The 117,569-nt window shown below is 42.5% G+C and overlaps 1 protein-coding gene across 4 annotated transcripts; it reads left to right on the forward strand.

The window, feature by feature from the left end:
• The first annotated feature begins 18,649 nt into the window (after positions 1-18,649).
• On the forward strand, positions 18,650-108,350 carry ACSL6 (acyl-CoA synthetase long chain family member 6). 4 transcript variants are annotated; one of them, XM_066613345.1, is made up of 21 exons: positions 18,650-18,722; positions 71,223-71,443; positions 74,556-74,670; positions 77,903-77,967; positions 79,454-79,555; positions 79,651-79,750; positions 81,596-81,774; positions 83,024-83,056; positions 85,464-85,515; positions 88,239-88,312; positions 89,814-89,891; positions 91,650-91,784; positions 96,912-97,046; positions 98,209-98,304; positions 99,690-99,762; positions 100,386-100,474; positions 101,445-101,561; positions 102,169-102,312; positions 103,183-103,284; positions 104,829-104,900; positions 108,210-108,350. In XM_066613345.1, the coding sequence occupies exons 1-21, from the start codon at positions 18,650-18,652 to the stop codon at positions 108,348-108,350; spliced, it is 2,196 nt and encodes a 731-aa protein (XP_066469442.1). The 4 variants fall into 4 exon arrangements, with proteins under 4 accessions (XP_066469442.1, XP_066469443.1, XP_066469444.1 ...); XM_066613346.1 differs by lacking the exons at positions 18,650-18,722; positions 89,814-89,891 and adding an exon at positions 89,676-89,753 and having other exon boundaries at positions 71,249-71,443; XM_066613347.1 differs by lacking the exons at positions 18,650-18,722; positions 89,814-89,891 and adding an exon at positions 89,676-89,753 and having other exon boundaries at positions 71,249-71,338.
• The last annotated feature ends 9,219 nt before the right edge of the window (positions 108,351-117,569 follow it).

Below are 117,569 nucleotides of genomic sequence, written 5' to 3' on the forward strand. Positions count from 1 at the left end.
AGTAGCCCCATTGTAGGGCAGCTTACGAAAGTCCCCTTCTCCCAAGGTGCCGCCAGCAGTAGCCCAGGGCGCACAGGATCCGGCGGCAGCTGTTCTCGGTGCCACCGGGCAGCTCAGGATTGGGCTACCCAGCATTTCATTTAGAGAGTTGCAGTTAACTGTAACTTAAGTGACTAAGAGCCCAGTCCACTGGCTGGCACTGGGCTAACGCTGGGCAGGCACCCAGGCTGTAGTGCATGTTGCTTTTGACACAGCTGCACCCAGCCTACGCCGCTCAGCAGTCGCATGGACGCAAGTCCCCTTTTCCCGAGGTGCCGCCTGCGGCTGCTGTGGACGTGCTAGATGCAGTGGCAGTCATTTTTGCTGCCACCGCAGCCGCATGCCATGGAAGCACAGGATTGGGCTGCCCCCTGGGTGGATACTTGCTGTAGAGCCAACAGTCAGATCATTCACACACATTCTGTTGATGTAATTTTGCATTTTCATTTAAAGCCTGAGCATGAAGACCTAACTCACTCCTTTCTATTTCTATTTCTCCTCAAATGTCTCTAAAATCCCAGTGTAATTCTTTGAATGCCCACTAGCCCTTCCTCAACATCACCTTAATAGTCCTAAATTGGCTGCAGTTTTGTGCTGGAGGTCAGAAGCCACTTCAGTCATTCTCTCAGGAAGAAACAATGCAGTACTCAATAAAAACAAAACCCATGTGAGCATCTGAAATGCACAGGAGCTATAGAAATAAGAGTGCTCCTGTTACCTTGTTATGTTACTTGGTTTGCTGAACCATGTTTCACTGGAAGAAGGTTCCCTTAGTAATACCATGGAAGGGAATGTCACCTTTTTCCATGCAAGGTCCTATTGCCAGATTGCTGTAACCCACTGCATCAGTGCACTAGCTCACAGAATTTCTCCCTAAGAACTAGATTCTGACCTCAGATATGAAGGCTACTTTAATTTTAAAGGGTAAAATGTACACATATGGGCACAACCCTGATGAAGTTAAGCACTCATTTGCATCAATGGAAGAATTCATCATGCATTGAAACCTTCTCTCTTGAGCTCACGGGGACTTAAATTTGCTCACCTTTTTGTAGAATTGTATTATATGTCCAGAAGAGAGAATATCTAGAATTGTGATGTCATCCCCAGTCATTGCAAATGCTGGCTAAAGTCTGAGGATTGTCCCTTAGATCAGTGTTTCCCAAACTGTGGGTCAGGGCAATGAGTCATTGGGGTACAATCCACAAAAGTGCTTGCTATTACACTTCCTCAGAGAGAAGGGCACTAGCCAAAAGCACCTCTGCCTAACTTGACTCTCTGTCACGACATAAAATAAGGCCATTTTCCTGTGGAATTCTCTCAAATTGTGCCACCTGGGGCAGGGGTAGGAAAATGGCCTTATTTTATGTCATGACAGACATTGTCCCAATGACTCATTGCCCTGTCTGTGAACCATGGTTAAGCCATTGCTTATAAAAACATGGGGGGGGGGGAAGTTTAAGGGAAACGTATTTATGTAACACTCTACTACGAGTTGGTACTTTAGTAATTCTTGTGGGTAGCAAGAACATTTATATTTATAGCTTCATGTTGAGGATTAAAAATGTAAAGTTTATAAAATCTAAATCAAAATTCAAAAAATGAAATTATGTGTAGAATGTTATATGGAATTGAAATGTGGGTTTATACTTGCCAAAGAAGATCAACAATTTATTTATGAAAGTTTTGTAATTAGCAAACTATATACATGTAATTTTTAATAAATTATGACACCCAAGTTTGTAGTTGTATCTTTATTGTGGAATATATGAGGATGGGAATTACTAAGAATACATCATTATAAATATACTTGTGAACTATGGATGATCTTCTCCACCTCTTCTACCCACATTTCCTGAGGATTGTATGTAACTGTTAGTAGAAGGACGGATGGTTTGAGCTCAAGTTACCTAGTAATGATGATGAAAAGAAATTCCTATCAAGCTGGTGGGTGCTAGAGCTTCAGTGTCCATACAGCAATTGTCTTCAAAAACAGCCACATTAATTTTAAATGATGTCAAAAATCTCTGAATAGATTATGTTGCATACCTGGATCAGCCCCCTCTGTTGCTGTTAATGGACAAATTCATGTGTGCAACACAGCTGGTACATAACACTCCTTTCGCAAGGACTATAGACCAAACAAGTTCCTGGCATAGGGGCCACAGGGCCAAACATACCATATGGGACCCATTATTGGATCTCCAACCTTTTCTCAAATTTGGGAGCATTTGGTGCTGGATGGCATTGGATTGGGGCTATGAGACCAAAGGAGATTACAGCTTGATACTAACTTTTCAGTGCCAGTACAGCTGTGCCAGTGGGGCATACTCTACGTTCTGTGATGGTGGGCAGTCACAGAGGACTCTTCAAGGTAAGGGAACATTTGTTCCCTTACTTTGGGGGTCATTGAAGCTGCATCAGTGCTGGAAGGTTGGTTAGGACTGGAGCATAACTTTCCCCATGCCAATTCTGTTCTTATAATTAGCCCCTTCTCTTTGAATCTGCTATTAAGCAAAGTAAGGGTGCAATCCTAACCGGCAGTTATGCTGGTATAGGTGGCCCTGGAAGGTCGCAAACATGCCATAAAGCACGTTTGCGCCTCCTTAGGCGGGAGCTGCATCGGCGCATTCAGATGCGCCGACGCGCGGACGGAGGCAGAAGCCTCCGCCGCAACTCCCGCGCTGCTGCTTGTGTAGGTGCGAGCGTGCCAACATAAGCGGCAAAGGTAGGTGTGGGGTGTGTAGGGAGGGGGCGGGAGGGGGCATTACTGGGCAGGGGACGGGAGGGCCTGGGGCGGGCGTGCAGGGAGCTGGGGGCAGGGCTGGGACCCAGCGGTTATGCCAGATCCCAACCCCCGTCCCTGGGGCAAGCAGAGCGACTTCAAGCCGCTCAGCTCTCCTCAGACTTGCGCCACCTCTAGAGGTGGCACAGGTCCGAGGGGACCCATAGGGGCATGCAGCCCTTACCCACAGAGCTTCCTTACCCTTACCCTAGCCCTTACCCAAGAGCTTCCCCTTGCCCGTGGCTGAGCCGCTGCTCGCTGCAATCCCACGTTGGATGCAGCGCAAGCCTCCTCCTGGCTTGCCTGCTCCAGCGCGGGTTAGGATTGCGCCCTAAGCTGACTAAACAGTCACAATAGGGATACTTACAAGCTTTGGGAGGTGGAGCTATTTCAAGTGGTGAACTGCTGCAGCAAAGAAGATTGGAAAACTTTTTTCCACAATGCCAGGGCCCCACCCTCTTGGTTGCTCTCCCAGATGTGTTTAAGTATTTTTTTAAAAACCTTCAAAAGCTATAGTTGCAGATCTCTTGCATATCACTTTCTCTGGCTCTAGTATTGTTACTAGACATTTCTGATCCTTTCCAGCAGAGGGCGTTAAACAGACAGGTGCGCATACACACACCATACACATGCAACCCATCTATAATTTGTATGGATTGTTTATGATTAAGTCTTGAATGCAGGATAAATTCAAGGCTAGCAGTAACAAAAATGCAGCACAGATTCAAATAAAATACTCTCTTCACACAAAGGTCCTGAATCTGTAAAATGTTGACACTGGAACCGCCTTCCATGGGGGATCACAAAATAATATATACATAGCCACATGGCTGTTAAACTGCTGAACTTAATCAGTATTTCACAACAAGGAAACAGAGTCTGAGAACAACTCAGATTTCTGCATCAGACAGGAAGCCTGGCCTGGGGAGATGCTTAAATCATTTTTCAGAGGAATCAGGGTTCTGTTCGTGTTTCATCTCTCGTCTTCAGAGGAGTCTCAAACTGCAGTGAACCCCAAGCAAGTTGCAGGGTGGTTTGGCTACATTTCATAAAGCCATATCCTGCTTCTTAGACGCTTGAAGCAGTCTAACTAAAATTTAAAACACTATGAAATAGTGTTTCAAGCCCATCCTTAAAATAACACATAAAGCAACAGCCACAAATCCTAACCAGTGCACACACAGAGTAATGTATCTTGCATGAGAGAAAAATGCCTTCTACAGAGGTTCAGTCAGAGTTGACAACTGCAGTCATATGATGTCATTTGCTATGTAAACTGCATTATGAACTTTTTTGGTTAAAAAGTAGTATTTAAACAAAGGGTGTCCAAAATTTTTGATAGGAGGGCCACATCATCTCTCTGACACTGTGTTGGGGGCCGGGGGGGGGGGAAGAATTAATTTACATTTAAAATTTGATTAAATGTACATAAGTTTACATAAATGAAATTATTCAAGATGAACTTATATGGATGAATGAAGGTCTTGCAATAGCTCAAGGCCTATAAAAGGCCTTGCACAAAGCAAGGCTGGATTTTCCTTTGCTGCCACTATTGCATCACAGATGTGAAACAACAAGCAGTGGAGGGAGCCCTCATCCCACAGCTCACGTGAGAGGTCAAACAGTCACCCTCACGCTGAGATCAGTTGCGTCGGGGCAGTGTGGGCTCCAACAAATCTCCAGAGGGCCAGAGACTCATTGGAGACTGGGGGCTCCTTGAGGGTCACACTGGGAGTCCTCGAGGGCCGCAAGTGGCCCCAGGGCTGAGGTTTGGCAACCCCTAATTTAAACTAAAAACTTAACAACCTAAAGTATAAAGCTCTTGAAAATCAGATGTTTATATGAGTGATTTATTTTATGATTGGCATCATTTATCAGCGGCCTTTCCTGCACTTCAGGCAGCATGCAATAATACAAAATCAAAACAAATCAATGCAGGAATTAAAACAAAATAGCAGAAAGAAAGAGTGCAAGAACCATCATCAAGAAAAACTTCACTGCTGTACAGAATCCTAATGGGAAAAGGTCAGTTTACACCCTCTCTAAAGTGCCTGCAGAGAAGAAGTACTGTGGACACTAGAAGGAAAGTTGATCCACAATTCCACAGCAACACATGTATGGGGCCTGCTTCTAGCCACAGCTATTGTTATCTTGCACGGCAATGAAAGTCGAACCAGCACCTGACCAGATGAACCATGTACGTGGAGAGACAATACAAGTTGGCTCAAGGCTAAATTAAGAGATGCTACATAGGGAGTGAACTCAGTTTTGCATTTGCACGTGTCTTGTAGGTAGATGGCCATCAGTTCAATTTGGGATATCTCCAACTAAAGATCACAGGTAGCTAAGTTTCAGACAACTTTTGCCTGAGACCTTGATGTATCAGAGTAGAAAGTTATTTAGCTAGAACAGCATTTCTCAAACTGTGGGTCATGACCACAAGTGGGTCACAATCCAATTTCTGGTGGGTCATGGAACACCTTCCTGAACAAGCAACACTTCTGGTTGCCAAGTTTCACATTTTTTAAATGTGAAAAGCTTGTTTGTGGAGCATGTTTGCACTGATGACCATGTTTTCATCCATGAGAAGACAATGTGACTGGATCTGAAGCGGGTTGCAGAGAGTCAAACAGAGTGCTGAGGCTCTGTTCTTCAGTCTTCAGCCTGCTCCAGGCTGAGTTGCACCATGTTTTCACTAACAAAAACACACTGGCCTGAGAGAACATGGTCTGGAGGCAGACTTTTCGCATTAAAATATGTGAAAGCTTGGCAACCCAGAAGTGTTGGTGGTGAAGATGCCACCTCCAACACTTGCTGAGCTCCATGCTGAAGGTGGGCGGTGGGGTGGAAAAGTTTGAGAACCACTGAGGGAGAAGGACCATTGATTTTACTCAGCATAATCCAGCTCATTGGATCATCCCCGTTGAGCTGAAAAATCACACTCTCTAATATAAGTATGTGAGCAATCTCACTGGCAGTGGCATTGCTAGGAAGATGCAGGGGGTGCAGGCCATACCGGGTGACGGGCAAGGGGGGGGTGATGCACCCTAGTGACCAAAATAGCTAAAATTGCGCTTTGTAGGAATAATACTGTCATGTTACATACCATTTGATGTGTAATCTACAGCAGAATGCAATGAAAAAGACTGGCATGAAATATCTTCACTCTATCAAAAGTTATGGCCAAAAAACCAGAAAACAAAAATGCAACTGTCTTATGTTACAAAAACTGTATTTCCTTAATTCAAAACAGACCAGTGAGACTGATTGTTCGAAGAGCCAATTAGATGTTATTTTGACACAGCATGGAGCCAATAAGGTGTTAGTAAAGTGACACCCGGGGGTGTGTGTGACACCACTAGTGACCAAAATCATGATTTGTAGGAATAATACCATCGTACAAATCGATGGTTAGGCCACACCTGGAGTATTGCATCCAGTTCTGGTCACCACATCTCAAAAAGGATACAGTGGAGATGGAAAAGGTGCAAAAGAGAGCGACTAAGATGATCACTGGGCTGGGGCACCTTCCTTATGAGGAAAGGCTATGGCGTTTGGGCCTCTTCAGCCTAGAAAAGAGGCGCCTGAGGGGGAAGATGATTGAGACATACAAAATCATGCAGGGGATGGACAGAGTGGATAGAGAGATGCTCTTTTCCCTCTTGCATAACACCAGAACCAGGGGACATCCACGAAAGCTGAGTGTTGGGAGAGATAGGACAGACAGAAGAAAATATTTCTTAACCCAGCATGTAATTAGTTTGTAGAACTCTTTGCCACAAGAAGTAGTGATGGCATCTTGCCTGGATGCCTTTAAGAGGGGATTGGACAAATTTCTGGAGAAGTTCATTACAGGTTACAAGTCATAGTAGTATGTGCAAGCTCTTGGTTTTAGAGGCAGGCTGCCTCTGATTGCCAGATGCAGGGGAGAGCACCAGGACGCAGGTTGTGCCTGTTGTCTTTTGTACTTCCTGGGGCATTTGGTGGGCCACTGTGAGATACAGGAACCTGGACTAGATGGGCCTTTGGCCTAATCCACCGGGGCTCTTCTTATGTTATATACCATTTGATGCGTAATTTACAGCAGCAATGGAAAAAAAAACCATGTTGAAATATCTATGCTCTATCAAAAGGTATAGCCAAAAATCATCAGGGAGGGGCAATGGTACAACACCACACCCACCACCCGGATCATTGCCCCACCCACTGCATGGGAGGAGATCCATCATGGGGGTGAGGCATTGGCCTGCTGCACTAGGTGATGCAAATCCTAGTGATGCTGCTGCTCTCTGGAAAGGCTTTCCTTACAAACATTAGCAATGTTTCCTGCCAGAGACTGCACTTGAAGAACAAGTTTGATGTGAAAGAGCAACTGACTGGTCATTTTGATTTGCATGTAGGTATGTAAATGGATGTATGTGCATGTTTTTTTAAAATCTGTATTTTTTACTTCAGAGGTGTAAACAAGATTATAAGCAAGGCCACTAGTTCAGCATGGGCTCATTTGGAGTAAAAATCTAAGTATGACCTTTAAGCCATAGAAGATTACAGGCATTCCTTTGCCTTAAATGACTGCACTGGAATCTGTATGAAATTACTAATCTATATGGATTAGACAGCTGTTCTGCCCTGCTTTGATCTCCACTCTTAATTTATTCAGGATCTGCTTTAGAGGGCTACTTATTTTTCACCCTGTTCGATGCAGTGAAGAGTGGCAGAGGGAACCTGACTGGCCAATATGGTATCAAAAAGTTAATATTCGCATGAGGAATCTTGCCTTGAAATAAAAGAGAGCACTGTAAGTTAGTGGTTTCTGCCCTCATTTTACTCCAGCCTGCTGAATATGAGGGACTGATGCTCACTATAGACATTGCAAAGAGAAAATAATATTGAGCAGTTTTAATCTCATGCTTAGCAGTGGAAGATTAAAGATGAAGCTCAAGCGAAATTGGGCCTGTGCTAAATATAAGTAGTCCAAGAGAGTGAACCTCTCTTCCTGGGTCCTGAGCACCTGAATATTTGAGATATTGCCACAGGAATGAATAATGATAGGTGCAGATATTGGCCTTGACTCAGTGATTCAGACCTTAAGTGACAGTGAAGGGAGTGAAACCATGCAGCAAATATCATCACATCATGGAGTTTTAGCAAATGATCAAAAGGGATCATTCTATCAAAAGGTTCAATCCTATCTAACCCCCCCCCCCAGCACGGTGATACAGTAGCACCAGTGTGGCACCCACTGAATCCCACAGGAGACTTTTGGCCTCAGGAGGCCTCCTTGAAGGAAGAGAACATTTGTTCCTCTAAGGAAGTGTCCCCTGTGAGTCACAAAAATCTTTCAGGCCTTATGATTGATTTCTCTGGTCTTTGGCATACCAAATATATCTTAAGAGCTGAGCTGCTTTTTCCCCTTCTCGAACCTCTGTCCTTGGTGCTGGAATAAACACTGGCACTGACCCTCAAGGTTTAGTTATGTTCGCTAACAATGAGCACCATCAACATTTAGGATTTATGTAGGTTGGAGAGTGTGCTGTGGTTTCACATTCATTACCTTATTAACTAACTACACAACTCTACCCAGACAATATTCTCTATATTTGTTATCAGATCCAGGCAGAAAACAGAGCGTACTGAGAGGAAAAACAGGGTGGGGGGATTTTAGAAGACAGAATTTCACTTCCTTCATCCCTCACTGGGACTTTTGGTTTTTGGGATGCACATTTCTTGATTGTGCTCCATCACACGTACACAGTGAGGAAACTGTGGGGGAAGCTGGACAGTACTTGGATTGTAGCTGATGGAAAATCAAAGAAGAGTTTTGAATATTTAAGAGCTGGAAACGTGCTTGCGACCAGGTTAACAATGGTATCAGCTGTATTGAAATGGAACAAGAGCTATTTGGTCCTTAGCTTAAACCTGTAGAATATAATCTTAAATTTAAAAATATGAGAAGTGGCTCTGAAGGCTCCATTCACTCTTTCCCTTCAGGTGAGCCTGCAAAGGGCCTCTAGCTTGCCAGATCTAGATCCGGAAGGTGGTTATGCAGGTATTAGACCCACAACTTGCTCTGGATGGGGTAGCACTCCCTCTGAAAGAGCAGGTTTATAGCATGGGAGTCATCCTGGACCCAAAGCTGTCCCTGGATGCTCATCTACACTGACTGGCAGAGGCTCTCAAGAGTTTCAGTCATGGGTTTTTCCCTGCCCTACCTGGAAATGCCAGGGATTGAACCTGGAACCAAGCCAAGCAGGTGTTCTACCATGGATCAAAGGCCCTTTCCCTTATTACTCAAGGGCTGGAAACAGACATGGGTCACTGCAGGAGAGGACAATATGTCATTATTGTTCTGTCCACAACAGTCTAAGACCCTTTCAAGCCTCTGATTTGGTAAGAGTTCAGAGGAAACTCTGTCTCACTTACCACGGATAAAGATTCTGATTTTTCTGATCCAGGGCAAGCCATGATTTCAGCCCTGCAGGTTATGCAAGTCTGCAACATCACATGGCCATTTGTCTCATTCACAGAGGACCACTGGCGCAACTCAAATGCTGACACTTTTACCCCCACCACAGTTGGGGCATAGCTGAGCTCATGAGCTATTGGCCAGGTCAGCCAAGTGGGGGTGAAGAGGTGAGGTGGTTATGTGACCCTACCTCGCAGTTTGCACTCATCTATGATCCCCCACCTGCCTACCCTACCCAGACTGAAACTAGCTGGCTGCTTTTCATGGGGGAGCAGTAGGAAATTTTTTGCTGCCAGTCTGATTGGATGAGTGGTTTTTTTTTTAACCTACACCAGACTGGTGCTTTGCAGTGTTGTGTTTTTTCACCTATTTTTGGGATTGTTGTTAGTTTATTTTGGTCACATTGGGCAAGTGTTGTGTGGGTTCAGTAGGCAGTAGTCATCTGCAGTGTCCATTCTGCGGTAAGCAAAGTCAGGGGTTGAGCCAGGACTGCTTGTGAGTGCTTGTCCGGTTCAGTGAGGCTGACTGGTGAGTCCCCTGGCTGGGATTTGCAAAGGCTTCACAAGGCTCAACCTGTGGAACTGAGCTGTCCAGCTACCTTAATCCTTCAGGGCTGGCCATGATCGGTTCACTCTGTTTCCAACTAAAGGTGGCTTTCAGTTAGATGTGTATGTGGGGAGAGATAGACAGCTAGAGCTGTTTGCCCCAAGTTAGCACCTGTACGACTTGGGGCTGAGTTTCAATTACCCTGCAGCAATTGTTAATTTCAATAAAATGGCTGGTCTACCAAAGCCTATGTCTCATGTGTTCATTTGGGGGGTGCAGAGTAAAGTTTACACAGCACCTTTTTCTATGCTTTGTGAAAAGACCGTCATATAGAAATTGTGCAAGAAACAAAGCAGCCCTATGACAAATAATTCAGTCTGTAGACAAGGTAGGAATGTTAAATGCCACATAATATACCAGCTGACTTGCTTCCCAATGCTAGCAAATTGCTTTCGCAAATGTATGTTCTTTTGGGCTTCAGAGTCCTACTGAGAATGCATTAATTTTCATCAGAGTTCTGCAAATCTCACGCTAATAACTTGCATAGAGTGACTCATTCCACTAATATTGTTTCTAGGGATGCCTTCCAGCATGTTTTCCATAATCTGGCCAAGGACACACTTAGAAAGAAGAATGCAGCAAACTGTATCCAGCTGGGCACCACTTACTTTTTTGTCATCCAGTTTTTGAAAGACAAGCAAATGGGGGGGAAACCTATTAGAAGCCTGCACTTTTGCAGCAAAGATCCTAGCATGGGTAAAGACAGTCTACTGCAAAGTGGTCTGATACCTTAACAAGAGGGGTATAGCCAAGGGGGAGCAGGGGAAATGGGGGGGAGCAGAGCTTAAGGACTTCTATTGCAGGAGCACTAAAGATATCAGCAGGAGTGCTCAGGTGCTCCCTTTGAAACAGTTTTTAAAGTGTTACCCAAAGAACTGGTGGAGGGAATTAGAGCCCAATCCTATGCATGTCTACTCAGAAGTAAGTCCTATTAAAGTCAATGGGGCTTACTCCCAGGAAAGTGTGGATAGGATTGGGTTGTTATTCATTTATATGTGTCTCTACCTTTAAAGTAGCATTTCTCAAACTGAAGGTCTGGACCCACCAGGTGGGTTGTGAGCCAACTTCAGGTGGGTCCCCATTCATTTCAACATGTATTTTATTTTTAATAGATTAGACTTGATGCTCCCATGGTATGTGACTGCATTTGGGGAAATGCTACAGATCTTTACTTTTAACAGGTTACTGTGTACAGGCATGCCCCCGTATCCATGGGGGTTCTGTTCCAGAACCCTAAAATAGTGTTGTTCTTATGGTGATTGCATGTGATTGCCGAGTGTATTTGGTGCATTTGAGGAAAAGAGCAAGCGGCCTTCGGGGAAAGTTCCAACCCAGCTTCTAACAATGAGAGGTAGAGAAAAAGAGGGAGAGAAAGGGAGTTTTAAGCACCATATATAGCTACCAGAGGGCCCAATCCTATCCAAATTTCCAATGCCGATGCAGCTGCACCGGTGCTAGAAAGTTAGATAGGGTTGGGTGCCGAGTGTGATATTTCTGAATGTACAGTTTCATTCCAATGCCTTATGTGCATCTCTTTCAGAGTTGTTAAATTTAATTAGGAACTGTCACCTATTATATGTTCATTCTGAATAATGAAACAGATTGATATTAATTCTTAAGTTTCTGATCTTGATGTCTGGGGCTTGACATTTTGGTGTTGTTGCTTTGGTTTTTCTCTGTCAATTTGTTTTTATTTTTTCTAAGATTATTTCATAAACAACAAAACACTTTTTTTTTTAAGGAGTCCTTAGAGTGCAGCAAAAGTTGCTGAAACAGAGCCTAATGAAGCATACCACTGGAATGGGCAACCGGTGTTGCAATCAGGAAATAGTGGTCTGTCATTGGAAGAAGGTGGAGCAACCAGGCCAGGAAGTGGAACATGTTGCTGTAAACTCTGGCTATATGTTGCCCACCTGAGTCTCTTTGTCCTTGAAACCAATGATCATTGGTTTATCTTCCAATCAGATTTGTCAAATCATCAGAATGAGTACAAGGTCATTTGCTCATGAGATACTAAAAATTCTTCCCCCATCCCCTGACATATCTGTAATGTGAATGTAAAACTTTTACTGACTAGAATGTATGTTTAACTTTTATGTTTTCAAGCGCGACGTTAAAAACATGCTCATATGTCTGCAAATAGCACAAGAGAGACTCAAAGGTGTTGTTAATGTCATGAATGGAAAAGAAAAGAGGCCCTTTGCCTCCAGGGATGGAGAACAGTGTTGTTGTTCAAACCAGATTACCATAGAAGTTTTTGTGTTACAAAGGTTTAAAGCAGAGATTCCCAAACTTTTTTGACCTGCGACTCCCTTGACCGACTGGCCATCGGCCATGGCTCCCCATTGCATCCCCCCTTTTCTTGGAGGTAACAGTTGTTAAGTGGGTTAAGAAACAATACAGTGTAATTTACAAAACATGTTTTCATAATCTGAACACCCTTTTTAACACAGGGAGATTTAACACAATCTCACGCCTATGCCCCTGGACTGGGTAGGAGTCTCTTACATTAGTGGAAAGCAAACAAATTCTTCTTAGTGGTGCCTTACTACTTAAAAAACATCAACCACTTTTAAAATTCCAAATTGCTTGTTTTAAAAAAAAAAACACTTTTATATGTTATTCCTTCCTCCCCCAAAACTTATGTAACCACAAGCACTATATGATACAGAGCATTTGAGACACACCCAGTAAAATACAATGATTGCAGTCAATTTGGGGTCAGTCCTGATCACCACGATATACCTCAGTGTATAGAAGCATTTTAAATTTTAGTAGGGATTGTCTAGTATGGCTCCTTTCCTTTCTGTATACATCCTGGTTGGTCCCTTCTGTCCCATCTGAAATTCCTGCTGAGCTGCACCTGGGACGAGTCAGCCACTTCACACCTCTGTTACCAAGTCCAATTCTCTCCACCGCATGTGCCAAGTCAAGATTACTATTGAGCTGCATGGAGGATGGAGTTGCTGCTTCAGGCCTCTGTCACCCAGTCTGTCTCTCCCCACCATGCCCGCACATGCACTAAGCCAGGGTGCCCAAACCCCGGCCCTGGGGCCACTTGCAGCCCTCGAAGACTCCCAATGCGGCCCTCAAGGAGCCCCCAGTCTCCAATGAGCCTCTGGCCCTCCAGAGACTTGCTGGAGCCCTCACTGACCTGATGCAACTGTTTGTCCTCTCGTGAGAGCTGTGGGATGAGGGCTCCCTCCACTGCTTGATGTTTCACGTCTATGATGTAGCAGCAGCAGCAGCAGCGAAGGAAAGGCCAGCCTTGCTTTGTGCAAGGCCTTTTATAGGCCTTGAGCTATTGCAAGACCTTCATTCATTCATATAAGTTCATCTTTAATATATTCATTTATGTAACCTTATGTAAATTTATTCAAATTTTAAATGTAAATTAATTCTTTTTTCCCCTACACAGTGTCAGAGATGATGTGGCCCTCCTGCCAAAAACTTTGGACACCCCTGCACTAAGCCAAGGAACAATAGGATGTCACAGTCCCCCTGGCTGCTTTCTGTGGTGTACCAGAGCGTTGCAGCGCACACTTTGGGAACCACTGTCTAATGGACATTTGAATGAGGAACATTAACAGCACAATCCTTTGCATGTCTACTCAGAAGTCCCATTATGTTCAATGGGTCTTATTCCCAGGAAAGTGTGTATAGGATTGCAGCCTTAACTCCTTAAGGAAAAAGTTTTATCCTCTATCATTGCGTTATCAGATGAATGCAATTCCTCATAATACCTCACAAACTCCTCCCCGATGTCTTCCACTTGTGTTGCATAACCCCCCCCCCCCCCCCAGCTTCATAATCTGAAGAATATATCTACAGGTGGTCTTTGTACCCGCAGGGGATCCCTTCCTGGACATCCCATGGATACCCAAAAAGCCACAGATTAAAAATCTGTGATTAGGCATCCCTTAAAGCCTCCAAAGGCGAGCTGTGCTCTGGTCACCTTCAGAGGCTCTTCTGAGGCCTGTGGAAGCTTCAGAGGAAGCATCTGAGTAAAGCTTTGGTCACCTTTGGAGGCTTCAAGTCAGGCCAAATCTGGCTCAATGTGGGTTCAGGGGACCTGTGTTGAGCCAGATCCATGGACACAAAATCCACGGATAAGTAGGCTCAACCTGTAGTAATGTTTCCTTCTGTCTAAAGTGCTAATTTTTCACCTGGCTTGCTGCCATATTTGAAAATCTTCTGCTCTTACAATACCAATTAGGGTGCTTTAAACGCATCCTTCAGTTTGTCCCTTGCTTGTCAAGTTTTGTTTTGACATCTTAGAATTATCTCTTTCATGAATGTTTTCCCAGTGCTTAATTTCATGCTCTGACAAGTTACTAGTCCATTCTCTCTGAATATTTAAATAAGTGCCTTTACAGATATACAGCCCTCCCATATGAACTTTGAAGTTATTCTAGACCATTATCAAGTCAATTCCCTAAGTCAGGCTTGGATCAAAAAATTGTTTTATCTGATCTTGAAGACCTTCAACAACACAGTCATTCTTTAACAATAAACCATTCAGTCTGCACATTGTAAAATAATTATTTCTTCTTTGAAGAGTTCATTCCCTCTTTACAAGGGCATGACCAGCATAAAGGACAGCACCAATTTCTACTTTCAGCAGCCCTTCCAACATTCTACTGGAAACAGAAAAATAATCAATTCTCAAATAAATTTGTGTCTGAATAAAAAGTATAGTTCTTTTTTGAGGGTGCTTTTGCCTTCAGATGTTTATTGAGTTCTCTTCCATCATCCAGTTTATTAAAAAGAAAAAAAAGATTTGCAGAATTAGATACAGCTAAAGTGTCATGAAAGACTCCATTAAAATCCTCCGCCAAAACAGGATATCCTTCTAACAAGTTATTTGCTTTTCCAACTAAGGCTAAGCCATAGGTCATCTTGACCTTGGGAAAGACCTTGACCTTGATTAGGAGCCACCTTGATTAGGAGCCACCTTGACCTTGATTAGGAGCATAAATGCATCCTTAAGTCATCAATTTGTTTTCTATGATACGTCTTAGGCTGCAATCCTATACACGAGTGGTTCTCACACTTTTAGCACCAGGATCCACTTTTTAGATTGAGAATCTGTCAGGACCCACCAGAAGTGATGTCATGACCAGAAGTGACATCATCAAGCAGGAAAATTTTTCATAACCCTAAGCTGCAATCATACCCACTTACCCAGGAGTAAGTCCCATTGACTATCATTGTTAAAAGCTTATACAGAGTAGCCTGTTAAAAGTACAGATCTATAACTTTTCCCCCAATGCAGTCATATGCCATGGTAGCATCAAGTCTAATATACGTATTAAAAATAAAATATTGAAATGACTAGGGACCCACCTGGCTTGCGACCAACCTAGTGGGTCCCGGCCCACAGTTTGAGAAACGCTGCTATACACCTTTACCTGGGAGTATGCTGCACTGAACTCAATAGGCTTCATTTCTAAGTAGCCATACATAGGCTTGCACTGTAAAAAATATCTCTCTAAGAACATCTTAGAACTCACTTTTTAAGTGAATATATTTTAAGAAATATAGATTTGTCTTCCCATCTTTCAGCTGATCTAAACAGCTGAAAAATTAAAGATCTCATACCAATTATCATCCCTCATACAGGATGGATCTATCTATCTGGCCCTTGGAGGGCCAAAAAACATCACTTCCGGTTTCACAGAGGAAACTGGAAGTGATGCTATTAATGCCCTTAGAAGGCATTCTGAAGGCCAGGGAAACCTCTCCAGGCCCCAGAAGGCCTTCTAATTGCTTAAAAGCATCACTTCTGGTTTCACAGAGGAGACGGGAAGTGATATTTTTTGGCCCTCTGAGGGCTTTTCAAGGCCAAAGAGTCAGGGAGGGTGCGCACTGCTTCCCTGACCCTCAGAATGCCTCTGGGCTCCTCAGGCAGACCTCCGAACAGCACGCTGACTGAATGAGTTCTACAGGGGAGGCACCGCAGGTGGGTGGTGAATGGTGATATGACGCCACCCGTCCAAGCATGGTGCCAAGGACATTTGTCTCCCTTGCCCCCCTCAAGTATGCCACAGTTGCAGAGGATGTCCCTGTATCTTTCCAAACTGGCAGTCGCTGGGGGCAAGGGTTAGATGTGTCCCTAAATAACCAGGGCATCACATTTCCCTACTAGATCATGGTGTAGGGGGCAAGCCTTGAGCTAGGACCTTAAGTCAGCATCTGCATACAGTTACAGGAGATAGATTATCAAGCAGTGCCTTGGAAGGAAAACATTAGTGTTTTGGAAAACCAGAAACAAAAGGTTCATAGACCATACCGATAAACCACAGTAAAAATAAATGCAAAATAATAGACATGGAGTCCAATCCTATCCAATTTTCCAGTGCTGGCGCTGCTGTGCCAGTGAGATATACACAGCTTCTTGTGTTAGGGAGGTAGTCTCAGAGGCGTCCTCAAGGTATGGGAACATTTGTTCCCTTACCTCGGGCCTGCATTGCAGCTACACTGGTACTGGAAAGTTGGATAGGACAGGGCCCATGGACTCTATTATTAGTGTAGGGGGTCCCTCCCAGATACCCTGACCCCCGACTTACCCAGGAGCAGGCACCCCATGCCCAGGGTGGGGAGGCTTCCCTGTCCTTGAAGGGGGCAAAGAAGATTGGCTCACCCCAACCAGCCAGAGGGGGCTGGTAGGGTAAATAAGGAGCACTGCAGGAAACAAGGCAGGCCCAGGAAAGGCCTTTTCTGCCCCACCTGGAGGAAGGGGAGGGGCCAAGGGGGGAGGGGCTTGCTCCATAAAACAGGGAGGCCAGGGATGAGAGGCAGTTAGTATGAAGCAGTGAGCTGTGATGTAAACAGCTTCTAGGCCAGGTTTGGCAGCTCTGCTAGGGAGGAGGACAAGGGTGCTGGAACCCCCTCTCTCTCCCCCTCCAGCCAATCTGAGGCCTCCCTGGGGGTGGAACAAGCCTGCTCCAGGTCCCTCCAGGGGTGGGCCCCTGCAATTAGATATGCATAATAGCAATAGCTATTATATATACTTAATAACAAGGAGTTTCATAGGCTATTGCTAACAGATTCAAAATGCATTAGACAACACATGAACACAATGCACTGACAGCCCAATCCTAATGCATGTCTACTCAGAAGTAAGTCCCATTAGAGTCAGTGGGGCTTACTCCCAGGAAAGTGTGGATAGGATTGAGCGGTTACTCAGTGGTTACAGGTTTACATCATTAGTAACTAGGACAGTGTTTCCCAAACTGTGGGTTGAGACCTGCAAGTGGTTTGTGGGCCAATTTTTGGTGGGCTGCGAAAAGTTCATGAATCATTAAAAAAAACACTTTGCAAGCACCCTTGTCCAGTTTGCAAAAGAAAATTGTTAGCTGGAATGCTAACCTGTGGTATGAGGAAATCTTCATACCCCAAATTAAAATGTCACATTTTCTGATTACAGAAGCATTTCTCAAACTGTGTGGAATGGAACCCCCTAGGTGGGCTGCAAGCCAATTTCAGGTGGGTTGTGTAGCACCTAGCTGAAAATGCAGGGTGCAGAACTGCTGAGCAGGATGGAGTCCCGGTGGGAGAGAGGCATAGTGTTTTGCCCTTGTGGGAAGCTGGAAAGGGGGTGAAGGCTGTGTAGTTGGAGAAGGATCCAAGTCTGTGTTCTTCCTTGTCTTCCAAGTTGGAATGTATGAATTGTATGCAAAATTCTGAGCTATGCAAAAATAGCAGCTTGAGGGCACAATTCGATCCAACTTTCCAGCTGCAGTGCAGCCCCTAGGTATGGCAATAAATGTTCCCTCATCTTGTAGAGGCCTCCATAACTACCCTCCCACCACAGGATGCAGCGCAAACCCCATTGGCACGGCTACACCGGGGCTGGAAAGTTGGATTGGATTTGGCCCTAAGTGTGCTGTGTAAGGGAACCTTTGGTTGATCGTGGCTTAGGTTTGAAGGCCAAATTGATGATGTTGCTTCTGGCCATGACATCACTTCCAGGTTAATGACATCACTTCTGGCGGGTCCTGACAGATTGTCATTCTAAAAAGTGGGTCCCGGCGCTACAAAGTTTGAGAACCGCAGAATCAGGACGTAAGGTACAAGCAAGCAGGAAGCACAGGACAAAGCAGCCTTTGAAGGCGGAAAGCGCGTGCATTTCAAAAGGGAATCATCCATCCAGGACTGAGCATGTTGCGTGGCGAAGGCGCAGGGACAAGCAAGCAGCTCCAGAGCTGAAAGGAACAGGCGCCGCCAAGACAAAGGCTGCCATCCTATGGGCGCTTTCCCAGCAGAACACAAAGGGACTGACTTCTGAGTAGACACGCAGAGGCCTGTGCCCCGACCCTGCCCAGAGGGGGCGCGCCGCATCCCAGTGCGCTGCAGGGGCTCAGGGCTGCTGAGCAGGCAGCGCAGGCGAGGCGCGAGGTCCGGATTCCACTCCCCACGCGCGACTCTTCCTCGCCGCGGCGGACCTTTCCGGCGGGCGAGGGAGGCTTCGGGGAGCGGGCTGTGCCTCTGTACGCATGCACGGCGGCTGCCACGCGTGCGCCTGGTGGGCTCCTCTCAGCACCGGCAGCGGGGATGCGTCGCCTCCTTTAAGAGGACCCGGTGCAGCAGGAGGATGAGCGGCTAAAAATAACCTGCTGTGCTGCGGGCGGGCGGGCTCGAGCCCTGGAGCGGGGAGCCAGTGCCCGCCGATGCCGCCGCCGCCGCCACCACCACCTCAGTCACTGCAGTGAGTTTGCTGCAGCCCCCCCTCCCCCCGCTCCAGGCCGCCCATGCTGCAGCCGGCTCCAGCAGGGATGATCACCTGGCTCCTCGTGTCTGGTGGCTCCATCTGGCTCTTCGTGGGTAAGTCAGGCCGTCGCCCTGCCCCTTTCCCTGCCCTTGCTGCAGTCCGCCTTCTGTCCCTTCCTTTTGCGGGGATCATCTGTGCACCTTTGGGCTATGGCCTCCCTCTCCTCTCTTTGAGCTACCCACGCCTAGGCATGTCTACTCAAAAGTAAGCCCCATTATAGTCAATGGCTGTTACTCCCAGGTAAATGTGGATAGGATTGTAGCCTCAGCCCAATCCTATACTCAGAAGTAAACCCCATTATAGTCAGTGGGGCTTACTCTCAGGTAAATGTGAATAGGATTGTAGCCTCGGAGCTGACTCCTCTACATGTTTACTCTGAAGTAAACCCCATTACAGTCAATGGCTATTACTCCCTGGTGAATGTGGATAGGATGGCAGCCTTGGAGCTCAATCCTATGCATGTCTACTCAGAAGTAAGTCCCATTATGGGGCTTACTCTCAGGAAAGTGTGGACAGCATTGCAGCCTCAGTCAGCACATTTGCTGCTTCTCTTGGATCTTTTCTTCCTCTTGATATTGGGTACCTTCAGGTACCTTAACAGGAGAAGCAGGCATCTCCTTTATTGGTTTGTTCTTAAAAGAAAACTGGGATGCTGGGGTGGCTGCGTTGATGTCTCTCTCTCTCTCTCTCTCTCTCTCTGGAATTGGGCCTTCTGTAAAGAATTTTGAACACTCTGCAATTCTAGATAAGGATGTGATGGTTAAAATGCTCAGAGCCCTGAATGCCGAAATGAAAAGATTACATAATTTCTCTCCAGTGGTTTTGCAGATTTTTTTTTCCTTTACACACTCTGAGGTTTTTGTTCAGGCAAGATACTTGATGTTAAAACTATGCATGTGTGTGGTGACTGGGAATGGGTGTGTTGAGCAAAAGGAATCTGCTCTAAGTGGCCATTGCATGCAGTAACGAAGGTTGGTGATTTCAAGATGATGGGATCAGACAGAGAGGATCACAGGCACCCTGGAATAGCTGCTGTCCTCTTCCGTGCTTTACAGATTCGGTTTTAAATGGTGTAATCTACTGCAGGGATTTAAAATAGAACACTCTGAAGGTGGGGAAGGGAAATGAAAGGGAGACGTTTATTCTGCCCCTTGTGAAGCTGTAAAAGCAGTTTTAGACTTAGATCAATTTGGAGATCTGTGGGGTGTTCATCCTGTTGCTTTGGAGTAAGGAACACAGTTAGTTCATTTGGACTGGGTTCACTTTTGAGGGGCTCTAATTAAATGGGTGACAGCTAACTCCAGGCTCATGTTGTCCCTCAAGGCATGTAAGAGACAACTTCCTGTTGTGCTGTGACATTGGGGATGCCAGTCTCTTACAGTGCATGTAAGGCTAGATAAAGTATTTAGAAAAGCCATATAATTCTTGTCCAGGGTGAACAATGAAAATGCAATTGACTATCAAGTGTCCTTTTAACACAACAGACCTTTAGTGGCACCTTATAAATATTTGTAGGAAGGTGAGCAAGAAGGGATAGAATAGGTTTAGGGTCCATGCCTAACTTCTAAAACAGAGAAATTTTTAGGATCAGGCATTCTTAGAGCCCTACTACTTGTTTTAGAAGTGCTCCTTTTCAGTCTTAAGTATTTGTGGAGTTACCTGTGGTTGCCTCAGTGGATGAGGCACTTTGCATATTGCTCGAAGGTATCTTTTTCACCACCTGCTCCTTTACACATTCCAGAACTCAGCCCAGGAATGAAAACTAATTCCAGGACTCAAGCCCTGATATAAATTAAAGTCATGCTGGGGTGGGGGGGTCATTCTTCATTTGTTTATTAAGCAGTTCTAGCCAAGAGACCCTCTCACCTACTACAACCACCTGTGCAGAGTTCATTTGCCCCACCTGTGTTGATTATGTCCATTATATGAAGCAGGAAAGGCCTAAGAAATGGGCCCAAAATGAATGAGGAAAGGCAGGACATTCAGAAAAGTTTCACTTTTCTTTATTTTTAAAATGTATACTCTGCTTTCCTTACACTGAGTAAAAAAGGAAAACAACAGCAAGAGAGATGCAGAGAACATTAGAACAAAATAGCAATCCAAGGGAATCCACATGGGAGTGATCAGAGAAAACCTGGAGAAAAGAAACTTCCCCCAAAATACTGGCAGAAAGGGAGCCAGTTGCATCTCATGTAGCAGGGAGTTTCACAGGGTGGGAGCCATCTCCAAGAAGGCCTTCTTGCATGTCAGTGCCATAGGAACCTCAAGAAACTGGGAGGGAGGAACTCTCAGAACAAATAATAATGTTAATTTTATGTAGCATTTCTCAGGGAAGGAAGTATTTATTACCCTGTTTGTTCCATTATGTCATGAGTGATATATTTCACAGTGAGAGACACTTGAGAAGTATGGCTGGGAACGTGACCCATTCTACTTGCCCATGTTAATGCGGGAACAGCACAGTGATCAGGAGACACAGTTTAAGGGGTAGGATGAGTGTGTGTGGGAGGGGGGGTGGTGGCAGCGAAGTGACTGCATGTTTTAACTCCAGAACTGTTTCTCTTGGATGTGAACGTTAGTCAATCAGAACCCTGATGATAGTCAAAGATCTACAATTACTTGATTCCTGCGCATCTTGAAAAAATAATTAAGGAAATGTCTGCCTAGTCATACTACTTGATATTTGCTTTCCGAACAGCCAAGTCAGCCTGCTGAATCCTGCAGGCACAAGAATCAATACAGCAGAACCTCCAAAGCTGACCACCTCTCTATACTGACCACCTCCTTAAGTTGACCTAATTTTCGCAGCAGCAGTAGTAGTAGTAGTAGTAACTCGGTATTTATATACCGCCTTTCTGGTCATCGGATTACTCCTCTGACTATTCAAGACGGTTTACATAGGCAGGCGTTTCTAAATCCCTCAAGGGGGTTTTTACAATCACAGAAGTTCTCTCTTTCAAGAACCAACAACATTTCAGAATGGATCTTCCTGGTTTGGTCTCACTTCTGGCCTCTAGTTCTCCCACACAGGCTGACAAGCAGCTCCATCTCTCACATGGAGGGCACCCAAGACACTTCTTGCTCACACCAAGAGCAGGTGGAATCACTCAGCTTGGCTTGTCAGCTGCTTCAAAGTCTCGCCATTCTCAGCCGTTCAGGGAGCTGCCGGTGTCCTCGAACTGGCGACCTTCTGATGTTATCTTCGGGCTAATGGAGGCTCTACCCTCCGTTACCCTCTACAGTATGGACAGACACTGCATATATACTATGGGAGACCAACCTCTCTATATTGACCACCTCCGTAAGTTGTATCTTGACCGCATCGACCATTGCACAAAGTATTAATTTACCCTCCGTAAGTTGGCCACTGAACACGATAGGGTGGGCCTGTGTTTTGTCTGGTTTGTCCCATCTTGGAAAAGCAATAAGCCACGCGACAATCCCCCCCATGCCTGCTAGTGCGTGTGCGAAAGGGTTTTTATAGGTGGGCACACTGCATATAGCCGACAGACCTGTGCTGGCTGCCGATTGTACCTGGACATGTACCAAGTTGTGAGGGACATGAGGTTGCTTGTGCATAGTGAAACCACTGCCCTTTCACTTTGGTTCCCATCACCAGTGCATTACTTTATACTTATATTGAAACACAATTGCTATTTTGCTGTCTATTCTCCTGGTTTGGAGAGATCCTTCTGGAGCACTTCACAATCCCTTCTGGTCTTCACCACTCAGAAAAGTTTAGTGTCATCCACAGACTTGTCCACCTGCCTGCCTATCCCTGTTTCCAGGTCATTTATGAAGATGTTGAAAAGCACCAGTCCCAGGACAGATCCTTGAGGCACTCCACTTTCCACATCTCTCCACATTTGTTGTCAATTGCCCATTGACACCCACTCTCAGTTTCCTGGTCCTCAACCAGTTCCCAATCCATGAGAGGACCTGAACTCTTATTCCCTGACTGTGGAATTTTCTGAACAGCTTTTAGTGAGGGACCGAATCAAATACCTTCTGGCATTTAGTAAATCTGAGGAGACCCAGTGGAGGCCAGACAGCCGAAGTAAAGTGTTTTTTTGTTTTTTTTAAGCTGTTGGAGCTATGTAACATGCTACATGCTGTGGGCTGGCAAGGGATAGCATTGGTCTGCCTGTCTGCTATGAAACCAAGTATTTTTTTTAACTTATAATTTTTTTCAAGCTTGTGAATTTTCAGGGTTTTTTTAAAACACTGACTGTGGGCTGTTTATTCTCTGTCTCTTGATATAGATGATATAACTAGTAAGCATCACAAGAGGATCAATTCTCATTAATATTTGCAATAAAACTTTTTAAAATCCAATCTAAATAATAACTTGACCTTGCATTTGTTGTCATGGGTGCTAAATATGGTAATATTTAAATGTCTTTTTCCCCCTATGTTGACCACCTCCCTATGTTGACCAATTCCTCCAGTCCCTTGGGTGGTCAACTTAGGTTCTACTGTAATTGATCATTTATCTGCAGCTGAGCACAGAGCAGCTCTTGGTCGGGTCTCGACCGATCGGAATAAACTTTCCCCTTATTAAATACAGATCTGCTACTTCACGGATGACTAATCTGTGGTACAAGAACATAAATCTTGTGAGTGTGCCTATGGTGTATTTTTAGGTCAAAAGTCCTGCCTGCCTTTTGAAGTCTGTAGTGCTGCTTGGTAGACCTGCATAGTGAATTACTTGCCAAACCACATATAGCTTACTAGCCACGTACTTTGGCATGCCAAGTGCTAAACAACCCACCTTCTGGTGGGCCGCCAAACTTGGCTTGATGGGTGAGCCTGGCAAATCATTAGTTGTGCAAATAAGGGTCCAAGCCACCTTAGGGCGCAGGGACCTACATAGGTGATAAAGTGTGTCCTAGAGTGCCAGTAGCTTGTACTTTGGACTTGACTTGTGGCATACTTCACTTGTCACTTGCCAGAAAGGTTAGCCACAATCAGTCTAGAGTAACTCTGTGTTTAGCAGTGCTTTCATTTCCAAACTCTCAATTTCTACAAGTCTTGCTGTAAGCTGGAATTTTTTCCCATCAATGTTGTAGCGGAACTAAGCTTTACATGAAAATCAAGGCTACCCTCCTGCAGAGATGGGCAGTCAAGTCCTGAAGACTCAAGTTGCGAAAACATGCATTTTCCGAGACTTGTGTCAACTTGAGTTACATGTGTCATTGACTTGGGCCCTGACTCATGATTCAGGGGTCCAAGTCATGATTCATATAGACTTGAGTAATGAAGACTCATGATTTTTGTGTCCACGACTCGCTTTTGTGTCTCCATGTGCTTGCTTAGTATTTTTTTCACTGCTTTTGTGTTGCCCCCAAAGACCTTGTGGGCAATCCAGATAATGGCATTCAGTCCAGCGCAAGCAGCAGATATGGTGAGAGGAGGGTAGTGTGGTTCCAGCAGGTGGTAGGCAGGACAAAGGCTTAACAAGGCTGTGGGAAGGAACCAGAAGAAGGCAAGGGCAGCCAGGACATGGGGTCGGGGTGGATTCTTGGTCAAGATAGACAAGTGGTCTATCTTGGAAGGAATGGTTGCTTGATTGGCTAAATGGATGGCTTGATTTTTTTTCCCCCTCTGGATGACTGAAGAGAGAAGAAGGAGCCCAATGGATGGGATTCTTACAATAGGAACAAAAAGTCTGGATAGCCCAGGGAGGGGGCAAAGGAGGTATACAAACTAGGGAGAGGCATTTCCTTGCACTATAGAGGAGGATGGATGCCCCATTGACCGCAATGGGACTTCTGAGTAGATCTGCGAAGGATTGGGTCATAAGCCTCCCAGCTGCTGCAGGCAACCCTCCCTTCCCATCTCCCACTTCTGTCCCCCCATGTTGCCCGTCCCTTCCTGCCTTGCTGAGCTCAGATACCTCCCTGTTGGTCCATCTGTGGGATGCTGCTTAGCGTTCCTTTTGAAGGTGGAATCGGAAGCTGTGATGTGAATGGGGGTCATTATTGGGGTTCATAAGGTACCAATCGCTTTCTGCACTGCTGCACTCACTCAAATAACAGCAGAGCTTTTAGTTACATAAATGAAATGAAAAGGGTGGTTGAAGTACTTCACCACGTCGCTGACGGCAGATGGGATGGGAACAGGGCAGTGTTAAATGAGAACTCTGACATATGCAAACCCTACTAGCACCTCCATTTTCTCTGCAGAGCTGCACCTGACTTATGGCTTGACTCGCTTTTCAAAAAGATTTTGACTTGTAACTCTTAAAAATCCTCAGGATAAGTAACTCTTAAAAAGGCTCAGGACAAGTCATGATGGCCACCTGTTATGATTTGCAAGTGAGTTGAGTCAAGGGGCAGAGACTCGCAACTCGGTGCAGTTACTCTGGCACATCCCTGCCCTCCTGCTCTATTAGCTTTGGTGAAGCATACTGTCAAACAATTGCAGGGGTCAGGGTAGGGAAGCACATAGCTAAATGATATCAGGACATGAATAACATATTAGTCTGCAGGGACAGCCTAGTATTTCTTGTGCCCACAGATGTGAGGAAGCTGGTTATAATTCCTCAAGGTGGGGAAAAAACACTTTTCATATGCTCATAGTCTCACTTATCTTAATTATTTCACAACTTGCAGACCTGGAAAACAGATTCTGTGAAGCATCTCTGCTCAAATTAAGTCTTGGAGTTGAGCCAGCATGCATCTTGGTCTGATTTTTTTTTAATGATATTTGGCCACAGAGGGAAAGATCTGCAGCAATTTATGTAATCTATTAAGGACTGTGGGTTTCTTTTTTCATTATGTAGCTATTAGTCTTATCAAACATTTTGTTCTAAACTGAGTGCCCTTGAAAAAGATGCTACAATTGCAGTGAACCATCACAGATCCTACAGTAGAAGAAAAGCATAAGCTGATATTTGTAGTATTCTTGTCTTGCATTTGTTGAAACACCTAACAAAAAACATTGACAAGAGAATGGGTGTCGGGCCTTTCCTAATGGCTTATTACATAGTTTTGCTCTGCTTGAATTGAGCTGGAAAGTAGATGGGCAGCCAGTTCAGGTGTTCTAAAGCAGATATAAGCTTGGTCTTGCTAGCAAAGAGCAGTGTGCTGCATTAGCTGAAGTTTCTGGTTGATCTGTTGGGGAGACTGGAGTGTATTTTAATCTGGAAATCAAAGCTGATAACAGGCATTCCATGATACATCTGCTTCATGGGATTCTGGAAATAGTGCTGGCTTCAGGAATACCCCCAAGCAAATCTTTTAGAATTTGCCCTTAACAGTGTGGTCCTTTCCAGAACAAGTATTTTTCACAATCATCTGGTCCATTGATCATCAATCCTGATGCCCAGTACTCCTTGCTGTCACAGATGGTACTGACAATGGGGTTTGGAAATTGTCCCTCAGAAACAGCTGTCTCACTAGGAACTTCTGTGGAAGGGGACACCCAAACTAATGATGCCTCCATCCTCTATTCCTGAGGAAATAGACCTCTTGAAGGACTCCTCCTTGGAACTCCTGGTTGTATTGAATGCCCCCTTCCACCACCTCCATCCACCACCATACTGCATTGAGAAAAATCAAGGGAAGCACATCTCATCCTTACTGAAACATGTGGAACAACATGTGGTTGTTTAGTCCAAGCGACTAAGGGCCCAATCCTATCCAACTTTCCAGTACCAGTGCAGCCCCGAGGTAAGGGAACAAAAGCTTCCTTATCTTGACCAGGCCTCTGTGACTGCCCTCTCCCCACTGTAGGATGCAGTGCACACCCCATTGGCACAGCCACATCAGGGCTGGAAAATTAGATAGGATTGAGCCCTAAGCCTCAGAGGGATCTGACCTTGAGGTCTTTGGTGTATGGAGGGACTCTACTTGGTTGGAGTCCTGTTCAAAGCAATTTGTTTCTGGGTTTTCCTTGTTTCCAGCCCAACTTGTAATCTCCACAGTGAGCTGACCGTGGTCCTGACTGCCCGAGACCAAGCTTGGTCTCTGGCTGAGCTTAGCCACTACATTCAGTGAACCTCGCCCAGGAGACTCAACACTCTGGTCTTACCTGGTTTGATCTGTATTTGTTCTCACCCGGTCAGCTACTGATCTTGGCATGTATTCAGTTTGCCAGTGCCTTACCTAAATTGTACGTAAAGAAGATATGTTATTAATTAAGGTATGTGTTTATATAGTGCAATCAATGTGCATGACACTTTACACAGATTACTCTCTTCTGGGTTACTCCTTATAACAGTTTCATGTAAATGTTATTGTAAAGTATGAAAGGCAATACTGAGTCCTGGGAACTGAGGCAGTGTTTACAGTGGTGCTTCTCCTTCAGGGAACCATCTTCTCCTTCTGTTTAATCTGTATACCACTTTGAGAGATGGGGGGGGCATTGCTGTTTAAAAGCAGGAGGAATTCCCATGGAGGGGGGAAAGTCTCCCAGCACTAAACTTTCTGGAATCTACCCTCCAAAATAAGTGAAACAGACATAGAGTAGCGCTATAGTTCTTCACCAGGAAGACTGCTGTATCACTGAATTACCCCATTGCTAGGAAGCAGTCAACAAAGTCACATTTCCCACCTTTCTCAAGCAGGATAACCAAGTCCTGAAACCTGGACAAACCCCAAAATGATCAGACTGAAATTGTCTTGTGGCCAAAAGGCAGGTGTAGTGGCTATGCTGGATTCTGATAAAAATGTGTAATGATGCATACAATTTTTTTATTCCAACATGAAATCTTCTCTATTTTTCATCAGATTTCCCACATGATCACAGTACTGTAATTGTTTCCACTTGCTTAAGAAAGATAGAACTGTTTAGTGCTGCGGACTCCCCAGCTTGCACTGTGCACTCAGTAGGATCAAATGCATAAGTAAAGCTGTTCTTATCTCTTAAAAAATAGTATGAGTAAGATAGTGAGGTTCATCTGTAAGATATGGGTCCACAAGATAGCATTTCAAAGCTATCTTAATTTAAAGCGGGGACGCACATACTTCAGGCTTGCGGAATATATTTGGCAGTTTACTAGACTTCTGAAATGCACCAACCAAAATATCTGGGCCAGATGCTAATTGGTGGTTTGGGGGGTGTAGTCCATTACTCCCTGCATCCCATGAATCACACTTGGATAATTGGAAAAGGCAAAAATATATATTTGATTTACTACAAATCACGTGAGATTTTAGGTAATTGGGTAATTTACAGGTGAGAATCACCAAGGCTGAGAGAGATAAATGATCAGTAGAAGGCCAGTCATGGCAGAAAATGTTTTTTTTTTTATTAAATAAATTGGTTTTTAAAAGAAGGGCATGGAAGTGAAATCCTGAGAGAGAGAAAATCTGTCAGTGCATGTGCAAGAGAAAGTTACTTTGCTTGCAATCTTGCGTACTATTTTTAATTCACTGGGAGCCATAAATTTTTGCCAATGTACTGCAAATCACTTGTATATCTTCCAGTAGACCCTAATCTGCTTTCTGTCAGCTGCTGATGCAAAGGACCAGTTCTTGAACTTAACTATAATGAAACATCTATAAATTTGTATACTGTAGCTTTGCATCTTAGATGGGATATACTGTATTTACAAAGATCTGCAATTCCTACATTCAAATTATCATACATTGTCTTTACATATTTACATGTCTAGCCTGCCCAGCACTAAACAATAAACTAAAACAATAATCATAAATCATTCAGCTGACATATGCTTAACCCCTGATTTGAACTTATTAATTTATAGTGTTTCCTGAAGATACTTAAGCAAAGGATTTGGTAAATCTTAGTGAAAGAGAACCTGATAAAAATGAATTTCTGTATTTTTGTGACCTGGACTTGCTTTGTGGCTATAGACTCAAGGGAAACATTTGCACTGTAATTGTCAAAACAGCAATATTTCATATATTTGAAATAAAAGCTATGCAAATAATTTTTTTTTACTTTTACCAAAATAAAACTTGAAGTGGAGAGAAGATCAGATATGACCATCCTTGTTTAGCTAATGATTCATTGGCTTTCCCACTTAACAGATGATCTGCTGGAATTTACTATGTTTCTGACAATGTCTTAATGTGGAATATTTATTGTAATTTATGTTTCCACTAGGGGGAACTGTTTTTCTGTAAGGTGCAGTTCCTGAGTTCTCCTCAAATTTAGCTGACTTGAATGTCAATTCACCTGTTCCTCAAATTTCCCTATTTGTAGTTTACAATGCCAGTTGAATAGGTCTAATAATTATGTAATGCTCTCCCCAGGTGGAGCACTTGTTCAGCACCAGTTGTTGTATCTCTCTAGCACCAGGTAGACTTTCTTATTTGCACACTATTTTTTAAGACTTGTTTTAATGCAGCTGTTTTTCCCCCATTTTGTACTATTTGTGTTTGTCAACTGCAGTTTGCCCCGGAAATTATAAAACAAAGAGGCATCAAATGGTTTACATAAATGTAAAAATATGGAAGTGTAATATGTTCTTCTAGCCTTTGTTTTGTTCCCTAGGCTATACTGTGCTGCATAGTTAGATTCAGAGAAGTATTCCAGTCTCTTGGAATGATGCTGCTAGATCATATATATGATTCCAATGTGGCAGGGTCTCTCACCCCAACAAATTATATTCCACTTAAGCTGAAGTTTCAAGTTTTCCTGCATTTCCAGATTCTGGCACCTCAGATGTCACTGAAATGTTCCCGGGTGCTACATTCCTAGGAACACCCATTTTTCTTAGATTCTTACTATTCTAGATAATATCAGTTGTGATATACTGTCTGTCTCAGGGGTTCTTAATCGGTGGTACACCAAGCGTTGTTGGGTGGTATGCATGGCACTCACTGCCTGACAGCAAGACAACAGCAGGAGCTTTAAACAGTAGTAGGATGCTTGGCCCATCAGACAGAGCTCCAGCGTACCCTGAGCCTCTTACTGCTGTTTGAAGCTCCTATTGTAGCTTCTGAAACCGGAAGTAACTGGCACTTTTGTTGGTTATTTCTAGTGTTACTTTCAAGGAGAGTGTTGGAATGAAGTGGTACATTGGGAGCTCAGCACTGAGAAATGCTGGCTAGTCAACTAGTCTGCGAAGGAACTCCTGTGCACCTGCCACCTAACTTCTGTTCACAACAAAAAATTCTGGAACATGGTCTAGAGGTCACACTCATTTCATACAGTGTGCTGTTGGTTGTTAGGCCTTTAGCATTAGCCTGTGTGAACTGTGTGCCCTAGAATGGACCACAAACTACATTACGGAAGAAAAAGAGTAACAACGGGCAAGCTGTTTTTCAGTGTAAAAGAAGCTTGTCTACAATTTCCTGGAACAGAGTATACTGTTTGAATACTACTGTTTTATTGAAATATCCCTAGAACTGGAAGCTAATTAGCACTGTTCCTTTCCTTTGTTATTTTTCTTTTACCTTGCAGTCCACAAAGCATTTGCCCTCCCATTTGCTTGGCTTTTGTTCATAGGTTCGTATGTGTGGAACTCATGGCAATATATCTTTTAATCTGCATGCCTGACCTCCCCCCTTAACTCTTCTATTATTATTACAGTTGGATTTGAGTAATGAAAATAAGGGCACAGCTTAGAAAACAGATGGCAAAACTGAATTAACTGAATACCCACTGAAGGAGTAACAGTGATTTGAACTCCTGCCAAAGACAAGGAAATCAACAACAATGTACCAAGAACAATACATACTATTAAACTAAGTCTCAATACATGTGAAATATGCTAGCCATTCTCATATACCCAAATGAATGACAGCATGAAGGGGAGGGCATTTCACTGAATTTGTAAAGTAATGTCATTTAAAGCTACATAACAGAAACCAAAGCATCTCAAAGTATTGGAATACATTCAGATGCTATTTAATTACCAAGAACAATACTATTTGAGTTGGTTTAAATTAATTTGAATTGCAAAAAGCTACATTGGAATTTGAATGTTTAAATTATCTCACTTGTCTCTCACTTCTCTCACTTGAGCTTGCATATTTGAGCCACACTTTTCTTTCTTGTATAGAAAATTCAGTTGGACTATCCAAGCTTCATATTTCTGGTTCTTTTATGTTTCCATTCACTCCCCCAAATCCATTGCCCAATTCTAAGCATGTGTTTTATGCCTGTGGTGGAACGGATAACAGCAGCAATTTTCAACCTGTTTTTCATCTAATAGCACCCTAATGAGGCACTAAAATTTTCAGGCCTCACCATCAGTTTTTTGACAATTGCCAAGGTATACTACACTGCTGGTGGGGGGGAGCTCACATTCCCCAAAGACCCTACTAATAAACGACTCTCACCCAAACTCCTGTGGCTCACCTATGAAACATTTGCAGCACACCAGTGTGCCATGGCACACCAGTTGAAGATCACTACACTAGGTGTATAGTAGTCCCACATTTAGGAGACAGATATACTCTTTAAGGAGAACAGATATATCAGAGCAATTACAATCAGCAAAAATCAGAACCTAATGCATGGATATAAGAGAACCTATAAGTAGACATTCAAGCAGAATAGTTTTACATAGTTACACTGGAGTTCAAATGATTTGATTCATTAGTTTTTCATGGCATTGACTGATTCTAGGTTTCCTGGTGTGATGGTGAAATGTTGATTGCTAGCTCCAATTTATATGTTTTATAAATAAAACGTGTAAACCACTTTCGAGTACACATCAATGCGTAGTTTTGCATCTCCATGGCTAACAGCTTCTTGAATTTCTTCAATTGCGGGGTTTGAAGGTGTCTTTGTCTTTAAAATAAATACATAAATCAATACTTTGTGAACCAGTGAATTCTGCATGGCATCCTTAGATGCACTGTATTCCTTCATACAAAGTAAGATTGGCAAAACAGCCCTTCTCACTTTACTTCCATGAAGGCTTGCCTAGATTATACATTTGCCCTGACCATATCATTTACCATCCAGGGCATATAGTAAGGGTGGCCAAATTTGCTTCACATAAGAGCCACATATGATAAACTTCTGATGTCTGAGAGCCACAAGAGAGGTATTTGAAAGGTGCAATACAGGTGCGCGCCCCTTAGCGATGTACCGGCTGACGCCAGGATCGCATATGTGACGACCAAGTGTGGTCATGTGGTTGTCGGAGGTGCACACCCCCACCTTCCGAATGTGAGGGGAGCTCAGCTCCCCTCACCTCCAGAGGGTTGTCTGAAACGTGCTGCCTCTGCAAGGCTCAGACTGAGGGAAATTGCATCTCTGGAAATCGCGTGATTTCCAGGTTCTTCCGTGAAACCAGAAGTTATGCAAGAGACAAATTTCCCTCAGTCTGAGCCTCTGAGAGACAGCATGTGGATGTGCGCTGCCTCTGGGAGGCTCAGACAACCCTCCAGAGGCAAGGGGAGCAGAGCATCCCCTTCTCTGTGGAGGGTTCAGATTACGTCAAGCACTGCTTGACAACAGGGATCACGGTCCCGATCCCTGTCATCAAGTGGTACACAATTGTATTTAAGAAGCATTTAAATTCTTAAATGTGTTTATGCACCAGAATATTAAACTTGGTTTTAGTCCAGTGGACTCTCAGTTTATATCTGGTAAATCATTATAAAGCATGAAAAATTTACTTATTTGCCTTTTTTTATTAATTGTGATGCAAAAAGGAGCTCAGCTAACATACTTCTGACCTGCTCAGCCTTATGTTAGATGAGGCTCGTGGGCCGCGGTTTGGCCAGACCTGCATATAGTATCGCAGGGCTCACCAGCACAGCATCTAATAAGTTTTCTGCTCCTGTTCCATGTCATTGGCAGTAGGGCAGACAAACCTATGTGATAGGAGTGTGAATTCTACTAAATCATATGAAGAGATATTAAACATAGAAATGGAAGAGAAAATATTGAGTACCCTTTAATAACCATTAAACTGTGAATAATAAGAAGCAAGACTATGGCCTTGACCTGAATTAAAAGTACCTCATGGTAGTTATTTTCATTATTCACTCACCTCACAAAGTTCAGGGACAGATGGATCAGGGCAGAACACTGGTACCTGAAAACCATTATTGTTAACACAAACTATTGCAAAGTTCATATTCAAAGAAGATTGTTTCCAAGGCAACATAACTGGAGCAGACTGCACCACTTTCTTCCTGTTAGAGAGAAAATTTGCAGGAGGAAGCTGAACTGAGGTGCTGGTTGGTGGAATATAAGCTGTCCTTCATTTATCAGGCCAATCGTGCTGTTCTATCACCATGGGTTGGTAGCTCTTCCATGATATTCCTTCCCCAGGTGAGGCAGAGCAAGTTTCTTACACTAAAAAACCAAATGAAAACTTGCCAGATCTAGGAGTAACAATCTTATCCAATACAAGACATCTTTGCATATACAGTACCTTGTGCCTTTCTGAAATAATTTTGTGGATTTTATTAAAAAGCTTTCCTGTGAACTGGCTTCTTCATTCCATGTGTGGGGCTGAGCCTGGGAGACATAATATTATCATAATTGGATTGCCATGTCTGCTTACTGACAGAACAGAGGCTGGAGAAGATGCTTGAATAATCTGGAAGTTAAACACTTGTGCGCACACACACATACATGCACCTTAAAACCACTAGCCTTCTGGGTGAATGAATGAAAATAACCTCTCTTCTGCACTTGAGCTTAATGCTCAAGTTCCTAATTTTATTTTGTTCTGAAAGGATTTTTTGTTGTCCATTGACAGCAGCTTTATTCTGGCAGGATTTTTTAGCCAGCCATCTGAATATTAAGAATGTTAAAAAAAATCCTTGCAGTTCACAGGCTGCTGAGGGTGGTGTGATACTGTGATCTGCCAACACCAATTCAGAATTGTGTTCCATTCAGTAAAGGATATTTGCATATTCTGTGTTCACCCTATTTGCTCAAACATGTCTGAAAAGGCAAAGTTCTTAGCCATTGAGACTGAAGAATGAGCTGTCTTAGCTTAGCTGAGCTGTAATGCTTCCCAGCTCCTTGCTTGCTTTTCTATACAGAGGCGTTTTGAGGTACAGCGGAAATTAATAACATATCTGATGAAATGGTTGCAAGCAAGAGGAAAAGTAGCATTCAACAACCAGGGAAAAAGATGGGAACCATGCTTCTCTCCAATCAGTTAACTTGCAAACCATTCAAAGTCAATTTTTTTTTTGTACAAAACTTATCACGATGTTAACACTTAGAGCTGTCAAGTGAAATTGCTTAGTAGTAGCTTCACGACTTACCAAAAGAAATTTTGTACAGCTGTAGTTCTCAAACTTTTAAGCATTGGGACCCACTTTTTAGAATGACAGTGTGTCAGGACCCACTGGAAGTGACATCATTAAGCTGGAAGTGACATCATCAAGCAAGAAAATTTTTAGCGCCCCCATATGAAAAAATCAAATTAAGTAAATTAAACATTTACAATAAGTATAAAAATTTATTTAAAAGAAAGAAGAACCCTCCTAACTCTTCCAAGCAGTTGCTGATCTCTTAAAAAAAATTCCCCAAATACAAAGGCTGCAATTCTATCCACACTGACCCAGGTGTAAGCCCTATTGACTATCTTTGTTAAAAGCATATGCATGGTTGCCTCTTAAAGGTACACATCTGAAACATTTCCCAAATGCAGTCACATACCACCTACCTGACCCACTGTTTGAGAAATGCTGCTCTAAAAAATGCAACATTAACTTATGGTGCATATTAACATAAAGTTATGTGGCCACTGGCTTGTAGGGTTTTTGACAAATTCGACAAATTTTTGGACAAATGCCTAAACCACAGCCTGCTAACTTCCATGGCCAGAGATGGTATAATACAGTACTGAACAAATTATTCTCCAGAAAACACTTTGTTCCAAAGAGGGGAAGGCTTTCAAAGGGGCAAAAAGCTTCCTGAAAGAGCTCTTCAAGTTTTTGTTTTTGTTTTAATTATACTTGGTTTTCTGGTATTTGCAGACCCAGGGCCCAATCCTATCCAGTTTTCCAGTGCTGGTGCTGCTATGCCAAGGGGGTATGCACTGCTTCCTGTGATGGGGAGGCAGGCACAGAGGCCTCCTCAAGGTATGGGAACATTTGTTCCCTTACCTCTGAACTGCATTGAGGCAGCACCAGTGCTGGAAAGTTGGATAGGATTGGGCCCCCAGTTGGTTACTGTTTCAGTGCCGTTCTTGGTTTGGAAATAACTTCCCTTCTTCGTAGTAAGTGAAGAGGCATAATTGGTTTGGCCAAGTTATGACATCACTGAGCGCAAAGAAAGCAATTTCAAAGCAAAGGCAGTGCTCTTGATGTCTTTTTTCATTTAAAAATTATGAAAGGCAAAATGGCTTGTTGTAGTTCTTCTGTGCCGGATAAGTTCAAGATGGCTATTGCTTGGGCTAATAATTTTGACCTACACTATCTCAACAACCTGCACTAGCTTGCAAAATTACAGGGAGAAAAAATCCTTGAGTGAGATCTTATGTATGTCGGCCAGTTCAGCAGGTCATGGTTTGGGGCTATAAATGGTGGAGGCCTATGAGTTGTTTCATAGAAATCCTAAGGCTCCTTATTGTGTTCTGATTCTAAGCTTTATAGGATTTATGTTCCTTATGCAATGTTAGATCAGGGAAGTGCTGATATTCTGTATTTGATGTTTGGGGGCTTTCTTTACAGGCAGTCTCCCAATGCTGGAAATGTTCGTTTTCTCATGCCTGTTTCATGCTGCAATTGTTTCCTTGCTCTGTTGTGGCTTCAGCATTATTTCTCCTCCTGATTAGGACTTCTTTCACATTTACAGAGCAATTTTGGCCAATCAAGGATAGCATAGTGAATGGAACAATGTTGCAATGCTACACTGACAATCTGTGTTAACTACATGCTGACATGGTGAATCAAATGAAGCTAATATAGAGTAAGGTCAGGGCCTCCTGGACTGGAGCCTGTCAGTCAGACATAAGGGCAACAAAACCTATTCTGGGTCAATGCTTCTTGAATAGGTGGTGCTTTTCACTGCTTATGGCATTTGTAACTAAAGCACTCCCCCTTTTGGTTCAGCCCTATGCTTGGTCAAAAGAGTTAAACTGGAAAGAAATGGAAATCACAAGACATGATTAAACTAATTGTTGGGGAGCTTGAAAATTTAATAGCTTAGAACTAGAAAATGTAAATGGCTTCATCTCTGAGTCATCACTCCTCTGTGCTCAGCAAGCTGAAAATACCGGCATTCCTCTCTATTGCTGTTTATCTATAATAATCTCATAAGCCAAATGATAAAAGCTTTTATTTTCACAAAACTTTCAACTTCACCTGAGGCCCAGATTCTGTGGTGTAGCTCCCTGTGCTTTGTTACTCCATTGCATTAGTAATGTCTGAAGGGTCAGGTCATGGTGGTTGCCTAGATCAGTGTTTTTCGAACTGTGGGTCGGGACCCACTAGGTGGTTCGTGAGCCAATTTCAGGTGGGTCTGCATTCATTTCAATGTGTATTTTATTTTTAATAGATTTGATGCTACCATTGTATATGACTGCATTTGTGGAAATGTTACAGGTCTGTACTTTTAACAGGCTACTATGCATATGCTCTTAACAATGATAGTAAATGGAACTTACTCCTGGGTAAGTAGGGGTAGGATTGCAGCCAGGGATTGTTAAAAATTTTCCTGCTTGATGTTGTCACTTCTGGTCATAGCATCACTTCCAGTGGGTCTTGACAGATTATCATTTTAAAAAGTGGGTAAAAGTGCTTAAAGTTTGAGAACCACTGGCCCAGAGCATGTGGTTACTTTCCATTCTGGAGCTGTGCCTCTACCACGGGTTCTGACGTTGCATGGGAACCACATATTTGATCCAAGTGACCAATATCATAGGTGCTTTTATATGTTACTGATGCATCATAGGAGTCGACCACAGAGCAACAGTTTTGTAGAAGTGATAGTTCTGTAGATGTAACAAGTAAACGAGGCCATAGAATCCATTGCAGAAGCCATTAGGACTGAATACTGATCAGGACTGTTGATGCACTACCCCAGCTGTCAGGCTAAATGCTGACTCAGAAGCTCAAGCACAGCACAGACCATTGCACTACTTTGTACTGTCCTGTTGGCAAAGGTTTCCCAAGCACCACTTCAACACAGTGGCATTTTACAGTCTTTGAAAATTACTGTATGCACCAGTCTGCAAGCAATACGGAGTAAATGCATCCCCAGAATATGATCCTGTCCTAAACTATTGAAAAATTCTTATTGTGTGTTTGTGTCAAGTAGCATAAATTTATGCGTCCTTTTTAAAAAAACAGTAAGATGTATGGGGGGAGGTGAAAGTCAAGGTTGATTGATTGAGGCCGCAATCCTAAACAACTTTCCAGCACTGACATAAGGGCAATGCAACTCCAAGGTAAGGGAACAAACATTACCTTACCTTGAGGAGGTCTCCATGACTGACCCCAACTGCAGGATGCAGTTCATGCCCCACTGGCACAGCTATGCCAGTACTGGAAAGTTGGTTAGGATTGCACCCTGAAATTCATAAGAAGAGGAGTCTGATTTAAAGTTCCTGCTGTTTGAGAAATATGTAAAATATCATCTGTGGTGCAAATCAATCATTAAACTATGTTGAATTACAACCAGAGTAGTATTTACACTACGGGGGAGGGAATTTTGTATAACTTTTAAACTTGATTTTTACTAATTTGAGAACATGTCCATTATGCAGTGCTCTGTAACAACTCTGCTGGTTATGGGTCTCAGGCTGAACTTCTGTCCACACTTACCTGGGAGTAAGCCCCATTGACTATAAAAGGACTTACTTCTGAGTAGGTGTGCATAGGCTTGGGCTGTCGAGCAAACTGCAATTCTATAGCAAACTATAGGGTGAACAAGCTTGTGTTCAGTTTAATAGTAACCAAGTTATACTTTAAGAGAAACTTTAGTATTTTGTTGTGCAAACTGCTTTGAACCTTTTTTGTTGAAATGTGGCATAAAAATATTTTTAATTAACATCCAGTTTAACTAAACATCCAATTACTTTATTTTGAAAATTGTTGACTGTTGTCTACCCTGGTGAAAGTAGCAGAGAACAGCCTTCCATACTTTGGTAGCCAAGTGTCTGATGCCAGTTCATATCTACCATCACTGAGTCAGCTGCCAGTAAACAGATTATTTTTGTAATATAATTTTACAACAGGCATAATACATGTATTACTCAGGAAGTGTATACCCAGTAATTAGAACTGTGCTGCCAAGTAATTAAAATTTTTTAATGGGACTACAAAGAGCTATTGGCAGGGCCTGTTGTAACTTAGAATGTGCTAATTCAAGTGTGTTTACACAGGGAAGGCATTAGGGAGTAAAAACCACAATTAAAACTCAGCACCAATGCACTTGCAATAAATTGTCCCCTGTAAAACATCAATTTAGGCAATAGTCACAATCACTTTAAACTACCTTCATGATGTATTATTTCTAATCCCAGGGGTTGATCAGTTCAAATACCACTGCTGACCCACAAATATCTTTGTGGATGACCGCCTCTAAAAGCATCAAGATGAACTAAAAAAATGGCAAACCTAGTGTGAACTTTGCAAGCAGCCACTTTAGCTGTGCCTTAACATCAGTTTCATGTTCAGACATTGGATAGCATGCCGACTAGGGCTACTGCTATTAGGAGAGCTTTCTCTGGGAATGGAAGGAGCACACCACTCACACAGAGAATAAACTGGCACACTAGCATTGAGTGAGCAGAGTGCTCCTTCAGTTCACAAAGGGCATTTTCACTGGCAAAAATGAAAATATCCTTCTTTCTCATGTATATATTGCCCTTCTTCTAAGGAAGCTATGGTGGTATATATGGCTTTTCTCCTTTTATTCTCACAACACCACTGTCAGAGGTAGTATAGGCTGAGAGATGGTGTCTGGCCCAAGGTTATCCCTTAAGCTTCATGGCTGAGGGAGAATTGTATCCAACCCTGGTCGAAGTTTAGGACTTGAATCACTCCACCACACTGACTCATTAGTAAGATATCTGCTAAATATGAACTCCATGCTGTGAAAAGCTTCACCTAATGATTTCATGTCAAGCTGTTGCTAAAAGCATAAGAGCAGACCGGGCTGACTGGTCAGCTGGCAACACCAAATAGCATTTATTGGCTATTGTAGTACCGTATTTTTCGCTCTATAAGACGCACCTGACCATAAGACGCACCTAGTTTTTAGAGGAGGAAAACAGGAAAAAAATATTCTGAACCAAATAGTGTAATAAAATATGTCTCTCCGCTGCTCTGTTTCCATGCTCCTTAGCATATTTTACTACCTCTAGTTTAAAAGGAATTTTATATGCTAGCCTTTTCTGCTTTATCATCCTTGCACTGGTAGAATGAGGTACTGTAGTATTTTTCTGCAAGTGCATTGTCACTAAGCAGTGAACATTTGCATTACCTTTGAGCACCTGCATTTGCATTACAGTTTGCATTTGCATTACCATTGAGCGAAGGCAGGACCCTGGTCAGGGGCAGAAGCACCTGCCAAGGAGGCTCTGCTGCCCTGAGAACGCCTGCAGCTTTGCAGTATTCACTCCATAAGACACACACACTTCCCCACCCACTTTTTTATGGAGCGAAAAATATGGTAATTATTGTAGGGTACTGGACTTCGGACTCTTTAAAGCAGGGGTGTCAAACATAAGGCCCGGGGGCCAGATGTGGCCCGCGGAAGCTTTTTATCCAGCCCTTAGGCTCTCAGCTGCTGAGCAGTGCTGAGGTGTTACTGCTAAAAGGGCAGCCCCCATGAAAATTGGGGTATCACATATCTTGAAATATGATAAAGATTTGTGTGTTTTCTCTTCTGTCATTTGAAGTTAATGAATTCCTAAGTGAGAGAAAGTGCTAATTTTTGGGTATGAGTTGTTTAATGACACTTCCTGCCTAATGACATCACTTTTGGCCTTCAGCAGACATCATGAATGCCATTCGACCCTTGGTATGAAATGAGTTTGACACCCCTGCTTTAAAGGTTCTACAGCCACAAGCATTTATGCTTGTATCAAGTGTGCTTCCACAAGTAAGCTGAGCTGATGCAAAGGAGAACAGAGCTCCTTTTGCCTTCAGTTGTTGTGCAGTTTAGCATTTTGGCAAATACAACTTTTTCTTACTTGTGTATTGCAAGCTACACCTGTCATTGTTAAAGGTTTCAGTTCTTGCTTGCAGTGGGCTACTCTGATAATGGTTGGTATGTAAGGTTGTCAGCCACTCAGAGAGATACCCTGGCTTGTTCTTGTGCCTTTAACAGCAACTAGGCACACAGAAGCTTTTCCTCGCATTTTGCTATGCCAAGAAATGCTGATGTCTGTGTGTCAGGTTACTGAAAAAGGCACAGGAGTGGAGCTAGAGAAAAAAATAGAATAAAAACTGGTCACAATGCTTTGGGGAAGCAGATGGGAAATTTGTAGTTCAGCATTTCTATTTATAGCAGTCCTTGGGTATCTGCAAACACATTAAGAAAATCTCACATTCAGATTTTGAACACAAACCCTCTATCAGGAGTGCCAAACATAAGGTCCATGGGTTAAATGTAGTCCCCTGGAAGCAATTTATCCACCCCCTGTTATAATTGGGTTCTCCCTACATGATGATTTTGTGCTGTCATATTATGATCAAGAACAAGATTTGAACATTTTCTCTTCTGCCATTTGCAGCTAAGGAGTTTCCATGTAAGAACAAAGTACTTATTCTGGCCATCACCTGCTTAATGGTGTCACTTCCTTCTTATTGAAGTCATTTCTGGCCCTCAGCAGGCACCATGAATGCTTTTCAGCCCATTACATAAAATGATTTTGACACCCCTGCTCTAAATGTTCCACTACAGTCCTCCTGAATCAAGAATTTCAAGTCTAGAATTAGATCAGTCTGAGGCAGGGCCCTCCAAACCCTGGCCTGGGAGCCAGATCTGGGGTTTTGGGCTAACTCTTTCACCCTATGAGCGGAACTTACCATTTTGCCGCATGACTTTCAGTGAGATTGGGGACAGGGATGCTCTGGGCAGTCCCGTCTACCTGGACATCCTGTTCGCAGCCTTCTGGGATGCCAAGCAACAGACGGGGCTGCCCAGAGCAGTATTTCTTAAACTGTGGGTCGTGAACCAATTTCAGGTGGGTCCCCATTATTTCAATATTTTATTTTTAATGTACTAGAGTTAATGCTACCATGGTATGTGACTGCATTTGGGGAAATGTTACAGACCTGTACTTTTAACAGGCTGCTATGTATATGCTTTTAACAATGATAGTCAATGGTATGTACTCCTGGGTAGGGTGGGTAGAATTGCAGCCTAGGATTGTTAAAAATTTTCCCGCTTGATGTTGTCACTTCCAGTCATGGCATTACTTCCGTTGGGCCCTGACAAATTCCCTTTCTAAAAAGTGGGTCCTGGTGCTAAATGTGTAAGAACCACTGGCCCAGAGCATCCCTGTCCCCAAATCTCATTGAAAGTCATACAGTGACACGGCAGAACAGTAAGCTCCGGTTTGGATGAAGACCGGTTTTTCAGTAAGCAGTGGTCATGAGTTTGGCGACTGCTGGTCTAAGGACATAAGAACTCTCATACTAGATCTTTGCTCTCAACCACTGCTGCCCTTACTGAAAACTAAATTTGAAATCTAAAGCTTACCAAACATATAAAACGTAAGTTGTTTTTTAATCAATAACTTCAACTAAGTGAGTTACCATTGACATTCTAATGAATGCATTTTATTTTTCTCACATACAAGCTACTGTGCACCTGTGTTCTCTGCTTCCTGTAATTAACTTCAATTTGCATTTTTCCATGCTGAGAATAGCTACCTTATTTTGCCGTCTAGTGAGTAAGGACACATGGAGAATACTTGGAATAAAAAATATTTTTTTCTATATTGTATTTTGTGTGATATTGTATTGTATATTTAATACCAAAATAACTTTTAAAAAGCATTATCTTCACTAAACTTATAGAATTGTTGAAAATCTACAAGAAGATGCAGGGTTTTCACCTTTTTTCTGATGGGGCTTCAACAGTTGCATGACAAATAGTAATTCAGCAGGTGCAGTCTATCCCAGCATAAAGCTAAAAGGAAGTTTACATGAAAAGGAAGTTTTACATGTGGAATTTCTGTTTGTCATACAGCTGTCAAAGGAATAGGAGCCCTTCCAAAACATTGGCATCAAACCTTGATAAGATGTCAACATAAGTTATCAGATGTCTTAACTCACTTCCTGGGGTTTGCATCTAGGTCTATCAATTGATGGTTGGGGTTTGCATCTAGGTCTATCAATTGATGGTGGCAGAGGTTCTAAAACTGGGGTGTTGCAATGCCCCAGCCTGAGTAGTTCTGTCTCTGTTCCCTTAAGGGGAGGGACAGGGAAAGGCAGCAGCACCATCCCCAGGAGTATATGGCTGTTGGGTGTGATTTTCACTTACCTGAGCCAGCTCCTGCCTCCTTGGGGTGTGGGGAGTCCTTCAGAAGCCTCTGCAGGGCCCTCCCAAGCCTCTAAAAAAATAGAGGCTTTTTTAAAGCAGGCAGGAGGTCTGGTCTAGAGGGTAGAGCCTCCATTTGCCTGAAGATTAACATCCACAAGGTCGCCAGTTCGAGGCCACCGGCACCGTGCGACCTTGAAGCAGCTGGCAAGCTGCAGCTGAGCTGTTCCATCTGCTCGGAGCGTGGGAGGATGGAGGCCAGAATGTTAAACCAGATCGGAGCGTAACATCTTGAATGTGGTGGTTCTTGAAAGAGAGAACCTTCTTTCAATTTGTAAAAATCCCTGCGTGGATTTAATAAGCCTGCCTGTGTAAACCGCCTTGAATAAAGTCTTGAATAAAGACCAAGAAAGGCGGTATATAAATACTGTATATTATTATATATTATTATTAAAATAAAAAAAATTGGTATGCACTTCCTGTTTTCCGATAAAAAAAACAGGAAGTGAGTTCAAACTTTTTAGTTTTTAAGAGGCTTCCCCATGCCCCAGGAGCAGGCTCAGGTAAGTGAAAATCACTCCCAATCAGTCCCTGCAGCGACACAATCCTGGAAATTGTGCTTCTACCTTTGCCCCGCCCCTGCACACACTTACCTTGGTTCTCAAATTCCCAAGGAGTTTGAGGGCCAAGGGATTAGGGGAAAAATGATCTTTTCAGCTTTTAACTTTTGCTCAATATGCAGGAATTAGCTGGTATGTCAGCAGATAAAATGTCAAAAGTAAGGAATTAGGGACCAGTGAAAAGGTTGCCAACTCTTCTTGTATAGCCAATGTGGCTCTACAAATTCTGCAATTCTATGCACACTTTCCTGAAGAAAGTCCCATTGAACTCAGTGGGTCTTGTTTCTGAGTAGATATGCACAGGACCGAAATGTAAGTTATTAAATTGGTGAAAGCAAATGGGATAGCAAGGGTTACACATTGCCCACATGCATCTGCTCTCCAAATATCCACTAATTCAGTGGTTCCCAAACGTTTTAGCACCAGGACTCACTTCTTAAAGCAAAACTCTGTCAGGACCCACCTAGGTTTACCAGACTCTTAAAAAGGAGATCTAGAAAGAAATAATATTTTATGTATTTACAAGTAATAATAACCAGAATAAAGACCCTCAAACATTTACTCCCTATTTTTACACATGCTTGCGAACTGCAAGAGCTCAGCTCCTTGCAGGGCAGTTAGCAGCTATCTTGCAAACTGCAGAAACAGCGCTCTTTGCAGGGTAATTACCAGCTATCTATCTTTTGAATATCTTCAGGACTTGAAGCAATTCATTATCTGAACTTTCCATCACCCTTGTGAGACCCACCAAAAATCAGATCGCAACCCACCAGCAGGTCCTGATCCACAGTTTGGAAACCACCGCACTAATCTTATATCAGCCAAGCTGCACTAATTTTCAGCAGTTTTCAGGTAGAGCAGATGGGGGTTCTTTAGTTAAACCAGTTCCTTAAAGAAGTATCTGGCTAGGATTAAAAGATATGTTCTTTCAACTAAGTTTTTAAAGCCTGACTTGTTTTACCTCAGAACTGCTGGAACCATTCATCTTAGACTTGCACTTGTGGAGAGGAGGTAAACCTATCTGCTGATTTCTTCTTGACTGAAATGTGGCCATTTTTGTTCCCATGCAGAATGGGCCCAAGGATGCTTGCAGTAGGTATTTTGCAACTAGGAAGACAGTTTTAGCATGTGGCTGCCAGTGTCCTCTCTGAAGCTGCAGTTCCTAAACCCTCTGCAAAGGTAGGGCATGAATTTCACCACTTTCTAGGCATGATGTTGAAGTTAGGCTAAGCAAACCGGAAACAGGAGGCTGAGTTGGAGCAAAAGTGCAAAAGCCACACCAGATCATATGACTGCTGTCCATAAGCCTTATAAATATGTTCTTGATTTTTTTTGTTAGTATGATTATTATTTTGGAAAACAAACACCAAGAAACCCAGGCAACAACAACTACAAATTAAAAGAAAAGCCATTTTAAAAATGTATGTTTCAGTAAAGGTTCAGCCCTTTGCACACTTAGCCATGAGTGTGTCCCATTAAACTCAGTGGGGCTTCTTGTCTGAGCAGATACACAGAGGTTTACATTTTTGTAAGTCACTAAATACAAGGCTTAACCTGAACTAGGACTGGACAGAGGTAAGCTCTAACACCTGCTTATAGGGCCAGGACCCAGTTCTGAAATGGAGAGTGCTTCTGAGCATATGCAGAATGTCTTTTTCTACCACTGAATATTCACCAGTAGCCCCAACAGCTCTGGGATGAAAAAAAGATGAAAAGACAGGATTTCCCAAACAGGCTGCAGTTCTAGAATCTCTCCTATTGGAAATTAAACCAACACTGAATAGGGAGGGGGTTGTTTTGTTTCTTATGGACTTAACAGCCCTACCAAGTGACAATGCTCCCACGCCTGCTGGAATGGAAGGGTTGGATTTCTTTTGGCAAAGGCTCCACAGGTGGCTCCCTGTGTGTGAATAGATGAACAAGGAGAAGCATGTTCACCTGCAGGAACAATGAACTGCTTTGTCAGTTGCAACTCATTTGTTCTTAGGTGCAGACTGGGCTAGTTGTAACTTTTACATCCTGCTGCTTGAAACACCTAAGGCTGAAGATGACAAACACACAAGGCAGCAAGTTAACACAAAAGGGAAGCAATTTACCCTTTGGCACTGAAAGGAGGCAGGGAATGTCTTCCACCTCTTTGGACTGCAACCTCAACATGGGAGTAGAAGCACCTTAGACATTTATGGGGCTGATTACTGGGCTTGATTACTGAGCTTGGGCACCTTCCTTTTGAGGAAAGACTACAGCTTTTGGGCCTCTTCAGCCTAGAAAAGAGGCGCCTGAGGGGGGACATGATTGAGACATACAAAATTATGCATGGGAAGCATAAAGTGGATAGAGAGATGCTCTTTACACTCTCACATAACACCAGAACCAGGGGACATTTACTTAAATTGAGTGTTGGGAGAGTTGGGACAGACAAAAGAAAATATTTCTTTATTCAGCATGTGGTTGAACTGTGGAACTCCTTGCCACAGGATGTGGTGATAGCATCTGGCCTGGATGCCTTTAAAAGGGGATTGGACAAGTTTCTGGAGGAAAAATCCATTATGGGGTACAAGCCATGATGTGTATGTGCAACCTCCTGATTTTAGAAATCGGCTATGTCAGAATGTCAGATGCAAGGGAGGGCACCAGGATGAGGTGTCTTGTTATCTGGTGTGCTCCCTGGAGCATTTGGTGGGCTGCTGTGAGATACAGGAAGCTGGACTAGATGGGCCTATGGCCTGATCCAGTGGGGCTGTCCTTATGTTCTTATGACCCACTTCTGGTTTTTGGATGAAAACAGGAAGTAGGTCACAATTGCATTAGGGAGCTGTTCTGAGGTGCAGACAGACCCACAAAGAGGGCGTGGTGGCATCCTGTGGAGGGCCTACACCTCCCCAGGTGTGTATAAAAACCCTTTTTTCATGGTGGTGGTGCAATCCTGTGAGCACTGTTGCTGCTGCTATGATGTCACCATGCCCCTTAAGGGGGTAGTGACAGCTTTCAGGCTCCAGTTTGAGAACCTCTGCTCTACCTGTTCGAATGGGCTGCATAAGCTTTGGTGGCCATCATTAAAATTGTTGTACCTTACCTAATTTGTATCATGACCCTGTTATAACACCTTGGACACCTTGGGTGCTTCTTGTTGAGAGTGGAAATGTGGGACAGAAATGTTTTAAAATATATTATGATAATTTATTATTTTCCACACTATTTAACAGGACAGCTAGATCTTTTTGCCTCTGTTTAATACTTCTTTCATTAGGTTGCAATCCTGAGAGTAAGCCCCACTGAACACAATGGAACTTAGTTGTGAGTATACATACATAAGATTGCTCTGGCTGATTTCTTACATTTCTGTCCTTTTGAGGGTCTAGTCTTGTCCAACTTTCCAGTACTGATGCAGCCATTGTACATCCTTGAGGTAAGGGAACAAATGTTCCCTTCTCTTGAGGAGTCCTCCATAATTGCCCCCCAGCACCATAGGTAGCAGTGCACGCCCGGTGGCCTCGGTGCTGGAAAGTTGGGTAGGATTTGGCCCTCAGATTCTTAAAGCGGACTCTTAAAGTGGAAGTGGAACTTCCAGGAAACTTCCTTTCAAGGCACTAGCAAAGATGTATTTGTAACAATCTTCCTTTGTTCTTTAACCAACTAAGGCTGCAGGCCTATGCACACTTACCTGGGAGTAAACCCATTAATTATAATGAGACTTAGTTCTGAGCAGACATGTCAGCTATTGGGCTGTAAGATTTTAGTTGTGTAAAATACACATTGCAAGCATTAGATCTAAGAGTGTTGTTTTTAGAAGGACTTGGGTAGACACCTCAAAGGAAAGAAGTCTACCTGAGAGAAGTTGAAGACCTTCCAGGTCAAGCAACTCAGAAGTGAAACCTTTGGCAGTGATGATTTTAGTCAGCCAAGTCTTTCTTATTTGCTTTGCAAGTTTAGATGAATGACTTTGTTTCTAATTATATTAGGATAGGCCAGATTAGGCTTTGTACAAGGAAAAACAGACCAGGCTTGGTGCAGCTTAAAGTGCTCTAATGTCTTGTGTGCTTTTTCCTTGTCCTGTTACCCTCTCATATAGAAATTTTTATTAGGACTACTTATTTGCCACCTTTCAACAAAAAGTACTTCAGAAAACAGTTTAGTTAAATAAATAGTCCTCTATTCCCGAAGGGCTCACTATCTAAAAAATAGCCTTTAGCTCTTTTAGTTTTAAAACTAATTTTACTTAGTGATATATTTATGTATGTGTTTTTGCTAACTATGGTTAGCACCAAGCTACAGTTTGTCAAATGATTAGAAGCAGGTTTGGAAACTAACAGACAGCTTTATGTTAATGCTGCCATTTTTGCTAACCAGGATTAGCTCCAAAAAGTAGAGGGCAATTTGCATATTTGAGGACTTTAATTCAGTGGTTTTCAAACTTTTAGCACTGGAACCCACTTTTTAGAATGACAATCTGTCAGAGCCCACCAGAAGTAATGTCATTAATCTAGAAATGATGTCATGGCTGGAAGTGACATCATAAAGCAGAAACATTAACATCACCCTCATACAACAATATCAAATCAGATCAGTCAGTAGATCAGTCAGTAAATTAAAAGTTTACAAGCAGTATAAGTTTAAAAAATATTTAAAGACCCCTCCTAACTTTCCCAATCAGTGGCTGATTTGTTTTTAAAAAATTACCGAACACCCAAAGGCTGCAATGCTATCTGCACTTACCCAAAAGTAAGCCTATTGGCTATCATTGTTAAAAGCATATACAGGGGGGCATATCCGTGGATTAACTTACCCATGGATTCAGTTATGCGCAGATTGGGTCAGCTTGCCTCCGGAGGGTCGTCTGAGCCTAGGAGAGGCTGAGTGTCTTTCCGCAACCTCTGCTGGGCTCAGACCGAGCCTTAGAGTGAAAAACGCATGATTTGTTTTTTTGCCGAATAACTGGAAGTGACGTTTTTAATGCCTTTTAAGGCACAAAAAAGTCACTTCTGGTTTTTTTATTAAAAAAACAAACTGGAAGTCGTGTGTTTTTCATTCTCAAAGTCAGTCTGAGCTGGCAGAGGCCATGAACAGATGTATGTGGCCTCTGCTGAGTTCAGATGACCCTCCAGATGCAGAAGGAGCAGAGCTCTCCTACTTCCGGAGGGTAGGGGTGCATTTTCACCCCTATCTGCAGTTTTACTTAACTGCGGGAGGTTCTAGAACGGAACCCCTGCACATACGGGGGCACACCTATACATAATAGCCTATTAAAAGGTCAGATCTGTAACATTTCCTCAAATGCAGTCACATACCATCATGTCTATTATATTAAAAATAAAATATACATTTAAGTGAATGGGGACCTATCTGAAATTGGCTTGCAACCCACTTAGTGGGTCCCAATCCACAGTTTGAGAAACACTGCTCTAACTAATAAGAAGTGTGTGGTGTCTGCACTGCGCCCTAGAACAAGCATCTGTTGAATTTGTATTAATAACTCTCATTAAATATATGAGAATCAAGCACCCATGTTTCAAAGCCATTAATTTGGAAGGGGTTGGGTCATTAACCAAACCCTACAGGAAGGAAAATAATTGCATATATTTATTTAAAAAAGAGTTTTCAGTTTGAAGCTTTTACAGCCTTTGTTAGCAGCAAGTAGACATACTTGCTAAGAAGGAATCTGAAATGGTGTGACAGATAGTTAGAAGTCACTAGTTTGCTAATTAGACTTGTCAAATTGCGGAACACTTGATGCATTTACAAAGATACGGTTAGTCATGCTGCCAGATCATTGTGCATGTATTATTTTGGAATCCTTCCATTTGTCATGTTGGTTCATGGCTACAAAAGACAGCCCCCTTTGGGGCCTTGGGAAGGACCCTTTTGCATTTATTCCAGTATGAATTTGTACACTGCAAAACACTTGGCGGAGTCTTGCACAAGGAGAACAGATTGCCAGTAAACTCTTGCCAGAGTGTACCACTCATCACATGCAGTGTTTTGTGGACACAGGTAGAACAGGCCCTTGCTTAAGTTAAAGACCCTGACTGCAGGACCATAACAAGGGCTAGGACAATGAATTGGTCTTAATATTTTGCTATGTGATTAATGTGAGTAATATTAACTACATTTCAAGATTCTCCAGAGAGTAGGATCAAAAAAGCCACAAGGTGATGAGCAGGTTCCTTTCGGTCCTGTGCATGCGGTACAGCTGCCACATGGCTGCTACTTTAAACGTCTGTCTGTGTGGCAAGCTGCTTCCCATATTGTCCCCAAAGAGGCTTGACTGAACAACTGTTGTTTATGAGTACTGTAGTATAAAATTCTCAATCCATCTCAATCGATCTATATGTAGCAATGTGGTTGCCTTTTTCTCTTTGCAATTCAAATGCATCTGGGGTCTGGATCCAAATGAATAGTTCTACTGCAGTTATACAGAACTCAAATTTACACTACGAGAGTTTCTCCTTGAAACGTGCATCAAAATAGAAATGCTTATGGAAGTGGTGGAGGAGGATTTGGAACAAGGATGTGGGGGAACTGGATATTTCTTGGCAGTTTTTCTTCCTGCGTTGAAAACATTCAATTCAAGATTTATTCAGTGGAGTGCTAGTACAGCAGGCACAAAGGAGAATCAGACTTGCATTCCTCTGAAACCTTGGTCTTTAACAGATCTCTAGGCCTGTGGCCAATTTAGCAGATGGGGTTCTTAGTTGCTGAATACTTCCTGTGTGTGCATGTGTTTGCATTTCTAATGCTCTCCACTTGGTGAGTCACAAATTGTGTAATCCTGAGGTCCTCTTCCCTAAGTAAGAAAGTTCTTCTAGAAGAAATAAGAACCCTGCTCATTTGCACATTCTTACCATTACTGCTTTCCTTAGGGGTGATACCGTAAAGCAGCCATTTTCAACCACTGTGCTGTGGCACACTGGTGTGCTGTGAGTGGTCCACAGGTGTGCCACAGGAATTTGGGGGAAGGTCATTTATTAATAGGGCCAATGGGAGATGTGAGCCCCCACTGGCAGCATGGTGTGCCTTGTCAATTGTCAAAAACCTGGTGGTGTGCCTTGACCATTTTAGTGCCTTGTCAGTGTGCCGTGAGATGAAAAAGGTTGAAAATCACTGCCATAGAGAATCAACACTGGACATTCTTCTCCTTCAACCATTTAGCTGCATTTAAGAACAATGTTTCTTAACAGCCCTACTCAGGGCTTTCCAGAACAGTGTTCCGGCACCTTTTTTATGCAGTCCCCCACAGGTAGACTGCTGCTGCCCAAGGAGGCTCCATTCTGGCCTCGGCGGTCAGGCGCTTCCCCTCAGCAGGACATGGTGCACCCACCCCGGTCTGAGGCAGCCCACGAGCCGCCGCCCTTCTCACCGTCGCGCCGTGGCTCCTTCACGGCCCTGAGGCAAGACCCGGGCCTGGAGGCCGCCATGGTCCTCTCCAGGAGCGCTTAGTAACTGACGTGCGCCGCCGATTGGCTCCCTGGTCGCCATGGGCAGGGCTCCCAGCCTGGTCCCGGCTGCCCAACCGCAGAGGTAGGAAGGCGGCTAAACTCACCCTTCCGCTCTGGTCATGGCCTTCTGGTCAAGAGCTTTCACGGTGACATTCGGGCTAGGTCGAGAGTGGTCCTGGCTGGCAGGTGGCAAAAGCCTGGAGAAGGTTGTTGTCCTTGGCACTGCTACTGCTCGTCCCCGTGGCTGCTGGCTTATTTATCGATACACGCACACACACATTATGTATGTATGTGTGCATATCATATATATGTATATGCACATACATACACACACATATACATAGTGTCAGAGAGATGATGTGGCCCTCCTGCCAAAAACTTTGGACACCTCTGATTTAATAGATAGTACTGTTGGTTTGAGTTGGTTGATAGTTGAGTTGGTTGATAGTACTGTTGGTTTGAGTTCAGAGGAGCTTCCCCTTTCCTACCATTGAGTGCTCAGTGGTAGAGCACTGTGGCAAAGCCCTTTGCCTGAGTGTGTGAGCCAGAGGAGACTGTTCTAGCTTAGATGGACCAATGTTCTTCTAACTTGGAGACCAAACTTGGTTAGCTCAGTATAGTTTGATCCTTGTTTTAGAAGCCAGATTGGTGAACTAACTGTGGTTGTACAAACCATAGTGTCCTGTATTTGGATGAAATAGGGAACTCTGGTTAGTTCAAACCACCACTGGGAGCTTTAAAATTTATACCCTCAAAGTGTGGGAGTGCCTAAGCTGAAAGCTTATCAAAGTTTGTTCACAATCCTCTAAAACTGTTGTTTGAGGATTGTTTGAATTTGACCAGTGTCGGACAGTTTCATATGTTCATTCAGCTTGGAAAGTATGTCCCAATGCCTTTGGTGTTTTTCTGAGCGTTTACAATATTTTGTGCTGATTCTTTAGAGCAGGGGTCTCCAAACATTTTGGCCAGAGGGCCACATGAAATATCTGGCGCAGTGCTGAGGGCCAGAAGAAAATTTAAATATAAAATTTAAATAAATTAGAGATGGAACTTAGATGAATAAATAAACGAATGAGTGGGTTCATTTACTCAGCCTCTCCGGCCCGCAGAACACCCTCCAGATGTAATCAGAGCACAGTTCTGGTCATGTTCAGTCAAGTGGGCCAGAGGCTTTCAGGGGACAAGAGGCTGGCCACAGACCGAATAGAGGCTCGCTGCAGGCCGCATCTGGCCCCCAGGCCGGGGTTTGGAGACCCTTGCTTTAGAGGAAGACAGTTGTAAAGTACTCTATCAAAACTGCTGCAGGCTAAACATGACTCGCTTTTGCATATACAGAGCAAAGGTTTGTATTGTTGTTGTCCTATTATTTTCATATTCACATCTTTTCATATGTGATTCATTTTGCTGTTGGATTATTCTGCACTTTGAAGGCCCTGGTTAGCAGCAACCAAACAGAACATTTAAGTTATTGGGGGGGAAATACAGCAGATATTCATGGCATGGTGAATAATTAGTTATTACCAGTATAATTCATAATGAATTGATTCAGGGCACCATCCATCAACTCCTTTGTCCAGTAGTGCATTGATGGGGATTGGAATGCAGAACAGTGTCCATTCAGTTGTAAGACTCTGAGGTTTGGGGTGCTGGCTTCAATTGTGGCATAAATTTGCTAATTGGTATGGAAGCCCTGGTTGGTATTATTTCAGTGTTTCCCAAACTGTGAGTTGTGACCCACCTGATTGTTGGTAGATTGTGAAACTGACAAACTGATAGCTGACAAGGAAAATTTATTGAGCCCTATGGAAAGTGTGAGACTTTATGATTTCAGTCTGCACAAGTGGTTGATGAATCAATAAAAGTACACTCAGTCACAAACTTTCAACTTCTGCTGTAAGAGAAACATGCCTTCACACATAAGTAGGCAAATGTGCCTTGGTGCTTATAAAAGGTCACGCCAAGGAGAATGCCACAAGAATGGCCCCAATCCGATGAATGTGGAGCTCAACAACTGAAGGCGGCTTCCCCTCAACCCCACCCACACCATAGTATAAAGGATAAAAACAGTGGCTGGTAAAGTGAAACTTAAAAAAAAAATCTTGTTAAGCTTGGTGGGTCCTGATAGACTATTGTTTTAAAAAGTGGGTTCTGGTGCTAAAAGGTATCGGAACCACTGACATTTGTATTCTGTACGTCACCCTATCTTATTGATGAATTGTTTTTAATTGTTTTTTTAATGTTTATTTGTATTTTATTTTGCTTTGTATTTTAATCTTGATTGTTGAGTGCCCTTTGGGGAGAAAGGCAGAATATAAATCCAATAAATAAATATACAAGCCCATTATTTTTATATACTGGTAGTGGAGGGGGTGCTTAACATCTTCCCCAGCACACACAGTTGGGCCAGGGCCCAATCTCCCTGCAGCTGGATTGGGCAGAAGCTGCTACAAGGCCTCTGAATAAAGGCACAAAGGAGATTTCTCTCACCCTGGTCCTCCTTTAGCTGGGCTGACTGAATTGCCTCCCTAAGGGGTCTTGTACTTAGGCCTCAAGACTAGCAACCCTCCTCATCTGCTAGGTCTGGAGCCAGCAGCCACTCACTGATCACAGGCATGGGCTTTTATCTGCCTAGCTGGCCTCATCAGGCCCCATAAACTATCCCATCCATTTCCCAGGGCTCCTTCCATTCTGTGGCTGTCTTTGCTGTGCCTGTCACCCAGCCTCCTTGCCCACACACAGGAGCAGCAGGCTACAGCCAGGGGACTTGTCTTGGGAATCTACCCCCGGTAATTCCAGGGACAGCCAATAATTATAAGCCTATTACAAGCAAAGGACCATTTGCTGTTTGTTTTATGTTATAGCAAATGTTCAAATGTTAACCAGTGTCAACATTTGTGTTTGGATTCTGGCAATCTCTGGTGAATTTGCTGAATGCCTGAAAATAGATATTTCTCCATTTTTATAACCTACACAAGAGGAAGTTTGGGGATGAGACTGTAGCTCTGTGGTGGACTGCCTGCTTTCCATGCAGGTTCCATCCCTGGAATCTCCAGGTAGCACTGAGAAAGACCTTGTGTCTGAATCCCTGGAGAGCTGCCTGCCAGGCCTGAGATAGGTGGACCAAAGGTCTGGCTCAGTGCAAGGCAGATTCATATGTTCACAAGTTGACACTAACAATGTTATTTATCTGACTGTCAACATTCACCAGTTTATCTTCATTTTCAGACCTTCACAAAACGTGTCTGGGATTGTTGACATTCACATGTGAGTGGGGACGTTCTCCAGATTTTGAACACTGAACATAGTATAGACACTTAAACGATTACATCAGATAAATAAGTAGCTGCCTTTCTGCCACTCTATCTACTTCAGACCTCTGTGCTAGATACTGTACATAACACAGCCTGACAGGATCCTTGTTCCTGCTCACAGTGCATATAGGCCAGGATGGGGAGGTGGAGGCTAAGGATGGACATGCATCTGATTTGATTAATTTCATAGATTGTCGTCTCCTAATTTGTTGTAGTCTTTTGTGTTGTCTTTTTATTGCTGTTTGACATTATGATTCTAAATAAATTCATTCCATTTTAACGGAGTTTACTTTTAAGTGAGCATTTTGAAGGTCACAATCTGCATTTCTTAAGTGGTGTAAAAATTTAGGATCTATCCACTGAAGCTTAGAGAAGCTTTTCAGTTCTGTGTGCACTGCAGAGCTTGCCCTTGGAGAGGGACAGCAAGGGGGAGTCACATTGTATTTCCAGAAGGGAGCAGTGAAGTTGGAGAAGGATCTGGGGACATCTGTGCCTAGGGGAGAACTGGATGTATCAAAGAGGTGATCCTGTCAGCCTTTCAGGGACTCAGGGAGGGCGGAGCATCTATTGTTCTTTTGAATCTTGGTAATGGTGGAGTGATGTTGCAGCCTTGGAGAAACTTCCCTGTTCTTTTGGTACTGCGTCTCCCTGGCTGCGACTGCTGCTGTTGCTGTGTTATGGCAATGAAGAAGAGGTAGCCTTGAGTCAAAGGATATGTTTGGGCGTGAGAATCTTAAAAGCCCTGTTTGGACCAAGTAAGTTACTGCCTTTTGATTCATTCTTGTTCTTGTGAGCGTATAAAATTGAGCAGAAGAACCCTTGCATATGAGTGACAACAAAGCCACTGCACTGCAAAAATTAAAAACATAATTCAGTTACTAGAAGCAAATACACTTAACTTTTTTTTAAAGAGGGCAAAGTCCTTTTTCTTAGAGGATAAACTTTTACCCGCTACTAATCCCTAGGAATTGCTGGTACAAATATGTTGCCCCTCAATGCACTTGGTGTTAATATTTATTGCTGTGTGCCAGGGACACAGACTGGAACAAACTCTTGAGAGGACAGGAATCTTTCCATTGGGTATTGTGCAGCATAGAAAATCCTGAAGGTCTGTGGCACATTAAGATGTTTACCTTGCAAGGAAGAGAATGGAATCAATAGATAAAGATTCTGAGACTTACAAGCATTGAAAGTAAGTAGTCTATAATTTGTCTAGATTAGCAGGAACCAAACAGCGGATGTATTTGACCCACTTTGGGTAAATGTACAATTGTCAATGGGGGGGGGGGGGAATCCCTTGCATGTCATAGTAACCTACATCTCTGTTTCCCAGCCACATGCTGAGAAAGCTGCATGTATATAACAAAAACGTGAGAAAGAGAAGTTCAAATTGCTCAAAAAGAGCAAACTCAAATTATAAGAACCGAGTGGAGCCAATAATTATACCAGCAATAGAAGCAGAGTGGTTAGCAGAAAGCATCTTTGCTATAATAGCTACTGCTGCTGTTTGAATTTTTTTTTCTCTGTCTCTAATGGACCAAGACAGCTGCCTGTAATTCTTTGTTATCAAACTAAGATGAAGGCAGTGAGGGTACAAGTAACCCAATGTTCTGGTAACTGAATGTCTCCTCTTATCAAAGTGGTATGGGCTGAGGCTTTTTATGGATATGCAGAGCTTGTGCTTAACTGGACATTTCAACAAGCAGAGGGCTTGTGGCCCTGACCTCTTTGAGATATTTTAGAAGCAATAAACACATTGTTTCCTAAGCTCTAGTCTATTCAAACATGAATGAACAAACAGCATTATAGTCTGGGAGCAGACTCTTCATGTTTATGTAGTCTTTGCCTTATAACTGACAAAGTTCAGACCAATGAATCTTGAGGATGGGAATTATGGCAGCACAGAGAATTTTTCAAACTGTTTAGCCTTCTGATGTTCTGAACAAAGATGTTAATTACATTTGCTACTTCAGCCCTGATAAACAGAGATTAATCATAGGAACTATTGTAGTGTACTTTTTCTTTAGAAAGCAGCAAAGGCAAAAGTTCTCTGATTGCAGAAGTCATGATGAAGTTCAGTTTATGAGGACATTCCAAAGAGCATCCTGTGGAAGAGAAAAGCTACTGCTTCATTCTTGATTGGTCTGTGAAATGGACTTCTGCAGGCAGCTTTTGGAGCCAGCAAAAGAGTGACTCTCTGAAATAGCTTTGATTTAATTTCACTGACCAGTTTCCTACCTGCTTTATCATAGGATGCTTTTGGGAATCAGGATAGGGGAAATTATTCTGTTCTGCTAATAAGCTGTCACACATACGTATCCAAACTTGCTGATTGTGAAACAGAACCTAAGGGCAAATTTCAGCCAAAAGCAAGTACTTTTAAGGCTGTTGGGTTTTAATGGAAGAGGTTTCAACGTGTATTTACCTTTTGGGTTGAAATAAATGAGATTTAAAATACCCAACTCAAAGTTGTGTTTAAAATGAGAAGTGTCATTCATTGAACTCAACGGAAGTTTTTTATGTGTATGCTTAGAATTGGAATGCAAATAAATGCTGATGTGCCATGTGACATTTCAGAAGTCTGTGTATGGGTGTCAGGGCCAGTGTCCTCTTGTAACTTGGCAATAACTTGCATTGGTTTCAGTAGTACAGTACTTGTTTCTGGGTAACTATGTGTATGATTGTCTTTATTTACAAATGTTAGTTAGGGTATTTTAGGGTTAGGGTTAATAATTTAAGTTAAGAATAACTGGAAAGAACTAGAGGAAATGGCCTTGTAACAGAATGCAATGTGCTATCAGCATAGTTCAACCGACCTTACAAGAACACCTATTCTCACAAGTGAACATGCTGATGTCGTACTTTGAAATTGCATAAATTATAACAAGCAGCCAACAGATGGTACTGTGGAGCAGGACCTCTGAGACGAATTTTATCAGGGGGTACAAAGTTCCTTTTGGGCCCCTTTGCAAAGCGAGAGGGTTGAAACAGAGTGGGGGGGGTGATGGGTGAGCAGAATGGGAGGAGCAAAACAGGGTGGGGGGAAGGTAGAGACAGCTGGAAAGGTCTTTGGAGCCCAGGTCTACTATCCCATGTGGCATCTGTAGGGTCCCCAGCACTCCAAGCTCATAATCTCCATGTTGTGTTTGCACTATTTATCACTGGATTCAAGAACATTAAGCCAAGGGTCAGGCATCTGTGCGTTCAATAGTGAATTATTTACAATTCGTTATCCAAAGGCAGACAGTAATGATTAGATCCCAAGAGACTGTTTTACAATCTGAGGACTAGCCTATTATGTAATATATTAATTGTAAAAGATAGAATGTGCTACTTGTTTGAGCCTCCCATATGGTGATGATTTTTGAGTTATGAATATGTACATAAAGTATTTATTCTATGCCAATAAAGGTCTAGTAGGTATATATTTTTTTTACCTATCATGATACCCCTACATTACTTTCTGAAAATTTTTACTGCTGGAAGGTTCAGTGTTATCTGCAGGCTTGTATACTGCAAAAGTATGAAGAGTAGACTTCACCTACTACATGCCTATAATTGGAACACAGCATAGTATGCTTCTTGCACCCCACACATTTTCAAAGAGCAGAAAATACCCCAGCTTGGAGTTTGAGTCTGAATGAAAAGTAGCCCTGTGAATCTTGGAGTATTGCATTATCTTTCACTAAGACTAGTAGATTCAGTTCATGGCACAGTAAAGTGGACATGAGTAGATTCAGTTCATGGCACATGGCATCTACTCATGTGCACATGAGTTCATGGCACAACTCATACATCAACATCTTTTACCTACTATTACTTGTAACCCATAATGAACATTTCCTCTAAAAATTTGTCCAGTCCCTTCTTAAAGGCATCTAGGCAAGCTGTCATCACTGCTTCCTGTGGCAAAGAGTTCCAGAGACGAATTACATGCTGGGTAAAGAAATATTGGCAGGGAGGGGGTGGCTGCAAGACCTTGCCACTGCTCATTTTCTCAGACAAGAAAAAAAATTTTTTTAAAGCCCCACCCACAGAAGTGCCAGTGCTAAGGCTGCAATCCCAGGCTCTCTTTCCTGGGAGTAAGCCTCATCCACTCTAATGGGGCTTACTTCTGAGTAGACGTGCACAGGAGCAGGGCTCCAGTCCCAGGCACCCTTTCCTGGGAGTAAGCCTCATCCACTGTAATGGGGCTTACTTCTGCATAGACTCGCACAGGAGCGGGCTCCAAGGCTGCAATGCCAGCCACCCTTTCTTGGGAGTAAGCCTCATCCACTGTAATGGGGCTTACTTCTGAGTAGAAACACAGGACTTGTCTCTAGCTGTGCTGCTCACCCCCTCTGCGTCTCTGCTGTGGAGGAAAAGCCTCTCCCAGTGCTGAGTGGGGAGCTGCTCAGGGAAAGGTGGGCTGCAAAAGCTTGCAATGGCTGAGGAGGAGGGCCGCTCAGGATTGGCTGGTGGTCAACCAGTGAAGGGCCCTGAGCCATTCCAACAGAAAAAGCCAGGAGCCTGCTGGATGCTGATTGGCTGAGCCTGCTGGAGAGTTGGGGAAGGGAAAAACAGGGACCTTAAGCCTGCAGAGCGGGCAAAATAGAAAAGGGAAAAAGGTGAGTAAAGGGAGAGGAGGGAAGCAGCCCCCCCCCCACATACAAGGCTTGGAAAAAGCCTCTGTTTAAAGTGACATGCAGCTTCAGCACCCCTCTCCAGGCTGCCTGACTCAGCGCTGCATGCCTACAGAGATGGCTCTGCATGCCCCCTCTGGAACGCATGCCATAGGTTCACCACCACTGCTCTATAGGAACCCATAGGTACCCTTCCTTGGGCTCTAAGGAAGAAAGGTGAAATGAAATGTAATGAATCAATAGATAAGTGAATGGCTCTGCTTTTCTATTCACTCTCTTACCTTGACTTAGAGGAAGCTCTTCTAATTTTGTGAGTACTGGGCAATGTTCCAGCAAAGGGCTATGAACTCCAGGCAGACTAAGGACATGGTCATTGCAGAGCCACTTCTGGATATAAAATCAAGATTAGCCTTTGCAAGGGCCTGACTAGATTATCTGTAAGTCACTGAAATGCGAAATCAAATTTAAATCAGAGATCATGGAGGTGACCTTAATGTAATTTAGAGATTCTTTTTTTAAAATGGGGGGGGGGGGGAGGAAAATTCCAGGTAATCTTGTAAGGGGAGGGAATGTTGGTGGTTCTGCATCTGTTTTCCTTTGGGGTGTATTGGCAACCTTCCTCAAAACTATGGGCAGGTTTTCTTATATTGCTACCCTCAGTTTGCTTTGCTTATGGATTACTAGACAGAATGTATGTTTATGTGGCTCTGCTCCTGAATTTATTTGCCTCTGCAATTTTCAAACATGTTTAACTTCAGTTGCACACTTGCCTTCTGTGTGAAGGAAAGGGAACATATTCAGGATGCTAAAGTACTCTAAACCCCTTGTTAAAATCTGAACTGTTCTTCAATGCCATGGCATTTCTTCCTGGAATCTTGAAGTGGTTTTTCCTCTTTGCCTTATCCGTATCAAACCAGAAGCCTTATTTCTATAAAGTGTATGGTAATAAACTAATCTTTGTGTAACCCCAGATACCAAGAGGTTTTCCTAGGCAGGAAATATTGCCACTGTAAAATATGAAGAATCCTAAACAAAGAGCAAACACTTCAGATTCTGAGACCCGAAACCATGAGATAAAAATCTGGTTATCTAAATGTCACATTAGTTACTTCTGACCAACCGAACATCTGTTGTGGTGTTGACACTGAGTTGCTCCTGGCTTTTATTGCAAACTTAAAAAGAAAAAATTTCAAAGGTATAAAAAGTTAAACATACCACTGCTGAGGAGAGAAAATGCTTGGCAACACTGTTTGCTTGTGTGTCTCTAATAATTTCACTCAGAAAAGATAATGGATTGTGTACCTGCTCATCTGTTCTATTTTTGAAGTTTATCTTCTTATGGTGCCTGTTAAAGATAACACCTGTGTGTCTTCTATCATCAAACAGAATAGGAAGCAGAGAGCAATTGCTTAAACAGTAATTAACAGACCAATCCTACCCTGCCCCCCCCCCACTGGTGCAGCTACTCAAAAAATGGGCACATTGTATCCAGAGGCAGGAGGCATCAGTAGGCTTCTGAGAAGAATAGGGATTTAAATACCCTTAAACTTCCATAAGCCTCCTGCACTGCAATAGGTCATCTCAGACCTTTGCCAGCAGTTTCACTGGTGTAAGTCTGAGGAGAGAAAGAGGATGGGGAGGCTGCCCACAGAGGGGATAGGATCCAGCACACACCATCACTACCAGATCCACCCCCTCCTGCAGCCTTCATGCCCAGTTTCACACCCTTTCCACCCCTGGTCTGCTCTCCTCTGCTAGTTTACCTGCTCTAGCAGATGGCCAGTCATCACCCAATGCACATGGGAAGGCTCCAGCTTTTCTACCAGCACTTGGGCAGCACACTGCCTGAATGCACTTTACAGGGCTTTGCAGTAGTTGCTGCCAGAGGGATGCATGTTCCACTCGTGGTGGGGCCCAAAAGGATTGAACCTCATGACTGAAGCTCATAGTTAAGTAATTGTTGATGAGAGATGGTCTGCAAAAATAACAGGATATCATGTTCATCTTAATACTGTATTTTGACTGTTCCCTGTAGTATGGATTCTGATAGACAGATCCAATTAAAAAGAAACCCTCCAGTGGGCCGTATTGATCTGTGTTTTATACAACACCGTTCATCACTGATGCTGCATTTATTCTATTGCTTGTTCACAGAGACTTTATGTCTGAATTAATATTGCTTTACATAATAGAAATGTGCTGTATGCAACAATAGCCTTTTCCCCCTCATTTTAAGAACATCCCCACTGGATCAGGCCATACGCCCATCTAGTCCAACTTCCTGTATCTCACAGTGGCTCAACAAATGCCCCAAGGGGCACACCAGATAACAAGAGACCTCATCCTGGTGCCCTCCCTTGCATCTGACATAGCCCATTTCTAAAATCAGGAGGTTGCACATACATATCATGGCTTGTAACCCGTAATGGATTTTTCCTCCAGAAACTTGTCCAATCCCCTTTTAAAGGCGTCCAGGCCAGATGCCATCACCACATCCTGTGGCAAGGAGTTCCACAGACCAACCACACGCTGAGTAAAGAAATATTTTCTTTTGTCTGTCCTAACTCTCCCAACACTCAATTTTAGTGGATGTCCCCTGGTTCTGGTGTTATGTGAGAGTGTAAAGAGCATCTCTCTATTCACTCTGTCCATCCCCTGCATAATTTTGTGTGTCTCAATCATGTCCCCCCTCAGGCGCTTCTTTTCTAGGCGGAAGAGGCCCAAACGCCATAGCCTTTCCTCATAAGGAAAGTGCCCCAGCCCAGTAATCATCTTAGTCGCTGTCTTTTGTACTTTTTCCATTTCCACTATGTCCTTTTTGAGATGTGGCGACCAGAACTGGACACAATACTCAAGGTGTGGCCTTACTGTAGATTTGTACAACGGCATTATAATATTAGCCGTTTTGTTCTCAATACCTTTTCTAATGATCCCAAGCATAGAATTGGCCTTCTTTACTGCTGCTGCACACTGGGTCAACACTTTCATCGACCCGTCCACCACCACCCCAAGATCTCGCTCCTGATCTGTCACAGACAGCTCAGAACCCATCAGCCTATATGTGCAGTTTTGATTTTTTGCCCCAATATGCATGACCTTACACTTACTTACATTGAAGCACATCTGCCATTTTGCTGCCCATTCTGCCAGTCTGGAGAGATCCTTCTGGAGCTCCTCACAATCACTTCTGGTCTTCACCACTTGGAAAAGTTTGGTGTCGTCTGCAAACTTAGCCACCTCACTGCTCAACCCTGTCTCTAGGTCATTTATGAAGAGGTTGAAAAGCACCAGTCCCAGGACAGATCCTTGGGGCACACCACTTTTCACTTCTCTCCATTGTGAAAATTGCCCATTGACACCCACTCTTTTTCCTGGTCTTCAGCCAGTTCTCAATCCAGGAGAGGGCCTGTTCTCTAATTCCCTGATTGTGGAGTTTTTTTAGTGGCCTTTGGTGAAGGACCGTGTTGAACGCCTTCTGAAAGTCCAGATATATAAACGTCTACGGGTTCTCCCACATCTTGTATCAACCATTTATCTAATGCTGTCAGTACAAACCTTTAGACATCCTTTAAATCATGGAGAGGGGAAGTTACATAATTAACAATTCATATTAATACTGAGACAAGTCTCCTTATGAAAGCATGTGGCCAAGAATGAATTTGCACAGGTTGTGTCTGTTGTCTTGTGTTCCCTGAAGCATTTGGTGGGCCACTGAGATACAGGAAGCTGGACTAGATGGGCCTTTGGCTTGATCCAGCGGGGCTCTTCTTAAGTTCTTATGGTTTTGATAGTTCAAAGTATGGTTCATATTGCAATACTTTGCATCCACCCCTTCAAAATAATTGCAAGCAATGGGAAGAGAATAGTTGCAAGCATTGGCTCTTGCTTGTAAAAGCTTTAAAGGAAAAGCTGCAAACACACATGCACCTGAAAGATGTCCTCTTAATCCTCCTTAGGCTTACATTTCTCCTGGATGTTGTTGCAAGCCTTTGGCTGATAAGCAAGGGAGTTCAAAGGTGCATTAGTCTGTATGTGGCAAACTTGAACAAGCCCCTTAAGAGGTTCACTAAGACTTCTTAGTGGAGTAGCCTTTGGCTGCTGACTCAGCGCTGGATTCAGTGATACACATGAGCAGACTCCAGAGCAGACTGCAAGAGTTCAGTTTGTAAGTAGAGACCCAGTCATGCTCATCGCATTATTTATAAGACTATTTCTGTAAGATTTCTTTAGTGTACCAAACCATATTCTAAAATGCTGTGCTGATTTCCCTAGTTAATGTTACCTCTTTTGATAATTTTAGCTTGATTGCTGAAACCCCAACCCTGGGGCCACTTGCGGCCCTCAGGGAGCCCCCAGTCCCCAATGAGCCTCTGGCCCTCCAAAGATTTGGTGGAGCTCGCACTGGCCCGACGCAACTGCTTTCAGCGTGAGGGTGACTGTTTGACCTCTCACGGGATCTGTAAGATGAGGGCTCCCTCCACTGCTCTCTGTTTCATGTCTGTGATGCAGCAGTAGCAGCGAAGGAAAGGCTGGCCTTGCTTTGTGCCAGGCCTTTTATAGGCCTTGAGCTATTGCAAGACCTTCATTCATTCATATAAGTTCATCTTTAATATATTCATTTATATAACCTTATGTACATTTATTCAAATTTTAAATGTAAATTAATTCTTTTTTTCGCCGGCCCGCAACACAGAGTCAGAAAGATGATGTGGCCCTCCTGGCAAAAACTTTGGACACCCCTGTGTTAAAGGTTAAAGTTAACCTACAGTTCTAGACTTAAATGTGTGTACCACTGGTCACAATCAGTATTGGAAGCTGCAATGCGGTACATAATATCAGTGAGCTGCATCAGTTCCAACACAGGGAGGCATTCCAGTAGCATTATTCAGCAAGTATGACTCAAGTAATTGGAACTAACTCTCTCTTTGGAATGATATGGGATCTTTCTTGAAGGCTCTTTATGAAACATCAGTTGTCACAAAAGAATTTAGCTGCAATATAGCTATCTCTGAGAGTTCATAATTTCTATCAGTAGCAATGGTCCCAAGACCCTGATGTGTATGTCTTCCCATTGACCAAATTATTTCTAATTTAAAGGCCCCCCAGATTGGCAGAATAATCTAGTAAGTGCCTGCTCTTCAAGTCTAAAACTCTGTGTTTCTGGAAACAGTAGACTCTTTTGTGATGTTGCCATCTAGCTCTAACACAGAGATAGTGTGATGAAGTGATTAGAAAATGTCAGGGTAGGAGTGGAGAGACTGGAGATTCCCCACTTGGCAGTAAGTACAGTGGATGACCTGGGCCAGGCTACTTTACAGGGTTGATGTAAGGATAAAATGTAGGGTGGTGAGAGAACTATCTATGCCAGTCTGAGATTCACTAAGGATGTGTTGGATAATAATGTAATAAATAACCTCAGCTCAAAAATCTAGTATTGAATCAGATATTAAATGGCCATTCAGGTATAATAGTTGATAGTGGGAGAGTTGGTGACCAGCTGATTGGAATCGTACTTCCCTGTAAGGACCAAATTCATAGTCTGGGATACTCTTAGACCCAGCATTACTCTGGGAATCTTTAAGACACAAAATAAGGGATAAGTGGATTTGTCTCCCAATTACCACTAGATTAGTACTGTATTTTTCCCCAGTACTGTACTAAATTGCACACCTGAACTGTCTGAACCCATGTAGAACCTAGGTGATGGAGAACTTCATCTCAATGCTTCTCAGAATGTGTTGGTGTTGTTGTTTCAAACAAACTTCTTGCTATCACAGTTGTAACAGATATCTTTCAAGTGTGACTGCAGAATGTATCCTAATCAGTGTTTCTCAAAAGCATCACTGTGGGTGCTTCTGAAGCACACAAGAGAGGGAATGCTGTCATGGTAACGGGGTGCTACTTAGCAAGCATCTGCTTGGTCTTAGCCACCGGGAAGAGGTCTGAATATACAAGGGAGTTTTATGCTGCCAGAGAGCGCTTGGCTGCCTATAGTGACGGAAAACTTGGAGGCAGCTAAAGTGGTTTGATCTTAGAATCTGTCAGGAAGTGTGAGGACTGAACTATCAAAGTGTCCTTGCCTAGGAAATGGTGGCTGGAGGGAGATGGGGCGGGGGGGGGGGAGCTGTTGCAGGATGAACAGGAGGCTAAGACAAAATGAGACTGCAGACATCATAGATTCATGAACAGCAAAGACGTGACAAATGAGTAGTTATGTGAAGCTGACCATACTTGGGGCACAGTGGAATCCGAAGGGCTATTCAAGGGAAAGGTTGGAAGGCTTTAGAGTTGTGGTGATGCTGTCATTTGTATGGCACTGAGTAAAGTCTGTGACTCTCTATGAAGGTATAATTTGACTGTGACTTTTCTCGCTTGTCTCCCTCGAATACGCAAAGCTTATTAAAGCAAACAGATGAGGCTTGTTCTCCTTTTATTTCTGCAAAAAGTAGAATATTTTAAAGTTTCCATTGATGGATTCTTTATTTGAAATAAGTCTCTTACAGTGTTTCGCAGATGTTAAGTAAACTGTTATTCACTGATGTGCAGCATTTCAGTTTTCATTTTCAGGAGTGGTTACCCTCTAGCATGCAAGACAGCATCTCCTCCTTGTAAAGGAGCAAATAGTTAGGGCAGTAGTTCCCAAACTGTGGCTCCCAGGGCAGCCGCAGAAACCAGTTGAAAAACCCACCACCCTATAGCAGCAGTGTCCTACTCAGACTTTGGGGCTGCACTAAATTGTTGCTGTGGTGGGGCAGGAGCAGGAGGGAGGCCCCGATGATGCCGCAGCAATCACGGTGCTGTGGAGACCCAAGGACATTGTAACTTACCTGGGGAGTCCTGAAGGCCTGCAGTCCCCTCTGCAACTCTCCATGTGTCTGCACTGAGCTCCGATCTGCTACTGGAATCACTTCCGATTTGCAATTGTGAAAACAGGAAGTGAGCTCCAATAGTAGTTCAGAGCTCAGTGCAGCCACGTGGAGGGTCAGAGAGGGGATAGCAAGCCTCCAAGAGGCTGCAAGACATCCCCAGATATGTTACAATGTCCCTGGGTCCCTAAGGTGCTGCAATTGCTGCATTGCCATCGGGGATTCCTGGACCATTCCTCTTGGGGGGAATGGCCCATTTCTGGTTCCCAAGGTAGGTTGTTACCTATCAATTTGAGAACCACTGCTGTATAGGATTGTAACCCGAATGGGGAGCCACAGCCAATGGCCCAGTAGGTCAAGGGAGCTGCTAGTTGAAAACCACTAGACTAGGAGCTAATTGGAATTGGATAAGGTGAGACAGGTTTGCCTTTCCCAGCTTTGTCTGTTGGGCTTTCTGGTGCTGTAGCAGCTGCATGTTCAGCTGTTTACTGGGTTAAGTACCTTTCATGTCATTCTGGGTAGGCAAGATAGGATAGAGATTCTGTGGTGTCCTGCCTGCCTTGCTGCTCAAAGTTTTCCTGCCTGATGATGATGAAGGTGATCTTGGCTGTGGCTTTGGAGTGTCCTGGCTGGTAGTGTTGGGGGATTTCATCCATACCAGGGGGCTCTCGGAGTGTAGGAACTGAGGATTCCATAGCCACCATGGCAACCATGGGCCTGTCATAGTTGATTTCAGGTCTGATGCATGTGGTGGGGCATGCATGCAGTGGCTTATAAGATCTGCCCAAGTAGGTAAGGAGGGTAGTTGATATATCCCTTGACGAGGCATGCTGCCAGGGGCTTTAAAAATGGCAGTGAAAGAGGGCTTCAGGAAGAGCTTTCTGTTGGACAGTTTCCTGCCTATTTCAAACCTATATGTAGGGGACATAAATGGTTTGGAACTAGATGTGGGCTAACAGACTAAAATTAAATCTGGAAAAAGCAAAGGTCCTTTAAAAAAATCCATGATTCAGGTGCTGGACTATCAAACTGTTTGATACGGGCCCTCTGTAGGAATTGTTGTGTAACTAAGGGGTCCTCCTGGATCACCAGACAGTGACTGTGGCTGGGGTGCTTTGGCCCAGCCTTCATTGGTGTGCCAGCTGTACCTGAGTCGGTTGGTCTCCGCCTTGGTGGCATCCTGGTTAGGTTACTACAATATATTTGATGTGGGGCTGCTGTTGAAAACAGTCTGGAAATTGCAATTGGTGCAGAATGTGATGGACCATGTGGTTAATGGATCTTTGCCGTTTGATTCTGTTAGACTGCTGCTCCAGTGGCTGCATTGACTGCCAGTTCATTCTGGGCCTAAGTCAAGGTGCTGGTTTTGACCTTTAATGCCCTTTCTGGCTTGGGGCCAGGTTACGTAAAAGATCACTTGTTCCTGTACATACTGGCCTGGGGGGGGGGCTGTGCTGCATGCGCTGCCCCTGATGGAGATTAGGAGGGAAGCAACCAGAAGAAGGGCATTCTCAGCGGTGGCACCCCAACTATGGAACTCCCTCGCACATGATTTGAGAACTACCTCCTCCCTGGAGTTAACTCTGGCAGCTTAAAACTTTTATTTTTGGTTGGCCTATCTGTCTTGATATTAGCTGTCTCCTACAGTTTATTCCCACTTTTGCTGCTGGTTTAACTGCTATTTTTAAATTTGTTTTTACCATATCTGCCTCCATTATATTACTTTTACTCTTTTCTGCTATTAATGCCATGTGTACTAATGTATGGTCTTTTATTTGACTGTACTTATTGTTGCTGTATTACTATTTCCAAGTTCTTTCTCTGTTTTTATATTTATAGATTGTTTTAATATTGGTTCCTGCTACTTCATTGGTTGTTCTATGGATTTTTTTTTTATTTTGTTGTTAGCTGTCTTGAGTGTCCATGCCAGTGGAGAAAAGGAGGTATAAAAATATTGTGAATAAATGTGTATGGCCTTAGAGTGACTTCAGATGCCAAAAGAGGGCTTTAGGCATTTCTCCATAATGCCTCAGATAGAACTTTTGCAGCTGCTCCACTCTGTGGTAAGAGGCAAGAAATGTCTGTAGCAGGATCTGGTTGTTGTTGTTATTTGTGTATAGTGTGGGGCAGGGGAAGAAACAATTGTTCATGTTTTAGATGGCGCAGAGATGCATAGGGGACCAGAAGCAGAAGCCATTTACAGTTGCTGTTTTCAGTGTATCTCCAGATATCAAAAGTCATGCTTGGAGAAGCTTTGTGAATATACAAGCTTTCTGATTCTCTCGAACTCTTCCATTAAAATGGATTTTAAGTAAAGCAGAAAAGGAGGAAAGGCATAAACATAACAGCCTTACTGAAACAGGCCAAGGGCCCATTTTAGTTCATGTATCTCACAGTGGCCCATGAGATGCCTCTGGAAGACACAAGACAATAAGATAGCTGTATCCTGTTGTTGCTCCGTGTATCAGGTATTCAGAGACAGGTCTAAAACCCAGACGCTGTATATAGTCATGGTGATTTGTAAAATGACTGGGCATGATGTAATAGCTCCCAAAGTTTGCAGTGTAAAGGCCTTAAAGCAGAGAATAGGAAGTAAGCAGACTCGTTTTGATTAGTCTTGCTAGGTGCCAGGCAGGATCTCGGTTTATAGCTAGGTCCTCTGGGATGAAGAAAAGACAATAATGGTCCTTCCCCTATTTTTAGAAGCATGTAGTCTAGTTACTCTGTTCAGTTCCCAGTGCTAATTTAAGCACACAGAACCCTGCTGGACAAAGAACAGAAACAAAAAAAAGAAACTGCTGTAACCTTTGTGTTAGTAAAACCAGAAGTTAACTTCAGGAGATGGAAGTCAAATTAGCACATGCGGTAATCCTTCAGACATAATGTTTGGTTTTTTGGGGTGGTAGTTATCTTGTGACCCTCTGACTAAGCAGAATGTCTGCCCAAAGAAATAAAATCATAATGCCACTCAGAAGCCCTTTGCATATGTTAAAAATGAACACGGGGGAGCCAGGATTGCACATCCCTGACTCTGCCCCAAGCTCTCCAGGAGCATATACCTGAAGAAAATGGAGTGTAACTTGTGTGTTACCTCCTGTGCAGATGAGAATGTGCAAAGTTGAAAGGAAAACCAGCATGTATAGGCCTCATCCTCATTCCCAGTTTCTATTTCTTAAATGGCAATACTCATCTGCACAGGGCTAAAGTTTAAAACTGCAAGAACTGACCATACCCAAGGTGTCATTACATCAAGATAGGCCAGCATCTCCTCTTTTTGCCGCATGGTGTATTTCTACTTTGCAAAAATAATGGGGTTTTTCATTCAGCAGGAGCTATATGTGTAGACCTAGCAGCAACTTTAATTGGAGGCTGGAAGGAAATCAAAATAAGGCAGCAGGCAACCAGAGAAATTGCCAACAAATTACCATGTACTTGGAGGGGTTACATGGATGACTTGAAACAATCAAGAAAGCATAACTAATTCTGTGGTTTAGTATGATAACTCTGCAGCAGGCAAGTTAAAAATCTGAACTGGTGTGAAGCTAGTAAAGTGTGTGAATTCCATTTGAACACCCCTCTCTTGTTAGATAAAATAGAAATTGTGTGTCTGAATCGGTACCAGCAAATGGTGCCGAATTGGTATCAAATTGCTAGACATTAATTTCTAGTTTGCCCAGAGATCACATTTCATTTTGCTCTTTTGAAGTCAAATTTCAAGTGCAGCGAAAGTCCTGTGGGTAACTGCTGAAAGTTGTCTGGTTTGGTCATAGACCTTAACAGTGGAGTTAGCAGTGGAAGGATGTTGTACTTTTTTTACTCCTTTTTGTGACTAAGTGGTTGAATAGTCAAAATATTAAAGTTGCCTTTCTCAACTCCTGTTTATCCATGTCTCTGGTGTTTGAGCTTCTCCTCAAATGATTTGTAGGCTATGATTGTTTTATTAATATGGACCCTCTTTAGCCTGAGTCAGAGATGATATGGATATTGTACTCTGTCTTAACTAGAGTCCTGGGTGATGTGCTCCAGTTCAAATAAATGCCAAGAGTTTGCTGACATTCCTGCCCCCAAACACACTATGAATATGGGGTTTTTATTTTAGGAAGGTAAGAAATAGCTCCTAAAACCAATGATAAAAAAACTTGTAACACTTTCTTTTAAAGTCATGCTAGAGGTTCCTTTCAGTATGTGCTTTCCAAGCCCATGTTTGTTTTTTGTCTTGTTAAATCAGGGCCACTGACAGAAACTGGGACTACGGCAGGAAGAGGTGGGCTTTTGTCCATTTAAAAAAATCTTCCATTGAAACCAGTGCCCTCATACTATTCTCCTTCTTCTACCCTTGAAAAGGAAGCCAGTGCTCCATTAGGGAAGTTGATCAGTTTTGCAGCAGAGTTATTGTAGGAACTGGATTGAGCTTTTTGCCTTTTCTTCACTCATAATATTGTGATCAGAGCTAAAACTCCATGGTTACTCCATGTATCACAACTCCATGGTTGATCTGTGTGTGTTTCTACTGGGTATGTTTAATTTATGTGTTCCTTCAATAAAGTACTGCTATGCTGATATTATCTACAGTAAATTTGCTGTGGTGTTATCAATCCTGTATCAGAATATCTGTGGTAAATTGTTTACCTGTGATCTATATAGATGGGATGGCAGTGTCTAGCCTCCTGGCAGCTTAACGTTGCTTGATGCCAACGTATTATTTACTAAATAAAGAAAACTGCTCACATACGAGGTTCTTGTCCCCATAAGCAGGAAAGAAAAGTTCAAATTTTGTTAAAATTGGTTGCTTATAAATTCCTCGGGAGCATTTGTGATAGAGTAGAGTTGCCAGAGGCTACAGATTTTAAGTATCTTCAAAGATACACAATTTAAAAGCCAAACCAAAAGTCCTATGGCTTTAACACTGGTCCAATTTTTACAATATTATTGTCTTCATAATTGAGGAATTAGCTTCTTTCTCCCAGAAGCAGTGTCTGTTTTCATGACTATGCCACCATATCATGTTGTCATGTGGTTGTCATCAAGGCTTAATTATACTGAATATGAAATGAAAAACGTCAAAACCACGTCATAAAACATCATTGAATGGGCTTCCTTCTTCTTTCATTGGGAAACACTTAGCTGCCTCTCAGACACAACAACTTTATGCTGGTCTCTGTGTGTCCCTGTTTTGCCACAGGGATTGGCCTATCAGTGGCAAATGTCCTCCGTTTCTCCACTATTTTTGCAAGTATTGTAAAACAGAGCTCATCACAAGGGCAGGGCCATTTCCTGATGAGTTCCCTGTCTGATCCATAGCCATGACAACCCCTGGTAAGAGCAAAAACTTTCACTACATGATGCACAGGACTAGGATAATGGCCAACTTGCTATAAGGATTGGAATTCCCTTGGCAAAAATGTTGTTTAGATTAGCTCCTTGATTATTGTTTTGCTGCTGCTCATTGTAACTCCCAGACATTCTGGATAGTTCCGTTCTATTAGACAGCTGATGTGGGCAAGTACGCTGGCTGCTGGTTTGCTTCCAAACCCAATTTAAGGTGCTGGTTTTGACCCTTTAAAGCCTTTATGGCTTGGGACCAGGGTACCTGAGGGACCTACTCCTATACATTCCAGACTGTTCTTGAGGTCATCGGAAGGGACCCTTGTACATCAGAAGTGAGGGCATGGTGGCAGCTAGGAGTAGGGCCTTAGCTGTGGCACCAAAGTTATGGAACTCTCTCCCTTATGAGTTACAAATTGCTCCTTCCCTTGAAGCAGTCCAGTATTTGGTTTTTAATGTTTTATGTCTGCTTTTATTGCCACCTTTTGATGCCTGTCTTTTTGTGTTATCATTTATTGCTACTTTTATTCTATGCTACTACATCTTTTATGTGCCTATATTTTATATTTTGTGATGCTTCTGGTTTTTTGCTGTTTTATTGCTGCTTTAAAAAAAAATGTATTCTTGGCTTTTGGTGGGGGGTAGGGTGGGGGGGAGTGATGTGATGGAGGGGCCTGTAGGAGTTTTTATTTGTTGTTAGTCTCATGCTTTTATACTAACCATGCTACCATGGTTTTAAAATATTGTCTTTATAATGTATTTTTTTACCTTTCTATTGTAAATTGCCAGATTTTGGCAGATTTTGTTTACATAGTGAAAGGTGGTATAAAAATCCCCAAATAAGTATTGTTTTATAATTTTTTTATGTAAGTCACCTTGGGCACTCATGGCAGTGGGGAAAAAGTAGGGTAAAAATGTATTTAATAAATTCTTTCTTTGCACTGAGAGTTTTATATAAATCCACTTATAGGTCAGTTCAGTCTGCTTTCTACTGTCTTTAGACCCTAATTCATTATCTCTTGACTGATTTCTGCAGAGATTGCCATTTCAGTCTTTGAAAAGATGCAAGCACAAGACATCTTAAAGAACCTGAGGCTTCCAGAGCTTGATGACTTCAGCCAGTTTTTCCGCACTTTGCCATCTACCACTTTGGTAGGCGTTGGTGCCTTTGCAGCGGTCTTTGCATACTGGCTGGCCAGCCGGCCAAAAGCAGTGAAACCACCATGTGATCTCCTAATGCAATCAGAAGAAGTCCAGGTGAAAACAAAGCTAAATTTTATGACAAACATTTTTAATGCTGTTCTTTTTCATTAGTGGGCAGGGCAAGGGGCTGTGGCTTAGTAGGAGAGGATTTGCTTTGCATGCAGGAGATCCCAGGTTCAATCTTGGCCTATCCTGGTAGAACACTGAAAAAGTAGTACCTAAGAAAAGCCCTGCTGAAAGTCTAGAATCCTGCTTCCACAGTGGCCATCAAACACAAAAGAAGGCATAGCTCTCTCTAGCCATTGTTCCCCTGCAACTGCCTGTAAATGTGAATAAACTTGCCCAAGGTAGTGTATGCTGAGTTGAATTCAGATTCTGTAAGTATTTTTGGTGTACTTCCTTGCAGTTCTGTATCATCCAAGGACAAAGAGTATGGGCTATACAGCTGCCTAGATATTACTGAAAATTTTACAATGTTTGTTTTCTGACTAACATGAATGATGCAATAAAATTCTCTTGAGATTCTTCTTGTTTATAACATGTTTTGTAATCCTTTGAGACATATTTGTAAAACCACCGACTAACCACAAACTAATTATACTATTGAGATTCCATTTAGGTACCCCCCCCCCAAAAAAAAGCAACTTTCATTATTTTTCCTTCAAATGCACCTACAGAATTTCCCTAGAGAAATAGGTCACTTCATCCCTGATGTTTTGGGGGCTATCTACTGATATCCAAATATATAATTTCCACAAGACCCAAAACAAAAGTTCTGCATATAGTGAGTGTTTGAACTGATTATATATCTTGGGATAATGAAGTATTGCATAACTGAGTGGAGCTTTGTCTGTGTGATACATCACATCAGGCATTTTCTTCTACCAAGAGAAATTACTAAGCAACCACACAGGAACTGTAGAATGACCCACCAGAAAAATGAATTCAGGGGGGAAAACCCCCCCGAAGAAACAGAATTGTACACAGAGGGGCTATTTAGAAGAAACTGCCTCATGTTTGGACTGCTGACTTGACTTTTTTTCTGAAATGTAACAAGATGACCTAGTTCATGGGTATCAAACTCATCTCATACAGCAGCCAAAAGCATTAATGGTGGCTGGTGAGGGCCAGAAGTGACATCATTAAGTAGATAATCTAAAAATCTACATACATCACTAGAGTTGGTTTTAAGGGTTTGGGCACCCAATTATCACTAGATACGAAACGCATATATTTTAAAGCCCTCTGCTCTCCTTTTGCCTCAGCAGCTTATTTTAATCAGTGTATGCCCTCCCTTCCCAGGGTTGCAGGCAGCAAGCTGGTTGGTTGTTCTGCCTGCTACTTGCAGTGGTTGGTTGTGTTGTTGAATTGGGGCATTGGTGTCCCTTTTGGTCTTGGGTCCACATGTAAGTGCCTCAGAGTTACAGGCAGGAAGGGAGTAAATGCATCCTGGTTCCTCCTCCGCCATGCTGGCTGGCAGTTCAGCTTCCCTGAGAGGGAGGTTACCGCTGCCTTCCCTTCCTTCAGCCAAACTCATCACTGGTCCTGAGGTGAGCTTTATAGTCCCCCTGGGGCCATGGAGCTCCTCACCTTCTCCTATGTCTTCCTCTGTCATTCCTCTGTGTCTCCTGTCATTCTCCTGTGTCTCCTGTGTCTTCCTCTGTCAGGATGCCCCTTTTCCCTCTTCCCAGAAGGACATGATCCCTGATTCCCTGATGGGACTGACCTCTTCCCCTCCCACCTCTCTCCAAGTTAGAGTCTAAATACTTCTTGCCACTGCCCTGGGCCCATTGGTTGCTCCCTCCAATCTCAGGTCCTGAGGTTGCAGCCTCACAAGCAGGCTTTCTGCATCCTGACAGACTACTCCAGCCTCAGGCGTGGCCTGGGGAAAAATCAGGCATGCACCTTCTGACCATGGCATCCCCCATGGTCGGTCCAGGATCAGTCACAGAAATTGCCTTTAAAAACAGCTAAATCTTTGCCAGCTCCTAAATATCAGTTGAACCTGAAAGTACTTCCACAGTGCAAGGGGCAACCACTGAGGAACCCCTGTTTCTTGTATCTATATATCTCACTTCAGTAGGTGGGGTCATTTTGAGCAGCTTCCTTGGAGCATCTTAAAATGTGTAGGAGGTATTTATGGGTGTTGACATGTCTTAGAACTTTCTTTTGGTTTATTTGGATGGATTCAGTAAAATCAGTAGGATCGTTCAGAAGGCAAAATGTTAGGCAGATACGTGTTTTGGGAAGAGTCAACAGAGGGACCTGTAAACCAGTAAGTCACAAGATTTGGCACAATGAGAAGATAATTGCTTGATAAATGTTCCTATTTATGTTACATTATACATGTCTAGAGAACATTACAAGCCTCCAGTTTGACTCTATTGATTTTTTTTCTGAACACTTCTTTTGGTGCCTTAAAAATATTCTCATTGCTGGCTGCAGAAATGCTCCCTGTGGACACTGGTATTGAATTAAATGTATATTTCATGAATCTTGTTGCATCATTCATGTTATCTAAAAAGCAAGCCAATGGGGGGGAAAAGACAACAGCTGCATGCCTCAACCTTCAAACAGTAATTTCTTTCCTACTGACCTTGACAATATCTCTTTATGCAGTTGAGCATCTGCACAAGAAAAAAGAGCTCTCTCTCTTCCAAATAGATTTTTAGTCTGCTAAAAAGTAATCAAGGATTACTCTAAAAGGTCAATCAACATGTCCCCGTTGTTGTCGTTGTTGTCGTCCCCCCTTTTAAACTGGTTAGTGATGCTGAATTAGACTGGGAGATATATATTTGAGAGGGAAGCATTTTTTGCCCAAATAAATCAAAACTTCATAAAATTGAATAGAAATGCTAAACCAGGTTTGTGCCCCAAGAACCTTACAATCCAAATTTCAATAGAGGGCAGAAAGCAAAGGAAGGGAAGGGTAGGAAATAGCAAGGATGAATGTGGACAAATGCAGTTAACTTGCAGTTCATATCCATTTGAATGAGATCTAAGGAGTTATTTGATGTTGCTTTGTAAAACTGTCATTGAGACTGCATGCACATTTTTTTATAATTTTGCTCAAATAACTGGAATGACATTTCATAGGCCATACTCTAGGTAGAGTCTTCCCTCTATAACCTCCTGATCTCCCCTTATCTGTATTCTTTCACTGTAGGGCTGGGATGGTGCACGGAGGTCTGTAATAGGTGACGGTTCACAATTGCTAACTCACTATTATGATGATGCAAGGACCATGTACGAAGTTTTTAGAAGGGGTTTCAATATATCCGGTAAGTACTGGCATATGATTAATGTTAACTCGTATAGCATAAAGAGTAAACATATTGCTTAAATTCCCCACTAGCCCCAGATGAGCCTGTTGCTTCAATTCTGTGAGAGGACAGCTGTGGGTTTGTTGCCAAAAGTGAATGAAGTTTGTTGGTTTCACGCATTTGTGCAAGAATGGGCCAGTCCCACACTGAGCTTGGACAACAGTTCAATGACAATGCAATAAAACTGAAGGTAGAAAGAGTTGGCCCTAACTGGAGGACACTTTTGATAGAAGTATAAAAGTCCTTTGATTAACTTTTTGAGATGAAAATTGGGGAGCACACCCTATTACTGGGTAAAGAGTCAACTTTTAAGTGCTGTCTTATTTATCAGGTAGAAGGCAATTGTTCCTATTCTAACTAGCATAGCATCTTTTCCAGTGGTGTCTCTTTTCTGCATCTTTTTTTAAATATTGTACGCCTGTTTGGGATAGGGAACTCTTATTTAATTTGCTATGTAAACTGCTTTGTGAAGTTTTGTTGTGGTTGAAATGCAGTGCATAACTATTCATCATCATAACCCACTCTTTCATCTGCAGTCCCTTGGATAGTATTGCCACCATACTAATCTTTTCTGCAGCTATATCCCCCTTTCTAATCTAGCAGACCATGTTTCTCACAATTTTCTATATCCTGCACTACCTTTTCCTCTTAACTTACTCTCTTAGTTCCATTCTGCCTCAAGGTTTTTCTATGACTTGCTTCATTTGAACATAAATTTACCAGAGCTCGGTCCAGATTGGATGACACACTACAAGGAGAGAATGTAGCTCAGCATGTGCAGGGTACATTTTCTCCTTCACTAAGTAAGAAGGGTATTCAACTTTTGGCCTTTTAATGGGTAAATGGCTGAACAAAGATTTGGCCTACCAAAAGTTAATATACTTGATTTTTCATGGCTGACAGTTTTCAGCTAGCTTATATTTGATAGTGCTTGGATGTAGATTGTTTGGGGATAAAGCACTGGATACAGAAGGAAGGCAATTGAAAGATGATGTACTGAATTGAGAAAATAAAATTCAGAAACACAAGGTAACATATCTTCTGCTTTCTAAGGCTACTGCTAACTTTTATTGTTTCCTCAGGTACTTTAACCATGTCCTTGAGAGAGCCCTATGTATTATAATTCACCAAGAATTATATTCCACACAGTTCCCCTTTTACTGAATATATGCCGGCTGTGGCCAATGCCCGACTTTGTTCCCTTTCATTTATCTAAAGCTCTGTGTTTAAACCCTTCACATTTCACAGGGCAATTGGATAAGACACTGTGATGATAGAGCAGGGCCAGCCTTGTCATGAAGCAACCTGAAACGGGTGCGTGAAACTGCACCCTTGGAAGAGCACTGAACAGCCAAGCCCCCAGCCCATCTGCCTGCCAATCTCTTCAGCCTGCAGCTCCACTGGGTGCTTCAATCCTCTTCTTTGTGAGAGGAAGGGATGAGGGGAAGAAAAGTTGTCAGGGCTCCAGATAGTGTCCCCCTGCCTGTTCAGTGCTTACAGACCACTAAGTAGACAGGGAGAAGGGATTCAGAGCTTACTCTCTTCCGTTCCCCTCCTTTCCCCTTATTGACTAGGAGAACAGAGCATAGTGCATAACCTCCCTGCTTGGTGCTGCTTCTGTTCCCAGTGAACAGAAATGATGAATTCTGGATTCCCGGCATGTGCTGCTTCTGTTCATTGGAAACACAAGCAGCATGAAGCAGTGAGGCTGTGTGCGACACTCTGACTAAGTAGAGGGAAGGGAAGCACCAAGAGACAGCAAGAGGCTACCTTGAGCCATGGCAGCTTTGCAACCTTATCCCTCTAGCACAGTGTTTCTCAGTCTGTGGGTCATGAGCCAATTTCAGGAGGGTCCCCATGCACTTCAATATTTTATTTTTAATGTATTAGACTTGATGCTCCCATGATATGTGACTGTATTTGGGGAAACGTTACAGATTTGTACTTTGAACAGGCTACTGTGTATATGCTTTTAACAATGATAGTCAATGGGACTTACTCCTGAGTTAGTGTGGGTAGGATTACAGCCTAGAATTGTTAGAAATTTCCCTGCTTGATGGTCACTTCCTATCATGACATCACTTCCAGTGGGTCCTGACAGATTCTCATTCAAAAAAGTGGGTCCTAGTGCTAAAAGTGTGTGCAGGGGCAACATTTTGTGGCGAGACTTCATGGGGTTCAGGGTATGGGCCACCACTGTAGTAGAGACAATATGGGCTCCATTTACCACTGATCCATAGTTTGGCACAGTTGATACAAAAAGGGTAATGCCGTGGATTTCTTCCTCACTATTTATAGTGGAGAAATATAGGCAGACTGTCTGTATACAGTTTGCTAAAAAAAGAATAATATAACTAAACATACAGGAATGTCTAAATAGATAGAAAAACAATGTCTTGATAGAAAAACAAATGTATCTTTATATGAACATGAGACAAACTCTGTGGATTTCCTATCTCTGTGCTAATCTAATGTAGGAATTTTAATAGTCTCCTTGTTTTAACAAATAAAAGATTAGCCTAGATTCTCACTCTCTAGCTGAGTTTTCTATTCCATACCTTACAGTCTATTCTAGAGCACAAGATTTGGTACATATATGTGACTGTTAAAGAGAGACATTCAATAACTTCAGAAGGAACAATGCTCCAATAATTCTAACTATGAGGTTATGTCTGGTAATGTTATATCTCACATGGTTCTTGCATTGAGCAGAACTAGGGGTTATGTTTGTCTCCCACTTCCCTCAAACACAAATGTTTGTATTTTAATCTCCTTGTACATCAATCAAATGCAGACCCAACCAATAGGAGGTGGTATTTAGAACTGACACATCGATTGCACAGTGATGATCACACTGCTCTATAGAAGATATGTTAATAATAAGAATGTGAATGTGCTTACTGTCACAGTCACCTCCTGGTTTTTAAATGAATGCTCCAAGTGGTCCTTGAGGAAACTTTTATAGAAAATGTTATTTCATGAGGCAAGGTAACTTCCCTTGTAATTCAGTGCTCCAGTACATGAACTATTGCATTGCAGGAGCGCACAGTGATAATAATAGCACATGTATTCTTATATAAATAAAATGTGCTGTCCTGTTGGGAGCACTCAGGCTACCAGGAAATGCATTATTGACTATCTGTTGGAAAAGGATTATAGGACTTACCACTTCTTCTTTTTTTCCTTGTAGAGAATGGCCCCTGTTTAGGATTCAGGAAACCCAAACAGCCTTACCAGTGGTTGTCCTATAAAGAGGTGAGGATCATGTTGCTCTTTTCTTAATGGAAGAAACAACATGAGAACAAAGTTTTAGTGAAACGCACAATATGAGGGCTCTTTGCATGGCCCCTCTCCAGGGTTAGGTTAGTCAGGCACTGGCTGAGGTCCTACACCCCATCAGAGGGCCCTCTTGAACAGGCTGACCCCTGAGCACACAAATAACCTGTACTTGTGGTAATGGAATCTCCCATTAGGCCATCAAGAGGGTGGTGGGGTGCCGTGGAGAGGAGTGCAAAGCTTTGCTTCAGGGCCCCAGCCAAGATTGAATAATGCAAATGAGCATACTTTATTTATTATTTATCTGTTTATATAAAGTGGTTGGCTTTCTGCCATGAGCTTATGAGGCATTTATAGTGCTATTCTCTACTACTGCTGCATAGGACGAAATCCCCTACTGACACTTTTGGGAAGAGTTGGAGGACAGGTGTTCTAGCAACCTGCACTATATTATAGCACCACTGATCCATGCAGCTACAGTCCATCTGAAAAACCCCAGCGCACAATTACATGGGCTACTGTTGCTTGATTCAACTCCTGAATAATTTTGACTTTTAGGATGGGTGGGCAAAGAGGAAAGATACAAGCTTATTGTATATTAAAGAGATAGATGGAAATAGGCAAGGAACCAAAGAAACTTATCAGAAAATGGTGGTGATACTCTCCAGGCACACAAGTCACACCTCCTGGAACATTCTGTCCTGCCTGCTTCTCTCTGACTTTTCAGTGAGAAGTGATTAGATGCTTTTCTCCACATATATCAAGGCGTCTTGCACAGAGTTCATTTATGTGATATGTTGCAGATTTAGTTGTTTTATAAAGCAGTTTTCAGATTTGCAGTCATTCATGGAAATTGCTTGCTTTGTAACACGTGCATTGCTTAACGGAGATCTTTTCACATCATCATATCCAACAATACCATGTGAATTGAACCAAGCAAGTTTTGGATATTTGACCAAGAGTAAAAACACACAAGCTCTTTGAAGTAAAAAGCATTAATTGCTTGAGCAGAATTATCTAATCCATTCATATAGTCATTAATGGGACGATAAGCTAGAATTGTCTTGTAAATATTGGTCATGGACTAATTTGGAACCTAGCTGTGACTATCAAATATACTGAGGGATACATCACGTGCTATTTTAGGTAAACACTTAGGATCTTGGAAATTACAGGAACTGTGGGGTAGGCTTCTGGTGTTATTTCCACAGTGTTGTAAGGAGCAACTCCCATGTCATGAAGTTAATGTGATGATCGCCCTGAGATGTTTTGCACTTTCATATGTTAAACATTTAGATGCAGAGTTCAAACATGGATTTGCAATTGTGAATCATGAAGATATTGTAATTGCAGAGCAGTAATGGATGGCATCTTCCTATTGAGTTGTATGTTCTGTATTAAGCCTAATGCGTGAAATAACCCTATGTTCAAATTTTTTATCCTAAATCCTTTTTCTCACTTTCAGGTTGCTGAAAGAGCAGAAGCATTGGGATCAGGCTTACTTAAACAGGGATGTAAACCATCACCAAGTCAATTTATTGGTGTCTTTGCACAAAACCGGCCAGAGGTGAAATTTAAGAAAATCAGTGTTTTATCCCCAATTTCATGTGATTTCATGTTTATTGCTAACTATAACTTCATCCTTTCATTATCTCCTTCCAGTGGATCATTTCTGAGCTGGCTTGCTATACCTATTCCATGGTTGTGGTTCCTCTGTATGATACCTTAGGCCCTGGAGCCATTCGCTATATTATCAACACAGGTAAACAGAAAGTTGATCTGTTGGAATAAATTGCTTTTTAGGTATCCATGTTTGCCGTGTAAAACAGAAGCCAATTTAATGGCTTTAAAAGATTATTTCAGAAAGCCCCTGAATCCTCATTTTTAGTAGCAATGTTAGAATGACCAAAAAGTCTTGTCCAAACACATTTTGATTGACTGGATAGTTACAAATGGCTAGTTTATCACACGACTGCACCTGAACTCCTTATCACTTAGCAGGATAATATTGACAATCAAGCTACCTTAGGGTAGTTGCATTGTCTGTATAGTATATGTTTATAGTATATAGTATATGTATAGGCATCTATCTCTGGACCAGATCAGACGGAAAGCTCTTCAACCTCTCCAGACTGAGAGCAAAGTCCAAAGTCCAGCTCAAATGTCTGCGTGACTTCCTCTTTGCCGACGATGCAGCTGTCACTACCCACTCTGCCAAAGATCTCCAGCAGCTCATGGATCGTTTTAGCAAGGCCTGCCAAGATTTTGGACTGACAATCAGCCTTAAGAAAACACAGGTCATGGTTCAGGATGTGGACTCACCTCCCTACATTACAATCTCTGCGCATGAACTGGAGGTTGTCCATGACTTTGTGTACCTTGGCTCAACGATCTCCGACACTCTTTCTCTCGATACCGAGCTAAACAAACGCATCGGTAAAGCAGCTATCACGTTTTCCAGACTCACAAAGAGAGTCTGGTCCAACAAGAAGCTGACAGAACATACCAAGATCCAGGTCTACAGAGCTTGCGTCCTGAGTACACTTCTGTACTGCAGCGAGTCATGGACTCTTCGCTCACAACAGGAGAGGAAACTGAATGCATTCCACATGTGCTGCCTCCGATGCATCCTCGGCATCACCTGGCAGGACAAAGTTCCAAACAACACAGTCCTGGAATGAGCTGGAATCCCTAGTATGTATGCACTTCTAAAACAGAGACGCCTGCGTTGGCTTGGTCATGTTGTGAGAATGGATGATGGCCGGATCCCAAAGGATCTCCTCTATGGAGAACTCGTGCAAGGAAAGCGCCCTACAGGTAGACCGGAGCTGCGATACAAGGACATCTGCAAGAGGGATCTGAAGGCCTTAGGAGTGGACCTCAACAGGTGGGAAACCCTGGCCTCTGAGCGGCCCGCTTGGAGGCAGGCTGTGCAGCATGGCCTTTCCCAGTTTGAAGAGACACTTGGCCAACAGTCTGAGGCAAAGAGGCAAAGAAGGAAGGCCCATAGCCAGGGAGACAGACCAGGGACACACTGCACTTGCTCCCAGTGTGGAAGGGATTGTCACTCCCGAATCGGCCTTTTCAGCCACACTAGACGCTGTGCCAGAACCACCATCCAGAGCGCAATACCATTGTCTTCCAAGACTGAAGGTTGCCAACAATAAATAATAGTATATGTTTACTTGGTAGGTTCTCAAGCCACAGTCAAAATAGATAATGTTTATATTTGGCAGCTAATTTAGTGTTAACCTTTTAAGCACACTTTTCTACATAGTCATTCTGAGTTTTGATGTAGTAATTGTCTTCCCCCTCCAGAAAAATACTTTTAGAATTGCAGCAGGAAATTAGACACACCAATTCACATTTTCAGTAAATCTACCTTGGAAGATATCCAAGTTGGTATTTTAAATGTTAACTACTCAAATGCTAATATGTTTTCCCTGTAGCTTTAGTCCTGTGATGGTTTTCAGTGTTTCAGGATAATTCTTAATCATTTCATATTAAAAGCTTACATTTTTCTCTTACATTTTGGCTTTATTTTCTAACATAAAATATATTTCTGGCATATGTGTTTTCTCTGACATATTATGTTGTTCTTGTTCAGCTGATATTTCTACAGTAATTTGCGATAAGCCTGAAAAAGCCAAAGTCCTATTAGAACATGTAGAGAAAAAAGAAACACCAGGCTTGAAATCCATTATTTTGATGGACCCTTTTGAGAAGGACCTGAAAGAAAGAGGCCAAAGGTGTCGCGTTAGTATCCAATCTATGCAGGAAGTAGAGGTGAGGTTCCTTTACACTGTTGGAAGCTATATTATGTTACATATTTTGTGCAATCAAATCATTGTTATGCAGAATATTGTTGTTCAACATTTTTCTTCACACTCTTATCATGGTTTTTTGTTAGGAGAAAAGTCAAGGCTAACACAAGTTCCATAAAATTGGATGCATCAGGCCAATAGTCAACCATTGATGCCCAAAATGTTTGTGCCCAATATGTGTGTGCCCAATATGTATGTGCCCAATAGTGATGCCCAAAATGTTTAAGCATATTATTAAGTGTTTACTATTCATTTCAATAGGGTTTTTCAGTTTGCATAATGCTTTGTAGTTCTCTTACTTTATGTTATGGCAACATGATGTGTAAGAAGCAGCATGTTGCAGGATGATGTAATATTTAATATAAAAAGTATCATTAGTGTACATAGTGCTTTACATAGAGAATAGGATCTTACCTCTAATCTAGAAAGACATGGAAAGGAAGGATAGGAAACAGGGATCACTCAAACAAGAAATTGTCTCCTTTGCAAATCCTTAAGCTTAGTTACATTAAGGGGATGGACCGCGCAATCTTATACATGTTTACTTTGGAGTAAGTTTCACTGTGCAGTGAAGCATATTGCAAGTAAGTATGCATAGGATTGTATAGTAAGGCTGCAATCCATAATGCTTTCCTGAGAGTAAGCCCCACTAATTCTGAGTAAACATTTATATTGTCTGTGCTGTTAAGTCATACCACAGACTTCATGGAAAGGGTGGATTATAAACTAAGATGGAGGAGGTAAAGCGTTACATTCATTTTCTGGAAAGCAGTTCCAACCACAAGCAGCAGGAAGGGAGAGAGTCTTTTCAGGAATCAGGGAACTTCTGGACAGCTAACTGTAGTAGATCTGGAGGAGTGAAGGTATTATGAGAGATAGGACAGGGAGAGATCGTGGAGAAGTTTGAAGAGGAAGATTAAAAGCTTGTGCTGAATCCAGTTACGAAGGGATTTAAGGGAGGTCAGAATGTCAAGTGGGTGAATAACATTGGCAGCAGAGTGCTTGATAAAAGTGAGGAGATTGAGGTGAGCCAATGGAAGACCAATGAGGAGTGGGTTGAAGCTGTCAAAGCTAGAGATGACCAAGGCATGAACTTCACAGAAAAAAACATCTGAGTGCCTCAAGTAAGTGATGCAAGCCAAGTGCTGCATGGAAAGGCTGGTGGCTAATCCACATGTACTCAGTTTTACCCTTTCATTCAATTATTTCAGGACTGTGGTCGAGAATGTCGGCGTGTTCCTATAGTGAGTATGACAACATTTTGTTTTTTTCATGAACTTTCCTTTGTAATATAAAAAAATAATGGGTACAATCCACAGTCCTGGCCAACCTTTGCTGAAATGAATAGGATATGCACACGAGTCCCTTTGCATCTTTGAATGTGTCCTATTTCTTCTAACAGAACTTGCATATGAATCATGGCAGATTGTTCCTATATTTAAGTCCAGGTATGCACTACTCAACGACTGGGATACGTTTTGTAAACCTTGTTGTTAGGTGCATCCATCATTGCCTGGACAACTGTTAATGGCAGGCAGATCGCACACCAGAGAGTCTTACAGCAGCCCTGTAGCACCTCAGAATGCTTTGCGGGGCCAGAAAACAAGGAAGAAGGCAGTTAGCTGGCAAAAGTGTGCACAGAAAGTTTGCGAGGCGCTGGTTAGACGGTTGAACTGAGAAGGAAGCTAGCCCGGTCAGCTTGGTTGGACCACTGTTGTATATGTAGTTGGTTCAACAGAACATCGGTATGTAGCACATACCTGTACATTTGTGTTTTGGAGTAGTTTATAATACAAGTTACTTGCACATCAACGAGTTGTTGACAATAGACACCTAAGGCTTACAGACTGCACTAAAATAAATGAATAGTTGTTTCACAAGAGAAAAGGTAAAGTAAATAAGCACAATGGACTATAATTCAATGAGTTTGTCATGCATATTAACATCATGTATTTGAATTTTGTTTTGGAAACTTCTATTTTATCTTCCTCTTACGACAGAATTAAAACGTAGGTTTTTTCTGTTTACAGTGTTTCTTAAGCACTGTAAACAGTGTTTCTATTCACAGTGCAATCCTGTGCATGTTTGCATAGAAGTAATTCCCTCTGTATTCAATGGGGCTTACTCCTAGGTAAGTAGGTATAGGATTGCAAGCTTTATTTGGTTGTGGGCAGCTTGTGGATTAAAAAAAAATAAGAAAACAACACACTAGCTCTAGAAACTCAATACTATTGTTTCAATTTCATTTTTTATTGCATTTGAAAACAACAGTTCTAGTTTTGGTGCCAGATATTTTTGAGAGAGCAGCACAAATGCAGTTCCTAACATCGCAACAAATCTCACACGAAAGAAGTGAGAGATTGACCTGGAGAGAGGCTGGGCTTACTTTGCAACCAGAGGTTATTTTCTGTGCAAAAGAGTTTGATTCATACCCTCTCTTCCTTCAATAACAGTTCCAGCATTACCAATAGAGGCTGTGGGTAGGGCATAAGAATAGTCTTCATTTCCCTTCAGTTTGACATGGGGAATTAATTGTGAGAACTGCTTGGACCTGCTGAGGTTTTTCAAAGAGAATACAGGAGAAAATGATAGTCTTCTTTAAACTGAGAGAGATAAATCATTGAAGAAAGTAATAACTGAGGTCTTGGAAGGCATTTCCTTGAGGGGAAGTGGTTTCTGGTGCTATAGTGAGAGAAAGAAGAGGTTGTGGAAGGTGCCTCATTATGACAATTCTGAAGAAAATCTGTGAGTATTAAGACTCTGGGAAGAGAATTCCATATTGTTGATAATGCAGAACTCAGAACTATTGATGTAGTGGCTACATTACCTCTAGAAAAGTTTTTAGGTTTAAAAGCCTTTACACACATTTTAGAGTGACAAAGTAAACTATTGAGGCCCAGCACCTCTTTGTGTAGTCTGAGCTTTTCACAAATTATCAGATGAGAAATACAGACTCACAAACTCTTTGGAAATAACTGCTGTACTGCCTAGCAAATATTGTTTATTCACTCGAAAACTGTCTTTGCATTTCACTGGAGAATAACATCTTAGTTGAAGATTCTTGCAAGATAACTATTTGCAAAAAAAGATCTACTTACAGCAAAACCTTAAGGGAACAGTAAGAATCGGGCGTAAACGAGGAAATACATTATGCTAAAAGTATTTTATTTTTCTGTTTTTTTTCTTTTTTGCAATGCTAGTAACAAACCTAGATTGCAAGGTTAAAAATGGATTAGAGCCAGTGGTTCCTAAACTTGTTAGCACTGGTACCCAGTTTTTGAAATGAGACTGTTGGGTCCCACCTAGCTTTATGAGACTTTTAAAAAAAGTTTCACTTTAGCAGCTGCTCAAGCCTGTTTTAAATCCTTTTTACTATGGTAGGGGTCCACCTTTTGGAGCTTTTGTTGAGCTCCATGTTGTTTGAATCTGGACCATTCTGTGGCATTGTGTTCCCCTTGGCCTGATCTTCAGTGTGAACCAAGGCATGTTCTCCTACTTGTGAGTAAACACACACATGCTATTCTGTTTGGGTTTCTCTAAGGCTCAAAACATTTTTCCTTATCCCACAGTTTGGGAACCACTGGATTAGACCAATGTACAAGTGAACTAAGAAAATTAATAGGACATTCATTTTACTTGTGGTTTTTCTAGCCTCCTAGACCAGAAGATCTATCAATTGTCTGTTTTACTAGTGGCACTACAGGTAAATTTTTCCATTTTGTAATAACTTTCTCTGATATTAATAATGATGTTAATACAGAAATACCAATTCAAGTCCATTAAAATAATGTGTAAACGAATATCACATCCCTAGAAATAGAAGGAATAATTTATGCATTTTATTTTTTACATATACAGTCAGTTCTCTTTTATATCGAATTCACTATCTTCTTATTCACTTATACATGAAAGGCAGAATTGCTACCCTCTCTCGTTATCCGCACCTCTGTTCTCGTTATCTGCTATGCAGAGACCTTCCGCAGGCTGCAGGAACCTTCAGAATGGTGGCTGAGACCAGCACTGACCCCTTTAAAATGGTCAGCAGGAGCTTCTGCTGGTCCTTTTAAAGGGGTCTGCGTTGGCTGCAGAAGCCATTCTGAAGGTCCCTGCAACCTTTGGCAAGTCTCTGCAGCATTCAGAGATATTTTGGCACTTGCTGCTGCACTTTGCTGGCTCCCCGAGGGTCTCTGCTAGATTCTTCCTCCCCCTCCAGGTACCCCTTGTACCTAACTCCATTATTCGTTTGTTATCTGCAAATTCGCTATCTGCTAGGGTTTCCAGGAACCTTACCCTAACGGATAACGAAAACTGATTGTATTTCATACCTTCCGGGAAAGGTTTCAATGTATAATAGTAATGTAGTGAAAATGGCAGCAGATATTTATCGTTTTGAATATATGGTGGAATTCTACAGTAACAAAATAGATACATCCAAGTGATTAACAGTGTGATGCATGTCTACTCCGAAGTGAGCTGCATTTACTTTAATGGGACTAACTGCTGTACTTAATAAAAGTGTATAGAATTGCAGCCTAAGCAAGCAACTGTCTTATTTCAGTGATAATTAATTTTGGTGGTTTGCTAAGCATAGTAAGATAATGTTGTGTCACTGTTCAGTTGTCTGGTCCAGTTACGTGGACCTGAGTTGAATGACTACCCAGCATTGGACTTCCTTCTTAGTAAACATACATAGGATTGTGATGTAAATTTAATCCTTGTTCCCTGGTGGAGATGGGGGGGGGCATTCCTGGACTGATGGGAATTCGCTGTTCACAGCTCTCAGGAGGCGGGGGTGGTGAAACTCCCCACACATGGGGACCCAGTCCCAGTTTGTTCCTGCCTTTTGGTCACCTATTCATGGAGCTCCTCTGCTTTGTGCCAATTCTCACCCCATCCTGTCTCTGCACTGTCTGGGGTGGTGGGACTTCGTCGGAGCCAGCAGTCAGCCTAGCAACGCTTCCTGCCCCGTTTGCCCTCCATCACTCCAAGGACAAAATGGTCTCCCTGCCTCAGTAACTCACAGTTTTGGTGGGAAGAGCGGTGAAGGCACCAATACAGACAGCTAAAATGGTGCCCACGCCTCTAAAGAGGCACGAGAAGCTGGGGAGCATGGGGCATACCTGGGTGCACAATAACTTGTATGGTGGCCTGCCTGGCCAGGTCAAACACTGTAGTAATGCTGAGCTGGCCGGGGGTGTGTGTGTGATGATGGAATGCACCCCCTTCTTGCCGCCACCTCTGTCAGGCACAAATAGAGTGAGAAGCGGAGTCTGTGTCCTGAGGAGTGTGCGTGTGGCGTTTTCCTCTCAGCGCCTCAGCACCTCTCAGCGACAGAGGGGGAACAAGGCAGCAAGTGTCACTAGGCTGCCTGCTGGCTCCGAGGAAGCCCCACTACCCCAGACAGTGCGGAGATGGTGGGGGAGACAGAAAAAGAAAGAATTGGCGTGATGCGGAGAAGCTCCATGAAAAGGCAACCAAACTGCATGCAAGGCAGAAACAAACTGGGACTAGGTCCCCGTGCATGGGGAGTTCCACCCCCCCCCTGTTTTGGACTGGCCCTGCCTACCAAGAGCTGCAAAGGACATTTCCATCTATACAGGAATGCCCCCTGTCTCCACCATGAGCAGGACTTACCAAGGTAAACTAAACTCCTGATTTTTATTGGGCTATACTGGAAAATCGCTATGGTATGTGTTGCTTAAGTCTCAAATAACGCTTTGAATTATACATAAAGCTGTAACAGAAATCAACTTTTGAAAACATTGAAAAGCTCGTTGCTACTCAAAGTACTCTAGGCACAAGCATGTTTAATTTGTCATGCTGTAGTAGATACATAGTACTTATTTTAGTGAGCCATCTGAGAGGAAAGACTGTTGTGCCACATTTCAACATCATATACAAAAAGATTCTGCAAGGACCAGAGTGAATGTATGAAACTGCCATACACAGAGTCAAACAACCAGTTTATCTGGTTCAGTACTGTCTCCTTTAGTTGGAGGTGTCTCTCCAAGGTTCCAGACAGGAGGGCTTTCCCTGCCTACCTGGCAATGGCAGGGATTGAGTATGATGACATTCTGTTTTACCACTGAAGTATGGTCCCTGTTCAATGGTATCCTTTGAAGGCGCCTTTTGTGGTGAGTGGAAGAGTTTTTTACCCCACCCTTAAGTAAGAGTGCTGTCCTTAAAAGCAATTTCAATGGAAATGTTCTAATTTTTTTAACAGAGGGAATAAAATGCTAAGCATACTAAATGGATTTTTTAACAATTAATAAGGAACACGTTTGTGACAATCATATTCACAAAAGTCTATTTTAATCTTTGCAAAGGCACGTATTCAGATACATATGATATTTTGATATGATATGATTTTGATATTTTGATATGATTTTGAGATATACAGTATCTACTTTTTCTTCTTTTCTCCAGGAAACCCCAAAGGTGCTATGCTGACTCATGGAAATGTAGTAGCTGATTTTTCAGGCTTTTTGAAAGTGACAGAGGTGAATATACTATAACTTTTAGTAAAAATTGACAGTAGAATTTTCACATGAGGTGTATAAGAGACAGAAAACTGGTACGAGGCCTTATTGAGCATTGGTGAGCCCTGGATTTGTGGGAATTAAAGTTTACTGAGCTCAAGTGTTTTAATGGGCTTGAGAAGCTCAAAGAATCTCAGTAAACTTTATTATGAGTACAAAATATAATAAAAAGTTCTTTGTGATAGCTGCATATTTTTTCTGCATATGGAAATTATTTTCAGTGAAACTAGGGGATGATAAATACTACAGCATGCTCAGTCAAATCACATATTGTTGCAGTAATCCAACTGACAACATTTTGTATGGGTTGAAAAGACTGAGCCCTTTTGGGTAGAATACGGAAGCTTTTGGGTAGAATACACCAAAGTAATGCAAGTAATCTACTAGAACAGGGGTCTCCTAACTTTTCAGCAAGAGCACCACATCATGTATCTGCCGAAGGGCAGAGGGCAGGAAAATAAATAAATAATAAATACATGGAGGACCAATGATTCTATTTCCAACAAGAGGGTAATATCTCTTTTTTAGAAAAAGAAAAAGAAGAAAGCGTTAGGCTGAAAAAGATGTTTTCTCTGAGTGAAAGAGGTTTAAAGGGGCGGATATTTTTTGCCACTTACTATCCCTTACCATTTTTGTTATTATGGACAGACAACTTTATGGCAAATTTATAGCCATTCTAGTACAATTATTTTTGAATGCCCTCAGGACAAATGCAGATTAAAATTACTCTTCTTTGAACAAAAGAGAAGAAGATGATAGAGTGGAAATCTGTTCCTTTCTGAACATTTTGTGGTCAGGGCAACAACATGCTGTATATCAAAGAACCTGTTTAAGCCTTGGCAAACTTGGCAGGCATCTATAGTATCACCACTAGGAATTTGAGCGTGCAAATCCAAGTAGATATTGGCAACTGATCCTTCAGTGCCTGGAATCTGGGTGCCGTAGTTGGAAATATTAAAGAGCTATGGAACATCACAATGAGTGTCAAGGACGATGTTCTCTGGGCGGAAATTTTGATTTGCAGTCCAAGCACATTGGTGGAAGGGCTTGTTCGCAGCCCAGCTCTCAGACACACATGCCATGTGTAGTAAAGAGAGCTCTCTCTGTGTACATCCTTATGTTCTTCACCACTCCTGCTAACATAGTTGCATTGGTATTGTGGCCTAACGCATTACTTCAAACATTGTTCTCTTTTCTCGCTTAATAATCTTTATCCCTTTGCTCCTCTTGGTGCCATTTTTCTTTTTATTGTTTTATGACTTTCTTGTTGTGTCTTCCTGTCAGTGTTTCTTTCCTTTCTGTCTCCCATGCCCTTCATCTGCAGAAAGTGATCTTTCCGAGACAGGACGATGTGCTCATCTCCTTCCTGCCTTTGGCTCACATGTTTGAAAGAGTGATACAGGTAAGAAACCTGTCTCGACTGATTGGGCCTTGCGGGGCTCCTTGTTGTTTTTTTTTCCAGAGTCAGTGGTCTCCCACATATGAGGATATACACATTTCCTATTTGCCTTTAGCACACATGTTTGAGAGAATGGTACAGGTAAGGTCTTGGTGTCAGTGGAAGTCTACTTTTTCCCCGCTGGTAAAAACATCTAAGACTAAATCATCACTCTACCATAAAACTAAAACTACTCATAGAAGTTCCATGGGTTAATGTATTTTTTTTTGGTCTCCATTTGGGAGGAGTAGAATTTTCAAGTTTCAAGCCTAGTTTCTCACAGTAACATTGAAACAAGGCAGCTGCGTGCCAGGGATATCTTCCTCAATCCTTTGCAGAATAACAGCTGCCTCTCCTACTCCAAAGCAGCCTGTAAGATGCCACACAACTGAATATCATCCTTACAACGAACACTGAATTTTTAGTGAAATTATCCATTAATGAATGAACATTCTCTCACAGCCCAATTGTACATAACTCCCCATTCAGCAACGCAGCCATGCCAAAGGGGCACATATTGCATCCCATGGGAACGTTTCAGGCTGCAGAGGCTTCCTCAGGGTAACAGAACATTTGTTACCTTGCCCCAGAGTAAGCTCACGATGCTCCGCTAGGTCTCCTCAGACCTGCACCATATTTATATAGTTGGCACAAGACAGAATGACCTGGGAAGGCAGATCGGAGCTGGGAAGGATAGAATATCAGCAGCACTGCTGCCATTGATACTGCCCTGCTCCCCCATGTTGACTTACTGGCACCAGCGTTTCTTCCCTGTCCACTGGTGCACCAGCCCCGCCACATGCTGTCTGTAGGAACTGCCATGCCACGCCAAAGGGCACGTCATGCTTTGCATCAGCCATTAATGACCTTAGGCTGCTGGAATGTTAGTAGCGTAAGGCCCTATTAGGATAGGGCCATTAGGGCCTTATCCTATCCAAATTTCCAGCACTGATGTAGCTGTGCCAATGGGGCATGTACTGCATTCAGCTAGGGTGGACAATCATGGAGGCCTTCTCAAGGTAAGGGAATGTTTGTTCGCTTACCTTGGGCCTTCACTGAGGTTGCATCAAGTCTGGAAAATTGGATAGGATTGGGCCCTTAGTCATCTGAATTAAAGCTCAATCTACAGAAAGTGGGGCCAGTAGAGCATAGAGCTGCAGGATGGCCAATGGCATCCTATGCAGCCTCAAAGCTAAATAGAGCTGTCTTTAGAATTTTTTGTTAACTGAGACAAGTTTAGTTAGCATTAAAAAAATAAAGAAATGGTGCAATCACTTAAGCAGTAGTTTAAAAACTATATTGTATTACCTGGGGGGAAAATAATTGAAAAAGGACATTTTGGTATGAGAAACATATCTGCTAATCTTGTTGTTTACAATCATTATTGTGAGGAAGCACATTTTGAGATTCTTGACCAGAATTTCTTATTTCTTAATTTTAGGATTTAAAACAAGTTTTTATGTTGTGTATACCACATGGAATACAACATTTTTGGGAAGGCCCTGCCTTTGAAGCCTTCCTTGATAGCTGATACCACTTGAACAGACACTTACACACACACCACCTAGTAACATCATAATGGCACCGACAGCTTTGTAGGGGAAATCATTTCAGATTTGAGAATGTTATTTTGATCCTTTTGACAATAATAATTTTAATGGAACTTTTCTTTTGTTGTCGGAAATATATATTTTGTGAGCTGGCCCTTAATGTTAAATTGCCCATATTGTAAGGCAATGTGAGTGTTTGACTAGAAACCCAAATCTTTAAAACATCTTTTTTTTTTAATTGGCAAGAGAATTAGGAGCCATGTATATTATTAAAATAAGGAAATTAATTCCTTTTTCTTTCCTATCACAGTCTGTAGTGTATTGCCATGGAGGCCGAATTGGGTTCTTCCAAGGTGACATTCGCCTGTTGTCAGATGATATGAAAGCACTGCGTCCAACCATCTTTCCTGTTGTACCAAGACTATTAAACAGGATGCATGACAAGGTATGGCTGACATATATCTGTGACAAAAGGCTCGCAGACTATTTGAAACCTTGCTGGGCAAACTAGTTTGCATATGTGTTAACATATATTCATTATGCAATGTCACTTTGATGTCCTTTTTGATAACTCATGAGATGCAAACTATAAATGATATTTGGAAATTGGTTCCAGTTGGAAATTAGTCTAAAATTAGTTTAAAATTAGTAAAAAAAATAAATCTAAAATTAGTTAGACCCTTGCTAATTGGGTAAGAGGCACTTTTTCAAGTGGGTGCTCCTCTTTTTTTAGCAGGGGGAGAGTAACTGGCCCTCCTCACCCCAGCAGTGTCTTTTCTAGTTGCTGCCTGCTGGTGTACTTTTGCATCTTTTTAATTGTGAGCCATTTTGGGACAGGGAGCCATGAGTTATTTGATTTTTCTCTGTAAACCGCTTTGTGAACTTTTAGTTGAAAAGCGGTATATAAATACTGTTAATAATAATAATAAAAAATGTGCTGCATCTTGCATTGGGAGGGGGAGTCACAGTCTCCTCAAGGGAACATTTGTTCCCTTACCTCATGGTTGCATTGTGGCTGTATCTGCTGGAAAGTGCTGAAAAGTTGGTTAGGATTGGGGCACTAAGCCCTAGAAAAATCTGACACATGGGTATAGTAGCCACAGGGCTTCTTTGGACTTACCTCTGCAAGTGTGAAGATGAGGATTCTTAGAATTCTCAAAGCGTGCACACTATCTGAGGTAAACTTGGTCTATATCATTGTGTGATCCACCTAATGGTAAGAAAGATTTTGTCACACATCAGATACCTATGGCAGAATGTGTGATAAACTGGTAATATCAGTTCATCATCTGTGCCTCACACTCAAGCCTTTTCAGGACTGTACATGTCTGCCCTTGTATTAACATACTAGGTGTTTGTTAGATTCTTAATATAGGGCAGGACTTCTCAAACTAGGGTAACACAATTCCCCAGCTCCCTGAAGCTTAGAAAGTGAAAGCAGAGTGATTATGCTCCACCTCCGCAAAACCAGAAGTTATTTTTATAACTCTGCAAAAAGTGAACTTTTTGCAGTGATAACTCTCTGAAGTGATATTACTGCAAGGACTTACTGCAGTTCAAACTCTCGCAGACAGTTTGAGAACCTCTGGTATAGGGAAAAGTAGGCAATTCTGGCTGGTGGAGGCAGAGATTCATCTTTTCAAACTGATTATTTTTGCATTAGGATACATATAGTTCAGAAGGTGTGACATGTTATCACTGGCCACCTGGAGCTCAAAAAGCTTTTGCTAAAGTGCTATACCATGTATTGCAGTTTCAGTAATTTCACTTTCAAATAGTAACTGCATGGAAGTTTGTCCCAGACTGGGACCATGGCACAAACAAGGGAGTGTCTAATCTTTTAACTTGTGCCTTTTCACCCCACTGAAAATTGCCTGCCAAAGCTGCTTATTGCAACCACATGGCATAGCACCTTGGGGTGGCAGATTTTCAAATTAAAAACACCATGGAATTAAGACTGTGGACCTTATTCTATTCAACTTTCCAGCACCGTTGCAGCCTTGAGGTAACAGAACAAGTATTATCTGGCAGAGGAAGGGTGGTATTCCCACATGTAGGAAACCTCTCCCCTCTGGAGGCAGGGTCAGTCTCCTGATCAATAACTCCTCTTTTGGGGTGCCCCTTCCCCAGATCAGCTCTGCCTTACAGAACCATTGTATCTTCTTGAGATGAGCTCAGTGTGTTTTTTCTTCTCCCTCCTTCCCGCCACTTTAGCCAGAGTGAGGACCCTTTAAGCAGGAAAGAGCAGAAGCTGTTGTGCCTTTTTTGAGGAGCGAACTCAGCCGCGGCTGCAGACAGAGCAGGCCCCAGGGCCATGTGCATCCAGCAGCAGCCATGAACAGTGGGAGGCCCCAGCTCCTGCTCCCGCCCCAATGCCTGAAGAGTGTCCATGGACACTGAGTGTCCCCTGGCCTGTCTAAGCTTAGAGCTCACCGCACAAGCTACAGACTGCCCACCCCCACCTATGCTACAGCCAAGCCTGAAGAGGGAGAAGTGGCCACACTCTCCGCAGCCTGTCTACCCCCCTCCCCCACATGAAGGACAAGGAGGTTCTTGGGGGACAATCATCTACCAGAGCTTCACCCTAGAGCTCAGGTGTCCTAGAGCCCAAGGAGAGTGAGAGGCCAGGTCCCAGGGCACTTCCAGTGGGGCAGGAACTCAGGTGGCCACCATGTGGGGACCCTTCTATCACAGGCCCAAATGGAAAAGTTGGTCAGATGGGTGGTAGCAGAGGTTAGGGCTGATGCCCCACAGATCCCTGAACCCTCCTCTCCCCCCAAATTCAGGCTTCTCCTCCCAGTGGCAAAAAGGAACTCAGTGGGTCTTTCCCTTGCCCCAACTCATTTACTGATTCCAGCAGCCCCATGCAGGATCAGTCCCCCAAAAAGAAGGCAAAGCTCTCAAAGGGGCAGGGCATGCGCACCTCTACCACATGCCTCCTCTAGGGGGAAAGAAAAAGCAGGAAAAGGCCAAGGATTCTGTCCTGCTTGATCCTTGGGAATCTGATGCCCTGAACCCCTCAGGGGACTTGGAAGAGTGGGAACTGACTGGTAAGGGAGAGGAGGAATCCTTCAAGGAAGGTGAAGCATGCTCTTCCCAATATTTTCCCCCAACTCCTCAATAAGGCCATCCAGACCTTGGACCTCTCTCCAGCTCCAGAGGCAGGGACCAAGGAGACCCAGACTATCAAGAAGTCTTCCAAATTCCTTTTCCCAAGGGAACCAGCAAGCCTGCCCTAGTGCCATTCCCAGAGCCTTTCAAGCAGGTATTGGAGACCTAGTATTGGTATTGGAGTGGAAAGCCCCCCACCAGTTCTAAGAGGGTCCCCCCATACAGTCAGCAAACTTTTGGCAATGCCCGACATAACTTCCAAGTTCCTCAAGGTGCCCAGTGTGGATCAACCTGTGGCTTCTCTGTCTTCCTCAACTATCATTCCTTCCAAGGGAGAGGGTGGACCCAAAGACACCCTCAAGGGGGACTCCATGTTCTTGCATGCTTCGGCCACCTTCAGTGGTTATTCATTTCTCACAGAAATCTGCAGGGCAGCAATGTGGTTTTCTGTACACACATTTTCCAAGTATTACGGGGTGTACACAGCTGCTTCAGCTGAGGCCTTCTTGGGTAGAAGGGTGATCCAGCAGGCAGTTAATATTCTGAATTCTGTTTTCTTTTTCTTACTTCCTCAGTGAAAAGTGAAACAAGAAAAGATAATCTTTTGGAGATATGGGTGGGGTCAGGGGAGAATATCTGTACAAAATGTTAATTAAAAGAATAATTAATTTAATTAGCATATTAAATAGCACATTAAGCATTTTATGAGCTACCAAACAGGGAAGAGATTTCAAGTTGGGTGCCTTGAGTTCCAGTCACAAAAAACACAAGTTTTTGCAGACTTTTGTACACTCAAGTAACCTGTGCCAATGACTCAGGCATTGACTTGAGTCTAAGGTCACCTGACTCAGCACTGATTCCCCATGCATGCACATGGGGAGTCAGTCTGTGTCTGGGTGTGCTTACTTACTTTTTTTGTGGCATGAAAGACCTCATGGAGCCGTCATTCAGACCATGTGAGCAGCAGGAAAGTTCCACCCAGGAGGCAGGGAAGGGTTAATCTTTTGCTTATGAATGAGGGGAGCAGGATTGGGCTCTCTTTCCCATCTCTGACAGCAGCTGAAGCTCATTGAACAAAGGATGGGCGGTCTGATATTTTCTTTGGATGAGGTAGGGCAGAAGGAGGAGCCCAAGGGGATTCTTGCATTAGGATTGGCTGAAGAAGCCCAGGGAGGAGCCCAGGATGGTTCTTAGCGATCACGCTTTCCAACCACATGGCTCCAGCAGCGTAGCTAGAGGGTGCAAATTACTAAGTTTTACAGGGAGCCTTAGCTTGGCTTGCAACACACTACGTGTTGCATGGAGCCTCACCGCTAGCTGACCAGAATGGCTCTGAAGCAGGGACATGCAGTGCGAGGCAGCAGGTGAGACAGAACCTCCCTATCGTAGTCCATGAAAAAGCAGCTACCTCAACTGCTTACACCTGAGAAAGTTGGTGTAAGGACAGCTTCCTCAAATGTAAGGAGAGCCTCCTTGCGTGTAAACTGCAGTGCTTTTCCACGGACAACGACAGAGCAGTTCTGCCCCATCTGCAGCCCCCAATCTGAAGGGGGGGTGCATGCATGCATGTGGTGAGGCTCTGTGCAACATGTAGTGCTCTGCAAGCCAAGGTGAGGTTCCCTGCAAAACCTAGTGCTTTGCCCCCCCCTCTAGCTACATTACTGGTGGCCTCCATTGTTATTTGGGAAGAGGAAGCCTCATTGAATGACCAGCTGAAGTGGGACTACTTGTGAGTAGAGCTTCAAAGGATTGGATTGTCCTGGTAAGCCTTGCAGCTGCTTTGCATGACCCTCCTCCCTTTTGCCGCTTCTGAACCTCTCTCGAAGTCCATCCCACTTCCTCCTGCCTTGTTTACAGATTGGATGGGGACATCAAGGGAGTGGTTAAAGAGAATGCATGTGCACTCACAGAGGCCTGGGAGCAGCTCCTTTTTTTCCATGGTGGGCTTTTTAAAGGGAATGACTCATGACTTGAGTCTTTTCAAGTCACAAAAACACTCTGGGTGACTTGGAAAGTACCCATTATGACTCATTTTCTAGTCTCAAGGGGCAGAGACTCATGACTGGACTCTTGTCAAGCTATGCTGGACTTACCCATCCCTGATTTCAGGGCAGTCGCGTCTGCCTGGAAATCCGGGCGCAATGCCCACTGGAGCATTGCACCGTAGATGCAACTGGCCAGAGTGCCAATTTGTCCCAAACTGGGTACATGAAGTCCTATGGCACAGCGAATGTAAGTGCCGGTTGCACCGGGAAAGGCATTCCCAGCACGCAGCGGTCTCCCATTTGGGTACCACTGACTTAGAGTGATGGTGCGATTGTTATGATTAGTTCAAGCAGTTTGTTACACTGGTGGCATCCGTGGAGTCACATCTGCTTATGCCAGTGATGCATTTGGTCCACGTCCTTTTGAAGCTATGTGATCTTTTTTTCTTTTTAAATGCCATCCTGCATCCCTTTAGATCTTCAGTCAAGCAGACACCTCACTGAAACGCTGGCTTCTGGAATTTGCTGCGAAGCGTAAAAAGGCCGAAGTTCAGAGTGGGATCATTAGAAACGACAGTCTGTGGGATAAGCTGCTTTTTAACAAAATACAGGTAAGAATCTGAAGAAATTGGCTGTTGTACATTTAATTTCTGAATGCAGGTGAAACTGACTTCCAAAGTTTTTCTGAACATTTTTAGAAAGACTGTTGTCCAGGCCCCTTATGCTAGGTGGGATTCTGACCAGGTTCCCCAAACTTCAGCCTGTGGCAAGGTGCTCAGGTGCTTGGCGCTTGGGCCTTTTGGAGGTGAACACTGGTGCCTCCTGGGACTGTCCTCCTTTAGCTATGACCAGGGCAGGGGGTTCTAGCACCCATGTCCTCCTCCCAAGTCTTTTATCTCTCTTGTGGGTTTCTGGGCCTTTGCCTCGTGGCTTGGCCTTCTACCCTTTTGTGAGCCTCCTCACTGGCCTGCCAGCTTGACTTAAATAGGTTTTGGTCCCCAGGCCTAGCCTGCCCTTCCTCTCTGTTCCCCACTTTAAGTCAGGCTTCCAAGCTGCCCTCTCCCTTTCTACCCCCCCCCTTTTGCACTGCTGCTGCTGGGCTTACAATGCCTTACCCCATATCCAGCACATCCAGCTTCTCCTTTGCTTGGTCAGGTTCAGACAGGAGCCCAGGTCTACCTGCCTAGAAGAGGGCCCAAAGGGCGGTCGGAATGGGAGCCCTGGTCTACCTGTGAGGTAGATCTGGGCTCCAAATCCAGATGGCAGCCTTGGTCTACCTGCCAAACAAACCTTGGCTACAGAGACCAAAGTTCAACCAGGAGCCCAGGTCTACCTGCCTGGTTGACCTGGGCTCTGGAGTTAAAGTAGTGCTCATACCCCCCCCCCCCAACACAAACACTGGTTCCACACCTGGTTTGGAGTGCACTCAGCTAATAGAACAGTACTCGGAGCTTAAGGCCTATACATATGTGTCAGCCATAGGACTATTTGTGGAGGAGAGGTAATTGCTCTTCCCTCAGATTTTCTTTTCCAGGGACAGGGTCACTAGTCTTGTCTAGGTGACTCCTCCTGGCATGTAGGATTGTATTGCGTCATCGAAGAGAGAGGATTCAAAATATAGATACAGTAGAATTAGATTGTGAAGAAAGATTCATGTATTTGAATCTTTATCTTTGTGTTATCCCCAAGGGGCCTAGAAATTATACTCTGCTGGTCTATACAATATAGGATGGCCTCATAACACTTTTCTTTATAATTATGTTTATCTAACAGGCAAGTCTTGGTGGTTGTGTTAGGATGATTGTAACGGGAGCTGCTCCAGCTTCTCCCGCTGTCCTGGGTTTCCTTCGAGCAGCCTTAGGATGTCAGGTATGTTCTACTAGCACCATGATCCAGAGCATTTTTGCTAGTTACAGAATATGTTTAAATTAAGGAAAGTCAGATTACTTTTTAATACAAATAATCTGCAATGTTAGTTGACAGCTCTTTAAGGACCTTATGCACAACTACTGGAAAAGGACTCGGTGTATAAATATTAGGTCTGTGTTAAGAGGGATTTTATATTCAAAACTGTTGGACCCTTTTAAAAGTACTAAGTTAATGTTAAAGATCATATCTAAATTTGTGTGTACAGGTTGAGTCTTGTTAACTCATGTGGATGGCAAAAATCGCATTAAAGCAAATACATTTGAAAAACAATGTGCCTTTGCTAGGCGATTTAAAAACAGCTTTGTTGACCTTTGTGATGTAAAACAGATCCATTAGGCAGACAATCCATCAATCAGTCTCTCCGGGTGCTTAGAAAGGCTTCACTTGAGGCAGCGACCCTTCCCTTCACCCAGAGCACAGTGCTGGGAAAGAATGCAAAGTGATTATCTTCCTTTTACATGCTCAGGAGAAAGGGACGGGTTGCTTGTCTTGGTGTGAAGCTGTTCTAAGTACCTGGAGAGAGAATGATTGATGGATTGTCAGCTGGCTGCCTTCTCTTGCATTAACGATGCTATTGTTAAACAACTTTTCCCTTTAATTTAAAGGGCCCTTCTCCTCGCTTTGAGATAAAAACTGTGGGTGAAAAATCCGTGGATAATTAAGTTATACCTGTAGATGTTAACCTACGACCACGATGTCGTGGAAGGTCAATTCAGTCAACTTAGGGGCAAATTATTAGGAGGGTTGATGATGGATATTTTGCCTGTCAAGGAACAGGAGAGAGCCCCCAAACTTGGATGACTATCCTGCACCATTCAAGAGTCACTGATCTACAGTAGTACATACCTTGGATCTATCCTCCTCTTCTTATCGTAAAAAAGCCCTCATGATGATAGTGGCTTAGTGAAGAGTGAGCCTTGGCTAGTGGTTCCCTTTCTTTGGTGGCAGCCACTGCTAGGCCTCCTACCTAAGCAGAGGCTATAGTGTTGCCTATTACCTAAACCTATAGTGTTCATTGTTTAGGTTATGTTCATGTCACTGTTTCAAGTCTTAGCTGAGGGCCAGCCACCACTGGTCTTTTGTAGTTTGAGATATGCAAAAGTGGAGCCCTGGGGAATTCATACAAAGGACTGTGCATTTGCGTTTTCAGAAATGGGAAGTGCTATTTGTTCAATATACACATGTAGATTACACACTGTGTGGTTATAGATATGCCTCCTGAGTGTAACATTGCAAAAAGGAAAAAATCTTATTTACTTTCCAGGCTTCAAATAGGATGCTAAAGTTAGTCTCATCTTCTGGTTTAAACTTTGCATCTTTGACAGGTTTATGAAGGTTATGGTCAAACTGAGTGCACAGCTGGTTGTACTTTTACTACTCCAGGGGACTGGACATCAGGTAATAACTAGACAGAATATATAACTCCGTTTTAAAATGCAAGTTGATTAGGTTGTTTAAGCTGTAACTTGGTTAATTTAAAATCCAAAGAAGTTGCCTTTGTGGCCTGCAAAATGTCACAAGTGTGATGAAAGTGTATGTTTTATTTTGTTAGCTCAGAATTTTTACTGCCAATGGAAATATCAGATTTTTAGAACTGGTCAATATTTTGTATCTTCTACAGTGGGAACTGCTGCAACCCTAACATCAAACAGCCCCACCTAGCTGCATGCTTCTTACTGAGATGTATTATCACTTTGTTGTATTTCAATTAGTTATTTTAAATCATTATTAAGATACTTGCATAAATTATTTACATAGAGTATTAATTATTGTACATTGTGGCCTTTTGTAATTTTTTTTTCCTCCCATGGGATTGTCCCAGGGAAAGCTCAGGGGTGGGTATCAGGTTTATATAATCCTTTTCCACAATTACTTTTTCACTACACTAGCAAGGCAACATGCTGGTGATCTAGCAATGTTCACACAATCATGTGAAATGTTCCTAATAATCAGCTAATTTTGTTTTTATTTTTTTGCACCTAAAAGAGAAAAAGACAAATAGGCCTCTTTGTGATTTGCAGGTCATGTAGGGGCACCTTTGCCCTGTAATTTGATCAAGCTGGTGGATGTTGAAGAATTGAATTACTTTTCTTCCAGAGGAGAAGGAGAGGTATTAAGCAAGTATTTTTCTTAAACTCTTTATTTCATTCATTGAAATAAACAATGAGCCAATGAATAATTTGTCAGGGGTCAAATCTGTGACTCATTCACACCAGTTGAAAGGCACATTGCTTCAGGACTTGATCAATAAGACTAGGCCTATCCGGGTTTGCTCTCATCCCCAGGAAACATGAAATGAGCATTCTGTATCATTATCTGAAGTGGCTATGTTCTGGACACCAGCACTCTGTAATGGCAAGAATCCCTCAAGCCAACATGAGATTATGGGACACTGAATTGCCCTGCTACATGACAAACAAGTGATTTTTTTTTCAAAGACACAAGAGGTTAATTAAAACAAGCACAATCTTAACATACAGCTTCTTTGCAGTAAAGTGCAAGGTAGGAGATCCAATCTAGAAGTAGAGCTGAATAGCACAAATCTTGTCTTGTTAGTCAAGGTTAGTATGTTTGTGCTCAAGCTATTCCTAGTATAAATGTTACTGAGACATATAGGAAAAAGCATCTGATTTTTTTGAAGGCATTCTAACATTGCTCAGGAAACATTGCACATGATTTGGCCCACTTTCCATATGCATAGAGCCCTGCCAGACAAAGGTGTGCTTCTGGAACCTGAACTACTTTCCAGGATATGTACACATGTAAAGGCCTTTCCTGCTGCATCCCAGCCTTTTTAGTCATGTATCTATGCAGCTGACCGTGGGGCAGTAATGAGACTCGTTTCCTGAAAAAATGGGTCTCCAAACAAATTATTGTGCTAGTTTTCCAGGATGAGCAAGTACAAATGATGGCAATAGTACTGGCTTGGGTCAACTTCCAGGTTCAGAGTTTTGAGAACTCATAACATACACATTAATCATGGTGTGGAATTAGGAGAGAGTGCTAACATAGTAACATCAATGGAATTGGAAAACAATATTTTATCCTAAAGTTTACCAGCAAATCTGTCCCTCCTGCAGATCTGTGTGAAAGGTCCCAATGTCTTCAAGGGTTATCTCAAAGATGAAAAGAGAACAACGGAAGCCTTAGACAAGGATGGATGGCTTCATACAGGGGATGTTGGGAAGTGGTTGCCTGTACGTACTGAACTTTGCACGTGAATGTACTATACTAAGAATGGAATTTGTAAGCTACATATTTGAGAACAGTTCCACTAACTTTAATGGAACTCTGAAGGAATTCCAAGTTGGGGTTGACAGCTCCCATAAGTTGGTGAGGTGGACACAGTATAGGTAATATGATCCTGAACTAGTTTGAGATAGCGTGGTAGATAGAATTTCATCTTTGGACTTGGAAGACCCAAGTTCAAATTCCTTTTTATCCGTAAAGTTCTTAGGTGACTTTAGATCAGTCACCATGTCTCAGCCTAACCAGCATCATGAAGTAGTTGTGAGCACCTTGAAGAAAGGATATAAGTTGTATAAGGACTTACATAAGTTTAGGTAAATATGCAATGTCATCATCCCCCCTTTCCTCTTTCTTCTGTCACCTTCCAGAAACTACAGAAGCAGGGCCTTGATTTTTCTTGATAGTCCCAGATTTGAAATATCTTGCAATTCCTCCTGTTTATCTTGCTTGCGAGAGCATTAGCTGGGTTGTGGTTTGGACTTTGTGTTATTCTTGGGTCTGCCTATCTTACTAATGTGTCTTTTCACAACCATCTTTTCTGTTTTTCACTCACAGAATGGTACACTCAAAATCATTGATAGAAAAAAGCATATATTTAAACTGGCTCAGGGAGAATATATTGCACCTGAAAAAATTGAGAATATCTACATTCGTAGCGAGCCTGTTGCTCAGATCTATGTGCATGGAGATAGCTTACAGGTAATAATGTCTGTTTCTATACCTTCCTTATGATACGATCGGGTTTTAGATATCATTTTGAAGTGTGAGTGCCTCAACCACAGATTGCTAAGAGTTTCATTTCAGAATGTGCCGCAGGGAATAAAGCTACTTTTCATCTCCAACAGCACAGACTATGGCTTCAGATGCTACGCTACTAAGAGTTTGCATAAGAGTCCAAGAAAGGTGCCCATAACTATTTTGACTGACTTGTAATTGCATTGTTTGCATATTCATTGTAATGTGCAGCGTGGGTGCAGTCTGATGGTGCTGTGGATTATGTTCTAAGCAGAACAGTTCAGATGCTAGAAGAGCAGTTTAATGGGAGGAGTATTGCATTCTCTTGCTCCTGTTTCAGGTATGAGGCATGTTCGATATATGGCAAGCTAGTGTGGCACAATGGCCGCTGTTCGTACACGTGCTTGTGCAATAATTATTTATAGATAAATAAACAAATGAGTCACATTGATCGTGGTAGAGGAATGGACAAATCACTAAGTATGCAGAACAATTCACTCAGACTTTCGCACTGTAATGTCTCAATAGAACTGTGAGAGTGGACGGAACCTTTTTAAAAGGCGGGTCTTATCAAACATTAGTAGAACTGTACATGACCCTTGGTTCTGCTCTCACCCCACACCCCCCGATTCTCTGGCTACATTCAGTGCTCTGGCTGAAGCAGAAACTGCATTGCAGTTATTCTCCTTTTTAAAAAAAAAACCAAAAACTCCTTATTTTTGGAGATGTGAACAAGAGTGCCACCAAAATTCTTTGCTGCTTATCTAGAAAACAGCAATCAAGCTGAAATGCTGTGTCATAATTGTGGTTCAAATGTTATCTTGCTCTTTTCAGGCCTCCCTAGTGGGGATTGTAGTACCTGATGCCGAAGTCATGCCAGGCTGGGCCCACAAAAAAGGCTTTCAAGGATCTTATGCAGAGCTATGTAAAAATGTGGTATGTTTTTAATGTACAACATTGTGTATATAACAAACATATAGTGCTAGTTTTAAAAAGTGATACAGTAAACAGAAAGAGCCTAAAATTCTTTTAGTAGATCAGAATTGGCTAATTAGCAGTGTTTCTGTGGGTCAGGACCCACTAGGTGGGTCGCGAGCCAATTTCAGGTAGGTCCCCATTCATTTCTATATTTTATTTTTAATATATTAGACTTGATGCTACCATGGTATGTGACTTCATGTGGGGAAATGTTACAGACCTGTACTTTTAACAAGCTACTGTGTGTATTCTTTTAACAATATAGAAAATTGGTCTTAATCCTGGATAGGATTGCAGCCTAGAATAGCTAAAAATTTTCCTGCTTGATGATGTCACTTCCGGTCATGACATCACTTCTGGTGGGTCCTGACAGATTCTCATGCTAAAAAGTGGGTCCCGATACTAAAATGTGTGAGAACCACTGGGCTAGTTATGTAAGGAGCCTGGTGTCAAGACTGTCAAGCAGTAAGTTTAAGGCAGACAAAAAGTACTTCACACAGTACATCATTAGTTTTTCAATTCACTGCCACAAGGTGTGGAGCTGGTTACCAGCTTAGATGGCTTTAAAAAAGAATTAGCCAAATTCATAGAAAATGGGTCTAACAATGGTATATGAAGGCTTTAAGTATTACAGTATCTGTTGGAAAGATACTGTTGAATGAGCACAGTTCTACAGTATAAGACAATTTTGATTCTCCTTTCTCTCCTTATTAACACATTCCATTGCTGAACGGTGATATCTCTTGCATTACATGTTTTTGTTTTACTTCAGTTACCAAAGCATGATAATTATTATTATATTTTGCTACTTCCCAGATCATAATGACATTAACTACACTAGAAAAAGATAGCAACACTGCAAAAGAACAGGTTTTGATATCTACTAGCACCAGAAAACGGCCACTGTGAAAACAGGACTATTTGTCAATGAAGGTTGTAGTTGCCCAACAGCAATCAGCTGTAATTAGAGGTTATTTTCCACTCGTACATACCAAAGCCAGACAGGAACCAGTGTCATTTACCTCAAGAGAATTGAGACAGTATTTCAGCTACCTTCTGCCATCAACTGATCTTGCATTCTTTGAATGCAGAGTTTAATTCAGGTCCTTGATCAAGAATAGGGAGTAGGTTGAAAGCTTCTTGGGATTCACAGAGTAATGAGAACTCTGAAAATGAAACGGAAGCCCATGTGCCCAAATAGCATACAGACACTTATATTCCTAATGAGTGCACATGTTTGGAACATACAGACTATGAAGATCGTTCAGGCACTGAAGACTTTCAGAACCAAAACTTTAACTATTTTCCTACAATGTACAATCATATTGTGAACATGCAGATCCTCTTCTTCTCTACATTCAAAGCTCCTATTCTGTATTTGATTACCAACAGAGAGCCTAAATAAGCAATCTAATGAAAAGGCCATGTATTCTAAAAATTATTTTTTGACTGGTAAATATAATTTTATATTATAAAAAGATGCTTCATATATCCCAATGCAGGAGCTGAAGAAAGCAATAATGGAAGATATGATGCAGTTAGGAACGAACAGTGGACTTCATTCATTTGAACAGGTAAACCCTGAATGCTAATTGCCCCTTATTACTAGGATCAGATTATTGCATCATCTTTATGCTGACTAGGTACATATTTTAGCATATGTAATGTAAAAGCCCAAATGCCTCCTTCAGCTTTGTAGTTTAGTCAGATTCTTAGGTTTCTTTATACATATTAAAAATATCTTGGTTTAATAAAGGTAATGTCATTGAAAGTCCAATTATAAGGTTATAATAGCACAATCCTATGCATGTCTCTTCAGAAGTAAGTGGATTCAGCAGGGCTTACTCCCAGGAAAGTGGGTAGAGGATTGCAGTGTAAATATTTGAAAGATCATTATAGACTCAAGCCAAGAGCAGTCCTGGAAAGTCAGCTCAGTCTCTAAATTACCATTCTTGTAGCTGACCTGGAAAATGCAGCTGTTCTGTTCATTCTTTCTGCGTAGATTAATCTCCTCCTGACGTGCATATAGATATTTTTGTAACAGAACTGCAAACCTCCAATTGGAGAAGTCTGCAGATGGACACATTATGTTCTGTCTTCCACTTTTTTACCCAGTGCACACACGCATGCACCTGTCTTCTAGGGAATCTAATATAAAATGTTGTATTATGCCTCTGTCATTTGGAAAGCACTAGTATAACCTCCAATACCAGGAGTCTAGACCTTTAGCAGAAACATTCACTCAGTGTTTTCCTTAATTGGTGCATCACTGTTGTGTAAGAGTGTACTCTTCTATGCACAGTAAGAGCACAGTTTCATATACAATGGGTCAATTTCGAAGTGCCCTAAGTTTCTCTACCAAGTGTTTGAGGGTCCTCAAAAGATGCAATATATACGAGTAAGTGAGATTTTTGTAAACTTTTGTAAAAATTTGCAAAAACTTTTGTAAAGATTTTTGTAAAAAAATTTGTAGCTCTTGGAGTTTAGACTTAATCCCTGTCCCCAACACTTCATAGGATGCAACCTAGCTCATCCTATACATACATCATAATCACTGATTACGTGATACATCATAATCATACATCATAATCACTGATTACGTGAATCATACATCATAATCACTGATTACGTGATACATCATAATCATACATCATAATCACTGATTACGCCTGGGGGAAGGAGGATGGTTGGTTTTCTTCCAACCATGCCATATAGCTACACCAAGAAACAATCCACATCTTCTCATGACTTAGCCCCACTAAAATTACTCAGTGAGATCTCCACTTAGATCATTTCTTTCTAGCAACAAGGACCAATGAAGCCATTTTGAACTGTTGCAGACCCCCATGTAAGCTAGATTATGCACATCTCAAACTATTGGCTATATATTACAATTCATGGGACTATATTTACAATGGGACTATATATTTACATGGGGCTATAGTTACAATGCTGGTTAACCACGTTTTGTAAAATTACAAAACATTTTTCTGTGCCAGTTATCTCTGCAGTTTCAAATCATCCTTAATTAGAAAATGGAAACTTCCTAGCATATCCTCATTGTGTCAATTTTAGAAGAATCAAGTCTGATATTATGTTTGATCTTGAAATTTATTTTTAAACTCTATTTATAAAATAAACATTGAGCCTGTCACTAAATGCCAGATGAAAAGAGTTTATTCACTGCAGTGCATTCCTGACTCTTAACAACACAGAACTTTTAAAGACATTTGGAATTCCCATTTTAACTACTTCTTACATTTCTCCCACCCATTTCTGATGCCTTGGCCCTCCCAATGAGAAATGGTTGTGCTGCACCATTTTCTGATCAATTAAAGAAAAACCTGCTTCATTATCCTTTCAGATCCAAAGCACTTGTTTCCAGAGCCAGCCCATCCGTGCAGCTGATTAAGGGCCCAATCCTAACCAACTTTCAAATGCAGGTGCAGCCACAATGCAGCCTTGAAGAAAGGGAACAAACATTCCCTTACCTGACAGCCCCCCTGCGGCAGAATGCAGTGCATGCCCTGTTGGCACAGCTGCATTGCACTGGAAAATTGGATAGGATATGACCCTAAGGCAGTGGTGGCTCAGGTGGCAGACTGGTGTGGGCATGTCCACCTCTGCCTGCCCCACCCACTTCTCTTTCTCCCAGATACTCTAGTCCAGCACTCTGCTCTCCCGCACACTTCCTGTTCTGCTCCATCCTCCCCTCTCTCTTTTAAATTCAGGAAGCAAGAAGAGCCACAGTGTCAGCTGACATTCTACCAGGTAAACAGGTGGCCTTTGGTGCTCTGTCTCAGGCACTGGGAGGTCTTAGGTCAGCCCTGTTATTCCTGGACATAGTTGCATTTTTCCAGTGGATCTATACCCTTGGGCATCAATCTTTGGCCACTACATAAAGATAGCTTTCCTCTAGATCTGTAAAACTCTTTTAATGACCTAGCAATTAGAGCAGGTAGACAGGCGTTTGTACTCAACTCTCATTCCTTGTGCACTCATTTGTAAAGAGAATAAATTTAACACAATTGACTAAGAGCCCAATCTTGAACTTGGCGCGCCAGCTTATTTATTTATTTATTTACTTTTGTTTTTCACATTTTTTTACCACCCTTCCTCCAAAGAGCTCAGGGTGGTGTTCACAGCTGCTCCCCTCCTTTTCTCCTCACAACAACCCTGTGAGGTAGGTGAGGCTGAGCAAAAGTGACTGGTCTAAGATCACCCAGAAAGCTTCGTGGCTGAGGGGGGATTCAAACCTGAATCTTCCAGGTCTAAGTCCTCCTCTCAAACCACTACACCACCCTGGCTCGGGCTCTGACTCTGGTTCCCACCAGCACACACTGTTGCAAACGTGCCATAAGGCATGTTTGCGAGGCTTACCTCCGGGTCAGCACCCGTGCTAGCCCAGTGCTGGCCGGCACCGGGTGGGCACTGCTCGGCACAGTGAGGGGGGCGGGGGGAGGCAGGAAGAGGGCTGAGAGAGGGTGGGGAGGAGACGTGACGGGGACGCAGGTGGTGGAGAGAGGCGTGCCGGGGGGAGGGAGGATCCTGTCCGTTTATATGGGGCTCGGTGCCCTACACAAGCCCTTTTACCTTAACTTGAGTAGCCCCATTATGAGGCTGCTTCCCTTACCCGGGAGATGGGGGCAAAAGTCTCCTTTTCCCGAGGTGCCGCCCGCGGTAGCCCGTGGCGCACAGGATCCGGCAGCAGCCGTTTTTGGTGCCGCCGAAGCTGCGCACCCCAGGTAGCTCAGGATTGGGCTGCCCGTTAAGGTTGCATGACTAGATGCCCAGAAGAAATGTAACTATCATATTTAACCATACCATTTTATTCAATATTACAATTTTTTTATAATTATATGTATGCTTGTTTTAATTTTTAGGTTAAAGCCATTTACATCCACTCTGATATGTTCTCTGTACAAAATGGCTTGTTGACGCCTACGTTAAAAGCAAAGAGACCAGAGCTGAGAGAATACTTCAAGAAACAGATAGAAGAGCTTTATTCAAGCATGTCCGTCTGATACCACAGGACAATTCTTCAGAATCATGGACTGTAGCAATATTAGGATAATACTGAAAAGTTGGAAGGATGCAGTTGAAAGGAATAAGCATTTGACCTTCCATGTGAGCCTTCTGTTGTCTGAAGACGCCATCGCTGAGTAACTTACCATCTAGTTCTAATGCCTCTTACTATAACGGATGCTCTAGAAGATTGCTTAAAAACACATTGGACCATTAAACCATTTAAAAGCCAATCCTTCATAAAGTATTTCCCAGACATGTTTGTTTTTAATACCCACAAAAATCTGTTAGCGAAGACTGGATCCTCCCATTTTGTATCAACACTCCTCTGAGCTCCTAGATGATTCAGTGATGTGATCTGTAGGGTTTCCAGCTGTTTCCCTGGAAGGGTACCGTTAAGAGCTCTTTAGCAGCAAGAGCTTTGTGGACTGACTTACAGGTGACATGCATGTGCTCATACACCATCCTTGCTATATGGGACAGCTGAAGGCTTTTTAAGCCTCTCTGTCCCCCACCCATCTCTCTGGCTGAACATATAGGACCAAGAATTCTTCTCTCCCACTGAGCTCTTAAAGGTACCAGAGTTTCACTCAGGGAGACATCTGACAAAGACTAATGTCTACCTCAAATGTTCTTTGATGCTCAAAACTACAAATGAATCTGTTACCCTGATCTAGGACTTAAAACTGGAATTGTTAAATGGTAGCTCTCATACTCTGCAAAGACATGTTAAATTGACTTTGTGTAGTCAAGACACACAACAGAGTACAAAGTTTCTGGATTTCTTATGCACTGAAAATATTAGCTCTAGTGGGATGATGCTGGTTTAATACTAACCTGTATTAATCCAAAATGTTGTATGATGTTACACGCCACAAATGGTCTGTGTTTCATGTGCAGGGTAGCTCCATTTCTTTCCACTTCCAGGGCCACTTTCTTTCTTTCCAGGGCCACTTTCTTTCTTTCCAGGGCCACTTTCTTCAAGGGTTGCTGAAATCATCAATATTGTAGTGGCAAATCTGTGGGCGATGTTTTTTAAGTCACTTGGTTTTCTTGTGTGGAGGCATCAATTCAAAAGAAACTTGTAAGATGGAAAGAGGGAATCTGCATCGTTTTAATACTTGAACCTCCATGGTAGAAGTGGTACCAAGTATTTTTTTTCAGTTGGATTAGCAATACAACTTTAACCTAGAACATTTCCTTTTCCACTACTTCATGGTTGTGCACTTTGAGAGGGCTGGGCAGGCTTCCAGTAATTTAGAGGATGCTGTATCTTAACAGCCAACTGATTGGCTAGAGGTATCACTATATCTTAAGGTGTTTGATCCTAGAGTACAACCTTCTTTTCTTCTTCAGTTCATGGCTGAACACAGTCACGTTCTGGCAACTCCTGCGACGCCGCTGGAACCAACGGTATTGGCTTCTGCCTTTCCATTGGACCATTTCAGCGACATGGAGAGGGGGATTCGCTGCATGGGTAACAGTCTATCCTCCGTATCTACTTTACCCAGGCTTCGCGCACTGGAGAGGACACTCTGTTCCAGAACCACCATTCAGAGCGCAATACCGTGGTCTTCCAAGACTGAAGGATGCCAGCAACCTTCTTTGGTCTTTAGTGCTCCTCAACACCAACTCAAATGGCTTACAGTCCTGCTCCTAAGAATATGGCTTTGGAATAGAGAAAGAAAATGGTAGCTTTAGATGAGAGAGAGCCTGCTTCCATATTCTGAAGCCTCATTTTTTTAACCCCAAAACCTGAGAAATGTCTAAATGTTCAGGGTTTCGCTGGAGAAACTACTAGTTATCCCAGAAAACCTGCTCAGGCTTTTATGTGATGACCAGTTATTGCCATGTAGGTTTGTTTGCTTGCCTAATCAGATGTTTATAGTTGAGTCAGATACTATCATCTCAAAGAGGAAATACAGTTATTTCTCACTGTAGGAGGTCACATGAAAGTTTCCAAAGTAAAATGCCACAGTTGAATGGGCATTAGTTTTAAGATGGAACCCTGTTGAGGAGCAGCCACTGTTAAGAAATTATGCCTTTCTTGAAATTGGATCCCAGGTCTAGTTCAGATACTCCAAAAATTCAACACACAGAGCAGCTTGCCTAGTGAAAGTAGCTTGTGACTATGTTGACCGGTGCTGGGATGAGTGAGAGATCCCAGTTTGTGGGGCAGCTGGGATGTGCATTGTTGCCAGGAAAACAAGCTGGTTTATACTTTAAACTATTTTTCTTTTTTAGAGTGCAGCCTAGTTCTAAGATAAAAAGACTAGACTATCTTAATTGACCCATACTCTTCCTGCCTGAATGTCATATTTGAAATTTAGCTAAAGAATATAGAAATAATAAGAAATGCTGAAATGAATAGCAAGTTAGTTTGTGGAGAACCTGACTTATTGTTTGTTATAGACATTAAGATCCCAGAAGTGGCTACATACTTGCTATAGTACTTCCAGTACAAAATGTACTTTCTGATTTCTTTTTAAGTGTCTGTTTTGATTTTTTTTTTTAATTACTTGGCTGCAAAGATTCAATTTTATACTTTAAGACCTAATGTTCCAGTGCTTCACAGTATAGTCACATTACAGCAAAATAATAAAAATCTGGTTAATATCTTAATTCTGCCTTTAAACAAAGCATAGTAACTAGATACCACACTGGGGCCACCAAGCTGTAATATTATATAATAAAAATTTCTAATGTTCATATTCATGGGACAGTTTGATGTAATGCTTGGAAAGAATGTCTTGAAAGACACATTTAAAAAAAACAAACTATAAGCACAGAACTGAACTAGGCCCATTTGATTTTGTCTACATATATTTGGCACTGGCCTTAAAGAAGTATTATGTTCACATTATATCTGAACCCATCCAGATGATAACTAGATTTTTACTAACCTTTAATTTTATTCCTTAAATTGGACTTTAATTCCTTCCATTGACATCAGGAGGATTTTAAAATACTAACTTTGCTAGGATTATGCGGACGTGATGAACAATGAGTGTCTTTAAAAGATTCATGCGATTATCCATGCCTATGTGGTCCTGGGTCTTAAAATGTTACAGTAGCAATGCAGGGTGAAGCCATAAGCTTCCCATGCTGCAACCACCTTATTAAGTCAGCATTCATAGGCTAGAGAGTTTTGGTAATTAAAGGATACATAAGAATTCACAAACCAATTAAGCACCTAGATTTAAATATCCTAAAACTAAGTGTATCAACAGCCACTGCATATGATATTCTCAACCTTGCACCAGCGTACTTGAGAGGAAAATATTTCTGCATAGGGCAGGGTGTTGGGGCCAGTACTAATGCCATAATTCTAAAAGTTGCTGCATTGTGCAGCAGCTATACCAACTTCTTGCCAGTTTATGCCAGCAGGTGGTACACTAGCACAAATGTATAGGATCAATCAACTGAAATCAAGTCCTCGTGGAATCCTGTTCGCAACAAAGACCACAAATACTTGGCTAGCAGAGCCAGGATTCTCCTGACTCAGCTCTCAAGCATTGATACAGGTCAATTTGACATCAAAATAACTAAAAGTGATGCAAATTCAGTGCAAGTTAAATCAGAACTGGGCTTAAACATTTTTTTTAAGTGCCAGTATATCACACACTAATTCTTAGACATCCATTCTGGATTATTATTATTTATTATTATTAACAGTATTTATATACCGCTTTTCAACTAAAAGTTCACAAAGCAGTTTACAGAGAAAAATCAAATAACTAAATGGCTCTCTGTCCCAAAAGGGCTCACAATCTAAAAAGATGCCAAGGAATACCAGCAGACAGCCACTAGAACAGATAGTGCTGGGGTGAGGTGGGTCAGTTACTCTCCCCCTGCTAAAAAAAGAAGCACCCACTTGAAAAAGTGCCTCTTACCCAATTAGCAGGGATTGACTTGTTGCTCTAATATCCCACTGCTAAATAAAGAGTAATGGTTCTAATAATGGTTCCCTCTTCCAGGAGTGCATTAAGCACTATGGTTCTGCTACTCCGAACTAGGGTCAGAAAGATCCAAAAGATGGTTATCTCTCTTCATCACTTTGCAAGACAGACTCTTCAAAGATCTGGTACTTACATAGGGAATAGAAGCTACTCACACACGTAGCAGGCTCCGGTGAGGAGGTTGTAGATAATGTGCTATCTTGATCAGATAAAATGTGGAAAGTTCCTTCTACAGTCCTACAATATAACTATATCATTTGACAGCATTTCAAGCCATGTTCTGCATCTTTGTTAGAAGAAGAGAATGTCTCTAAGAACTGATTCATATATATCTGTTCATCACTTGACAAACTGCTGCTGAATGTATGATCCGTCTCTACTGCAGAGTGTAGTGCCCTAGATGATATAAGACAATGTGGAAGTTCAATCTCAGGTGCTTCATCTGAGAAAGCTGCGTCACACATGTGCCATCACTCCAATCTGCAGCTGCTGAGTGACTTGAAAAAAACCCCATGAATGAATCTTTCCTAGAATTGAATCAGAACTCCTCTAAGTAAATTGAAATTCCAGTGATCTGTGGCAACAAAACTCAAGCATTCTTGTAGATTAAGTTTTGTGGTTATGAGTGTGTGCTGCTAAAAAAATAGTCTTCCCATTAAAATATCAAATGGTGAAAAAGTATATGAATAAATTTAAAAGCTCCATTAGGACTTAATCATATTCAAATATGCCTTTTCAGGATATTCTATATAAGTAGAAGCAATTCCTTTAAAGAGTAAATATTTTTGCAGCACATGGTCAGTACTAAAAACAGTAAAATCTTATTTCTTTTAATGCCTTGGATTTGATATTTATTTTCTGGCTGCATATATCAGAAAACAGCTTTTAACAGTTGTCTTGGAATGAAACAAATTAACTTGACATGATAATCTTGGCTTTCAATGTGTGAAAAGCACAAACCTGTGATCTATATGTAAATAAACTTCTATGAACTGAATGTAAACTTTAAAAGAATATACTATTTTTGCATGAAATTGGACAAGTTAAAGACGTGCTGATATCTCATAGAAAACTCTGGAAAATATTTTTTGTAGAAGCGCTTGTACAATAGTTGTACATGATGTGAAAGAGCCTGATAAAAACAGGGTTTTTGTTGCTCTGAGGAATTCCTCTGAATGAGGGCTAGAAAGCAGTCTGCATGGATACTTCAATATAACAACACCCTTATTCTCTATAGCAGTGTTTCCCAATCTTTGGTGTCCCATAACACCCACGCATGCTGCAAATACAGCACACGGCTCCTGGGGGTGATGTATCATAGTTACTGCCAGGCTCAGAGACCATGCAGGATGCTGAAAATGACTGGTAAGAGGTTTAGAGTGGGCAAGAGTGCCTTTCTAAGTATGCAAAAATCCCATGCAGGAGCTCTGTTCACCAAGCAGAACCTCTTACCAGCTATTTCCAGTGTCCTGCACAGTCTCACTTCGAGCTGGCTAGTAGCCCATAGCTCCCTGGGGAATGCCTCACAACACCCCAGGATGTCATGACGCACAGTTTTGGAACCCCTGCTATATAGCATTAGCCTGGTTCAATGCTAATGGCTCCATATGAATTCCCCACAAAATAGACTACCTTTCTTGGAAGAGCTACCTATGCTGAGAAAACTCAAGTTCCCCCCCCCCCTTCACCCTAAACTAGAATGCCTACTGCTGGGAGAATTTTGCCTGAGTATCACTTTGCCATCATTATCTTAGCACCACTATTGCTGCTGCATTGTAAAATATATATATGTATAGTTGACTAAAGTATTAATTCTACTCTGTTCTTTGATACTGGCTGCAAAGTTGAAGAGATTTAAATTTTTCTTCATCAAAAGCAGTATCTATGTACCAGTGTTGTGAAAACTATATTTTTCAAAATGAAATTGATAAACCTTCACTTCTGCAGCCCCACCATGTTAGCGGGGCAAAAAAAGTTACATTGACAAAACTCTTGTTACTTTCACCTCTTTGTTGGCATGCTTCGGGGGCAGGACTTGCTAAAGTTTCAACTCCATAGTAGGAAGGCATTTTAGAACAAGTCATGTAATGGAGATCAAAAGCAGATCACAACCCACACCTCCAATCCAGGCACCTGTGACAAAAGCCCCCCCCCCCGGATTGCTAAACCACTGCTTTAAAAAATAGATGAAATGGGGGGGGGGTGAGAATGAAGGGTTAGACCAGTGTTTTGGGTACCACTACCAGTGGTACTTACGGTACACGTGGGACCCCTGAACACCTGCTGCCCGGCAGCAAGACCAGTGACACAACAAACAGCAGAGGGGGCTTGGCTTGGTAGACAGAGCTCCAAAGCATGCTTTTTGGCTGCTCAAAAAAGCCCTTCTGTCCATCCTATTGTTTGTTGTGTCATATCTGGCCTCCCAACCCAGAAGTAACTGGTGAAGACATCATCACCAATTACTTCTGGTGGTACTTCCAATAGATAGACCATGCGAAGTGGTACGGTAGGGAACAAAGGTTGAGAAATGCTGTTTTAGAAAGAAATGTCATGTTGATTCACAGGAATAAAATGTGAAGGAATGTTAATACTAAAGGCAAGTGTAAAAGCACCTTTTGTATAATGCATATAGGTAGAAGTAAATAGAGTAATATACATTTAAATGAGGCAGCAGAAGCAACTTTCTTTTCACTGCTACCATGTCACTAGGCCTGATTCAGTGTTGGTAGTACTGTGTAGTATGATAACTCTACTGAATACTAAAGGGGGAAGGAGCAGTGCTGGGTGGAAGCCTGATCACTCAGTTCTCCTTGCAGCAGTGTCCCATAAAACAGTGGAGTGATGAAATGAACTAGACCAGATCAGAAGGAGCCTCTGGCCAAGTCAGTTTTGCTCCTAAAGAAACTGCACTTTACTCTTTAACCAACTACATCATTAATACATGCATGCATGTGCATTCTCATATGCATCCACACCAGGTCTTGGGGGAAGAGACTTAATGGAATGCCTACAAGCAGTCATTCCAAACTAGTATGACATTTTGGCACTGAACATATAATACATGATTACAGTAGCCCCATGGTATGGCTGCAAGGCTGAGCATTAACAATCATTAGATAGTCTTGACTTTTCCAAACTCAATTATATACTTCATTTGAAAAAGGAAAACAACTTCAATATATCGCAACAAAAGCCTTGTGAGTAATGATTAAAAGTACTTTTTTATTTCAGTAGAATTTGCTTACAGACAATGTTTTCATTTATTTTCCCCAGAAGTCGTGGTAGTTTTATTTAGACTGTGAACCTGATGGGTGATGAGAAGATAAGCAGTAAATCTTCTGTTTTTAAGGTGTCCAGATGCAAGGGATAACTGAATTCCTGTACTTGAACACTCTTGTAAAAGAGGCCATGGCAGCAAGTACAGGTTTTCTTAATTCTGCACAAACACCAACCAAAACTTTTCTACAAAACTGTTAAAGGAACATGAGCCCCGTCTTCTTTTGTATTGCCATAAAACCTGCTTTTCATCAAAAGATTTTCACAACCGGAGAAGAAACCAAAAAGTTACAGTCATGAACCACAACAGTTGTTCCCAGAGAAGACTTTTCTGTGAGACGACAGTACATCTATACAACCTTCACTTTATCCTTCTGTCATGCAATAGAACAACATACCTGCATTCAAATAAGACTGGCAGCAAAGTTACAAGCAAAATAATCATTTTCCTACATATTGCTTATTCTATTTTCAACTAAAGAAAAGTGAAAGGATTAAAATACAGTGACCTATAAATATGTGTTTAAAAACATCTTAACGGTAATTATTTTTTTTCCAGTTTTGGTATATCCGCATGTGTATCTAAAATACAAAGAGGCAAATGTGGACACTTGTTTTGTAAAGAACTAGAAAGACTGTCAAATTTCTCAAAACATGTTAATATTCCTCTTGACTGACAAATAAAATATTTTCTAAGATTTGTTTTATTCCAATAGTCTGTCTATGTGATAAATAACACATTCAGGGCGCAATCCTAACCCCTTATGTCAGTGCTTTCCAGTACTGACATAAGGACAATGCAGCTCTGAGGTAAGGGAACAAACATTCCCTTACTTTGAGGAAGCCTCTGTGAGTGCTACCCAACTGCAGGATGAAGGACATGCCCCATTGGCACCGGAAAGTGATGGAAAGCACTGACATAAGGGGTTAGGATTGCGCCCTCAGTCATCCTGACATGACTGCCTACATGAAACCATCCTGGTTTGCTTTAGTTTTGAAATGACCAGAGGAGTATTGGAATTGGAGATCTATTTCTGAAATCTTCAGAGAGCTAGTTTCACTGAAGATGACTATTCAGGAGCCTATCCAGTGTGGGCTTCTTTTCTTGCTAGAAAACTGACAGTTAATAACATAACAAAATGTATGAGCTTGTTTAACATGATCTGATCACTGGAAATGCATAGTATTATTTTCAGATCACCTGTTTAAAAAAATTGAGTTGAGAGAATTATTCAGCTTTCCCACTTTGTGCATGAATGTACATTTTCCAACTAGAAAGCAATGGCACCTTTTTGAAAGTCCCCATGGTTTATTAGAATAATACAGAAGGGTTAGAGGCAATTAATGTTTAATTGTGCAAAGTTCAAACACCCTGGTATTTATGCATGAGATTTTATGCTGTAGGACAAATGTTAGTACAGCTAGAAAAGGAGATTTCTAAATAATCTCTGTCTTGAAGCCAAAATGCACACAATTTTAAAATGGGTCAGTCCTGATAGAGTTCATTTCTTTTTTTGACCCATTTTAGCCCTGCCCACAGGTGTACACATTCCACCCCTGTTGCATATATGCAACGTTGGGCAAAAATGGCTGATAGTTTGGATCACTGATATTGCAATCCAGGGAGACAGGAGAATTGCAGGCAAAGAACATGAGAAGATCACAAAATATCAGGACCTGTGAGTAGAACTTGGGTGTCTCTAGAAGGAGGTCAATATTGATCCCGTGGAGCAGTGCCTAGAAGTCTAAAGAAACATCTTGACATGTTTGAGCTTCAGCAAAATTCACCAGCTCAGCTACAGAAAACTGTTGCTTGTTTGACGATGAACAGCAAGAATCCTATGGCAATATTTCTGGCATTCCCAGGATCGTGGTTAGATTGTGGTTCCCAGGGTCATGAATTGCAGAACATAACTAGTCCAGCATAGGGCACAATCCTAACTCTCTTTCCAGCATTGACATAAGGGCAATGCAGCTCCAGGG

The sequence above is a fragment of the Tiliqua scincoides genome, chromosome 2, assembly GCF_035046505.1.
Source record: "Tiliqua scincoides isolate rTilSci1 chromosome 2, rTilSci1.hap2, whole genome shotgun sequence".
Classification (NCBI taxonomy): Eukaryota; Metazoa; Chordata; class Lepidosauria; order Squamata; family Scincidae; genus Tiliqua; species Tiliqua scincoides.

Excerpts from the sequence above, each read along its gene's own strand:
- ACSL6 (XM_066613345.1), top strand. The coding sequence starts at position 18,650 with ATGCTGCAGCCGGCTCCAGCAGGGATGATCACCTGGCTCCTCGTGTCT. Across the intron at positions 99,763-100,385 it reads TCCAGGGGACTGGACATCAG|GTCATGTAGGGGCACCTTTG; the intron begins GTAATAACTAGA and ends TGTGATTTGCAG. Across the intron at positions 103,285-104,828 it reads CAGAGCTATGTAAAAATGTG|GAGCTGAAGAAAGCAATAAT; the intron begins GTATGTTTTTAA and ends ATCCCAATGCAG.